This window comes from Podarcis cretensis (assembly GCF_951804945.1).
Source record: "Podarcis cretensis genome assembly, chromosome: 16".
NCBI classification, from domain to species: domain Eukaryota; kingdom Metazoa; phylum Chordata; class Lepidosauria; order Squamata; family Lacertidae; genus Podarcis; species Podarcis cretensis.
Genome location: NC_137186.1, coordinates 19,861,817 through 20,002,751, shown reverse-complemented (window position 1 = coordinate 20,002,751; position 140,935 = coordinate 19,861,817). Strand labels below are relative to the sequence as shown.

General features: G+C 48.6%; 4 protein-coding genes across 4 annotated transcripts; 3 read left to right on the top strand and 1 right to left on the bottom strand.

The window, feature by feature from the left end:
* The first annotated feature begins 2,599 nt into the window (after positions 1-2,599).
* LTBP3 (latent transforming growth factor beta binding protein 3) lies at positions 2,600-48,402 on the top strand. Its single transcript, XM_079956375.1, has 28 exons — positions 2,600-2,798; positions 11,722-12,024; positions 13,546-13,760; positions 15,373-15,478; positions 18,280-18,354; positions 20,621-20,743; positions 22,288-22,446; positions 22,897-23,088; positions 23,923-23,939; positions 26,089-26,167; positions 26,333-26,428; positions 27,535-27,660; positions 27,801-27,935; positions 28,027-28,155; positions 29,877-29,996; positions 31,265-31,387; positions 32,260-32,382; positions 33,493-33,612; positions 35,111-35,239; positions 35,411-35,572; positions 36,510-36,593; positions 38,361-38,489; positions 39,796-39,933; positions 41,129-41,269; positions 41,901-42,062; positions 42,628-42,705; positions 47,199-47,330; positions 47,872-48,402. Exons 1-28 carry the CDS (start codon positions 2,735-2,737, stop codon positions 48,021-48,023), a joined length of 3,612 nt encoding a protein of 1,203 aa, XP_079812501.1. The 5' UTR covers positions 2,600-2,734; the 3' UTR covers positions 48,024-48,402.
* Positions 48,403-53,642: 5,240 nt separating this feature from the next.
* Positions 53,643-66,860, top strand: MEN1 (menin 1). Its single transcript, XM_079956751.1, has 10 exons — positions 53,643-53,786; positions 55,456-55,906; positions 57,379-57,587; positions 58,844-58,972; positions 59,087-59,127; positions 60,922-61,009; positions 63,294-63,430; positions 63,960-64,098; positions 64,857-65,030; positions 65,884-66,860. Exons 1-10 carry the CDS (start codon positions 53,670-53,672, stop codon positions 66,313-66,315), a joined length of 1,917 nt encoding a protein of 638 aa, XP_079812877.1. The 5' UTR covers positions 53,643-53,669; the 3' UTR covers positions 66,316-66,860.
* A 532-nt stretch (positions 66,861-67,392) lies between these two features.
* Positions 67,393-102,750, bottom strand: COPA (COPI coat complex subunit alpha). The gene is made up of 33 exons (XM_079956448.1): positions 102,595-102,750; positions 101,570-101,683; positions 98,973-99,046; positions 98,491-98,571; positions 98,206-98,282; positions 97,126-97,235; positions 93,963-94,072; positions 92,826-92,925; positions 91,907-92,042; positions 91,311-91,393; positions 89,677-89,827; positions 88,908-88,974; positions 88,258-88,333; positions 85,505-85,587; positions 84,280-84,419; positions 83,245-83,330; positions 82,299-82,437; positions 80,595-80,757; positions 79,743-79,889; positions 79,132-79,321; positions 77,982-78,077; positions 76,966-77,054; positions 76,491-76,614; positions 75,918-76,007; positions 75,096-75,205; positions 74,273-74,350; positions 73,655-73,723; positions 72,366-72,502; positions 71,694-71,880; positions 70,830-70,940; positions 69,836-69,997; positions 68,867-69,061; positions 67,393-68,009 (listed from the first exon to the last, which is right to left on the bottom strand). The coding sequence occupies exons 1-33, from the start codon at positions 102,632-102,634 to the stop codon at positions 67,950-67,952; spliced, it is 3,675 nt and encodes a 1,224-aa protein (XP_079812574.1). The 5' UTR covers positions 102,635-102,750; the 3' UTR covers positions 67,393-67,949.
* Positions 102,751-102,966: 216 nt separating this feature from the next.
* On the top strand, positions 102,967-131,987 carry NCSTN (nicastrin). Its single transcript, XM_079956671.1, has 17 exons — positions 102,967-103,121; positions 107,352-107,456; positions 107,870-107,993; positions 109,463-109,581; positions 111,312-111,457; positions 112,175-112,325; positions 113,097-113,203; positions 114,409-114,561; positions 119,322-119,426; positions 120,758-120,829; positions 121,762-121,937; positions 126,297-126,399; positions 126,642-126,737; positions 128,996-129,083; positions 129,657-129,802; positions 130,264-130,479; positions 131,365-131,987. The coding sequence occupies exons 1-17, from the start codon at positions 103,016-103,018 to the stop codon at positions 131,485-131,487; spliced, it is 2,136 nt and encodes a 711-aa protein (XP_079812797.1). The 5' UTR covers positions 102,967-103,015; the 3' UTR covers positions 131,488-131,987.
* The last annotated feature ends 8,948 nt before the right edge of the window (positions 131,988-140,935 follow it).

Genomic DNA, 140,935 nt, shown 5'->3' with positions numbered 1-140,935 from the left:
CCCATCCACACCCCAGCTTAATGTGGACCCCTCCGTCCTTTTTTAATTCCCAATTGTCCATATAACTGGCACTGGAGACAGCTGTTGTCCCCAACTTTCTCCTGCTAAATCTGGAGTTTCCCCATCCTTGGAAAATCTAAAAATGAAATCTGCTCCACTTTAAAAGTGCTCCTACTAGTTTTCTGTGGGTGCCCTTGTCTCCACCCCCTTTTTTAAAGTGGGTGTTTTTGAGGTGGTGCAGATTATGCAGAGTTGCTTGAAACAGCAAACAGTGGAAAAGGGAGAATGGACATGGAAACTTTGGTTAAAATCTCATCCAAATATAAACTGCTCAGGGATGGGCTGCCAGTGGACAAACTGAGATTATGCAAAGTGTGGATTTTGTGGGCAAGTTTGGATGGGCCTTTGGTCATGTTACTAGGAAGCAGCCCAAAAGAGCCAAGAGTCTTGAGGCATGATGCTGGTCAACAAACGCTTAACAATTAAATGACTTAGTCTTTCAAGATGCTGGAAGGTTATTATTATTATTTTGTTCTTGAAGAAGCAGGAGACCTTTGGAGGGTAGCAGGTGGTAGAGCCGAATAAATGACATTCACAGCCAGAGATGCAATAGGCTATCAGAGTGGAGACAGAAGTAAGTGATGGGCTTACTTGTGAGTCACCTTCACCACTTGACTCTCCAACCTTGGTTGACCCTATTTAAATTGGAACAACGAGGACATTGAAAGGAACCTACACACATACTTTCATATACTTAAGATTGGTTCCCTAACCATGCTCCCCAAAATGGCGGCATGCAGGGAACAGCAATGGTTGCTTTCTCCAAGTTATCAGCCTCTCTTTTGTGACTGGGCCCAAGACTTCAGTCAGGCCAAAGACCTATCTAGAGTTAACCAAATATGGGAAGCCCACAAGCAGCACAGGCGCGCCATGGTATTCTCATGTTCCCTAGCTTATGGTATTCAGAGGCAGGTTGCTTCTGTTCCCATTGTTAACCTTCTCTCTTCCATTATTTTGTCCAGTCCCCTTTGAAAGCCATCCAGGATGGTGGCCATCACAACTTCTTGTGGCAGGAAGTTCTGTAACTCATCTATGTGCTGGCTGTTTCCAGGGCACCTGTCCACACACAAAAAAAAGAGAGAAAAGACTCATTCTGTCCAAGAGTCATGAAAAATTGAATTAACCCCCACCAAAAAACATTCCTAAACTGAATGAGCCTTGAGGAAGAAGACGTTCTGTGAAGCTTCTTCCACAACATTTGCTGTCAAAACTTTCTGGAAACAACTGAAGGCATTTTTGTTTCCAGAAAACTTTTCCAGGTGGATAAGGTCTCATTCTTAGGTGTTCGTTTTCTCTTGTTTCTAAAAACCTCTATACAGCAGTTTAAAATATTGTTTTAAATATTATTTATTCATTGTTTGCTTGTTTGTTTTCATTTACATTGTACCTTTTCTCCAAGGAACTCAAGGTAGTGGAGATGGTTCTCTCTCCCTTCCCCATTTAATCCCCACAGGAACCCTGTGAGGTAGGTCAGGCTGAGAGATGGTGGCTGGCCCGAGGTCACTCAGTCAGCTGGCTGATGGGCTGATGGGAGCTGTGGTCCAAAACACCCAGAGGGCACCAAGTTGGAGAATGCTGCTCTAACCACTAAACCACGCTGGTATAATGCCTTCACTGTTTTACGACATTTTAGTTGCTTTTTATGGTATGTTTGCAAATCAGCTTGAGAAAAATCGACCTGCAAAAGGCGACTCTCAAACAAATGGATGAAATGAAAGACGGTGCTGGATGACTGCCTTCTCACTTCCAGATGAAATCAGCCCACCCTGCTGCGTCTGGGGACCCTCCTGCGTAGTTTGTGGAACAGGGCTCTGGACTTCTGCCACAATCGCGAGTTCGATCCCCAACACGGGCCACCTGCATATTCCTGGACTAGACTAGACTTCCAACTCCACGATTCTACGAGTTCATGGATCCTACGATTCTGTAGAAGTCCTACTGCTGGCGCCGCTGCCTGGCTCCTTCGCTAACCTGCCCGCCTCCTCCTCCTCCTCCTCCTCTGATGTTCCTTTCTTCCTTCCTTCCCTCTCTTTCCCGCGCCCCCTGTCGGCCCGTCCCGTCGCGGTTCCCTTCTCCGGCCGGGACCCGCCTCTCCTCTCTTCTCCTGCCGCCGGCTCCGCGTCTCTTGGCGGCGGTCCCAGATTCCTGCCCCCGGCCGGAGATTGGCTGCGAGGCGAGCGGAGCGGGCCCGTCGGGGCGCGCGTTGCTCTCCAGCCTTGGCAGCGGTGGCCGGGAAGGCGAGTCGCCTCCGCTCCGCTCCGCTTCGCCCCTCCTCCTCTCCTCCTCCTCCTCCTCCTCCTCCTCCTGCTGCTGCTGCTGCTCCTCCTGGGCTCGCCTCCCCTCCGCTCCAGCGGCTCCCTGGGCCGCCTCGCGCGCAGCTTTCCGCGGGGCGCCCCGTAGGGGCCAGGCGAGAGGCGCGCCGCGCTCCTCCGCGCCGGGCTTGGCCTGCGGGCCGCGGGATGCCAAGATGCCCTGGCGGGGGCTCGCCGTGCTGTGGGTGCTGGCGCTGGGCTGGCCGGGCGCCGCCGCTTCTGCCGCCGCCTCGTCGTCGGCGGGCCCCTCGGAGCGGACGGCGCTGGCGCGGGAGCGCTTCAAGGTGGTCTTCGCCCCGCTCATCTGCAAGCGGACGTGCCTGAAGGGCCAGTGCCGCGACAGCTGCAAGCCGGGCAGCAACATGACCCTCATCGGAGAGAACGGGCACTCCATGGACACGCTCACGGGCTCCGGCTTCCGCGTGGGTGAGATGGGCCAACTCTTCCTCCCCCCACTCCAAGCAGGGCGGGAGAGGTGCCAGGGAAAGGCTGGGGAGGGGGGGGCCCTTGGGGAGTTGTTGTTCCGGAGTAAGTCACCCACTTTCAAATGAAGGGTTAACGCTCCCTCCGCCGAACCCCTTCATTTGCCCCAGATGTTGCTCAGGAGAAGCAGACATCCCCTCCTTTGCAGAAGTGCGTTCCTGGAGGTGCTTACTGGGCTCTGATGCTCTCTGGTCAATCCCAGTGCAGGAGGCAACTCACCCCTAGTGTCAGGATCGAAGCCCAAGTTAAGCCGGGAAAGTGGGTTGGTGGCATAATCAGGCAAGTTGGATGCTTTTCCCAAGAAGAGATGCACTTCCTACGGTTTGTTTTTCAACATCGAGGCCAAAAGGCCTTGCCCACTTGAGGACACTTAACTTTTCCGCACTTTTCCAGATAGCATCTAGCAACACACATACACACACCACTGCCATTGCCCCTCCCTCTCTCTGTTCTCTCTCTCTCTCTCTTTTTCTCTCTCCCCCACCACCCCATTCTTTCCTCAACTGTTTTTGGCTGGTGGAAAACCTTACCTCATGTCCCAGCCCATCTCTGGGGCCCTGGCTGCCTCAGAGTTGTTGCAGCAGCAGCAGCAGCAGCAGATCAGAACCGTTAGCCAAGCAAAAACACATGCAGATCCAGAGGCTGCCTTGCCAAGACAAACGTGCTTGAAGAGGCTATGAAAACACTTGCTAGGTAGGGATAAACAGGAGCCCAAATGGCCTAGATAGGATTTAGGTTTTGGCCCAAGGTCTCTAATGGCTATTGCCCAGAATTTGTTTTCTGTGTGCCAGTTGGAGGTGGCACACAGGGCTGCTTTAAAACGGTGGACCACAACAAACTCTCTTTAGAAATTTAAGCTGACTGTGGAGAAGGCAGGACAAGTCAGCAACTGAGCTACACAGAACTCTGCCGCTTTCAGGCCAAGATTTGGGGCAGCGGGACTTGCTGCAACCTAGGAAGAGTCCTGCTTGATACTGCTTGATAGCTGCTCCATAACTCAAACTCGTGGGTGGCCCATGAGGAGGAGGAGGAGAAAGGAACCACAATTAAGGCACAACATAAAACAATTGATATACCAGCTTTTTTTAAGTATGAGGGCCAGGTTGTAAATGGTCAGGGCTAAGTCCCATTTATTCACAGTGGCCACCCGAGATGCTCCAAGGTGAGTCTGCAAGCAGGACATGGGTGCAACAGCAATACTCTCCCCATTTGCAATTCCCAGAACTGGTGTTCAGAGGAGAGGCCTTTGCCTCAAGCGGTGGAGGTGGAACATAGCCACCAATAGACTGATCCTCCATTAATTTGTCTAATTCTCATCTAAAGCCCTCCAAGTTGGTGACCCTAACTACCTCTTGTTGGAGTGGATAACATAGATTTAACTGTGTGCTGTGTGACGATATACTTTCCTTTTATCTCTCCTTAATCTTCCAACATTCACCTTCCTCAGATGGCTCCTGAGTTCTAGTATTACAGTACAGTATATGAGAGAGAGAGAGAGAGAGAGAGAGAGATTTGTAAATGGCTGTTAGGCATGATGTGATAAGAATTTTAAACAACAATGACAAGTGAGGCCTGCAGCAAAGTGTTGCAGCATGCTCCTTTCCAGGATTCCCACCATGCTTCCTCTTCTAGAATATTCCGTTTCATCTGCCTGCTTTCCTGGTTTTCTGTTTCCTTCACGTCCCCTCCTCAAAACCGTCCATCATTCCACGACCACTACGATTTTTCCTTTTTGTCCTTTTGCAAACTTACATACTTAGTGGTAGTCTTTGATGACAAAGACATCCTGAAATTGGCAAGCCGATAACACTGGAACACCACCACTAGCCTCATAATTTGTCTAGCCCTATTTTGAAGTGGATAAGCTGGTGGTACTTGAGCAAAGAAGGGGAAACCATAAGGCAGGGGAATTGGCACCCAGGTGAATGGTTCAGTGACGGAGCACCTACTTTGCATGCAGAAGGTTCGATCTCTTGCAAAGGGTCAAGTAGGAAGCGTTGGGGAAGACCCTTCTCTGCCCAAGAACCTGGAGAGCTGCTGCTAGTCAGAGCAGACAATACTGGCTTCCTAGGCATTTTCAGTCTGAGGGTTTAAGCACCAGATCTGTTTCTAGCCCTGGCATTCAAGTTGGCGTGTGTCGTTTCAAGCTGCCACGAGTCCCTGAACTTCTCTTTATGCAAACCATAGGAGCCAACTCCTAGGGACTGAGGTCTCTTTGCCCCCCCCCAAAAAAAATATTTGAGGGGGCCACCCCACCCCCTTCCCAAAGTTGATGGGCACTGCCATTCCTAGGCAGACAGGCTTTGCTCACAGCAGCCTTCTCCTTTGCTGCAAAGATTTCTTTACCAGCTAGACTGGTATCTGACTGCCAAAAATCTCTCCCCCTTTTAAATCGCCTAGGACGAAAATCAGGGTCTCTTGGAGAGGACTCTCCTTGGCAAGCGTAATCTTTGTTCAGGAGTGGAAGAGGGGAGCGGTGGAAGGGAACGTCCTTCAGCTAATGGAATCCAGAGGTGGAAACTTTGGCCTGTGAGCCCATCTCGCTAGCCAAGAGCTGGAGAGGTGGAGCCTCTGGGAGTATGCAGAGAGCAAGGGCTCCGAATCAGTCCAAGTTCTGTTCTGGTCTGGTCTAGCCCAGAAGCGGCACCCCCTCTTCCCCCTTCTACATTCCGAACCTCCCCTCCTCCCCTCCATCCTGAGCATTTTGGATTTGGAGTCCTGTTTCCTTCCTAGATCGCCTTCCCACCACCCCCATGTTTTGTTTTTCTTTGCACAAAGGCTCAAGATACCCAATATGAGCCAAAAACTACAGCGTTTGTTGACTTTCTGCAGCTTGGGAAGGAGGCCCGCCAGCGTGGGAAGGGCCTCCTGGCCTGGTTGATTACTCTCTGCAGAGGGGTCCCTCCCTATAACCTCTCCAATCTGGGATACCCAAACTTTTGGGACAGCCAAATCCCCAGGAGGCATTGCCTTAGCTAGGACCGCACATTCTTAAAAAGGCTAGATTTCAGAACTTTTCCTGACCCTTTCAAATTTCATTATCTTCAAGGGAAAGGACTGTAGGCCAATGTTAGGGCACCTGCTTTGTGTGCAGAAGGTGCAGTATTTGGTCCTGGCATCACTGGGTAGGGCTGGGAGAAGGCTTCCTGTCCAAAACTCTAGAGAGATGCTGCCAGTCAGAGTGGACAAGACTGAAGCAGATGGTCTGATGGTCTGACTCTGTATATGGCAACTTCCAGTATGGCTAATATAGGCCATGGACTCAGACCTCACTAGGTAGTTTTAAGAGCATTCAGTCAACCCACATTTTCCAGGACTGAGTCCCGCATTTGCAGAACTCAGAAGCTCACAGCTAAATGTGTTAACCAATTACAGTGAAAAATATTGTGTCTAAGCTGAAACTGGGAAATGTGGAGTCTCTTCATTGGGTGGGGTGTGTGTCCTGGATTTGGAATAGCTATTACTACAGTGGTACCTCGAGTTACAAACACTTCAGGTTACAGACTCCGCTAACCCGGAAGTAATACCTTGAGTTAAGAATTTTACCTCAGGATGAGAACAGAAATAGCGCGCTTGTGGTGCAGCGGCAGTAGCAGCAGGAGGCCCCATTAGCTAAAGCAGTACCTCAGGTTAAGAACGGTTTCAGGTTAAGAACGGACCTCCAGAACGAATTAAGTTCATAACCAGAGGTACCCCTGTATTATTATTATTATTATTATTATTATTATTATTATTATTATTATTTACCTGCCCTTCACCAGTAGGTCCCACAGCAGGAAACTTAAAATTATAAACAGTTGAAATAGATCCCAATCACCGGAATGGATTGGGTTCTGAAAACACATCTCAGGTGCCAAAGGCCGAGGTTAAGAAGTGTGCCTTTCCACCTAGGGGACTCCCTCCCTCCCCTTGCAAGGCGGGTGCTATCCTGCTGAGCTTCAGCCCTTCCCAAAAACAGGCCTGTGTCATTTTTGCTCTCCTGGCTCAGTAAAAGGCAGCTTCCTCCTCTGTCTCTTGTGTCTCACTTTCTTGCTCTCGTCTCTTTGTTACTGCTGTATAGCCAGCTCCCTCTCCTGACTGCTCTCCCCTTTTCCTTCTCCCCAGTCATAACCTGCCATATCCTGAAGGTGGGGGGTGCCTTGGCACATTCCCAGAGCGTGGGCAGGGGCAAGCTAAGGGCACTTTGCATCCGTGGCCGGGTCAGCCTCTTGGAGGACTGGAGCCTCCCAGTTTCCCACTTCCGTTCTGTAGCTGCCTCCACACCATAAAGCTTTGTCATTTCACCATTGCCTTTGGCTGGGGCCTCCTTCTCCTGGGCCCAACCCCTTGTTTTCTCTCTGCTCAGAGGCTATTCAGTCACCTTTTTCTCCCAGGGACCGTGGGCAACTAGAACCCTGGTTATAAGGGCCTATGGGATGTGCTTTGTGGTGCGTATACCCTCCAACATGTCCAGGCCCAAAACCAGGACATGCTCCTGGGCGAGTCACATGACCCACATGGGATTAGAGCCACAAAACAGAGTTTTTTGGGGTGAAATTGCTGCATTCAACATTGCCACCGTGCTCTCACACGGGAAAACAGGATGTCCCGGTTTTCCCAGGATAGTTGAGTTGTATGCTATTGGAGACAGTGTGCTGCTGGGCATGTGCAGAGTGCCTCCATGTTCAAAGCTGTGGGGCTTGAGGGCAGATTTTCTAGACCTGTGGGTGTGGGTTGAAAGCGTATTTATTGAGTGCTTTTATATCCCACTTTTTTTATCCAGGGAGCTTAAAGGGATGTACATAGTTCTTCCTTGCAGCGACCCTGTGAGATAGGTTAGGTTGCGAGCTGATGACTGGCCCAAGGTCATCCAGGGAGTGTCATGCCTTGAGCCCTGGTCTCTCAGGGCTCTGACCACTACACCACCATTAAGCTCCAACACCCCTCATTTCTTAGAAGCTGCTGCAACCGAGTGGTAGGTAGATGGACTGGCAGCCTGATTCTTTGTAAGGGAGCTTCCAGTGTTCCTAACTTCTGAGTATAGAAAGGAAAAAGTTCTTCTCTCTCTTTAGGACTAATGGGAGGTGTCAAAAATTTAGATTCAGTTAGCTGTGGGAAGCATTTTAATTTTGTTTGTCCAGTTTGATGTTTTATATGGCATTCCCTGTTAAGGTTGCTGCTTAACTAAATAATGTTTGGAAGGTCAGGTTGTGAAAAAAAGAAAAAGCCATTTTAGTTCATTTTCAGCAGTTGCTGTGTGTTTGTGGCTATGTTTGATGGGGCCAACACAGGTAACCAGGCTGGGAAAAGCTGCATCATAGAGGTGTATGTGTGTGTGTGTGTACACACACACTCAATTTCACCTGAAATGAGTGTAAAGTTTTTATTTGTGTAGGAAATATGCAGAAATGTAAGATGGGTAACACCCGACTTGACCACAGTACAGTGGTACCTCTGGTTATGTACTTAATTCGTTTTGGAGGTCCGTTCTTAACCTGAAACTGTTCTTAACCTGAAGCACCACTTTAGCTAATGGGGCCTCCCGCTGCTGCCACGTGGCGGCCGCACGATTTCTGTTCTCATCCTGAAGCAAAGTTCTTAACCCAAGGTACTATTTCTGGGTTAGCAGAGTCTGTAACCTGAAGTGTATGTAACCTGAAGCGTATGTAACCCAAGGTACCACTGTACCTGTGAAAGGGTCGCAGGTTTGATCTCTGGCATCACCAGGTAAGACTGGGAATGTGCCCCGTCTATAACCCTGGGGAATTTCTGCCAGTCAGTGCTTGAAATACCAAACTCAATAGACCAGTGACTCACAAGGCAGCTCCTTTCATTTTCCAGTGAAAAGAGTTTTGATATTTGATATGAAACTTCCTGAAAGTCTGGGTTTGCCTAATCTGGGGTGTGTTCAGACTCCCTCCTCTCCCCATTTTATACAATACTGGCTTTGTGGCTGTTTCCAAAACTTCAGAAGAAATGTCAGAATTCCCAGGTTTGACTCTAGGCCCACGCTTTGTAAATTGCACACATATGCGGCTTCTCCTGATTTTATGGGATGCTATTGTATTGTTGTAGACATTCAGCAGACAATCCAGCTTCTGAGTCAAGGAGTTACTCATGTTTATATACCCCAACCTGTCCTGTTTCCCCCTTAGGGGCTCCTCCAGCCCAAGTTTCCCCACCCCCTATTTTGAGAACTTCCTTGTGGCTTGTGCCCCCACAGTCCCTGAATTGTTGGCTATGCTGCCTGGGGATGATGGGGGTTGGAGTCCAACAACAACTGGAGGGCTACAGGGTTATTATATTTTTAGATATGCTGTAAGCCGCCCAGAATGGTTGGGGAAACCCAGCCAGATGGGTGGGGTAATCATCATCGCCATCATCATCATCTTGCTAGATCAGTCCAGTGGCCAATAATGTAGCATCCTGTTCTTACAGTGGCTAACCAGGGCATAGACTCACAGAATTGGACCACAAGATGCTTGTGGGAAGCCTGAAAGCAGGACCTGAGCTTAACAACAGCACACTCCTCCTGTGGCTTCCAGCAACTGGTCTTCAGAACCATCACTGCCTCTTTCTGTGGAGACAACACTAATAGCCAGAAGTGGTGATAGCAGAGATATTAGAGTGGTATGCTTCTGAATACCAGTTACTGACTTGCACACCTTTTGTTTGTTTGTTCGTATATTTTTAATTAAATTTGACCACTTACGCTGCATGTTAATAATACAAACACAAATGTGTTAAAGCTGTAGCATGGCAGAAAGTATGCTATGTTTGTTTGCTTTAAACAAACTAATAATAATAAATAAAAATGTGCACCCCACCCCTGAGACCACTCCATTGTAACTATCCAACCTCCCAAAATTTCAACACCTCTTGCGATGATGGTTTGGCCCCTTTCCATTTTAAGATTTTAACTTAGTTTTGATTATTCAACCAGTGTACAACATGTTAAGAGAATTTAATGACACGAGGTAAAAAAATAATAATGGATCACTTGATATGGAATGACCCAAAATAGGAATTAAGAGTGGTTGTTTTCTTAGGACGGTGGGGTTTGTGTGTGCTGTGTCCTGTTAGCGTTGTGGTGGATAGGAAATGCTCTGTGGGGTGGGGTAGGGGGACCCAAAACGGGGAGGTTGAGGAGAGTCAGTGGGTGGGGGAGTGAGAATTGTCCCCATTTTCATCTGAGGAATGTCGGAGGGTACAGACTCATCGATAGGGAGGTTACGGTCCTGCTTAGCTCCTGCTTGAGGGCTGTCTGTGTGGCCGTTGTGAGATACGGATGCTGTACAGTGGTACCTCGGGTTACATACGCTTTAGGTTACAGACTCTGCTAGCCCAGAAATAGTGCTTCAGGTTAAGAACTTTGCTTCAGGATGAGAACAGAAATCGTGCTCCGGCGGCGCGGCAGCAGCAGGAGGCCCCATTAGCTAAAGTGGTGCTTCAGGTTAAGAACAGTTTCAGGTTAAGTACGGACCTCCAGAACGAATTAAGTACTTAACCCGAGGTACCACTGTAATAGATGGGCCTTACCCACCCATATTCTTATCTGCCTGACTTACATGTTATAGGAAGAATCTCCAAAGGGCATGTGCCACCACATTAAAGCCCCAGTTCCTACATTGTACAGAACAGACTTCCTGGCAAAGTGATATCTGCAGGAGGCCAACTTTAGGCCACAGTGTGTGACAGGTTGGACTTAAGGCAGCCAAGGAATTTCCACACACCCTCCCCAAGGGGGATAAAAAACTGTCCCTCTCCGATCTTTCGCTGCTGGGTTGGCCCTTCTGTAGCTGGGCACCATGCCCTGCTCTTTTATTTGTTTTTGTGAATGGAGGGTGGCGTTTGGGTAGGACCAGCCTGCAGCTGCTGACTGTTGTCTGGGGATGAGTGTGTGTGCGTTGGAGAGGGCATGTTTGCCAGCTTCCTGGCTGCTGACTCAGCACTTGGAATTCAAAGAGGCTGAAATGTTGTTCTCTCAATCCTGGTAGCTAGAAATGTCTTTCTCCCGGCTCTTTGTCCAAAGGTTTGTTTTCTGGGAAAGGGGGCACCCTGGGAGCTGGGGACTCATTCGATGAAGAAGTGGCAGACATGTTTTTAAAAATTAAGTTCCTGACAGGCACTTGTGCAACATAAAGCTGTACACATGCATAAACACACACCCTCCAAAGTAGAGTGTACCTTCCAACATTTATCCGATGATTTTTTTTTTTATTTGTACCTCACCTATTGGACTGGGTTGCCCCAGCTATTCTGGGCAGCTTCCAACATATTGTATTTTTCCGTGTATAAGACTATATTTCCCCCCAAATTTTTTAAGTTTAAAATTGGGGGTCTTCTTATACACAGAATGTTGCAGGTATTTATTTCTTAATTTTGGGCTCATAAAATAGGGGTCGTCTTATACATGGGGGCGTCTTATTCATGGAAAAATATATAATATAAAAACATAATTAAACATTTTAAAAACTTCCCTATACAGGGCTGCCTTCAGATGTCTTCTAAAGGTTGTATAGTTATCTCCTTGGCTGGGGGGGGGGTGTCACATAACTCCATACCTTCCAACATTTATCCGATGAAAATAGGGACGTCCTAAGGAAAAGCGGAATATTCTAGGATCAAATTAAGCCTCTGCGGTCTCCTAACCTAACTACCCGGAAAACAGGATGGCTTCTGTAAATCCAGGACTGTCCCGGAAAATAGAAGGATCTGAAGTTGGAGATTTTACAGTTTGCCTGAACCATAGTCAGAGAGATTTAAACATGCAAAGTGAGGAAGTGCCTCACCCATATTAAGCACTGCTGAATTATCACAGGGTTTGATGCATCTCAAGTTAATGCTTCCCCTCTCTGTTTCTCCCCCCCCCCCCACTCCCTGGCAGTGGTTTGCCCTCTGCCCTGCATGAACGGTGGGCAGTGTACATCTGGGAACCATTGCTTGTGCCCTCCGGAGTTCACAGGGCGATTCTGCCAAGTGCCGGCCGGCCGCCAGAGCCAAAGCCAGCAGGCCCGACTGCCCGGTGAGGGCCTTGCCATGGAGACGGGCTCCAGCAAGCACGCCATCTACGCAGTCCAGCTCATCTCGGACGGCCACGGGGACACGGCCTCTGGGCCCGGCTCGAAAGGCACTATCAGCCACTCCACCTTCATGGTGCCTCTGGGCCCTGGACAACATTCATCCGAAGGTACCCGAGAAGGGGCATTTATGCGTGGGTAGGGATGGATTCTGCTTTGAGAAGGGCACTGGCCACCTTGGGAGAATTGCAGTTAGTTAGGTTAGGAGACCACAGAGACTTATTTTGAACCCAACTGTGGGAACTTGTGTGTGAAATAAGATTCCTGAGCATGTGCAGAGTGCTTTTTTTTAGTCCCCTGGCATCGGTGCTTAACTTCTCAGTGGCAAGTTGCTGAGACTCAGCCCTGTCATGCGATCCACCCCAGCACCGCACAGCCCTTCCTCTAAATTCTACTGTTCATAGCTAAGAGAAGCACTCTGCACGTGCTCAGAAGCACTTCTGTCTAGGTGGCGGCAGGCTCTGTGGCTCAGTCCCGCTTACCTCTTGCCCAGCAACTGGAACTGGTAAGGTGGTAGATAAGCAAATGACAGAAATGTTAAGAATGACCACATCCAGCTCCTACAACACTTGTGGCTAAAGGAGACGTCTGTGAGATCAGCTGACGGAATTTCCAAAGAGGCTTAAACTCCATTACTGTTCTTTTCAGAAAAAGACCATAATTATGAGGAATTTGCTGTGGTCACCATGTTAATATATATGTGACCTAAAAAGGTAAAGGAACCCTGACAGTTAAGTCCAGTCGCAGACGACTCTGGGGTTGCGGCGCTCATCTCACTTTACAGGCTGAGGGAGCTGGTGTTTGTCCGCAGAGTTTTTCCAGGTCATGTGGCCAGCATGACTAAGCCGCTTCTGGCGAAACCAGAGCAGCACATAGAAACGCTGTTTACCTTCCCGCCAGAGCGGTACCTATTTATCTACTTGCCCTTTGACGTGCTTTCGAACCGCTAGGTTGGCAGGAGCTGGGACCGAGCAACAGGAGCTCATCCCGTTGCGGGGATTTGAACCGTCTACCTTCCGATTGGCAAGCCCTAGGCTCAGTGGTTTAGAGAGACCACAGCACCACCCGCCTCCCATATGTGACCTAGGAGCTACCAAAATGGCAATTGCTTCCAGCAGCTGCCTTTCTTGCAGCCTAGTAAATAAACCCAGAAAAGTCACTAATAAAATAAACACAGAAAAGCCATGCAATATTTTTACTAGCCTGCTAGATGTCTGTGTTTCCATACTAATTGAAAGAGGAGGCCATGCCCCCTCTGCTAGTGGTGACTGGTGCATTTTGGGATTGGTAGGGTGGGAGGCAGGGAGGCAAACAGTAGGTGGCGCCAGAGCCAACGACAGGTGTAGGCAAATCATTTCACTTTTTGTCTCCTTCCTTCTGCTGAGTTCTAAGGAGACTAAAGAGGAGGAAGCTGACAGACAAGGCCAGGGATGATGGGAGTCGTAGTTCAGCAATGACTTGAGGGCCAAAAGTTCCCCATACCTGCATTACGCAAACACAAGAGCCTTTGGCCACGTGCAGGGGTGCACTTGCCTCCGTACATGCCAGACTGCCCAACATTTTTGAGATTTCCCAGGGAGTGCTTGCAGGTCAGAGGGAATGGCCAGGTAGCTCACCTTTTTGCCCTCTAGTTCAGGTGCACCAGCCGCTGGTCAATGTCCGGGTACATCACCCCCCAGACGCCTCAGTGCAAGTCCACCGGATCGACAGCCTCAGCTCAGAGGGAAGTGGGCCAGGCAGCCAGCAACACCTGATCCAGCACCCTGCTCCCAAGCCCGCTTATACCAGGCCCCCCACCCAGAAGCCCCTCGGACGGTGCTTTCAGGAAACGATGCCTAAACAGTCGGTGAGTGGAGTGGTCTTCTGACAATTCTGATGCATAGGAATGGCACCCAAGCAGAGAGACACAGTTAATTTTGCAAGGATATGAAGGGAGAGGAGATTTTTTTACCTCACGAGCACTTAAATCTGGATACCATTCCTTAAAAATAATCAGCAGGATGTTTCAGCGGACAAAAGGTGATTTTAAATCCGCACATAATTCTCTAATGGGATTTGCTTTGCCACAGAATGTGGTGGTTGTCCATCAGCCTAGACCAGAAGTTCTCAAACTTGATTCCTTGGATGGGCCAACTTGGGGGGGGTGGGGGGAGGATGGACCCAGAGGGTCTTGGCCAGAATTTTTGTTTGTTTGTTCTACAAATCAAAGCACATACATATTTTAATAACTGCTGTCTTCCTGTTCTAATGTGCGGAATGCGGAAAAATAGAAGTATTTTTCTCCAGCTCAAGCATCATCATTTGAACCATTGGGTCTTAAGCCAGGACCACCTTAGCTGGTTTGTTAATCCAGCCCTGATCAAAAAAACATCCTTAATTTCTACTGTCTGAAAAAATAATAATTCGAGTCTAGAGCCAAGTAGAGATAGTATCAATGGTTCTAAAGCTTTCCAGCGGATCACAGGCTGTTGCTTGCAAACCAGCCAGCTGTTCACAGTCCATAGAACCTTTGGCTTCAGATGACTTTAAGAAAGAATTAGATGCAGAAGGGATGTTTGCAATAGCTGGATGGAGCTTCCACATACAAAAGCTCCATACCTGAGCATCAGACGTTAAGGAAAAATAAGAGAGGATGGGTACCCCCAACTGGCTGGCTGGCTGGAGACTAGAGTTCAAGGCAGGCTGTAGTTTAGTTAACCACAGCATGGCATTTTATTTTATTTTTCCATGTTGCAGAAGCAATAGTTGCACAAACTGGGTTTGGGGGCACATTTGGATGAACATTAACAAAATTTATATATGTCAATTTTAAATGCATTTCTTATTTGTGTTTTATTTCCTGCAAATAGCTTTGGGACGCCCCTGGATGTGTGAAGCAACATACAAAACAATGAATTAAACTAATATCTCAAACACACGGCTGCAGCTGCTTAGCTTGAGAAAACCAGCCGCAGGTGTTCCAATGGTCCATGAGATCTAGGCACTTAAAAATGCAGGAATAAAACCAGCCCGTCCTTTAGTTGTAGCAGGTGTTCCACGCATAGTGTGGAGGCTGGGGGGGAGAAAGGTTTAAGGGCTTCTCCGCACTGTGGTTTCATGCCAATAGCAAGCTTCCTGTATCTCCACTAAACTCTGCATTGCCCATGTGACATTCTCCTCCTCCAATTCACTTCTTCCAAACACTTTCCTTTCCCTCAGTCCGGATTTTCTCATACCAGGGATACTCCCAAAAAAGGAGAGGGTATAATAAAATCTGGACTGAGAGAAGGGAAAGTGTGGAGAGGTAGTGATTTGGAAGACAGCACCGTGCAAACAATGGAGAACTAAGGGAGGTACAAGAAGCTTACTGTCCACATCAAACCACAGTATGGATGGCGCCCGAGTGATGTGGGTGTGCATGAGATTTCTAGGTGGAGTTCATGAAATCTTATATTTCAACCTTTCCCTGTCCTGCTCAGTGTGGAAGCAACCCTCTTCCGGGCCTCACCAAGCAAGAAGATTGCTGCGGCAGCATCGGCACCTCCTGGGGGCAGAATAAATGCCACAAGTGCCCCCACTTGCAATGTAAGTCTCTCTTGCCCCCCACTTTCAAGTTCTGCACCTCTTCCCTCTAACCTAGAAACTTTGCAGGGAACGGGTGGATGATTAAGAGTGTTGGATAGCGACCTGGGAGCATGGGCGGTGGAAGGGGGGCGGGGGGGCAGGCTGCCCTAGGTGTCACCACTGGGGGTGTGTGTGACAAAATGGCAGGCGGCACTCACCGCGGGGCCTGCAGTGCGCCCGAGCCATACGTCTCTCCTGGGAATGACGTAGTGGTTTGGGCGCCCACAGGCTCTGCGCTGCCCCAAACAGTCCGCCCACCGCCTCCCCCTCAGCTGTAGGGTGGCTGAGTGGAAGGAGGCAGGCAGACTCCTAGGAGGCCCCATGGAGCATCCTGCCCCGGCTGGCCCTGCCCCATGGGCAGCTGGCCGCGCCCCTGTGCACAGGGCATGCGTGCCGCCCCAGGCGCCCAATCGGCTTGCTCCACCGCTGCCTTGGAGACAAGGGTTTCCATATCCACAAAGCTGTGAAGCTTGCTGGGTGATCTGGGCCTAGTTACTGTTTCTCAGCCTTACCTACTTCATAGGACCCTTGTGAGGATAAAATGGGGTTGGGGACAGCTGTGTGCACTGCCTTGAGCACCTGTCATTTTAGGTTGCATCCTGTTCGCAGCTTCTCCTTCCTCTCACCACTCTCAAAATGCGCCTCAAAATGCGAATCACACAGAATCACAGACTTGTTGGAAGGGACCACGAGGGTCATTTAGTCCAACCCCCTGCAATGCAGGAATCTTTCACCTAATGTGGGGCTCAAATCCAGGACCCTGAGATTAATCCCCTTGAATCTATCCTCTGTAAAGCAAAGGAGCAACCATGGCTGCCTTTGCCTTCTCTAGATTAGTTAGAACTAGAAAACTTTCTATCCAAATGATGTATTCCCTATCGTAAACAACGCTATTATTTTCTTACCCTACAAGCATCTCTCTGCATTTAATTGCAACAGGTAAGTCTAGCCAAATTCACAAGCCATGCTCTGCATGCTTTGCATACCAGCACTCTCGATATTAGGAGCGGAATATGTGCTTTGAATGCAGAAGGTCCCACATTCGAATCCCAGTTAAAAAATAGATCAGGTAGCAGGAAAACTCTTCTGTGACTGAGACCCTGGAGAACTGCTGCCTGTCCAAGGAGACAGTGCTGGATGGAAGTTGGCTGTCTGAGACGGTGTTCCAGAGAAGGGGCTGTAGCTCAGTGGTCAAAAATCTCCTTTGCATGCCTAAGCTTTCCGCCACAATCTCCGACGCTGGTTTTTTTCTGAGGTGTTGCCAGACAGAGCTTCCTGCGTCCCCTATAAAACAGGAGAAGAGTTTCCCATTCCTGCATCTGCCAGCCAGGAAGAAGCTGCACCTGCTGCATTTCTGCCTGTCTTGCTGTTTAAATACATAAACACACTGTGAGGGAAGCTGAGGTTTTTGTTTAAAGACAGCTTTCAGTTGCATTTTCACAACTGACAAGGGATGGCTGGGGAGGGACGATGAGAGAGGTTTTGCCCTGCATGTCTAGTGTCTTGCTTGCAAGGGCAGGGGGTTGGCTGGCACTGGTTTGGGGGAGCCAAGCTCTCCCCCTCCTAGACCCTGCCTGAATGGATTTTCTAGCTTCATGAAATCAGCCGCGCAAGGGGCTGGATCTGTTTGTGTTGGACGAGGCCTGGAATGTGCTCAGGCTGTGGGCCCTCCCTCTTCCCTTCCAGCCCCAAGGCAGTATGCAGGCCCCTCCGCTTCACTTTCCTGCAGCTGGCTGGCTGGCTTGGCAACTGCCCCCTTGGCAACCACAACTCGGCACCCCTCCCTGCAAGGCTAATGTTTAAAAGATGATGTCCAAAATGGCAAGGAAGGGGACGTTGTCGTTGGCACAGAAGCAAATGGGGAAGGGTTGTAGCTTGGTGGCAGAACATCTGCTTTGCTTGCAGAAGGTCTCGGGTTCAGTCCCTGAGGGGATCTCCCAGTATGCCTAGCAGAGACTTCTGTCTGAAACCCTGGGCAGCCACTGTCAATCAGTGTGGGCGGTTCAGAGTGAGAGGGACCAGAGTTCTCTGAGTCAATAGAAGGCAGCTTTCTATGAGTTCTTATTGCCATTTCAAGCATTCAGGCCAGGCAGACCAGGGCTTTTTGTATTGCTCATGTTTTGACCCCTGCAGGATTTTGATGCTTTGTTTTGGAAGCCTGCACTGAAGTGGGGTTACTTTAAAGATGCATTGTAGTTGCGATAGCCTTATGGAATTCTGCACAGACTGGCTGCCGTCGTATACATTTTCACCTGGAAGCTAGCCCCATTGAGTTCTGAGTAATGTATAGGACTTCACTGTTTGCTGCTCTCCCCATGAGATTAAATGTGCTTAGAATTGGCCTTCTGAAGGGCCTTTATTTATTTATTTATTTATTGGTTCCTATTAAATAGAAAAGAGCTGTTCAACAGTGGAACAGACTCCCTCGGGAGATCATGGACTCTCCTTCATTGGAGGTTTCTAAGCAGAGGTCGGGTGGCCATCTGTCAGGGATTCCTGGATTGCAGAGGGTTGGACTAGATGACCCCTGGGGTACCCGCCAATTCTGTTATTCCATTATTCTTTGACTCCAACTGTCTGGTTGTTTGCCTGCTCCCTGGTGTTCGGCATAAAATATCTATAAATAAATATTTCAGAATATCAGAGTCAGTCCTGTTGCTTTGAGATCATAGGCTGCCTTTGGCAATCCCCATCACTTGAGGATGGGAGCTGCTGTACATATGTGTGATGTTCATTAAATGCATGCATTTTTCCTCTTTCAGACTTGGGAGTGCAGAAAACGCTGGGGAGTGACTGCCCACAGGGATACAAGCGACTGAACAGCAGCCATTGCCAAGGTATAAAATTGGGGTAGAGACTGAGAGATGGAATGTACCACTGGGGGGGGGGGCGGGTCCTCTTTGCTTTTGAGAATTGTGATCTAGTATTAGGCCACATTCACACCACACATTGAAAACACCATGGTACCACTTAAAGGCTCCCCCCCCCCAAGAATCATGGGAACTGTAGTTTGTTAAGGGTGTTAAGAGTTGTTAGGAGGTCCCTATTCCCCTCCCACAGAACTACAGTTCTCAACATGGTTTAACAATCAATCCCTCTTCCCAGGGAACTCTAGGAATAGGGACCTCCTAACCACTCTCCTGGGGACGCGGGTGGTGCTGTGGGTTAAACCACAGAGCCTAGGACTTGTCGATCAGAAGGTTGGCGGTTCGAATCCCAGTGACGGGGTGAGCTCCCGTTGCTCAGTCCCTGCTCCTTCCAACCCAGCAGTTCGAAAGCACGTCAAAGTGCAAGTAGATAAATAGGTACCGCTCTGGCGGGAAGGTAAACGGCGTTTCCGTGCGCTGCCCTGGTTTGCCAGAAGCGGCTTAGTCATGCTGGCCACTTGACCAGGAAGCTGTACGCTGGCTCCCTCGGCCAATAAAGCGAGATGAGCGCCGCAACCCCAGAGTCGGTCACAACTGGACCTAATGGTCAGGGGTCCCTTTACCTTTACCTTTAACCACTCTCCACACCCTTAACAAACTACAGCTCCCAGAATTCTTTGGGGGAAGCCATGGCTGTTTAAAGTGGTATCGTAGTGCTTTAAATACCGTATTTTTCGCTCTATAGGACGCACTTTTTCTCCTTCAAAAATGAAGGGGAAATGTGTGTGCGTCCTATGGAGCGAAGAAGCCATAGCCCCGCGACCCTCTCCCGGCTGGAGAGGTGACGTGCGGCTATGGCAGGATCCTCTTTAGCCGCGCGCCACCTCTCCAGCTGGGAGAGCACGTGAGGGGCTAAAGAAGCCATAGCCCTGCGACCCTCTCCCAGCTGGAGAGGTGACGCGCGACTATGGCAGCAGCCTCTCCGCTGCGCTTTTCCGCTGCTCCCTGACCTGCTCTTTGGGGCTGGTAGTGGGCTTCCCCTGCCAGCCCCAAAGAGCAGGTCGAAAGGAACCTGAAGCCTGGAGAGTGAGAGGTGTCGGTGCACACCAACCCCTCTCGCTCTCCAGGCTTCCAAGGTAGCCGCCTGAACGGCACCTTGTTTTAGAGCAGGAAAACAAGAGGGGGAAAATTCTCCCCCTCTCTGCGCAGTGCCTCCTGCCGCTTCGCTGAAGGAGCGCTGGGCAGAGAGGGGGAGATTTTTTTTCTTGTTCTCCCCTCTCTAAAACAAGGTGCGTCCTATTGTCCGGTGTGTCCTATGGTGCGAAAAATACAGTATATGGTGTGAATGTGGACCAAGGTTGACCGATCCAGCCGAAAGCTTGGGCCATGGTTCTGTCGTCCAGGGGGAGGAAAAAACTTAAAACACAATGCAAAGTTTCCAAAAAATAGATCAGAGGCAATTGTACTTCTTCCAGCAGAGCTTTGCTACTACTGAAGGCAAATGAGCATAATGGTCACAAATCCAATACATTCAGGATTGGCACAGTCCAGAAGAAATCCAGATGCAGCAGACTTAACTTAAAACTTACAATAGTTATAACAAGTCTAAAACTTAACACTTAGCATACTATGTACAGAACACCATAGCAGGAAGAAGAGAGATAGGAAGAGAAAGTGAAACTCGGGCTCCTTCTGTCCTTACTTATATAGTCAGCATGACAGAAGAGATAAGAGAACCAGTTTAAGCCAGCTGTACTTAGCTTCTCTGAAGGAATAACCCAAACATCATGAAGCTTCTTTCACACAGAGAAGCTTCCAGAAACTTCCAGAACCCCCTTGAATAAATTAAGAGTAGGAAAGATCTCTACACATCAGACCAATACTTTCTGCGCTAAGAAATGCAGACTGACAGGTTCAACTCAAAACAGTGAAGGTTTTATGCCAGCCTTGACTCAATCATCTGTAAATGGAGCATAACAGCCCCAATACTCTGGGATAAACCTACAAGGTGCCTTTTCTTTCACCAATGGAACGCAGAGCCCGGTCCATTGGGATGTTCTCCTGCACAAGCCCATTGAAATGAATGCACCAAGAGGCAAGGGCACCAAGATTCACCCGAAGAGTGTATGTTCGCTTGTTCCCAAGAACGGAGACAAAAGGCAGCTTTGGAGATTGCTCTGCGTTTCCCCCACCTGCCCCCACCACTGCAACTGCCCTGTGTCTCTTCCTCCCACAGACATCAATGAGTGTGCCATGCAAGGAGTCTGCCAGGGGGGCGAATGCTTGAACACTCAAGGGAGCTTCCGCTGCGCATGCAAGCCAGGACATGTCCTGGGGCCTTCGCGGACCCATTGTGTGCGTACGTATCTTGGCTGGGGAGGTGGGAAGATCTCTCATATCTAACCAACCCAGCCTCTCTCTGCTCCTTCCCTCCCCAAAGAATATAATCCCTATCACATGGGTCTTAAGTCCTTTCTGCGCATTGTCTGGCCCACAGCTGACGATAAGCAAATGTCAATACTGACAGCCACCATATTAAAGTACTGGTAGCTGGGACCATGGAAGTGCAAGATTCAGGGGCTGGTGCAGATAAAGGAGTTAGTCTGAGTCAGGGCAGGTACTTGTGGGTCTTTCAGCACCATGGCTCAACTCTGCACTCTGCGCATGATCAGAGTTTTTTCTGCCAATGCTCTTGCTATTTTCTTTATCGTCATCAATTGCTTGTCCTAGTAAGAGTCTTCCTGATCAGGGTTCCAGCCAGACATATTCTACAGCTCAAGGGGAACACATAACTGGCTACCCTCCAGTTTCGCTTTCCTCACACAAGATTTTCTGGCTCCTGGAGGCCAGTGAGCATGCTCAGTCCTCTTTGGGCTTCTGCTTGGGCTTTCTGCCCCCTCTTAAGTCTTTCCACCCACTTTTATATTTTGTACTTATGCAAACCTCCAGCTTCCTTTGAACACGCTGATACCTCCCTGTAGTTTCTCAGTGAACTGGCCTCGTTTTTTTATTGGCACTCGTCACCTGAGTTTGCTGTGAGAAGGAAGTGATGGAATGCTTCACCCATTCCTTGGTACAGGGGCTTGTGACAATGGCAGTGCTGCGGACACCAAACTGTCTTTTTGTCTATTATAGAGGAGACTCCTCAGCTGCTGTGGTTGACACCATACTGATAAAGCACATTGCTTCCCCCTAAGAATCCTGGGAACTGTAGTTTAGCTCTGTGAGGGGGGGAAATGACAGTTCCTAGGATACTTTGGGGCAGCCATGTTCTTTAAATGTATAATGTGGGTGCTTATATCTTTCTGCTGACTCTATACCTTGTAGTGGGATTTAGTGGCCAGGCTTTCTGTGGAGAATTTGAGGTTTATTTTGTGTTTTTATTTTATGCATCATATTTTTAATCCTGTACTTTGGCCCAGGGAGTTTGGGGCAGCATAATAGGCTTTCCCCCTCCCAGTCCTGTTTTATCCACAAAACAACCCTGTGAGGTAGGCTAGGCCGAAAGAAAGAGACAGGCCAAGAATCCCACCTTCCATTGCAGCAATACAACAGCCCTGTGATGTAGGTTAGGCTGAGAGGAAGAGGTGGTCAAGCTTTCCCCCGTTACCTTTTAACCCCATAACGCTCCTGTGAGGTAAGTTAGATGGAGAGAAAGAGACTGACCAAGAATATCCCCCTTTTCCATTTTTAGCCACACAACAACCCTGTGAGGTAGGCTAGGCTGAAAGAGAGGAACTAGCATACAGTCGTTGAGTGAGTTTACCAGGCCAGTGGGTTTTTGAAACTGGGTCTCTTAATCGTTGTCCTTGTTTTCTCTTGTGACCCCCTAACACCTCTCTCTCTCTCTCTCTCTCTCTCTCTCTCTCTCTCTCTCCTTCTCTTTGTGGGGGACGACGATAGCGGAGAAGGCTGGGGAGAAGAGTTTGTGCTTCCGACTGGTGAGCCCTGAGCACCATTGCCAGCACCCGCTGCCCACCAAGCTCACCCGCCAGACCTGCTGCTGTAGCGTGGGCAAGGCCTGGGGGGCACGTTGTGAGCGCTGCCCAGCCGACGGAACCGGTAAATAGAAGAGGTCTTTTCCCTCTCCCCCATTTCCTCCTGCGTTCTGCCACACCTGGACCAGATGTTCCCCACCCCTGTTTGTACAAAATCATTTTTGTTTTCCCTGGGCATTTGGAAAACACCAAAGACATGCTGTTGTACTGTTCAGTCTGTTTTTTAATGCTTTATTTACTTATCTTTTAATATGTTTTTATTGATTCTCCATAAGTGCAAACAGAAATGTCTTCAAATTTATTCTGATAGTTAATAATGATGGGGACAGGTGTACATCACTAGGAAGGGTATTCCACAACTAGGGAGCCACCACTGAAAAGGCCCTGTCACAGGCCAGCACCAACTGGGCAGCCCTCGGCAGTGGTGCCACCGACAAGGCCTCACCTGCCAATTGTAGGGTCATGCCACTGTTTGTGTGACCAATTTTCTGTCTCTCTTTTTCCACCCGGACAGCTTCTTTCAGAGAGATCTGCCCTGCGGGAAAAGGCTACCATATCCTTACCTCACACCAGACTCTGACGATCCAAGGCGAGAGCGATTTCACACTCCAGATCCACCCAGATGGCAACACAGACCTGCAGCAACAACCACCCGTGGAGCCACCCACCCACCCACCTGTGGGCAGCGACTCGCAGGAGCCAGAAGGTCAGTTCCCAAATGGGTGGGCAGGCAAGCCGAAAGCTTCCTGAAGTTGTGGGGCAAGTGGATTTCTTCCACTTGCATCTTTGAGTTCTTTCCCCCTCATAGTATGGAATGAAACACCTGCTTCTTAAATTTTGGAAGGTTGGTGGGCTATAAAGTTGAATGAAGTACTGGGTGTGTGTTTAGTACAGAGGCTGTGATCCCCATTTTTACTCCCCCATTGCCTAGAGCAGGCTTCCCCAAGCTGGTGCCCTCCAGATGTTGGTGGGCTATAATTCCCATCAGCCCAAACCATTGGCCTTGCTGGCTTGGGCTTATGGAGTCCAGTAACATCTGGAGGGACTACCCACCCTGTTTTAACAAAAGCCAGTTAAAACAAAGCAGGATCGAACCCCGACTTCAGGTCCTGACTTGTTAAATGATTTTGGTTAGGGTAAACCACAGTTCCCTGGGTTTCTATATAATGTAATGCTGTGACTTCTTCCATAGTAAAAGTGGGAGCTGTCACTCTTCTCATCTCACAATGAAGATGAAGGAAATAGGAGAAGGGGTATCACCACCCCACCCTCAATGATTGGCCATGCTAGCTGGGGCCGATGGGAGGTTGGAGTCTAATAACATCTGGAGGGCACCAGGTTGGGGATACCTGGTCTAGAATGTGTGTGTTTGCGTGTGTGATATTTCCTGGGAGTAGGGGTGGTGATGGAGGAGGGCTGCATTAAACTCTACCCATTTCTGCCTCCATGTCAGTGCAGCTGCAGTGGGGTCTGTCTGTCTGTCTGTCTGAACTTTCTTTAAAACATCTAACTGATTTCTTCCTTTATTTGTATCTTGCAGTCATAACTCCAGCTATGGTAAGTGTCAGCTGCATTGCTGCACCGTGAAGGAGTCGGTGGCGATCTCTAGTAAGATGAGGTGGAAAAGAAGTTAACTGGCTGTGATTTTTTAAAATTATGTGATTTATTATTACAACGATAAGGCCACTCTCTCTCTGAGGAGCTCAAGGTGGTCGACCCTGGTCTCCCACAAGCCCTAGTCTGTCACTCTTAACTGCTGCACCATGCTGGCTCTCTAAAGGCAGTCTAATGCCAAACTTGTCACTTATTCAGATGTGACCCTCAGTCAGTAGAGCATCACAGGGTTGTGGGTTCGAGCCCCACGCTGGGCAAAAAGATCCCTGCACTGCTGGGGAGGATTGCCTAGGTGACTCTTGTGATGACTCTACAATTCTATGATTCTATGACCCTTCTGGTAGTGGAATCCTAGTACTTTCAGCAACCTAGAAAGTATTGGGGTGTTGAATCTGGGACAAAACCATCCTGGTGACAATGGCCTTTTCTGGTGTCAATTTTCAAATGACATTAAAAATAAGTGGCAAGCAGGCTGACCCTGCCATCTGGGCATAGTAATTAGTACACAACAGACGTTTTTTCTGTGCAAGCAATGGGAAGCCGGGCAAGAATGGAATTGCTGATTTCAGTGGGGCTTACTCAGGGGAACTGCCCACTGGATTGGGCCCCAATTTTATATTTAATAGGAAGTGGAGGCACCTTAGGCTTTCAAGCCACATTATTTGTGCCAGTCATGGTGGGTCCCAGATGAACTGTTTATCGAGCGTTCCTCCCAATTTGCTAGCACAGAGTGTACGTGGAAGATACCCGGCGCCTGCTCTTTACTGAACATTTGTGCCGATTTGTTCGCGGAGTGTACAACAACTGAGCATTCAGCCTTATTTGTTTATATGGAGGTGAAGCACCAGAGGTGTGGGGATCCTCCAGCCTGCAGGCCGAATTTGGCCCATACCGCCACTTTTTCTAAACCACTCCCACCTGCCTATCAGTGAGCATTGCTCTTGACAACAGCTGATGGGCAGGAGGGCGAGGTTCGATTCTGCTTTGGCTGTGCAGGTGTTCCCAGTAGGGATCAGACGCTTGCAGCCAAAGCAGCAGCAGGATTTAACTCCCCGACACATCAGCTGATGGAGGGAGAGAGAGAGAGAGAGAGAGAATTAAATCTTACTCAGTTTGGCTGCACACTCCTCTTCCCACCTGTGATGGGACATCCCACCCATCAATTGTGTGACATCATAATGATGCCATGTGATTGGCAGGTGGCTTGTCCTGTCCACCTGCCAATGTTTGCCTTGTGGGGCGGGGAGATAGAAAGATCTGGCCCCCCAGCCAAAATTGTTTCCTACCCCTGTTATACACCTTGTAAGTTTACCATTTATCCCACATTTCCCTGTGCGTTTCTTCTTTCATTCCCCTAACTTCAGAAACTCCTTTTTTAAAAAAACAAAGTGGGTTTGTTGCACCAGAGCACTTCAGTTGCACAAACCTAAAGTTCTAGTCCTGTGACGGAATCCCTCCTGCAAAGTAGGGAAAGAGCGGGGTGAGGAGGGAGTGTAGCTCAGTGGCTAGAGTACCTGCTGGGTATGCAGAAGGTCCCAGGTTCAATCCCCAAAGATACCTGCAACAAAAAAGGATCAGGTTGAGGGGGTGGGAACAGAGGCAGGTTTAGGGCAGCACAAGCAGGGTGGCTGCACTGGGCGAGCAGCCAAGGAGAGCACCTTCCCAAAACCCAGTAAGCACTTGCCTGGCTTCAGGAAGGAGGCGTGAGGGCTTTGACAGGGTTCCTAGACTTCTCCTGTTTCCTTTCCAAAGCTGGGCAAGCATTTACCAGGCTTTGAGAAAGAGGCAGGAGGGTTCTAGGACCCTGCCAGAGCCTTGTGCCTCCTTCCCAAAGCCCACCTTAAGCGAGGGCTGGGGGGAGGGTATAAAATGTTGGCCTCGCACAGAGCAATATATTGCTAAGGTCTGCCCTTGGCAAGCTGCTGCCAGTCAGTGCAGACAATACTGGGTTAGATGGGTAAGCAGGCCAGCCTCATCCACAGCCGCTTCCTATGTGACCACGGGGCTAGCCACATACAAATCTGCCTTGGCCTGTAATGTTGTCCCTTTCTTTCATCACTTGACCCTTCACCCCCCAAAAAACCATTTCCAGTTGCCCAGCTATGTGACAACCTCGGAGCAGCAGCCTGTCTTCTTCGCCAACACCCCCACCTTCGGTCCCCGTTACCCTGGTGAGTGTGAGCAGGAATTTCATTGGCCTGGGGCCCTGGTGTGTGAGAAGTCTCTCTGCAAAACTCTCCCCCCACCCTCCATCCTGTGCTCAGAGGCACTGCTGCCCAGGAGCCCGGCAGTGCCATGTTCGTAGGCTACAACCGTTTCTCTCTTTCGGCTCACAGCCGTGATCGCCAAGCCTACAACCGCTGTCGTGGTGAAATATCCCGAAGAGGACAAGAACGTCAGCGAATTTGACATGCCCCCCACACAGGTGACAGGTGAGCTTGGCAGAAGAAGATAAGAAGAACGGGCTGGATGTGAGCCCAGCATCCTGCTCTTTCAGGGACCAACTAGGTTCTCAGGAGAAACGTGTAAGCAGGGCTGGAGTGCAACACCCACTGTCCCCACCTGTCTTTTACAGCAACCGGTGGGTGGACGCAGGTGGTGCTGTGGTCTGAACCACTGAGCCTCTTGAGCTTGCCGATCGGAAGGTCGGCAGTTCGATTCCACAAACTGAGCTCCCATTGTTCTGTTCCAGCTCCTGCCAACCTAGCAGTTTGAAAGCATAGCAGCACAAGTAGATAAATAGGTATCACTGTGACGGGAAGGTAAACAGCTTTTCCGTGAACTCTGGCTTCTGTCACGGTGTCCCATTGCACCAGAAGCAATTTAGTCCTGCTGGCCACATGACCCAGAAAGCTGTCTGTGGACAAACGCCGGCTCCCTCGGCCTGAAAGCAAAATGAGCACCACATCCCCATAGTCGCCTTTGACAGGACTTAACCATCCAGGGGTCCTTTACCTTTTTAAAATAATAATAATAATGATGATGATGATGATGATGATGATAATGATGATGATGATGATGATAATAATAATAATAATAATAATAATAATAATAATAATAATAATTTATACCCCACGCATCTGACTGGGTTTCCCCAGCCACTCTGGGTGGCTTCCAACAAAGTATTAAAATACAATGGTCTGTTAAACATTAAAAGCTTCCCTAAACAGGGCTGCCTTCAGATGTCTTCTAAAAGTCTGGTAGTTGTTCTTCTCTTTGACATCTGGTGGGAGGGTGTTCCACATGGTGGGTGCCACTACCGAGAAGGCCCTCCCACCAGATTCAGTGAGGTGACAGTTCAGTAGGGGGGTGTTTCCCACTGAAGCATCTGGTTGGCCTCTGCGGAAAACAAGATGCTGACCTTTGGTCTGGTCCAGCCACTACCCCCCTCTTAGGTCTCTTTTAATGTAAGCCACTTGTAGGGAGTTAATGTGGAGGGTATAAGTAACAGGAACATGGTGATGGTGATATGATAAGGGCCTCCCATGTTTTAAAGCATATTTGTTTTCCCATATCTCTCTCTCCCCGCACCCTGTAGAGACGGACATTTGTAAACTGAGACGCAATATTTGCGGCCACGGCGAGTGCATCCCTGCAAGCCCTGGCTACACCTGCCATTGTTACCAAGGATACCGCAGGCATCCCCAGCACAGGTATTGTGTAGGTAAGGGGCATTTTTCCTCAAATGCACGCACATCCCTTTTCCCACTCCCTGACAAATTTGCTGCTTGGGAAAACCTTGCACCACTCAATTGCCCTTCCTCCGCCTTCCTCTCTCTCCCCCCACCACTTTCTTCTCCCCAGATGTGAATGAGTGTGAGCTGGATCCTTGCGGCGGCAGTGGGAAGGGCGTTTGCATGAACACCGGCGGCTCCTACAACTGCCACTGCAACCGTGGCTACCAGCTGAAGGTCCACAAGGGAGTGCGGTCCTGCGTGGGTGAGACACTTGTGGGTCCTGGGGATGGTGAGAGGTTCCAGGGCCCGCCCCCCGCCCCACTCACAGCACCCCCCCACTTCCCCCTTTCCAGATATTGATGAATGTGCCAAGCCCAAAGTCTGTGGGGACGGAGGATCCTGCATCAATTTCCCGGGACACTACAAGTGCGAGTGCCATGCAGGCTACCGGCTCAAGCCCTCCCGCCAGCTCCTCTGTGAAGGTACAATGGGTGGGGTTATGAGTGGGGGGTAGGGGTGGCAAGCACTGCAGAAATAAGGTTGCGTTTTGATTCAGTGTTTAGTCCTGGGAAATAAAATGGGGGGGTTATGATAGCGTAACTGTCATCTACTGGTTGCATGCAGAGGAATTGTGGGAGGCACCAACAGTCTGTCTGTCCCCCACCCAGCAAACACCCTGGGGAAAATGGCTCAGAGACAGGGGACTGGTGGTGGGACACTGAGGAGAGGTCAGAGGTAGCAGACTGGGAGGAGTCAGAAGCTGAAGAGGCAACAGGGTTTAGTGAACAGGAAAATGCTGTGGCAGAGAGCAGATGAGGTAGGCTGTGCAAGAGTCCAGGGAGTCTCCCCCTCCTGCTGGGACCAGCTCCCTTTCCTCTGGTCTCTGAGCACACACAGAGAAATGAGAAGAGCAGGACAAAGATTAGCAGCTTGAGACTGTGGGAGGGGGGGGGGACCCTGGAGAAGAGGAGCCTTAGAGAGGGGTGGGAAGGCTGAGGAGGCTGACTTCCGCAGAATTATCTAAGTCTTTCTGTAGGTTTCCATTTGGTGGGACTGGTGTAGACAGTATCTTGGTTGCAAGGCAATTTAGAGCCAAAGCATAGGCCTGGGTTCACTTTGTTGAACCAGGCAGAGGGCCTTCTCGGTAGTGGCGCCCGCCCTGTGGAACGCCCTCCCTTCACATGTCAAGGAAATAAACAGCTATCTGACTTTTAGAAGACATCTGTTTAGGGAAGTTTTTAATGTTTGATGTTGTCGCTTTTTTATTATTGTTATTGGTGTTCTGTTGGGAGCTGCCCAGAGTGGCTGGGGAAACCCAGCCAGATGTGTGGCGTATAAATAATAAATTATTATTATAATTATTATTATATTATTCTGCCCTCTTAATTGCTTCTCACCTCTGGTGTCCCTTCTTTCCTTGCAATCTTGTTTTTGATTACAACCATCGTTCCCACCTCATTATGGTGGACTAACATGGAAAATTGCATTACCCAAAAAACTTACCTGGTACCCTTGTTTTCTGAAAGGAAGAACAAAGGCTACCTCTTTTGTCTCTCATTTTGGAGGAATTTTACAGAACAAAACAAAAACAAAAACTTTACACTTGCCTCTTCCACAAGCCTCTCAATAAATTTGGGATAAGTAACATCTAACTGGTTGAAATTTTTCCTTGACTTAATATACAGCTTTTTATTATTGGAACTCAGCTTCATTAGTAAAAAAGAAAGTTATAAATGTGTTGTAACACTGTGGCACCAGATGGCGCTGTAGAGCTGGAATCAGAACTGAATTAAATTTTCCATGTTGAGCTATAAAATGGTTTGTAAAAAATCATTTTCAGAGCTGCATTTTTTCATAGCTGTGTAGATGCAGCCTTGGTACTCCTTATTTCTCAAATGGTTTCAGCTAGGGGTTTATTCTGCATCTCTTGTAAGTCATCTGCGTCACACTTCTCGCTCCTTCCTTTTTTATGGTGATGGTACTCTCGACTTACCTGTCTGTACAGCATCTTGTGGCAAGCATCTAAGATAATCAGCTTTATTGTTTCTGCTTGTTAACGTAACTTCTCATGCCAACCTGGGTTTGGTTGGGTTGAGTTTTTATGGGTTTGTCTCATGAACCTCTGTTTTGTTATTTGGGCTACACTGATAAGTTAAAAAATAAAAATCCACAAACAAACAAATAAACCCCGTTTCCTTTCCAGATATTGATGAGTGCCTTGACCCTGGAACTTGCCCCGACGGGAAGTGTGAAAACCGTCCCGGCAGCTACAAATGCAGCCCCTGCCCACCAGGCTTCCGGGGTCGAAATGGTGTGTGTGGAGGTAAGAAGCAAGGCCTGAGCCCTGCCTTAAGGCTTTGCTGGGCTCAGCCTCTTTTTATCATGGGCAGGCCAACCCTGGCTTGGAAACCTTGCTGCTGATTTCCCCCTGCTTTAATTTCGATGCTGTTGCCATGACGAGAATCCGTATATTTTGTCATGTAGTTCATAGTATTATAATTGCATTCGTATAATCATTTAGATTTTTACGTTGGATAGATATTAGGGTGGGGCAATATCTGGGCAATATATCACCAGCTAAACATCCCAATATACCAATATATCACAACGTCTGAAATAAGGATGGAGCTATGTAGAGGCATGGGCTGGCTTCCTTTTTATTTCCTGCATTGTGATTTTTGCATAACACACACACACACACACACACACACACACCAGGTCAGAAGTTACGAAACCGATATCATGATATGGCATAGCTGTCAACTTTTCCCTTTTCTTGCGAGGAATCCTATTTGGAATAAGGGAATTTCCCTTAAAAACCGGGAAAAGTTGACAGCCATGTGATATGGGCTTGAAACCAGTTTTGGACGATCTGTCGTTCAGCCCTAGATACTGTGAAGTGACATTTGTGCTGTAAACTGCCTTTTTATCAGGCTTCAGGGACTCGGCTTTCTCTCCTCTTCGGCAGTAGATAAGCAGAACAAAGCGAAAGGAGTCTCTTACCAGTTAAAGATTTTAATGATCACAGCGAGAGAACCAAGAATCCATTCCTAGGAATGAAGGTGCTCCCAGTTAACGGTTCCACCCACTTCCCCACTAGTCACTCACATCACTACCGCATCTTGCAACCTGATCTCACAACCACTGTGCTTTCTGTGCTGCCACCTTATCTGCTCTCCTTGACCTTGCGCTGAGCGGATGGACACCTTTCAGTTAAAGGGAGTCTGTTAACTCTCTCTTTCCCAGTTCTTCTTCTCCTAGCTCTTCACCACCCAGTACTTCACAACTTCTGTCTTCTGAACTATGTCCCTCTGCAAACCACTGTTCCAAATCTATACTGTCCCACTGCTCCTGGGAAGATTCAGGATCCTGATCAGGAGCAGGGGTAGGTTCCCACCATTCCTCCTCAGTGCAGCCCTCCTCAGCACAGTCCCTGACACTTTTGGTCTTCTGAAGAAAGGTGGTGTATAAAAGACATAAAAAATCAGACTAAAGAAGCACCATTCCGTCCTCACAAAGCCCTCCAGCAGAGCTCTCCTTCCGTTGCTCAGGGCACAAGGAGTGAAGCTCCCTGGGTTACTCTCCCTGCAGATGTGAATGAATGCGCCGAGAGCACGCTCTGCAAACATGGCCGGTGTAAGAATGTTGACGGCTCCTTCCTCTGCATCTGTGACGACGGATTTGTCCCTGCACCCGATTCCCACAGCTGTCTTGGTAATTCCCCACACCTCCCTGGTGCACGGAGCTTCCTGGTGGGAGGGAACCTGTACAGGCTGGTTTCTGTGATGTCACAGCAGCACAGCCAATGACAAGGGGGAGGCCAAGGTGGTCACCCAAGCAGATTTAGTGCCACAAATCTTGAGTCCCACCCTAATGATCTGTTCACAGAGCACCATTTTTAAATAGCCCAGGAATTCTCATAGATGTCTAATGAAGCAGAATATTGGGAGATTCAGGACACTTAAAAAAAGTCCGTCTTCACGCAGACTGTGGAACTCACTTCCACTGGAGACAGTGATGGCCAACAGCTTGGATGGCTTTAAAAGAGGATTGGACAAATTCAAGGATTTCACCAGCTGATAACCACAACAGCTATTCTTGCCACAGTCAGAGGCAGTAGTGCTTTTGAATACCAGCTGCTAGAAACCACAGGAGGGGAGAGGGATCACAGGGTGGTTCATAACATAGACCTCTAGTTCGAACCTCTTGTCAGCCATGAAACTCAGTTTGTAACCTTGGGCCAGTCACTATTTCTCAGCCTAGCCAACTTCACAGTGCTGTTGTGAGAATAAGGTGGAGGGAGAAGCAGGGGAACCATGTATGCTTCTCTTGGCTACAGGGTGGGTGGGATAAAAAATGTCATAAAAGCAATGTTCCTGTCCAGGAAAGGACTTCCTTCCAATCTCGACTAGGCCAGAGATGGGGAATCATTGGCACTCCCGGGTATTGTTGGACTACAACTTCCTTCATCCCTAAGAACACTGGGCTGATGGGAGTTGTAGTCCCACAACATCTGGAAGGCTGGGAGAAGGCTGAGTGAGGCGGAAACACTGAAGAAGTGGGCTGATTTGTTTCTCTCCATGCAGATATCAATGAATGCGAGAATGGGTCTCTCTGTACCTATGGTTCCTGTGTGAACACCCTGGGATCCTTCAAGTGCCAGTGCCCCGTGGGTTTCCAGGCTGTGAAGGATGAGCCCCGCTGTGAAGGTGAGAGCGGCCTGGGATTTTGTTTTTGGCTTGGATTATTGGACTAGTTTTGGATTCCACCTGCGACACTGAGGAGGAGCATAAGGAAGTAGCTCCTTTGAGCTTGTGCAGAGTGCCTGAGGAGCTGAAGCCGTCCTCCCTGCATCACAGGCTTGAGACCCTCCTCTCCCTCTGTTTTCAAACACAATGAACCATGCTTCTGAAGGTTAGAGATGGGATTCTTTGGCTGTGTATTCCCTCCTGAGAACGAGGGGAGAGGTTTGCTTATGAAGAGGTTTGCTTGTGTGTGCGTTTTTGTACTCCCCACTAATGGCCAGCAGGACTGAGGCTCGGAATGCATGTTCAGTCCCGCAGCTCAGCTGTCAAGCACAAAAAGTAGTACTAGAGTATTGCAGATATTAATATTGTGCAGCTTGAAGTGACTGGATGCATAAAAGCTGACTCCTTTTGGAATGAAACATTGTTGAGACCCATCAGATATTATTTTAAAACTTTACTCGCACAACTTTCTTCAGAACAGGACAAAAACTTCAAAGATGCATGCAAACAATTCCAGGCAAGATCTTGTGCTGTCCAGCACAGGTTCAGCATCTTAGAAAGAAAAGATAATTCCAAACAGGCCTATAATCAAAGGTCTCTCTCTCTCCTTAGAGCCTCCATTTTGTCTGGAGCTGTTTTCTCTTCCTTCAGGAGACTCTTTGACATATATTTACTCCCACAGAGCCTTGGAACAAAGACTCCACCACCCTTCCAAGATGGCAAATTTGCAATTCAACAGCTCACATGTGATATAAAGTTAAACACTCCCAGTGTTAGCTAGCAGAGAATAACAACAGTTAATTATCAACCCATCAAGGTGCTTTGAGAGCTTAGTACACTCCAGTGGAATTTCCCCATGGCAAACCTTTTCAGCAATGCACAAAGGCATTCTCCATTTCAGTGTCAATTAAACAATTATACTTAACACAGAGGCGAGAACAATGCCATTGAGCAGGTACCAATCTCCTTTTCATTTTGACGAACCATAGCCAACCTCTTAGGCTTGGGACAAAGGGTGGGTTTTCCAGGTTTTCCAGGCAAGTACCTTCTCCTTTCCTCCTGTCCCTGCAGACCTGAATGAGTGTGACTTCCCAGCAGCCTGTGTTGGTGGCGAGTGCCTGAACACCTTGGGCTCTTACCAGTGCCTGTGCCGGGCCGGCTACCAGTTGGAGGGTGGTCGGAAGTGCCAAGGTGAGTGAGGCAGTTCACCTTATTGCAGATATTAATACTGCAGAGCTTGAAGCAACTGGATGCATAAAAAAACTGACCCCTTTTGGAATGAAACAATGTTTAGACCCATAAGTTTGATTCAGGCTTTACTTGCGGAGCTTTCTTAGAAAAAACATCAAAGATACATCCCGACCATTCCATGCAATAACTTGTGCATGTCCTGCACAGGCCCAGCATCTTATAAGGAATAAACAGACCTAGAAACAAAGCGCTCTCTCTCTCTCTCTCTCTCTCTCTCACACACACACACACACACACACACACTCACTCTCTTTACAGCCTCCATTTCCCCAGGATCTCTGTTCACTTTTGTAGAGGCCCATTTACACCTCCTTTGTTCTCTCTGTGGCCTTCAGAGAAAGACTCACACACAAAAATGGAGACCCACAGCCTGACACAGGCATAGAGTTTAATATTATTTATTTCATGTGATCTAAGCCAGACATGTGACAGAGAACAACAACAGTTACCAACTCATCCAGGTGCTTAAGGTAAAAGGTAAAGGTACCCCTGCCCGTTCGGGCCAGTCTTGCCAGACTCTAGGGTTGTGTGCTCATTTCACTCTATAGGCCGGGAGCCAGCGCTGTCCGCAGACACTTCCAGATCACGTGGCCAGCGTGACAAGCTGCATCTGGCGAGCCAGTGCAGCACACGGAACGCCGTTTACCTTCCCGCTGGTAAGCGGTCCCTATTTATCTACTTGCACCCGGAGGTGCTTTCGAACTGCTAGGTTGGCAGGTGCTGGGACCGAACGACGGGAGCGCACCCCGCCGCGGGGATTTGAACCGCTGACCATGCGATCGGCAAGTCCTAGGCGCTGAGGTTTTACCCACAGTGCCACCCGTGTCCCAGGTGCTTAGAGAGCTCTTATTTCGCTTCAGTGGAATCTTCCAGTTGAACCCTTTCAGCAATACACATAGGCATTCTCCAATTCAGTGTGAATTAAATAATTATACTTATTTAACACACCTTGCTATTAGGGACGCGGGTAGCGCTGTGGGTTAAATCACAGAGTCTAGGACCTGCCGATCAGAAGGTCGGCAGTTCGAATCCCCGCGACAGGGTGAGCTCCTGTTGCTTGGTCCCTGCTCCTGCCAACCTAGCAGTTCAAAAGCACACCAGTGCAAGTAGATAAATAGGTACCGCTCTGGTGGGAAGGTAAGTGGCGTTTCCGTGTGCTGCTCTGGTTCGCCAGAAGCGGCTTAGTCATGCTGGCCACATGACCCGGAAGCTGTACGCTGGCTCCCTCGGCCAATAAAGCGAGATGAGTGCCGCAACCCCAGAGTCGGTCACGACTGGACCTAATGGTCAGGGGTCCCTTTACCTTTTAAATACACCTTGCCAACAGTGGGCTTGGAATGGGGTGAGGGGGGGGGAGCTGACTTCTGAGGCTCCAGGTTCTTGTGTCCCTGAGCAACATGCGCCTGCAGCACCAACATGCGTGGCGTTGCCTCCCCAGATGTTGACGAGTGTGCGAAAGACCTTGACCTCTGCCAGCCGCACGGGGCCTGCGAAAACACTGAGGGGTCCTTCGTGTGCGTCTGTGATGATGGATTTGCTCCTTCTGAAGACCAACAGAGCTGCGAGGGTGAGCGTGGCACATGAGGGGGGTGGCAAGAGCACTGGGGGTGGGGGGAGAGCTTTTTCTTTTGCCAAGTGCCTCAGTCACGGTGGGTGAGAATCCAGCAGGCCTGAAAGAGGCGATGATTCTTTCTTGTGGGGAAGTGAACGACTTTTCTCTCCCTCTCTTTCCCCTCAGAGCTGCCACACAACAAAAAGGAGTGCTACCTGAACTTTGACGACACCGTCTTCTGCGACAGTGTCCTCGCCACCAACATTACCCGCCAGGAGTGCTGCTGCTCGCTTGGGGCAGGCTGGGGAGACCATTGCGAAATCTACCCTTGCCCTGTGCTCAATTCTAGTAAGTCTGAGGGGACAGCTGCATGGAGGGTGTTTCGTTAAGAGATCTTGATAAGTGATGCTGACAGCTCCTCCTGTCACCTTTGAATACAGGGCAAGAACCATAGCTCGGTGGTAGAGCAGGACTTTGCAGGTCTGCGAAAGACTCCCACTATGAAAGTCTGGAGAGCTGCTGCCAGTCAGTGTAGACCAGGCATGGCCAAACTTGGCCCTCCAGCTGTTTTGGGACTACAACTCCCATCATCCCTAGCTAACAGGACCAGTGATCAGGGATGATGGGAATTGTAGTCCCAAAACAGCTGGAGGGCCAAGTTTGGCCATGCCTGGTGTAGACAATACTGAGCTAAATGGACCAGAATTTGTATGAGGCAGCCTTTATACTTCTCCATTTCCTTGTACTGTTCCTCAGCAGACCAGCTTTTAGGGGAGAAGGGTTCCCTTAGCTCAGTGTTGGGGTATCCACTTCAGCTGCAGAAGACCCCCAACATCTCCAGGGAAAAGCATTAGGTAGCAGCAGCTCTTGGGAACGACTCTGTTTTCCCCCTTTTCTTTCTTTTGTAAAGTACAGCAGTTATAACAGCAGGTGAAAATGAAAACAAAACCATGCAATAGGCACATAGAATAAGTGCATATGGATTAAGTACCCAAGTCCAAGTCATGAAAGAAAAAAGTTGTCTTCACATAAATAATATTTGTGCTATTTGATACTCTCTTCTCTGCCCGACACCTCCCTCTCGGAGCAGACAGTGCTGTGCTTGAAGGAGAAATGGTGCAAAACAGGCCTTCTTAGGATAGCAGAAAATCCCCAACTGCCAGCCAGGGATAAATCTTCCCAAGCAGGAAATGTTGCAGAGCGGGTGGCCCTTGGAGCCTGTACCTTTAGGCTGATGGTTATTTATTACCAGCTTTATATATATCTTTCTCCTCACTCCACATAGTTGAGTTCCATACTCTCTGCCCGGATGGCAAAGGCTTCATTCTGGATGACACCATCCTCAACTATGGCATCCCAGCACATCGTGGTGAGTCTTTTGAGCCATGACATACAAAGAGATGTTGGGTGTGTATCTTTATTTTCACTGGGTGGCCCACCTTGCCCATACCTGTGACTCTCAGATGCTGTGTGACTCTGGCTCCCAGCAGACCCAGCCAGCAGAGCCCGTGATGAGGGATGATTTGAGTCTCTACTCCAAAGATTTGTTCAACCCAGGGGCACAGCAACTCAGGTCCAGGACCAAAAATGACCCTCCTGGCCCCTCTGTCTGGCCTTCCGGATTCTCCCCAGACCACACCCTCCCCCTGACACCCTCCTCAGGTGCGTTTGCCTGGCTGGAATGTTTTATTGGACTCTGAGGAAGCCTCTTGCTTGTCTGGGTGGAGAGATGTGGGGTCAAGATGCAAGGAAGGCTCTTGAGTGTCAGGAGTGGAGCCCAATGAACAAAGGGGTGAGTGCTCCTCCTGTTGCTCCACTCATGGCTCCATTCCATGGCTCCTAGCTGAAGAAAAAAACACATGAATGAAAAATCTCTCTACGAGATTTTTACAGCCTGCATCTTCTGCATTATTTTTTTTTGTGTGTAAGGGAACCAAGTTATTTAAGTCTTTTGGAACCTTTTTCTTCTTTATTTTACCGCTAACGGATGGAGATTTGTAACTTCCTAAACTCTGTGAGTAAAATCTTCACTCATTTGCAAAGCTTACATGTCTAAAATATATTCCTAGCCTAAGTATTTTTGTGGGAAATGTTTGTTCAAAGGTGGATGAGGGCAGATGTAAAATCTAAGTTTTAATGGGCTTGGTTGCTATCACCACTGTGCTAACTGTTACGAGAGAGTAAGGCTCTCTTCCAAACCTTTCTCTCCAACATAAAGAGATCACAGAACTCTGTCCCTGATATTGGGCATGGTTTGCCCAATATGGTTTCGTGGGCCAAATTCAGACACCTGGTGGTCTAATGAGGTCCACAGGTTAGACATTCACCCCCATCCCCCTTCAATGCATCTGCTCTGTTCACCCAATATTCAGTAAATGGTTTCCACTGTACAGTATTAGGAACATAGTTTCATGTTTGTCTTCCCTCTTTATAACATAGGCAAGCTGCAGTCCCATAGTCACCTCTGAGTAAGTGCCACTAAAACAGTAGGACTTACTTCTGAGCAGACCTATAATTGCACTGTCTGCTTTGACATTACTGTGCCCTCATAGATACTTTGCTCTCCTGACCTCAGAAGCTGCATAATTTATATGTGCTGATTGCTCCATAACAGGGTTTCCTGGCTGGTGTCCAAGTCTGAATCACATTATAAAAACAAACATACAAACAACACATTTTTTAATAATCAATCCAAAATATTGAAACTTTCTCTCCACAACCATCCAGCTCAAACTTTGGAATATTCAGAATTACACCTAACTGTCAGATGCTGCTTAAATGGTTATATATCCTTCACATTTACTGAAATGGTGATGATCTGGAAGTCTACGACTTTCCTTTGCATTTTACAACGTGCGTGCCACCTGAGGCAGCTGCTTTGCCTCGCCTCACGGGTGGGCCGGCTCTGACGAAATGCAAATTGTCCCAATGATATGGAGAATTTTAGGGTTTCATTTGGAGCATGCCCTTCCCCATCCTGGCGCCCTCTGGAGGTTTTGAGCTATAATTCCCAGCAGCCACTGTTCGGACATGCGCTGAGGAAGGTTGCATTTGAGCCCCACAGGAATGATGCCTTGATTTGCTGGGTGGGTGAGGTTTCCCCGGATTAACAGCCTCTCCTCCCTTTTCGTTGCAGACATTGATGAATGCGCCTTATTTGGGGAGGAGATCTGCAAAGAAGGGAAGTGTGTCAACACTCAGCCTGGCTATGAATGTTACTGCAAGCAAGGCTTCTACTACGATGCAAACCTCTTGGAATGTGTCGGTAGGCAAGAGGGCCAAAAATGATGGGGAAAGCTGCAGGACTCCATGGGGGGGTCCGTCCCCCCAAAACCCCTCAACAACTGTATCCGGATTTTCACTTTTGCAAATATGGCAATTCTAGTCTATTTTTGTGTGTGTGTCTTGTGGGTGACAACCTATCACCCAAAGCATAAAAACACCTTATACCATGAGCGTAGCCAGGATTTTTGTTGGGAGGACTTTTGTTAGGCAGAACCAATGTGATCGGTCAGTTAAGTATTTCTATTGTTTTACTTGATCTATGCTCATGCCTTATACTGAATTAGACCCTTGTTCTATCTATCTTATCTCAGCCTGTGCTTGGGTTTCTGGTTTTGTTGATGGTTATATTTCATTGTAGTATTTCACCTTGCGTATTTTGACATTAATTAATTAATAATGATAGGCAGGTAAGTGTGCAACTTTAGCAGGCTGCTTTCTTTTTTTTAAAAAAAACAGCAATATTTAGATTTCTGTCGCTACACCTTTTTAAGAAACACTGCATTTTGTTTTTAAAAGGCAAGTAACTGTTTCTAGCAAGGCACCCCTTTCGCTCGCATTTATTTTTGATTCGGATTTGGTGTGGCCAACGGCTAGTACGATAACGTTATTTGGATTGTTTCTAGCTCAGCTTTTAAAAATCTCTTGGAAAACAAGCAACATGTTGTGAAAGCAGTGTGTCATTTGGCAAAGGTTTGTAGCGAAGGGTGTGTGGAAGCTAAAAAGGTGTAACGGTAGGCCTTGAACACTCAAGATATCCTGTGTGTGTCAACTTTTTAGAGAGGAGAGGGAAAAAGTCGCACTAAGTAGTATGATCTGCGCCCACAAGAACTGCACTGCCATTCTTTTTGATACACACACACACAGAGTGGTACCTCTGGTTACGAACTTAATTCATTCTGGAGGTCCGTTCTTAACCTGAAACTGTTCTTAACCTGAGGTACCACTTTAGTAATGGGGCCTCCTGCTGTTGCCGCCATGCGATTTCTGTCCTCATCCTGAGGTAAATTTCTTAACCCGAGGTACTACTTCTGGGTTAGCGGAATCTGTAACCCGAAGTGTTTGTAACCTGAGGTGTTTGTAACCCAAGGTACCACTGTATACAGTGGTTCCTCAGTCTATGAACTTAATTCGTTACGGAAGCGTTCTTATACCAAGGTGCGCTTTCCCTACTGAGGCCTTGTGCCGCCAGTGCCCTTCCACTGTTCGTCTTCCGAGGCAAAGTTCGCTAAGTGTGTGTGGAATACAGAAACTGCAAGACCTGAATTCCAATCCTGTCTCTCTCCTAGATGTGGACGAGTGTTTGGACGAGTCGAACTGTGTCAACGGGCGTTGTGAGAACACGCGTGGGAGCTTCCGCTGCTCCTGCCCTGCCTCCACCACCTATGATTCCAACCGTAAGAAATGCATACCGGCCAGTGAAGTTGGTGAGTCCTGCCCCTTCCATTCTTGAAAAGCACATGCTTGGTTTGCCCAGTGGACCTCTGAGCTGGAGGTTTGAGGCTGGTTTCTAACTGCCGTATGCTCTTAAGAAAGCCCCACGACGCAGTGTTTGGGGGTTCCTAGTTTGGAGAAAAGGTGAATTAAGAGGTGACATGATAGACCATGGGTAGGCAAACTAAGGCCCAGGGCCGGATCTGGCCCAGTCACCTTCTAAATCCGGTCTGCGGACAGTCTGGGAATCAGCGTGTTTTTACATGAGTAGAATGTGCCCTTTTATTTAAAATGCATCTCTGGGTTATTTGTAAGGCCTGCCTGGTGTTTTTACATGAGCAGAATGTGCCCTTTTATTTAAAATACATCTCTGGGTTATTTGTGGGGCATAGGAATTCGTTCATCCCTCCCCCCAAAAAAATATAGTTCGGCCCCCCACAAGGTCTGAGGGCAGTGGACCGGCCCCCTGCTGAAAAAGTTTGCTGACCCCTGTGATAGACTTTTATAAAACTATGCATGGCAAAGATATAAAGTGGATAGAGGAAAGTCCCCCCCCCACCTGGCTTACAACACTAGAACTCGCGGACAGCCTGCAAAAGCTGAATGTTGGAAGATTCAGGACAGACCAAAGAAAGCCCTTCTTTATACAGCACATAGTTAAACTATGGAACTCACTCCCACAGGAGGCAGGTGATAGCCACCAACTTAGGTGGATTTAAAAGGGGATTCGGACAAACAGACAGGCTATCAATGGCTTTCACAGTCTCTCTGCCTCCACAGTGGAGGCAGCAATGCTTCTGAATACCAGTTGCTGGAAACCGCAGGGGAGGAGCAGGCTCTTGTGCTTAGGACCTGCTTGTAGGTTTCCTACAAGCACCGGATTGGCCACTGTGAGTCCAGGATGCTGGACCAGATGAGCCATTCTCCTGATTCAGCAGGCTCTTCTTATGCTGAAGGAATTCATTTCAAAGGCCACCTTGTTAAGAAGTCGGCTTTGCCAGTTTGAGTCTGGAAAAAAGACCTCTCACAGGGCAAAACCTCAGTAGCAACAGAAGGGTGGAAGATAACAAGAATACCGAGCAATTGGGGCTTGTGGGCTGTAGGGTTCAGAATAGGCTTGGGAGCAGAGACATGCATAAAGAGACCCATGTAGGAGTGAGCAGCTGGCTCCCTGGTTGTTGCCTGCAGATCTGGATGAGTGCCAGGACCCCAGGGTCTGCAAACTTGGGCACTGCACCAACACTATCGGCTCATTCTCCTGCGAATGCCCGCCTCCCTTGACCTTGGACCCCAGTGGCAAGGAGTGCCAGCTCCCAGAGACACAAGCAGGTCAGCTCTATTTATTTGCAGCATTTTTATACCCATCTAGTAACAAAACGTTATTTGGTCAATGTGATTAAAGAACAAAAACAGAAAAAACCCATGAAACACAACACTGACATAATTTTTTTTTTTAAAAAAACAATGTTAAAGAGCATTAGGATCAAATCAAAGTAAAACTAGCATCTGCTAAAACAGCAGAGTCAGTAATCTACAGAACATTGAAAGCTTGCAGATTTAACACATAGAATAAGAGAACAAGAAGAACATACATTTAGAGAAGATTGGAAAACATTTATTGAATATATGGGGGAAAACTGTACATCTGAAAACACTGACAGCATTAAGATAAATTCAACAGTGTAAATAAGTTTTAACGGATGCAGTAATGGAATACTGCATGATTTAGGTTTTGTAAAATATGCAGGGATTAATGATGTGCAAAAGGAACCATGGAAAGAGAAGAAGGGAAGTCACTGATATTTTAAGGATGTTTAAATGAGTATTTTAAATTGTCAAGGAGAAAATTTAATAAAAAATTATATATATAGAAATACTTTTTAAAAAAACAAGAAAATCTCTGTGCGCAAATGGAACCGAACCTCAAGCTGCCCCACCCTTTCCTCTCCCCACTTCGTAGACAGGGTGACCGACCTTCGCGACGTCTGCTGGCAGCAGAGAGGGGAGGACGGGATGTGCTCCTCTCCGTTCAATGGCCAGCAGCTGAGCTATGAGGAATGCTGTTGCCGCTACGGCAAAGGCTGGGGCTACCACTGCCACGCCTGCCCACTGCGTGGCTCAGGTAACCATGAGCGCTGAGTTCATGGGGAGGGAGGAGTGGGAGATGGGGGTAGTTGGCTGAGGGGAAAAGTGGCCTTGAGCATTGAGGGTCTGACCTCTCCACACACCAGGAAGTTTATTGAAGCAGCCCAGAGTGTCAGCGTGAAACTATTTCCTTTAGCAATGTCTGCGCCCAGGAATCCTGAAAAGCAGAGTGACTCTGAGCATGCAGAGAGTGAAGAGATTTAATTCATATGCCAAATCCAACTCTTCTCAGTATGGGGGACGTGGAACAGTATGGAAGATATGGGTGCCACTGAGCACACACAGAGTGCTTTCCATCCCTCCTCTTTGGTGGGAAGATGGAAAACACACTGTGTGTGCTCAGTGGCACCCATATCTTCCATACTGTTCCACATCCCCCTCTTACACATTTGGGGCTAGGCTATGAGCCCTGGCATATCCCACTCTTTCCCTGTAAATTATAACGCTTGTGCCCACTTTTTTGCCTATCATTATGAGGGTGACTTAGGAGCAGGTGTGGCCCAAGGTGACGAGGACTGCTGTGGTGTTTGTTTCTCCCCCAGGCCTTAACTGCCAGTCCACTCCAAGCGAGAGCAACTCATTTTGGGACTTCAGCGCTTTGTTTGGCAAGGTGCACAAAGGTGAGAGTTTTAAAATTGCCACTCAGCCACTCCGATCTGCGGAACTTGCACTGTTATGGGTTACACATAATTCTCGTTCCACTATAATAATAATAATAATAATAATAATAATAATAATAATAATAATTTATTATTTATACCCTGCCCATCTGGCTGGGCCTCCCCAGCCACTCTGGGCGGCTTCCAAAAGAATATTAAAATACTATGATACATCAAACATTAAAAGCATCCCTGAACAGGGCTGCCTTCAGATGTCTTCTAAAAGTCTGGTAGTTGTTGTTCTCTTTGACATCTGGTGGGAGGGCATTCCACAAGGAGGGCGCCACTACCGAAAAGGCCCTCTGCCTGGTTCCCTGTAACTTGGCTTCTCGCAGTGAGGGAACCGCCAGAAGGCCCTTGGTGCTGGACCTCAGTGTCCGGGTAGAACGATGGGGGTGGAGACGCTCCTTCAGGTATACTGGACCGAGGCCGTTTAGGGCTTTAAAGGTCAGCACCAACACTTTGAATTGTGCTCGGAAACGTACTGGGAGCCAATGTAGGTCTTTCAAGACCGGTGTTATATGGTCTCGGTGGCCGCTCCCTGTCACCAGTCTGGCTGCTGCGTTCTGGATTAGTTGTAGTTTCCGGGTCACCTTCAAAGGTAGCCCCACGTAGAGTGCATTGCAGTAATCCAAGCGGGAGATAACCAGAGCATGCACCACTCTGGCGAGGCAGTCCACAGGCAGATAGGGTCTCAGCCTGCGTACCAGATGGAGCTGGTACACAGCTGCCCTGGACACGGATTTAACCTGTGCCTCCATGGACAGCTGTGAGTCCAAAATGACTCCCAGGCTGCGCACCTGGTCCTTCAGGGGCACAGTTACCCCATTCAGGACCAGGGAGTCCTCCACACCTGCCCGCCTCCTGTCCCCCAGAAACAGTACTTCTGTCTTGTCAGGATTCAATCTCAATCTGTTAGCCGCCATCCATCCTCCAACCGCCTCCAGACACTCACACAGGACCTTCACCGCCTTCACTGGTTCTGATTTGAAAGAGAGGTAGAGCTGGGTATCATCCGCATACTGATGAACACCCAGCCCAAACCCCCTGATGATCTCTCCCAGCAGCTGCATGTAAATGTTGAAAAGCATGGGGGAGAGGACAGAACCCTGAGGCACCCCACAAGTGAGAGCCCAGGGGTCTGAACACTCATCCCCCACCACCACTTTCTGAACACGGCCCAGGAGGAAGGAGCGGAACCACTGTAGGACAGTGCCCCCAGCTCCCAGCCCCTCAAGACGGTCCAGAAGGATGTTATGGTCGATGGTATCAAACGCCGCTGAGAGATCCAGCAGAACTAGGAAACAGCTCTCACCTTTGTCCCTAGCCCGCCGGAGATCATCAACCAGTGCGACCAAGGCAGTTTCAGTCCCATGATGAGGCCTGAATCCCGACTGGAAGGGATCCAAATGGTCCGCTTCTTCCAGGCGTGCCTGGAGTTGTTCAGCAACCACTCGCTCAATCACCTTGCCCAAGAATGGAAGATTTGAGACTGGGCGATAGCTGGCCATCGTGGCCGCATCTAAAGATGGTTTTTTAAGAAGTGGTTTGATAACCGCCTCTTTCAGAGGGTCTGGGAAGGCTCCCTCACGGAGGGAAGCATTCACCACCCCACGAAGCCCATCACCCAGTCCTTCCCAGCTAGCTTTTATAAGCCAGGATGGGCAAGGATCAAGGAGACAGGTGGTTGGTTTCACTCGTCCAAGCAGCCTGTCCACATCCTCGGAGGTAACAGATTGGAATTGATCCCATGCAATTTGACTAGACAGGACTCTAGCACTCTCCCGCCCCGGCCCTGCTCCCACGGTGGCGTCTACCTCTTCCCGAATCTGAGCGACTTTATCTGCAAAAAACTTTGCAAAATCATTGCAGGAGATCATGTGGCCCGTACTGGGCCCTGATGTAGCAGGTGGTTCCGCTAAATTGCGGACCACCTGAAAAAGTCTCCTGCTGCTGTTTTCTGCAGATGCAATAGAGGCGGTGAAGAAAGTCTTCTTCGCCGTCACTACCGCCACTTGGTAGGCTCGACATTGAGCTCTAACTTGTGTCCGGTCAGCTTCAGAATGAGTTATCCGCCACCAGCGCTCTAGCCGTCTCAACGATTGTTTCATTGCCCTCAGATCCGTGGAAAACCACGGGGCTCTCCGGGCTCCATGCAATCGGAGAGGGCGCTTCGGAGCCAAACAGTCAATAGCCCTGGTTAACTCCACATTCCAGCGGGCCACCAGGGAATCAGCTGAAAGGCCATCAACATGGGATAAAGCATCCCCTACCACTCTCTGGAAACCATTTGGATCCATTAAGTGGCGGGGGCGGACCATCCGAATCGGTCCCACCTCCCTGCAGAGGGGAAGGGTCGCGGAGAAGTCCAGTTGCACCAGGAAGTGATCTGACCATGGCACTTCTTTTGTTTCACTTTTAGTTAGTGTCAGGTCACCAACATCCGTAGAGGTAAACACCAGGTCCAAGGCATGTCCGCGGCTATGGGTTGGGCCAAACTTATTCAGGGACAGCCCCATGGAGGCCATGCTTTCCATGAAGTCCCGAGCGGCCCCTTGTAAGGTCGTGTTGGCATGGATATTAAAATCCCCTAGGACAACCAAACTAGGTGTCTCCAGGAGAACATCCGCCACGACCTGAAGCAGCTCGGGCAGGGAATCCTTGGTGCAGCGGGGAGGTCGGTACACCAAAAGGAATCCTGTACTGCCCCTATTGCCCAACTTCCAGAACATGCACTCAGAGAACTGGGTCTTCCCAATAGGACGCCTGGTGCAAACTAATGACTTCCTTAAAATCACTGCAACCCCCCCTCCCCGCCCACAAGGCCTGGGTTGCTGTGCGTAAGAGAAACCTGGTGGACAAGCAGCAGCAAGAACAGGCCCATCCGCTTCATTCAACCAAGTCTCTGTTACACATGCCAGGTCAAATCCCCCATCCATGATCAGGTCATGGATGGCAGTGGTCTTATGAATCATTGACCTGGCATTGCACAGCAGCACCTTCAGGTCATGTGGGTATCCCTTGCTGATTCTAGTATCCATCTGGTCAGGACCAGACCTGGAGGCAGGGATAGTCCTCAGACAACGACTAAACCTGCCTCCTCTGTAATGACATGGTCTGGTCTTAGCGTAACTCCTCCTCCTACCCGAGATCACTGAGATCGGTTGTCCCAACGCATCCACATTGGTAAGAAATTGATCTTTTAGTACAGAAGCACCCACACTTTGGAACTCCCTGCCAATTGACTTCAGGTGGGCGCTGTCACCATACTTTTTTGGGGGCACAACATTTTTATTTAGGCAATCCTGTCCAGACATGTAGCACGTTAGCATGTGTTTTAATCTGGTTTTTATCTTATCACTGGTCTTAATTATTGTTTGAATGTTTCAAATAGTTGCTTCTAACTGGATCTTGTTTTTGTTTTACTGATCATTTCATTGTTTCATTCTTTTTGTAAACTGCTTTGAGTTTGTGTTTTTTTTTAAATCAAGTGGTATATAAATTTTATGAAATAAATGGAGACAGGGGTGGTGTTCAAGGGCAGTCAGTCAGTCTGTCTGTCTGTCTGCAACAGCTATCACTTAGGGGAGTAGGAGGGACTGGAAACAGATAAACAGACCAGGGAGAAGAGTCAGTGGAAGAAGATTGGAAGAAATTTAAAGTTTATTTACAGAAACATTGTAAAATTAAGGAATGTTAGAAGGAGGCTGGAATGAAGTTATGTGGCTTTAGCAGAAATATTATAAAGGACTAAGTAAAAATAGACTGTTAATGGATGAAAGGAAGAAAGGTAAAGTTACATTTTATTAAGATAAATTATAGGATAAAAATTGGGAAGGATGGAAAGGATTTGTTGAAATAGCTAACCGAACTAGAATACAAAAAAGGGAGGTGTGAGGAGGTCAAGGAAACAAGCAAATGAAAGATAAGTTATGGGAAGGTTTGTTGTGGTTTTTTTGTTTTTGTTCTTTTTTTAATTGTTTCTATTTTTCTATTTTTCTGTTTTTTGCAAGTTTGTGTTTAACTTGGTGTGTTTTCTTTTTCTAACCTTTAAAACTTTAATAAATATTATTTTTTTAAAAAAAAACAGATAAACAACTACATGACTCTTAGAAGACATCTGAAGGCAGCCCTGAATAGGGAAATTTTTAATGCTTGATGATTTATTGTGTTTTTATATTTTGCCGGAAGCTGCCCAGAGTGGCTGGGGTAACCCATCAGATGCGCTACTTCTTCTTCTTCTTCTTCTTCTTCTTCTTCTTCTTCTTCTTCTTCTTCTTCTAATACAAAATGAGCCAAAATAAAGTGAAGGATGTGCCATTTTTTACTTCTCCCCCTCCCCAAAAAACCCCCTTCTATTTTGAGGCCTTTTTCTCACTGAGCCCCTCCTGAAGGTGAAAGCATCCAACATTATTTTGACACTAGCCTATTTCCTGCTTCTTTCCCCACCCCAGATGCGGACAGCTCCGAAGAGGATTCCGATGAATGCCGCTGTGTGAACGGCCACTGCGTCCGCACGCAGCAGGGCTTGGTCTGCGAGTGCTCCCCGGGCTTCCAGCTCGATGCCAGCCATACCCGCTGTCTGGGTAAGAGGGTCTTGATTTTCCACAGCATGCACAGACGTAGCGCTCTCAGCCAGGCTGAATGCTGGAGGGTACATTACAATGCCTCCAGACTTCAGCGATTTGTGTGCAAACGCCCCACCCCTACCCCCACCCTCTGAACCCATATCATCCAGGGTTCTCCTTTTTAGGGAATTGACTCCACCCTCCTGTCTGCAGAGGGTTTTGGGGTGTGGGATGCTGGGCAAAGTGTGGACTGCCATCACCTCTCTTGGTGAGCTCTGAGGGGCTTACCTGACCACTTGTGGCATTTGGGCAGCAGTGCCGGGCGGCCATTTGCAATTTCCCATAATGCCCCAGTGATGCTAGATTGGAGATATGGTGGGGAAGTGGACATGACTCAGATGCCGTTGCTCTGGTTGGGAAAGCAAATTTAAAGGGAGCCCAAGACAGATGCCAGCAGTGGGCTCCTGCCATGGCACTGGGCTCCTCAGCAGCTGCCCAAATGTGCCAAGTTCTGGCGCTGCCCACCCCCTCTTCTTTTCCTTATTTCTTTTCCTTTCAGATATTGACGAGTGCCTGGAGCTCAACCACCGAGGGCTTCTGTGTAAAACTGAACGTTGCGTGAACACCAGCGGCTCCTACCGCTGTGCCTGCAAGCTGGGCTACGTCCGCTCTCGGCCCCATGGGATCTGCATCCCCCAGCGCCAGCGGTAGCGGGATGAAGTGGGGAGAGCGAAGGAGAGAGTGCGGCTGTAAGGAGGCCAGCGCCCTCCCTCCTGCCCTGGAGACCTCTTGGCTGCCTGCTGCCGGAAACTGTATACTGGGCTAGGAGGACATTTTTGTCTGGAACCAAAAAGGCATTTCTGACATTCTTGAGGACTCTTTTTTGTTTGTTTGTTTGTTTGTTTGTTTTTGTACTGGCTACGATGAAGGGGCATTGATTTGATATTTTGTTATATAGGCTGGCTCCCCTGTCCCCCGTTTTATGCTCCCCAACCCACCGGATATTTATCATTAGGGTTAAAAAAAACTGCAGTCGGTTTGCACTTGTTTCTGTAGGCTTCAGAAATAAAACTCCTTTTTTTGTACATAATAGATGTCGGTGGGGGTGGGGTGGGGGAAACAAACAAGTTTCAAAGTTAATCAGCCAATTAAAAAAAAGAAAAAAGAAAAGGGAGGAAGATCCTGTTACAGTTTCTGTCGTCCAATTTTGTTAACAACAAGGAAAGGCTGCAATTTGCAAATAAATAAATAAAAAGTCAGTGGGAGGTTTGGAGAATAAAAAGGGCATTAAACATGCTCATGACAAGCATTAATTGAATAAGATGCTGTAGTGCTTGGAATGGGGTAATGTGTATACTCTCTAGTGAAGACATTATGCTTTGTTGCAACACTATCAAACTCAGCATGCACCAGGTCTTTATTTTATGTCACACTTACAAACACACACACACACCCCAGAGAGGCAAGTCTGACAAATGAGCAGGGCTACCCACCTGTCGGTCATTTGGTGTCAGGATGGCATCTGGTGACTGATAGGAAGGCAGTCCTGCTCCTCCGTGGAAGTTGACCTGCAGGGGTCTTCTTCTGCAGTGTGTGCCACGCAGGGAATGCACAGGTGAAACAAGCTCCCTGCAGAATTGAACCCCGCCCACCAGGCGATATCAGATGATAGGTCAGCATGGTTTGGAGGAAATGGCCTTTAGAGCCAACTTACAACCCCCCCCCATTGGCCAAGATAGGTTCTTGGGCTGGAGGTTCTCCCCACTTCCACCTATGCTGATGCACAACAGGGAGGTGTGTGTGAGCAGTTTGGGGAAGCCCCAATATGTGTGTGTGTGGGGGGGAAACTTCAGCTAAAGCCGGTAAGTGGGAGGGAGGGTACTCCAAAATCTCTGAGCATGCTCTGTGGGCACAGAATGGGGGCTGCCAGAGGAAGAAAACAAAGCAAAGGGGGTGAAGGAGGACATGTTAGAGTGTCCTGGATGAAGCACTGTAGCTCAGTGGGGGAGCATCTACTTTGCACACAGAAGGGCCCAGGGTCAAACCCTGCAATCTCCCAGGTAGAGCTGGGAGACACCTGCTGCCCCGAAAACCCTAGAGAGTTGCTTCCAGTCAGTGTAGCCAACACAGAGCTAAATGGACCATTGGTCTGACTTGGTATCTTTCTAATGAAGGCAGGAAGGCATTATATAAATCCAATAGACAAACAAACCAGATAGCAAAAGGCAACATAATTTGTACAAGATAAATATAAGTGCCCCCCCTAGCCAACTTAGGTTCCCCCAGTGAAGATGGTCTCCCAGCACCTATTTTGTATTTTCTGACTGGTGGGCCCCAATTTTTGCATCATTATTTTTCTTAATTAACAGTTCTGGAGTCTCGCCCCCCCAAAAGCTGGCCATCAGCTGTTGTGGTACCAATCTATTAAAAAGGGCCTATAAATGACCCTGCAAATTATAGGTCAATTAGCCTGTTAGATGTCCCAGGGAAGATATATCTCTCCTTGACAAACTGGTGGATTGGGTAAAAGATCACGTTCTGCTAAAGTTGGGACAAGCTGGCTTTTGCCCAGGCAGATCAACTTTAGAAAATTGCCTTATGCTTTAAGTACATCATCGATAAATACTTGGCTGGAATTGTGAGATATGTTTACGTGACCTTCATTGACTTGAAAGCTGCTTTGGGTTCTATCTCTCAGGAATGCCTTTGGACCAAACAAACTACAATCTATGGGGATCGATACGCAGGTATATAATGGCATATAAAAGCATATATAAGCATATAATGGAGCTATATTCTGGTACACCTCTGCAAGTTAGAATTGTCAGGGGTCATTTATCCAACTCTCTTCCAGTCACAAAAGGAGTAAAACAAGGATGTTTCCTCTCCCCCTTCTTTAATATATATTTATAATTGAAGTAGAGTTTCTGAGAGGTGAGCACTACTTGCCAGTGAAAATTTGAAATCAGAAATTCTCCAATCTCCTTCATGCAGATGATGCTATCCTGGTCTCTTATGCCCAATGGGGCTTGCGCAGACTTGAATTGGTTCAGTTTGTACTGCAAGAATGAACACCTCTCTTATCAATTACCAACTCCCCCCCCCACAAAAGTTATGATATTTGGTAAATTCAAGAAAAATCACAATTGGTCACTCGATGGAAATAAACTGGAGCAAGTACTCTCTTTCAAGTACTTTCGTGTGGTTTCCCAGTGGACAGGTAAATGGTCTGCACAGGTTCAGTCAAGCACCTTGTTAGCTGGTAGAACTTTAAATGGACTCTTACAATTCCATCACAGAAAAGGGGGCAACCTGGTCCAGCCCAGGTTACAAGACATGGTGTTGCCAGAACTGCTATAGGGAGCACTACTGTGGACTATGGCCAATTTAGATTCACTGGAAAGAGCACAAAATAAATTGTTGCTCACACTCCTATCAGTATGTTTCTACAAAAATAGCATTGCTCTGTGCGTAATAGGGCGTAATGCCCATTAAAGCTCAAGCTCTTAAAATGGCCCTGCTTTCCTGACTTAAAAACTATTTTCAAGCAGGTATCACATCTTTTCTTGACAATTTTGGTAGAGATGATGCCCAAACTCATGGAAGTGTGAAATGCGGTTGGCTGCCATAAGACCTCTGGTAGACTACAAATGTTAAAATGAGGGTAGCCTTTATGCAGGCAAGATTAAATGTTTTCCCATTAGCAGATTGGAGGGCTCGACATAGAGGAATTCCTGGCTGAGTCTGTGGCTGCAACTCGGGCTGGATCTTCTAGACACACCAGAAAAACGTTTCAGGAAAATGTGTTGCAAACCTCATAATGGGACTAAAAATCACTTTGCTGAAAGATGGAACTCTACAGTGCCATCTGGTGTCACGGTGTTATAATGCATTTAAAGCTTTACTAATGTAGCTGAGTCCTCGGTGTCAATAGAAGAATGCCCTTTCTATAATGATTTTAGAAACAATTATGTCTACCCACTGTTAAGAGTGCGGAAGGGAAGGTCATCCCTTGCCAAGACCTGTTTTTTTTGCTGTCTGATGCAGAGAAGTGCATATCTTTCAGAACATTCAAATTTCTTGTAGCACTCTACAGATCAGCACTACAAAACTGAAAAGATGTATGGGAAATTATGTGTTTTTTAAAAAGGATAAGGAGTACAAATGCATATCATCATCATCATTATTATTGCTATCATTTTTAATGTTTATATTGGCTGTTTGCTAAAAACACAATAAACTGACTATGTAGTCCCCATTTGGCCCACTTACCGGTAAGTCCCAACTTATCCAACAAGTACCATCTTAGCCCGCTCAGTTTGGGGAGGGGCAGCGGCACTAAATGCGGGGTTTGCGGGACCAAGCCAGCAGATCACTTTGGCTCTGGTCTGGAGTCAATCTGACAAGGTTGGTCTTTGAGCCATTTAATTAAGACCTCAGTTTGGGTGTCAAGTATTCAGTTTGGGAGCCAGCACAAAATGTGGAATTTGTGACACTAAACTTTGGCACCTGTTTGGAGTCAACTGGACAAGGTTGGATTTTTCGGCATTCTGGTGCCGCCACTGCATAGCTGTCAACATTTACCCTTTTCTTGCGAGGAATCCTATTCGGAATAAGAGAATTTCCCTTAAAAAAAGGGAAAAGTTGACAGCTATGCGCCACTACCCCCAGGCCAGAAAAGGCTGCTTTATCCTTTTAAAATAAAATAAAACAAAACAAAATTTCCAGAAGCGAAATTGAGATTTGCCTATCGAAAACAATGGAGAAACTCCAGAATGTTAGTGTTGCAGCCCAACAATTTCAGATTGTTAGCATTGACGCCTTCCTTCCTTTCTTTTTAATTTGCTTGTAGCCGATTAAGAAACTTTGCTAAGAAGTCTCAGATCTTACTTTGTGTGAATATTGAATGTTTGACTGCTAAGTTCTCTTCTGTTCACTTTCTCTGCAGTTTAGAAGTGTGCTACAGATGCCAGCGAAATCCACAATTCTCTCCCCACCGCTGCAGAAGGGAGGGGGAGGCTTACAACAACCCTGCAGTGTAGTCCACTCGCAGTTGATATCCCTGCGAGGAGATGGAGCCAGAAAGTGACTGACTATTTGCAGCCAAAAGCAATGGAGGGACGGGACGCATGCAAAACACACTTCAGGTTGCAGAAAGGGCGGCCAAAACCGCCACTGCCAATTTAAGTTTAAATGAAAAAAGGAAGATGCAAGTTAGAGAGAAGTGGGGGGACGACACACAACCAGTGTTGGATTTACTTACAAGTTAAACAAGCTATAGATTAGGGCCCCACCTTCTTGGGGGCCCCCCAAAAAATTAAAGGGGAAAAAACTGGATGTACATTTACAAAATATAAGATAAAAAAACAAATAAAATAAAACCTACATACAGCAACAGTGTTTTGTGTTGTATAGGCTCCTATGATGTAAATAATGGGCCCCGCCTGCTAGCCTGCTCCCTAAAATACATAGCTGTCAACTTTCAGATTTGAAAATAAGGGATCAGCAGCCTCACCTGTCCCGGGGACAGTCTATGGGATATCTAACAATCTGGGATAGCAGTGGGAAGCAGCGGAAAACGGCGCTGGAATAAGGGAATTTCCCCGCAAAAAAGGGAAGTTTAACAGCTATGCTAGAATATCACTGGTTTGCTCATTTCTATATATAGGGTGCCTACATTCTGCATGTGCAAATGGCTTTAGATACCTATTAGGGCCATAAATTACCATATAGCATATTGTTGTTGTTGTTTAGTCGTTTAGTTGTGTCCGACTCTTCGTGACCCCATGGAGCAGAGCACGCCAGGCACTCTTGTCTTCCACTGCCTCCTGCAGTTTGGTCAAACTCATGCTGGTAGCTTCGAGATCACTATCCAACCATCTCGCCCTCTGTCGTCCCCTTCTCCTTATCTCCCCCTTCTCCTGGAGGAGGAACCGGCAAGCCACTCCAGTATCCCTGCCTAGGAAACTCCATGGACAAAGACAACAGGCATACAGCATATATTCAACACAAAAAACAGCGACAATTTGTTGTTGACAAAGGACAGTTGGACATATAAAGGGCACCATTACCTTCAGTAGCTGAGGGCCTCATCGAACCTAAATCCGGCCCTGCATGCATCCCTGGTTTGCTGCAAGCTTCTCTCCTTCCCTCGCGACTAGGGAGGCGACGGAGAGGGGGTGTGGGTCAAATGAACCCGGAATATAGCAGCGTGTGCATGACTTTAACTACTATAAGTCTGTGGATCAGAGCCGGCCGCCGGAGCTCCCCCAGCATGCCCTGCCAACGCGGGACTTCAACTCCCATGCTGCCCTGCGCGTGCGGCGGGGGTACGGACGGCTGAAAGAGCGCCTTCGAATGAGAGAGCCGGAGAAGTGGGAAGGCGCCGTTCTGCATGCAGCCCCGCCATCGGCTCCCCACCCGCCAGGATCCTGGTGCAGCAGAGGCGCAAGTGCAAATTGCAACAGCCTTGGGGTGGGTGCGGCTCGTTTCTTCTCTCTCCCCGCCCCCTCCCTTCATGTGCGGCATGAGGTTGTGGCTGATCCTTTTGGGTGGGTGGGATGCGGGAGGGGTGCGATCAAAACACCTCCGCGCGGAGGATTCTTGTTCTGCGATATTGCTTTCCCCGCAGATGCGGATCGAAGCATGTTTATAAAGTGTAGGGAGCTGCCTTAGCTCCCGGATGCTCCGTTTGCCCGCCAAACCCAGAGCAGGCAGTAGTTCTCCAGGGCATCTCCTTACTACCGCATCCTCCCGCCTGAACATGGCAGAGCTGCAACATGCGCGACAGATGCTCTGCTGTTGAGCTCTACTCCCTCCCGATATGGTATTCCCAAACTTTTTAGGGGTGTGGGCTTGTGCACCTCGTCAAGAATTGACGTGGTGCAGCCTTTGGCAGTCTGATGCCCTGCAGGTGTTTTGGGCTGCAAAAACAGAGGACTGGGAGTGATGGGAGTTGCAGCCCAGATCAACTGGAGGGCAGCAGGTTGGTGATGAATGAACAGTGTGTTTCCTCCGTGTTCAAAGCCCTTCAGAAGCAGAACCCTAAAAAACGGTTCTCCCAAGTAGGCCAGTGTTATGTCTGCATCTGACAGAGAAGGAGGGAAGAGCCAGCTCTTAAGAGTTAGTAAATGGCTCACGGAATGCAACCCCGTGAGTTCATAGCTTTATTAGAGAAGGGCTGTATATCAATTGAGCAGGTGTTTCGCATGGAGAAAGTTGCTGATTAAATCCTCAGCATCTCCAGGGGAAAGACCCCTGCCTGAGACCCCCCCAAAGGTAGTCTTCCCCCGTCTTGGATCCCCCGATGATGTGGCACTGCAAGCCACACCATCCCCTCCCAGCGTGGCCAATGGTCAGTAGTAACAAGGGTTGGTGTTCAACTGCATCTGGAGACCAAGCCTGGTCATTTGCCTTAATAATAATTTAGCAGCAGGTTCCCCACAAGCATGGGGTGCACTACAAGCAAAAGGTGGCCCTTTCTGGCAGCACTGCACTCCCAAGACGCATGGCTCTGCCGGAGAACTGTGAGGCAGGTTCTTTTGTTCCTCAGTGGGGCTGCCACATTCCCATTGACACAAGCTCACAACTATTTTGCTACCCCAAACTTCCCCAGGCCCCAGATCTGAGCTTTCAAGCAGCTCATGTGGTGCAAAATTCCTCAACCAGGATTGTGCTTTGGCTGAAACTTCCTGCTCTGCACTGTCTGGTCTCCAGTTTGAGGTGTGTTCCCCCCCCCCCCAACCTCCAAGCAAGGCAATGTGTCACGCACACTAATAGTCTACTGGGCATTTAAGTCAGTGACAAGATTAAAATCTACTCTGGCTTTACTTTATTTACAAATCTTCACCCACTGAAGATTTGGATGGGCCTCTCTGTGCTTACTGAGAAAGAGCGGATATTTCCTGCTGTTAGGTTTTAAAATCTGGCAGACATCTGTTACACCAGGGTGGCCTGCCATATGTTTTTGGACTCCAGTTTCCATCATCCCTGACCATTGGTGGCTATGGTGGCTGGCGCTGAGCCCAGCTCTGAGCCAGAAGTTCCCCATCTCTGTCTTAGGCTAAAACATATTTGAATTAGACGGACTGCCCTCTTGCCCCCTGCTAATTCTGACCCTCCTCCTTCTCTGCTTGCTCTCTAGCACGCCCCCTTGGCCATGGGGCTGAAGGGTGCTCAGAAGGCTCTCTTCCCCCTGCGCTCCGTCTCGGATGTGGTCCGCCTCTTTGAGCTGGAGCTTCGCCGGGAGCAGCCCGACCTGGTGCTGCTTTCGCTCGTCTTGGGCTTTGTGGAGCATTTCCTGGCCGTCAACCGCGTCTTGCCCACCAACGTGCCGGGCATCAGTTTCGAGCCTGCCCAAGGTCCCGACAGCCTGACCTACTTCCCGGTGGCTGACCTGAGCATCATCGGGGCCCTGCATGCCCGTTTCACTGCCCAAATCCGCGGGGCCGTGGATCTCTCGCTCTACCCGCGTCCAGAGGGCTACTCTTCCCGGGAGCTTGTCAAGAAAGTCTCCGATGTCATCTGGAACAGCTTGAGCCGCTCCTACTTCAAGGATCGGGCCCACATCCAGTCACTGTTCAGCTTCATCACAGGTGGGGCCACAAAGGGAGCATGCTTCTCTCTGTCCCTAGTACTCAGCTGCCGATCTCATGTTGCCATGCATATATTTATATTTGTATATTATATTTATGTTCCCCCCTTTCTTGCAGGGAAGTTTTGGGTCTCTTCCTCCCCATTTTGGGGGGGGGCATATTGCTTTGCTTTGCATTGTTTCAATTATTTACTTGTGTTTTTATCTTGTACTTTAGTCTGTGAACACCCCTGGATCTTATGATGAAGGGTGGTTTATACATTTAGTAAATTAATAAGCGAATAAATGCTATCCCCACAGCAGCCCTTCAACACAGGCTAGGGCAAGAGACACTGACTGGCTCAAGGTCACCCAGCGAGTTTCATGGCTTAGCAAGGATTCAAATCCTGGCCTCGCAGGTCGTTGTCCGGCATGCTTAACTGCTGCACCGTACTGGCTCTCTATATGATGGGAATGTTGGATATTTTGAAAACAAAGAGTGAGCAAGGCCTGGTCCTCTTAGATGTGTTGCTATATTGTTTGGGTGGCCTTATCTTTGGCCTGTACTACAAGACAAGGTACGGGATGCAGGTGGTGCTGTGGTCTAAACCACAGAGCCTAGGGCTTGCTGATCAGAAGGTTGGCGGTTCGAATCCCTGTGACGGGGTGAGCTCCCGTTGTTCGGTCCCAGCTCCTGCCCACCTAGCAGTTCGAAAGCACGTCAAGTGCAGGTAGATAAATAGGTAAACGGTGTTTCTGTGTGCTGCTCTTGTTCGCCAAGTGGCTTAGTCATGCTGGCTACATGACCCGGAAAAACTGTCTGCGGACAAACGCCGGCTCCCTCGACATATAGAGCGAGATGAGCGCACAACCCTAGAGTTGTTCGCGACTGGACCTAACCATCAGGGGTACCTTTACCTTTACAAGACAAGCTACAGTCTCCCGTTTTCTGGAGTTTCAAGAAACAAGACTCTCAGCAAAATTAACTGGTGTCAGGAGTAAACTGCTCATTTGAAGTTTGTGCAAAAAAAATATAAATTAAAGGCTTCTGCAAGGTCAAGGGAAGAGGTTGTCCACTGCATCAACTTTTGAGTTACTGTCCTGGCTTTGTCTCCTACCAGCCAGCTGCCATAAGCCAGCAGAGGAAGGTTAATTGTGCCCAACATCTGCAGTGGGTGTGGCATGAACCGTCAATCACTCCTCATGTACAAGCACAGCAGAATTACTTGCTTTCAGATGTTGTAGCTCAGGGTGTCTCTGTAGGAGTTACTGTTCTGGGCATGGCTCTTTCCAAGCAGTGGAATGGCTCATAACAGCAGTTTGCGCAGAGAGGCCACAGGTGTGCTTCTTTAAAGGTGGGCAGCTTTCACCCTCCAAAAACAATTCTTTTAAGTGTTCCTGCATGCCTCCTGTTTTTAATCCAGATGCAATAGTGTTTTTCTGCTGCTCTTCAATCTGTCCTGAACGTCCTGCTCCTTTTCTTTCTTTTACCAGGCACCAAACTAGACAGCTCTGGGGTGGCTTTTGCAGTCGTGGGGGCCTGCCAGGTCCTAGGACTTTTAGATGTTCACCTGGCGCTCTCTGAGGACCATGCTTGGGTGGTCTTCGGCAAAGATGGGGAGCAGACAGCAGAGGTGACATGGCACGGCAAAGGCAATGAGGACCGACGTGGGCAAACAGTCAACTCTGGTGTGGCAGAACGGGTAAGATGTCAGCTCAGGAAAGGAGGATGTTCCCCTCTCGTCTTCACGTAGGAGGCAGGTGCAACTGGATAGATGGTTTGTAGCTTGCAGGTTCTGTACTCCATCCACTTCTTCCATAGGAGCGAATTAGCTTTAGACGGTGTACACATTTCATTTCATTATTATAGGAGCATGTGTGTTTGTTTCGTATGGCCAATCTGAGCATCTCAATTTAGAGGCAAAAATAAATCTTGGGAATAGGTCCATTGTGCATGGATCTGACCAGCCAATAAATGTGAAATACAACCTGCCCCCCTTCATGAAAATTCTTATTTTAGTGCCGCTGCCTGGCGAGACCCAGCCACAGCTGCAATTTGCCTGCCAGCCTTCCAGCAAATGTCTCTGGAAAGCTTGCAAGGAAGGTGTGGCCTAGTTGGGGGTGGCGGGAACAGGGGCGGTTGCCCCGGGTGCAAATTTGTTAGGGGGCACAAAATTTCAACACCTGGTGCTGCCTCAGTGCAGCTGCCTGCTTCCGTTGCTGCACTCAGTTGAGAACTGCTTCTCCATGCAAACCAGGAAGTGACTTCTCCAGACGACTCTTCTTATTTCTATGACTGCAATCTCCTGGGTGACACAGACACCATTAGGCAGTTGAATGTGCATGCTGGCAACCCATGCTACACCACTGGGCGTGAGAGGGACACCTTTATGCCTCTCTTGTTCAATGCCATTCCAACTGGGAATTGCCAACATCCTTCCTTGAGTGAGGTGGCTTGGTTGTTATCGCTAACATGATAAATCACCCTCCAGGAATCGGTTTTCTGTTGTTGTTGTTGTTGTTGTTATATTTTTAAAATAAAGCTCTCCGGTATACCTTCAGCCACACAACCCTATGCAAATATCTGAAATGAGGGAGATCATAGCTGGGTGGTAGAGCACATTGGTTAGGATACAGGAGGCCCCTGGTTCAATCCTGGTGATATGAAAGACCCTCTGAGAACTTGGAGAGCCGCTGCCAGCCAGAGTGGGCAGTAGTGGAGTAGATGAGCCACCAGTCTGACCTGGCAGGGGCAACATCTTTCTGTTTCTTGAGGGACAGAATCATCTGCTTGGAGTGTAGAAAGCAAGAAAGAAAGAAAGAAAGAAAGAAAGAAAGAAAGAAAGAGGAAGGAAGGAAGGAAGGAAGGAAGGAAGGAAGGAAGGAAGGAAGATCCTGCAATGGGAAAGTTGATGCTCACCCAGACTTCTCACCTGCAGAATTCCCTCCCCCTTTGCAGAGCTGGCTGTACCTGAAGGGCTCCTACCTGTGCTGCACCCGCCAGATGGAGGTGGCCTTCATGGTATGTGCCATCAATCCTTCTATCGACTTGCACTCAGATAGCCTGGAGTTGCTGCAGTTGCAACAGGTGAGCTGACATGGATCGACCTCCCTCCTTCCCTTTGGTGGGGGTTTGCAGAAACTATCACCACCACCATCATGATGCCTCTCATGCTTGCCTCTCTGTCTCCGTCCCTTGCAGAAGCTGCTGTGGGTTCTCTATGACCTGGGCCACCTGGAGAAGTAAGTACTTTAGAGAGGGCCTGGTCTCACAGGGCCTGGCCCTATCATTAGGCAGAGGAACCTTTGGCCCCTCCAGATCTTGCTTGACTTGCAACTCTCAATGTTGGTCATGCTAACTGGGGCTGATGAGAGTTGTAGTCTTCTCAGTTTGGGGAAGGCAGCTCTAGGGAGAGGAATCCAGCCCCCATCCTGACGCTGTTAGCTAACAGAGCCCCAACACCTTCATTTCTCTGTGTCTTTCTTAGTCTCATGCAGCGCATAGTTAAACTATGGAACTCACTCCCACATGAGGCAGTGACAGCCACCAACCTGGATGGCTTTAAAAGAGGACTTGGCCTGATCCAGCAGACATAAGCTTATGCTCTTATGTTCTTAAGTTGCAGAGGTCTGCAGAGGGAGTCTTGCTCCTTTCTAGAGGAGCTTCCAGCTATTTCTGAGTAATTTCCAGGGGGTCTCGGCCACGTGAGTTGGAAGCAGCCAAAGCAGCAAGGAGTTTAGTGGTGGTGGACTCTGGTTGTGACTAGCTTGAGTCCATTGATTTCAGTAGGTCTACTCTTAAGTCGGTCTTAGCTAGATACAGCAAAAAAAGAAAAGAAAAAAAGACTTGGTCTCTGAAACTCTTTTGATGGAAATATTTAGTGTCTAATACAGTCATACCTTGGGTTAAAGTTGCTTCAGGTTGAGTGTTTTCGGGTTGTGCTCCGTGGCGACCTGGAAGTAACGGAACGTGTTACTTTTGGGTTTCACCGCTCGTGCATGCGCAGACACTCAAAATGATGTCACGCGCATGCGCAGAAGAGGTGAATCGCGACACACAGACGTGGGTTGCGTTCTGCTCAGGATGCAAACGGGGCTCCAGAACGGATCCTGTTCGCATCCAGAGGTACCACTGTATTAGAAAAAGAACAATATGGGAAGGGGATGCAGGCATTCTTAAGGCATGGGACAAAACAGCCTCTGAAGTCAATTTCAACAGCAATAAGGGAAAACTCTGAAATTTGTTCAGAGGTGGTATATTTGCTCCTAAAAGCAGCTCAGATCACCTGTGCAGATACTGCCTCCTGCTGGAGGGTCTATGATCAAAGAGTGGAGTGTATGTCATCTATGTGAGAGAATATGAAGAGTGCCTTGGCATAGAATGTGAATGTGTGGAAAATATTTATTGAGATAACCAATCATACCTCTTAAAAATCACCAAGCGGCTGAGCAGTCCATTTAATACTTCTCCCCGCCTCGCCCCTTGCCTGCTGTAGCAATTGTAAAGCCCTGCACTGGATGCAGTGTGATTTTTAATTGCATTTTTATGGCTGCTCTTATTGGCCTGAATATAAGCCACACCCGAATTTAAGCTGCACCTTTAAAATTCATTGGGGGGGGTGGGAGGAGAGAAAAAAGACAATACCCGAATGTACGCCGCTCCCTTAAAATTCCGCAGGCACCCACACCTGTTCCGTTTTACCGTATGTCTGTTTCAGCAGCGATATTGTTAAAAAAGCTAATTTTTGCAAGGTCGTGAATTTAAGCCACACTTTAACTTTTCACGGTTGGAATTTGGGAAAAAAAGAGGCTTATATTCAGGCCAATACGGTAATTTATTGCAAGGAATAAAAGAACCAATGATAATACAGTGGAAGAGATCGTGTTGAATGCAATGGCTGAGCTGTCTTCCCGTCCTCAACCACAAATCCACAGGCCCTCGGGCTCTTATTTGTGTGTTCTTAAATTGTCCCCTTGGGAGCCTCGGCCTCCTCTCGCCTCTGCTTGTCCTCAGCGATCCCTTGGCTTCCTCTGCAGGTACCCCATGGCACTGGGGAATTTGGCAGATCTTGAGGAGCTGGAGCCCACCCCTGGCCGCCCAGACCCCCTCTTCATTTACCATCAGGTATTTCCCCCCCTTGCTCCTAAAGGTGCTGGTAGGCTGCGCTTGGCAGTACTGTGGCCAAGAAGGGGATGCAAACCCTGGTCTGACCACTACACCACATTGCCTGAAGCAAAGCTGTTGATGGAGGGGCATGACCTAGATCTGTGGGGTGTGTGTGAAAGGGGGGGGGGGGCAGTCCCGTCCCCCTGTCCCCAAGATGAACCATGATCTCCAGATTGTCAACTTTCTGTCTTTTCTTTTTATTAAAAAGTAAGTTTCGAGCTTTCGTGGAACCTGAGATATGAAGCAAAATGTATGGGCAGTATTATTGTCATTTAAAAAATAATAATGAAAAACCGCCCTGGTTCTCTTTGCAGTGTTTTAACTCCCCCAGCCACCAAGGGGGAAAAAAATTCCCGGGATTTTGCCCCTTCAGAGTGGGGTCCAGGGAGTAAGGCAGGGTTGGGGAGATCTGTGACCTTGCAGTTGCTGCTGGACTCCAACTGCCACCTTCTCTGCCCATGGGCCAGGCTGGCTGGAGCTGAGGAGAGTTGGAGTCCAGCAGGATCTTAAGTGAAGGGAGCCTGCTTCTTTTGAGTTGGTGATGCAGAAGGCATTGGAACAGCCTCAAGAGGAGGCTCTCCAGACCACCTATGATCAGTGAGGGGGGTGTGCCCTTGCACCTGCTGCCGTGTTGCGGGATGCAGCTGTTCCTGGGTTTGCTGTCCTCATATTGTACACGGTTGCTTCCTGGAGCCTCTAGGAATGGCCATTGGGGCTGCCTGTTGACAAGCCCCAAATAAGCTTCCTGGCTATACATATACCTATCTGCTACCTGAGGTGACTTGATCCCTTTCTTCTAAATATTGGGAAGACCACCTCCTTCCCTAAATGGCCTCAGTCCTGTATACCTGAAGGAGCGTCTCCACCCCCGTCGTTCAGCCCGGACACTGAGATCCAGCGCCAAGGGCCTTCTGGCAGTTCCCTCACTGTGAGAAGTGAGGTTACAGGGAACCAGACAGAGGGCCTTCTCAGTAGTGGCACCCGCCCTGTGGAACGCCCTCCCATCAGATGTCAAGGAAATAAGCGGCTATATTATTTTTAAAAGACATCTGAAGGCAGCCCTGTTTAGGGAAGTTTTTAATATTTAATGCTGTATTGTTTTTAACACTCGATTGGGAGCCACCCAGAGTGGCTGGGGAAACTCAGCCAGATGGGCGGGGTATAAATAATGAATTATTATTATTATTACAGGCCCTCTTAGGTGTTAGGATCAGCAGAGGGCTGATCTTTGAGCAGGAGATTCTTCTGCATTGCAGGGAGTTGGACTAGACGACCCTGACAGCCCCTTCCGACTCTATAATTCTGTGATTCTATGGATCTACCTTTCTTGTTCCACCACCCTCAGACATTTGGGGTGTTGCAGCCTGGGAGGGAACCTTCTCTGGGGCAGCTCCTTAGTTGTGGAACTCCCTCCTCAAAGAATCCAGCACCTTCACTGCACAGCTTTTGACAGATGGTAAAGACCCTAGCCAATGACACCTAAGATGTATATTTTTAGAACCCCTACACCAGGGGTCAGCAAACTTTTTCAGCAGGGGACCCGTCCACTGTCCCTCAGACCTTGTGGGGTGCCAGACTATATTTTTTTGGGGGGGAATGAATGAATTCCTATGCCCCACAAATAACCCAGAAATGCATTTAAAATAAAAGGACACATTCTATTCATGTAAAAACACACTGATTCCCAGACCATCCACAGGCTGGATTTAGGTGATTGGGCCGAATCCGGCCGCTGGGCCTTAGTTTGCCTACCCATGCCCTACACCTTATTTCTGTGATTGTACTGCCATGGGACCTTAGGGGGAAGGGTATGTGCCAATGACGATGATGATAATGATAATTTTTACAATGTTTGTAAGCTGTTCTGGATACAGCAGGATGTGTCTAGGGCTGGGCAATATATCAGTATATCATCCAAAACCGGTTTGAAGTCCATGTCATGATACTTGTTTCATAATTTATGACCTGGCAATATATCACAAATCGTGTTTGTGTGTGTGCTATGCGAATATCACAATGTGGGAAAAACTGAAGCCAGCCAACACCTCTGCATAGCTCCATCTTTATTTCCAGACATTGTGATATATTGGTATATTGTGATATTTTATATATCACAATGTTGAAAAGCAGGTATTGCCCAGCCCTAGATGTTTCCCCAAAACACCTGAGCCTGGATGTCTTCATGGATCAGCTCCTGCTATCCCTGAACCCCACCTTATCTCCCACCCCCCTTTTCCTCTAGGGAATCAACTCAGCCAAGCAATACTACCACAACGAGCACATCTACCCCTACATGTACCTGGCTGGCTATCACTGCCGCAACAAAAACGTCAAGGAAGCACTGGAAGCCTGGGCTGATTCAGCCACCGTGATCCAAGAGTGAGTGTCTTCCTATCCTATTCATTTTGCCTTTACCACGGAAGGAAGTGGAGCGTGGTGGCAGGACCCCTTCTTTGTCCCAGAAGGGCTGGCACATATTTGTACCTGAAGCCCCGGAGAGCAGCTGCTGGTCACTGTAGAGTTTACCACAGCCTGGTGGTTGCATCCATGCATTTGAAGTGCTGGTTTCATTTGGCCTCCAGTCAAGGGTAAAATAAAATTGCATTCTTTTCTCAGTTCCTTTTATTTGGGGAGGGGGCAACTACTGATGAGGAAGACAGGTTTGTCCAGTTCTCCTGAAAAAAACCTTTTCCAGAGTTTGTTAAAGAGAACAAGATTGCTCTGTGGGCAGCGGCTACCAGCTCCTCAAGAGGCTTATTCCAAGGTGGAGATGCAGTGATGGGGAAAATTTTGCCTGTGGTTAAATGCCTTTTGTTTGGCTGTCAGAGGCTCCAGATATCTCTACATAAGACCCATGTCTGCTGTTATCTGATGGTGGCATTGCACCCTTCTCTTCTCCCCCTCTCAGTTATAACTACTGTCGAGAAGATGAAGAGATCTACAAGGAATTTTTTGATGTGGCCAATGACGTGATCCCCAACTTGCTAAAAGAGGTGGCCAGCCTTGCTGACTCAGCTGAGGAGAAGGGGGCTGGTGAGAGGGGAGAGGTAAGGTGGGTGAGCAGACAGGCGACGTAAAGGATGGGTGTTGTGCCTTGCTGGCATTCGTCAACCGGGGAGGAAATTCTGCTGGGTTTGCCATTTATTTTTCACCGCCACGTTCCAGGTGTTATGAAAAGTATCATTAGATGGAATAAAAGTAGTCGGATGGAGTGGGGTGGGAATTCTAGAAGTTGTGGCAAAATTTGAGCTGGGACTTTGCCAGAAGCAAAGGAGGCAGAACAAAGGCACAGGAGACAGTGTGAAATTGTTCAAGGGAAGGTGGAAAACACACGACTTTGTGCAAAGCAGAGGGGATGTTAATGTTAAGTGTCATTTTGCACTGAGTACTAGAAGCTTGGAGAGAATCCATGAAGGCCTGAAAAGGGGTTATTGGCATCCAGTCAAGGTGAAAATAGAGGGGTTATTGTCTTAAAAGGTGACAGAGAGCGGTGAGTGGAGCAGAAAAGCATTGTTAATCCTTTAGTGAAATGGCAAGAGGGCGTATGAAGTAGATTTTCTAGTGGGTGGGGTGGGGAGTTTCTAAAGGGAGGCTGACTGGAGTATGGCTAAGAGATTCGGCAAGGGGATCACAAAAGGGGTAGGTTTTTTTTGAGAAGCTTAAGAGAAGGAGAGGAGAGTTGGGAGAGAGGCACTTGTGAATTGGATCAGGGCAGGGAATGCCCTTGGCAGACTTTGTTGGGAGAGGCCCAGTTGGTGCCAAGGTGGCATCTCTTCACCGAACAACCTGACCTTGTCTTGCCTAGGCTTCGCCATTGCAAGGAGGAGGCGGCTCAGCCCTCCAGGACCCGGAGTGTTTTGCCCACCTCCTTCGTTTCTACGACGGCATCTGCAAGTGGGAAGAGGGGAGCCCCACGCCCGTCCTCCACGTGGGATGGGCCACATTCCTGGTCCAGTCCCTCAGCCGTTTTGATGGGATGGTGAGTGCTTGTGGCAGAGCAGGTTGCAGGGGGTAAAGTTCAGAGCATTTTAAGCAGTGCCAGGGGGTGGGGAATGGCCAGCGTCAAACTATGTGAATGGGTGCAACGACTTGGCAGGACTTTGTGGGGCCTGGGTGGGCCTAGATGGTGTCTATGGGGTGTGTGTTTATTAGCTGGAAAAGAGGGAGCGCCATTGTTACCAGGATTCAGACAGATTTGGGAGAGAAGGGTGGGTTACGTGGGACATAGCAAAAAATCAGCAGTATAACAATAAACAATAGAAATGAATTAAAAGAATGGTATAAAGGTTTGGGATATAGCTGTTAATGATAAATTAACATGTGCCATTAAGGTAAGGCAGAGAATATCCAGGAGAAATGATTCTGAGGAGATATGGAGGGTGTTTGTAGAATTTCTACTGTTAAAACGGAAAGGGGTGAAAACATCGCAAGAGGTGTTGAAATTTTGGGAGGTTGGATAGTTACAATGGAATGGTGTCAGCGGTGGGGTGCACATTTTTATTGTTATTTATGCATGATTATACTTTGTAAAAATAAAAATAATGAAATGAATTAAGATGCATGTTTAACGCGCACAAGGAGAGTGTTTAAGTGCCCAGCTGAGATGCTAAAAACTCGCAGAGTAATCGCATGTGAAATCAACAGGCAGGCAGACATCGCTCATTCTCTAGATGTCAAAATGTGCCAGCTGGATATCGGTGGCAAAATTTAGATGTGACTAAATGTGTCCCAGAAGTGTACAGCCCAATCAGATAGGCAGGGCATCATAAGCGGCCTTCAGCTTCGTGCCACGGGCGCCCTTGGCTTTCTGACTTCTCCCCTCTTCCTCTCAGGTGCGGCAGAAGGTGACCCTGGCGAGTCGGGAGGTAGAAGCCAACGAGGACGACGACCAAGGCAGCGAAGACCCCCGGGAGGGGCGCCGCAGGGGTCCGCGCCGGGAGTCCAAGCCCGAGGAGCCCCCTTTGCCCAAGAAAGTGACTGAGCGCCGGCGCCCCAGTTCCAGCCAGCGAGTGGACCGGCCTCCCCTGGAGAAGGAGGAAAGGCCCAGCAGTGGCCCCAGCCCCCCTCCCGAAGGGCCCGTCCTCACCTTCCAGAGCGAGAAGATGAAGGGCATGAAGGAGCTGCTGGTGGCAGCCAAGATCAACTCGAGCGCCATCAAGCTGCAGCTGACAGCTCAGTCCCAGGTGCAGCTGAAGAAGCAGAAAGCCTCGGCCCCCCGGGACTACACACTCTCCTTCCTCAAGCGGCCCCGCAAGTCCCTCTGAGCCTGCTGGGGGCAGCAGAGCTCTGCCCTTTCCTTGAGCAATATCTTGGAGCTGTCTAGAGTCCACCCAGTGTCATGGCTCTTGTGCTTCCTTCAAGCAGCCGGGGGGGGGGGGGAGCAGGTCTGTCAAGAATCTTCCCAGCTATGCTGCAGAGCCACGTTTTGCTCTCTAGACCCCCAGCTCCCCAAAGCCAGGAGAACTTGGCGTGCCCCCGCTTGAGTCGCAACGCAAGCAGGATTCCTCTGGGTTGCAATTGGAAGCGTTTTTGATTTTGCTTGTAGCCCTTCTCTGGGAACTGAGGTTTCAGACATGAGTGCAAATCCTGCCAGAGACAAGGGGCAGCCAGCAGTTTTCATGGTGCCCAGGAAGTTGTGGGTTGAGCATAAATCAATGCGTGTGAAATAGTGGTAGGCAGAGGGGACTCGCTGCCTCCGCTGCTGTCATTTGTACTAATTTACAGGATGATGTTTTTTTTCTAAAAGGACATTTTAATAAATCTCAAGTTGTTGAGTTTTTTAAAATAAATAAAAAATCTCTTGTAGCAATTCTTGTTTCCAGTGTAAATGCTGGTATGTTACGTCTTTGGGGACAGGTGAGAAGATGGAAATACAATCTAGAGACAACCTGTTCACTGGACTACATCTCTCATCAGACAGACCTGAGCGACAGGTTAGGGCTGAAGGGAGCTGTAGCCCGCTGGATCCGGCCAATAAGCCCATCTAGTCCAGCATCATGTTCTTATATGGAAAACCAGCACAAGAGCACTCTCCCCTCCTGTGGTTTCTGAGCAACTGGCATTCAGCAGCGTAAGACAACCATCATGGCTTGTAGCCATTCTACTATTTCTCTGCTGCTGACTAATGCAAAGAAAACCGGTGTGACCTGAAGGGCAGGCAGATGTTTCTGTGAGTTTCTGTATGACCAATCCATCCTGAGGACATCATCACCATCTGAGATGTCTCTATAACATCTGGTCTATGCACCCCTTGGTAAGGTTTCCTCCACCTCCCGAAAATTTTCACCATTTATGCCTTCTCGTGTCAACAGAGTATTTCTGAAACCACAATGAGCACAACGTTCTCATTTCCCCCTTGGGTGATTTCACTTTATTAAGTGTTAATAAAGAAAACAAGGAGATGGGGCAGAGAGAAAGGGACAGGGAGTTTTTGTGGGGAGGGGGAAGAATACAAAAAGGAGTGGAGTAGAGTTTCAGCCCCTCACTCTTTGGCCCCCCGCATATGAGACGTAAAACCTCAAATGCCTCTTCTAGTGAATAGACGACCCAATTATTGCAGTCTCTGGTAGCATCTTCGAGTCCTGATCCCCAACAAACATCCAGGAAAGTTGGTGGGATCCTGGGAGGGACCCATTCGACCCCCCAGATTTTCATGGAAGCTATATGTGGAAAGGGGTAGAGGGAGACACACAGCATTCACCCTGATGGTTTGGCTGTGACTGCACACTTGAGACTGAAGATTTGCATCTGAACAGCCCCAAAGAGGGCCTGGTGAGCACAGGTGGAAAGGGGGCATATTAATGGTAGCAGAAAAGGGGAGGTACAAGGGGCAGCAGCCAAAAGTAGAACTTGAAAAAAACTGGATGCCTGTAGAAAGCTGCTTGGTCACAGGACAGCCTCAGCGGAACTGCAGGGGGCTGATTCTTAAGCCAATGACATCCTTACCGATCTCCGTTACCTGCATAGCCAAACAAAGACATGGTTAGCGCCTCCTAGACTTAGAACTGAGGGGTCCTTTAAATATGGCAAGAGCCCCTTGTCCTGCTCCAGGGTGAGCCTCATTCTGAACCTTAGAAAGCAGGGAAATTTCTCGCTCCTCTAAGCACTTCAAGACCACGGATGTGACACACTGTGTCTCTGAAACTCAAGTGTTGGGTTCAAAACAAGGTCTTGCCAGGCTCAGGGTATCCTGCCTGATGATACAGCCGTCCAAAGATGCTAAACCTTTTGATAACCACATCATCCGGGTGGCTACCAAGGAGAGGCATGATCTACACAGAGCCCTGCAAAATAGAGGAGGGTGGGCAGTTCTTCCCCTCCCGCAGCAAAACCTGGCAAGTGCTGGGATGCAGGAGCTCATGACAATGGAGGGTGCCATTATTAACCATCCTTGCAAGCAGAAGGGAGCTACTTGGGTTACTAATCTACAAAATAATAAAAATAATAATAGTAGTAGTAGGATGGGGTTTTTTAATCATAGAGGAATAAGAGAAGGTACACTCCCAGATTCAAAAGTGGTGCACCCTACTAGTTACAGCAACTAGTTACTACTAGTAGTAGTAACTAGTACTAGTAGGGTGGTAGTAACTAGTAGTAATTACTACCACCCTACTAGTTACAGCATGTATAGAGTGATGCTTCAGCCCGTTTCTGTCAAAACACAGTATCTGCCAGCAGCAGCATGTGGACACCCTTGATGCCCTATACCTGCCACAGAGACCATGAGAAAGGCTGCCAAGAGGTAACCAAAAGAGGCTGAAAAGTCTCCAAGGAAAGAGTTACTACCAATAATGGAGGGAAGGAGGTGGCACTTACAGTTGTGACTCTGCAAATCTGGCCGTGAAACTCAGGACAGTAGCAAGCTCCGCTGAGCGGACACTTTTCCACCGGCTTGCCCCGATAGATGGGCCGGTAGGAGGCGGCGCAGATGTCAAAAGGGTTGTGCATGTCATAGTTGAGCTGGTAGGCGTCGCTGGGGTTCTTCTCGCACGCAGTTAGGATCTTGCGTGTCTGCAATGGTGGCGGAGAAAGAGGAAAACTAAGCAGGAGAAACAGGATAGACAGCCTGGGAGTCCGAATGTTCTGTCTCAACACTTTAGAATGAGCAGGGGAAAGACTGCACTGCAAAGATTCCCCTGGAGTGTAAAGAATCGAAAAAGGGACTTTACATAATTGTACGGAGGCAGAGGCGGGAAACCTCCAGCTCACGGGCCAGTCTTGGTCAGCGGGGCGATTTGGCCTGTGGGGGTTCAATCCTGGCTGCTTCAGTAGACCCCTGCAGATAGCAGAAGTGCATGCCCCGCTCACCTGCTGGGCAAGTGGAGAGTACAATCCTGCTGGGTGCTGCACATGCCAGGACATGCCCTTCACAATGGTGAAGCTGACCTCTGCAGCTAACAGGATTGACCTGGTCAGCTTACCAGCTACTGGAAGGCAAGTTAAATTCTGCTGACTGCTGCCTTGGAAGTGCATTGCATGGAAGGCCATGGCAAAGCAGACCTCTCTCCCCACAAGTCAACTTTGAGAGGTGGGTAGTCTCCTAAAACTATCATGCCATCAGGTGATTAAACCCCCCCCCCCCCCCCCGCAATCCATCAAAGTTGGCCTGTGTCATAGTAGCACTACTCCTGTGCCAAGGGATCATTCTTCAGATATTTTATATCTTGTTCCGGAACCTCAACGTGGGTTTATTACACTTCAAAACACCCTCTGTCTGCCCTTTGTGCTTAGAGCCCTTGAAGGTGATGAAGATGACGGCTTTGAGCAGCTCCTCTGGGAATTTACCTGCTGAGCCACTTCCGGTTTGGGCCCCAGTTCCAGGAGGCGGCGAGCAAAGGTGGCAGCCGTCTTGAAGTTCTTGAGCTTGAAGAAGAGGTTGAGCGCTGTGCGAAGGACCAGGATCATGTGGACGGGCTGCAGGTTGGAGTGGGTGAAGTAGGCGGCCATCTGTTGGGAAGAAGGATGCAGTTCCAAAAAGGAGTTTGCTTTGGCTGGGACACTGCTCAATTGTGCAGGAGACAGGCCTGCAGCTCAGCGATAGGGAAGCTGTTTTGCATGCGGCATGGATGTTGCACCACCGGCTAAAAGGTTTCAGGTACCAGGGTAAGTGAATGACCTCTGTCTGAGATCTTGGAGGGCTGCTGCTACTCAGGGTAATACGCAAGATGGACTCAAGAGACAATGGCACCATTAAGGTCAGGCTGTGGGGCAGATGATGGGGGTCCTCGCATCCACTGTGATAAGGGTTTTCCCACAAATGCAACTGCTTTCTAAACTTGCTGTCAGAAATGGCTAACCCTTTTTGGCCCGAGGCCTGCTTTCAGGTTTGACCAACTCTCCGGGGACTGTAGGGCAGTGGTGGGTGTGGCCAACCCTACGGCCCCCACCCTCCTCAACTGATCCATGTAGGTCAGCTGGGAAGGATATCACTCAGATGATTGGGAAGAGGGTGATTTGCATCCCCACCAGAGCTCTTAGCCCCTCCCATTCCAGCACTGCCCTCTACTCTGGGGTTTTTTTTGCTGCCATCACTGCCAAAATTAGTAGGGTCTTGAGCCAGTTGCTTAAGGGTCAGATCAGGCTCCTGAACTGGGGGTTGGCCACCCCTGATAGAATTAATGGTGTTCATTTGATCTCTTAGCCAATTATTGGTGCTCTTGTCCACAGAGAGTTGCATAAGTGTTGCCTTCTGGCAGACTGCAACAGCTAGGATGGTTTGGGTAACCCAATGTTTGCACCCTTGGTGTGAGGTCATGGAGAGAGAGGAGGGTTGCCCTACCTCGCAAATGCGCTTCTGCTCTTCCAGGGTCTCCTTGGGCAGCTTCTTCCTCTCGATCTCCATGGACAGCCCCACAATGTACTCCCGGCAAATGGCGATCAGCTGCTGGGCCTGTCAGAACAAAAGAACAAACGAGCCAGGGCACGTTAGCTACAAACAGCGGCTTGAAAATTTGAGGAGCGGTGCTTTGTAAAGCTTGAAATAAAAACAGGAGATTTGGAGGGGGGAGTGTACGGAGAGAGCAGATTTCATGCTGTTGGGGTGGGCCTTTCAGCCTACCCTATACCCCTGAGCAGAGGAGAATGAGTGGATGGCTGGTGCAGCAACATTGCCAACACACTTGATCTGCACAACAGATTAAAGTGTTTGAACTGAGTTTGTCCCAGTGCAGAATCAGGGTGGTGTTCTTTTAGTACAGTAAGGTAAAAAGGTAAAGGAACCCAGGACGGTTAAGTCCAGTCAAAGGTGACCATAGGGTTGCGGTGCTCATCTTGCTTTCAGGCCAAGGGAGCTGGTGTTTGTTCACAGACAGCTTTCCAGGTCATGTGGCCAGCATGACTAAACTGCTTCTGGCGCAACAGGACACCGTGACAAGCGCCAGAGTGCATGGAAATGCCGTTTACCTTGCTGCCACAGAGGTACCTATTTATCTACTTGCACTGGCATGCTTTCAACCTTCTAGGTTGGCAGAAGCTGGGACAGAGCGACGGGAGCTCACTCCGTTGTGGGGATTTGAACCGCAGGTAGTTTAGACCACAGCACCACCACACTTCTGGGAAACATGCAAGAAGGCGTCTCTTTTTCTGAACAGAGAGCAAGTGGGCTGAGTCTGCTTCAGATGATGCAAATGAATCAACATCTCACCTCCGCGATCTCCTGCTTGTTGTCCACCACCAGCAGCGGCACGCTCAAGAGGATGGAGCGGAACTTCTCCACGGCCTCCTCAAACTTGCCAGCTGTGGTGAGCTGGTAGCACAGCTGCAGCCGCTGAATCAAGTCATTCAGCTTCAGTCCCACAGCTGGGAGGGCGTTTTTCAAGCCGGCGTCCTTCCTAGAAAATGAGGTGGCAGTGTGAGGACTGGCCTACGACAGATGCTTGAACTGCAACGTTTCGTTAAGACGATTCCAAAGCAAAAGGGGTTAAAATGAGGTGTGGGGTAAAACTGGTCAAGGAAGGAGGATGCAGGGATGTTGAAGGACTTGCTTATTATTGGATGGACACCAAGAAAGCTTGACTGAGTAAACCTGTCGAAATTAATGGGCCTATGTTAATGGCCACTAATGTTGATCAGTCTGTTTTGAGTCTGACAAACAGTGGATATGACGCTATGCAGCATCTCACAAGATCCCTGTTTGAGGTTAAACATCAGCCATCAGCCCTGCTCCTGCATTCATGCATGCAGAAGGAAGCCAGGGGTAGGCCATGGCAAAGCCCGTTTCCTGCTCGCAACCTAGAGAGTTCATGGTGAGCACCTGGGTCCCACAACCAAGTGCAGCCGCCAGTCACGGCAGGAAGAACAAGGGGCTCATACCTACCAGTTGCGATGGGGGTATCCATACATGGCGGGGAGGCTGGGAAGAGCCTGGTACGTGGTGCGCCCCCGGGCGTAGGTCTGCAGGAACAGCTGTTTGTAGGGGGCAAATGTGACCACTCCCACCTGGTCATGGAGAAGCTGCAGTGGAAAGGGGAGGGAGAGAGGTGGTGTTACCCGGGGGGGGGGGCTCCCAGATGCTTCCCAACCAAGTTCTGCCGCACACACCCTCCCCTTCTCTCATTCTTCTCCTCTGCCCTAAAAATATCACTTGGCTTGCTGTATCTAGGCTAAGTTGCTGCAATGCATTATACTTGGGACTGCCTTTGAAGACTGCTTGGAAATTGCAGGTGCTGCCGATTTTGCCCACTGGGGCAAGATCAGGCATTCCCAAACTCGGCCCTCCAGATGTTTTGGGACTACAACTCCCATCATCCCTAGCTAACAGGACCAGTGGTCAGGGATGCTGGGAATTGTAGTCCCAAACATCTGGAGGGCCAGAGTTTGCCTATGCATGGGCAAGATGGTCTGAGAACCTAACATCAATCCTGGCCCAGCTGCGTTGGCTACCAGTTAGTTTCCAGGCCCGATTCAAAGCGCTGTTTGTGACCTATAAAGCCTTATGTCGAGCAGGACCTCAATACCCCAAGGTCTGCCTTTCTTCAAATGAACCAACTTGGAGCCTGCAATCATCATCTGAGGCCGTTCTCTGTGTACCCTCTCCATTGGAGGTCCAGAGGGTGGCAGCATGAGAACTGGCTTTTTCGGTGGTGGCTCCTCACTTGTGGAATGTTCTCCCTGGGCAGGCTCACCTGGCACCATCACGACTTTTCTATAGGCACAGGGCAAAAGCATTTCTTTTCTGCAAGGCCTTTAGCTTTTAATTACATGTGGCCTCTTTCACTGGGTTTAATCCTGCCTTTAAAAAATATGAATGTGTTTCAGATTTTTCTTGGCTTTATACTGCTTTTAATGTAAATGTAATTCTTGTAAATCACTTTGAGTTACTTTTGTAAAATAAAAAAGCAACTAGTAAGTTAAATAAATAAAAATAACAACATCCTTTAAAGGGCACATTGTGCAGGCGTCCAAATCAACCACTTCCGCACAGAACTGTGCTCACGTTCAGGCAGGCAAGAAGTCACAACCCCCTGAAAGGAAGCAAGGCTCACTGGGGACAAAGCTTTTGTTACAAAGATGAAACCCCACTTGTGACGTGCGCCCCGAAGTTCAACACGCTGTATGAGAAAGAAAAAAAGGCCAGTGCAGAGACATCGTCCCCAGGCAACTCACCCTCATAGCTGTCTCAAAAGAGCCAGCAAGGATATGATCAACTGGAAGCTGGGAATTGTTGCACCAGACCTAAGCAGGGAGAAAAGAAAGGGATCCGATTAGAACCACAGAAATCAGAGGACTTGCAGAAGTGAACTTATCCCATCGGCCCTCCACCGAAGTGAGACAGGAACCAGCCCAAGGGTGCTGAAAGATCTGCCTGATTTTATTTTGTTTTTTGAAAGCTCTGCAAGTCTGGCCAGATTTTTCAATTCGGCCTTCAGAAATTAGCTCCTGTTGCTTTTTTTTCATCTTTTACACTTTCAAAATGCGCATGTCTTGCGGCATCTTGAGGACCAATGCACTGATTCACAAGACTCCTCGGATGCTTTCACTGCAGCAGATTCCACACCTGGCAGACCTTTCTGGATTTATTTTTTTAATGGGAGTTTCGGCTGCGTGCTTGTCATCACAGCCGGCTGCCTGGGAGCAGCACTTGCATTTGGGGGGAAATGCAGGGAAGCGTCAAGCCCCTGCCCACCCCCAACCACCTCCCTTTTCTCTGCTACTTGTAGGGCTCGGCACTGTCTGCTGCCTGGTCTCAAAGAGTCTTGTGCCTCAGCACAGACGCCCTCCTACCTGTGCAGGGCTGGTGCCTTTGGTGGGCGGCACGAAGAAGCCGTCTTCTGCCTCTCCAGCAGGACCACCAGGAACATCCTAGAAGAAATGCGAGTGGGGGGAGAGAGAAGGAGGGGCAGTTACAGTGTGTTCAGACATGGAAGTTTTCCTGGTTACAATGCTAGTGTTTCCATCCCATTTTCCTTTCCTACTATGGCACCTGCGGCAACGTGAACAGTGGCTTTTCCTCATTCACACCAGTGGTGAAACACAACAACCAATGTCTGATCACAGAAGAGCTGGGAGGGACCACGAGGGCCATCTCTTCCAACCCTTGGCAATGTAGGAATCTTTTGGCCCAATGTGGGGCTCGAACCCACGACCCCAGGATTAAAATCTGAATGCTTTTACTGACTGAGCTATCCTGCTACTCCCCATCTTCCCCGCACATGCATGATTCTGTTCCCCATGTTCCGGTGCATGAAGAGGTAGACTGCGCCCGCACATGGAAGTTTCACAGAACTCACAATGACAAACATGCTCTCCACAATGGAACCAGAGCTCAGAAATGGGGCGGCTCATGCTTTGAATGCATGAGGTCCCCGATTCCATCTCTGGAGCCTCCAGGTAAAGGGGAACTGGGACAGCAGCAGGCAAAGGGAAAAGGCCCCTCACAGTCTAGGATCCTAGAGAGTGGCTGCCGGGAAGAAAATGGTCCAGGCTCAATGGGCCAAGAGCGAGTGACTTAAGGGGAGATGCGTAAGCATTTGCTTTTAGTCTCCCCTCCCCTCCAGTCCTGCTGCAATACATCCCCCCAGTTAAAATGAATCAACCCCATACTTACCAGTTCAGGGGGAAGATCCAGGTCCTCTTCGATTTCCCACCCACCTCCTTCCTCTTGGCTTTTAGCCAGGGCTTCGTCTCCAAAACCTTCCCCAGCGTCCACAAAGCCATCTGTAAGGGGACAGAGAACGGATTGGGGGAGTTTAAGAAGGGCCGACATGCACCCCATACAAAAACAGGAAGTGGTTGGGTTGCTTCATTGGTAAGTGGTGGCAAGGAAACCCCTTTATTAAGTAATGCAAAGCAGGAAAGCTTCAGAGAGTGAGAGACTGGGGTGGAATCTACACACGTTAAAAACGTTGTGAAAATGTGTTTTTTAAACCTTTTGAAAAACGCATTGAATTTGCTATAGCTCATGGTCGCCATCTAGTGTGCCAATTGTATATTGTACTTTACAACGCATTCAAAACGTTTTATTTGCAGCTGTATAGCTGACTCCCGGGAGAGGAAAGGAAAGCTCCCTGGAGAGAGCTGGGTCTGTCATTTTCTGTGGGTGGCCAGGATTAAGAGCTACCTTTGGATAGAGAGAAGACTCAGGATTTGTGCACTGCTTTCATACTTTAAACACCCAGCTGCTGATTTTCTCCTCTCTTATTTTTGATGCTGCTGCTGTTATGAGAATCTTATAATGCAGCCCTTAGTATTACAATCAAATTCATACGATTGTTTCAATTTTTATGTTGTAGAGATATTATGCAGTGACATCTGTGTTGCAAGCTGCAAACTGCCCTGTGGCCTTCTGATGAAGGATGGTATACGACCTTAAACCAGCAAGTGGCCGAGAAAACCTGGCTTTCATGGGATTTCACCGCTGAGCTCTCACCTTCATCCAGCTGCAGCTCAGCATCTTCTCCCCAGCCTTCGGTGCCTACTGTGTCTATATCAATGTCAGCAGCCAACGCGCCTCCTTTGCCTGTAGAGAAGAACAAGATCACCGATTTGTCTTGTGGTGGGATTCTGCAGCCTCAAGAGAGCCAGTGTGGTGTAGTGGTTAAGAGCGGTAGACTCGTAATCTGGTGAACTGGGTTCGCATCCCCGCTCCTCCACATGCAGCTGCTGGGTGACCTTGGGCCAGTCACACTTCTCTGAAGTCTCTCAGCCCCACTCACCTCACAGAGTGTTTTGTTGTGGGGGAGGAAGGGAAAGGAGAATATTAGCCGCTTTGAGACTCCTTCAGGTAGTGATAAAGCGGGATATCAAATCCAAATCCAAGAAACAGGCACGGCTTGAGGTACAGTGGCCCTGTTCGATAGCAGCCATTTCTGGCCTCCACAGAGGACAGAAGCAGCCACCCACAGGAGCGGCCTCAATACCTGGGAGCCCCTGCCATTCCCCACCTCCCCTGCAAAATCTGAGAAGGGCAAGCCTGCCAGTAACAATGTCCAGGCCTCCTTACCTTTGCTGGCAATTGTGCCTTCAAAAAAGCCCTTGGAGACAGTGAGCAGAGGCCAGTTGGTGTCCAGGGGCATGATGGGAGCAAGCGGCTGGAGCAATTGTGCATGGGGGTCTATCTCTGGGATCTGGAAGAAGAGGAGGAAACAAAGAACTTTCAACCCTCCATGTAAATTTGCAGACTCTCCACAGGGACAAGGAAGGGGCTGACTGGGAATTAGGAAGGGAGCCACACAGCCATTTCAGCCCAAGGTCAGTTTGGGAGAAAGCTTCAGACTGCAAGCAGGTGGGTGATAATGCTTATGCATTCTGAGATGCAGAGCCAGGGGTTCGTGATGCAACCTGAGAGACTTGGGTCAATAGGTCTGGTAAACTACAGACTTGTAAGCTCCCGCTCCTGCCCCCAGACTGAAATTCTTCCACCAGTGTTAGGCAAAGGGAGAACGGTATGCCCAGCCTGCCCATAGTCCTGCACTAACCGTTTCCTTTTCCAGGTCAAAGGTCTCTTTCAGGCTCTCTGCTTCCTCATCTAAGCCGTGGGTTGCAGCCGTCAGATAGGCCAGGGACTCTGACAGAGACAAGCAAGCAAGAGAAAGGTCAGGATGGTGGGAAACGCTCCAGGGTAGTCTGGTCATGCAAATGGAAACAGCTCCATAGCTGCTACCCTGTTCGGCCTGGAAAGGGTGGGATTTGACAGGAGGCAGAGGGAGGGAAGGGGACAGATAAAAGAAAGCCCTTCTTTGCACAGCTCTTAGTTGAATGATGGAACTCTCTCCTGTGGCTGGTCACCAACTTAAAAAGGTAAAGGTAAAGGGACCCCTGACCATTAGGTCCAGTCGTAGCTGACTCTGGGGTTGCGGCGCTCATCTCGCTTTATTGGCCGAGGGAGCCAGCGTACAGCTTCCGGGTCATGTGGCCAGCATGCCTAAGCCGCTTCTGGCGAACCAGAGCAGTGCATGGAAATGCCGTTTACCTTCCCGCCAGAGCGGTACCTATTTATCTACTTGCACTTGATGTACTTTCGAACTGCTAGGTTGGCAGGAGCAGGGACCGAGCAACGGGAGCTCACCCTGTCGCGGGGATTTGAACCACCAACCTTCTGATCAGCAAGTCCTAGGCTCTGTAGTTTAACCCACAGCGCCACCCGCATCCCCGGTCACCAACTTGGGTGGCTTTAAAAGAGGACTGGACAAATTCATCGAGAGAAGGCTACCAGTGGCTACTACCCATGATGGCTATGCCCCGTCTCCAAAGGGGAGGCAGCAATGCTTCAGAATACCAACTGCTGGAAGCCACAGAAGGGGAGAGGGCTCTTGGGCTCAGGTTCCACTTGCAAGTTTCCCATAAGGGGGCACCTGGTCATCCACTCTGAGAACAGGATGCTGGACCAGGTGGGCCACTGGCCTGATCCAGCAGGCTCCTCTTGTGCTCTTGTTAATAGAAACTGTGCTCGTTTTTCTAGGAATCCAAAAGCTCACATTGCCAGCTTACTCACTCTGTCCACAGTTCTTCAGGATCCTCACCCTCTCAGCCACGTCCCCAAGGTACAAGGCATTCTGGTAGTGGCCGCTCATGTCCTTCCGGATTTCAGCTGCAACAAAGAACAAGGGAAGGGGGAAATGGGTCACCTCCACACCCAACTCTCACTCAGGAGTTTCAAGCATTAGCTCACTGCAGCATTCCTGGCTGCTGCTGCTACAAATCTCCCCTCTCCCAACCTGAAGCTGATTCATGAGTTGCAAAAGGGCAGCCACCTCCCATTACTATGCATTTTGTCCTGCTTTCCCCCTCCTGAATCAAGGCTAGTGGTCAGTAGTAAGATTACAAAGAACCTTCCACATCTAGGATTCCGCATGGTTTGCCTTACACTGTGATGGGATGAATATGTCTTCTTATGAGACATAGCTGTCAACTTTCAGATTTGAAAATAAGGGATCAGCAGCCTCACCTGTCCCGGGGACTGTCTACGGGATATCTAACAATCCAGGACAGCAGCGGGAAGAAGTGGGAAAAAGCGCTGGAATAAGGGAATTTCCCTCTAAAAAGTGAAGGTTGACAGTTATGTTATGAGGTTAACACCATTTCCCAGTCCTTGACTGTTATGAGTTAAGTTTGCCAATAGTCACAAACATTTTGAGAGGGCCAAATATCAGCAACTGTGATCATGCTGAGAGAGAGGCAGGCGGCTGCATTCCCACACAATATGTCAGAACTCTGCTTATTCTCGGTTCGTTGTGAATGACTAGCTTGCTAGTACACGGAGCCCCTTCACTCTTCCCTTTGGAGAAAAGAAGAAAAACAAAGAAGGAAGGTATGGCTTATGTCCGCATCCAAAATCCTGGTGTGTTGCTCCCATATAAACCAGGAGAATATATCAGCAACAAAACAGGATCCTGGGTTCAGATGTCCCATCAAGCTATTCCTTCCTAGTCAATTCTGTGCCCTTGGGTGGAAGAAGGAGTGGAACAGGACATGTGCTGCTGGCTCACAGTAAACTGAGACAAGGCAGGAATCCAGTTTTACCATCATCTGCAAAGGTGGCCAGTCTGTTGCATGCAATTTTATTTTTTTATAATACATTCCTGAATCAGCTAAAGTTTCTGGCTCCGTATGGGCTGGAAGAAGCATTCATTGTAGAGACCAACCTATCTTCATCATCTTGCGCAGTTTCTCCAGATTGCCCGTAATCAGGTACAGGAAGGAGAGCTTGTCAAAGTTCTTGGTGCGCTGGTAACACATCTCCACGATCTGGTGGTTCCCTTGGAGCAAGGCCACTTCCCCCAGTTTTTCCCAACAGTTCTTATCATCCAAGGCTTTGGCTGCCTCCAGAGCAATCTGAAAGAGCACCAAAAACACGGCCCTCGGGTTAATATCTAGACAACCCCAAGGGGGCAGAGCAGAGAGGCCGTTCCCAGCCCTGCTTCTTGAGATCATGCAAGTAAAAGTTCACCAAAGACAGAACCTGGAGCCTTCATGATCCACCACTGAGCTATAGAGAGGAAGATTTAGCATTTTATGGCTTAGCAGTCAAATGTTGGGACAGAATTTGCCAATAAAAGGCAAGTTTGCTTTAAAAAAAGGAAAGGAGTCAATGCTGGAATGAAGGAGTGGATTTGCTGAACTAAAGACCTTGCTAGTTACAGATTGTTGAGGGGGGGAGGAAGCGTGGAACCCTTGTGAGAGACACATCTAGGTCTTAGATCTGCGTGCAAGCCCTCCTGGAGATGGCTGGAGGAGAGCTGGCGCCACGTCTCACCTCAATGTTGCCGCATTCGAGAGCCAAGCTGAACCGAGTCTTCTCGTCTTTCACAAAATGGAGTGCAACTTCAGGGTAGCCCTTCTTCTGGAGGTAGGCGATGATGGACTGGCCCACCAGCTTGGCGTTCCGCACCATGTGGAGCACCTGGAACAGGAGGCGGGGAACAAATGAGGGCGCAGTCACGCATTTAGGGAATAAGTCCTAGGTTAGCACAAAGACTATCACACGTGGCAGGCGGTAAGGAGATCTGGAGGGAAAGAGGCGCAGCTCAATGTGTGGTGGCACTGAAAAAGGAAACTCAGCGCTATGATGTGCATGTCCCCTAGTAAAATTCCTGTCAGGAATTATTTTCATAGGAGAACTGTAAATTAATTCCGGTTGTATGTTCCAGAGAGAGAGACTTGCTTGTAAATCATTGGGAAATTAAGATTTTCTTATGGTGTTTGCAAACAGTTTATCGAGTAGTCTAAGGTTTAAGGCTTAAGGGGAATGTTTCAATTTTGTAAACTGAATCTTTATATGCCTTTGTTTGTTCTTTACCGTATATGTTGTATTTGAAAAATAATTTAAAAAATGAATTCAAGTGCCTCCCTTCAGACTGCACCTCTTGGCCTCCTGAGGACATCTCACACGCTTCTGCTGTTCCAGCAGTGTCCTTACGTTTCTATGGAAAGCGGACGCAAGTCCTGCCTGCTCATATCAAAGATGGCAAGGAGGTAGAGAGAGATACAGTCACCCTCCACGGCTGCTGTACAGAGATGGGAGGCAACGCAAGAGACATGCCGTTTGAGAAGACCCCTCCTCCCCACCGCTGGGCACAGATGGCAAGAGGAAGCAGGCAGCACACACCTCGTCATACTTCCGGTTGATGAGAGCCAGCTTGAACTTGAACTCTGTCGGGTCAATGGTCAGGACTCGGGGGCGGCATTCGCGATCCAGGCAGTAGACGTTGTTCCCCTTCACCCGCGTCACGTAGATAGGCAGGTCCAAGGTGCGGATGATCCCGTGGTCTCTAGATGGGGAATGCGGAAGCATGAGTTATGGGGGGTGTCAGGACTGAGGAGGAATGATGGGAGCCCTCCCCCTTTTTCTTAACCTTCCCAAGGGCAGGAGGATTGTATTGATTTAGAACAGTGGTTTGCAGAAGAGCACAGTCCAGAGGGCAAAAGCTAGGAAATACTGGGTGAAGAACAGCTAGAAGAGGAAACGCCAAGAGAGAGACAGCTGGCAGTGTCCTTGGACAGCATTCCTGACCCCCCCCCCCTTTGCCTATGAAAGTGATAGAACAGAAAGCGCAAAGGCAACAAGTTCAGATTACCCAACATAGCAGTGACATAGATTAATGGGGATGGAGGGGATGAACCTTTACTGGGAGCAACACCATTTTTTTAGAGAGATACGCATTCTTTCGCTGTGATTATTAAAGAACTTATCTAGTACGAACGCTCCTTTCGTTTGATCTGCTTATTTACTGCCACTGGGGGAGGGATCCGAATCCCTGAAGCCTGACAGAGGGAATGGGCAGAAAATGGGGTCATACGACCTTCCCTTTAAATTTACAAGATTGAAAGTGGGGGAGGACACTTTCTGCTACTGGATAAACTTTGGAACTTTATAGTAAAACTGACTTAATATAATGATTGAGCTCTAACTAGGCTTTGCTTCCACTAGGGACTGGAAAGGGAGAGGAAGGGCACTTGAGCTCCATCAATGAGCCATCCTCCTTGGCAAACTCCTTTCAGATCTTGGTCTCTGCCATTTCTGTTCACTCAGGTCAGCTTTGTTTATAAGAGCGCAAGAAGAGCCTGCTGGATGCCCGTGGGGAGACTTTCAAGCCGGATTTGAGCACAAGAGCACACTCCTCTCCTGTAACTATTCCCAGCAACTGGTCTTCAGAAGCATTACTGCCCCTGACTATAGAGGCAGAGCACAGCCATTATGGCTACTAGCTGTTGAGTCACACTTAACACCACGCCATGGTTAAAACAAATCGAGGTTTACAAGCCAACAACAAACCATGGCTCCAGATCATGGTCTGTTGGGCAGTAAACATACCACTGGAGAAGGCTCAGATGATCTAACAAGCCATGGTTTAACAAACTGCATGCATGTCTCTCTTTAAAAAGCAAGTGCAGGCTTCCTCTCAAGACCAGGTGCTAACAAGGATTTTAATGCTGTTACTAAATCCTACTGGGGACTGGCTGCACACCAGCTTTTTAGAGCTGTGAGAGAACTCCTGTTTTGCGGCTATAATGCAGAGTACTTTGTCCCTGGGAAGCTTGTGTTCTTGTTGTTAATGAGCATATCAGGGTTTCCTTGTCTTCACTGTGTTAATTCATGTATCTTCAAAACACAGGTATGGCTGCTGAAAAAGCAGGCCCAAAAGCAACTTCAGGAGAGGAGCTTTGGCTTATGCTTCAGAGGGCAGTGATCAAAGTAAAAATAAGTGCCACTTTTATTTACAACCATCCTGGATAGCATTTTTGGAAGCACCATCATCTTGATCATTGATATTCTGCTGGACACCGCAGTCCATTCACGCTGCCCGCTTACCCGGTGGTGACGGCATATTTGATGTGGTTGCTTGTGGTGTAGATGAAGACCCCGCTCTCATCCCAGGCGCCGCTCTTGACCCGGATGTTCTCATGGATGTTACAAAGTGACTCCAGCTTCCTGTTGCAAATCATGATGGCTGGAGAGGCAAGAGCAGAGGAGAGATGTCATGCTCAAGAGGGCTTACTCCTAAGTAACCCCAACTGAAACAAATCCAAAGTACAGGGCACTGGGACAGTGTAGTGCCTAGGCTGGGAGGTCCTGATTCAAATACCCATTCAACCGTGAAGCTCAGGGGGCAGGTGTGGGCCAGCCAGTCTCTCTCAGTCTAACCTATCTCCAAAGGTTGCTTTGGAGCAGGTAGACGGAGAGATTCCCGTATGTGCAGCAGTGAGCTCCTTGGAGGAAGGAAAAGGAGACAAATGGGGATCATTCCTGTTAATGGCTCTTCTCTTCACTCGGTCAAGGTTTGCCTTTGCAAGCTCCTCAGGGCAGGGACCCCATTCATTCTTTCCTCCCACCCCTTAAAGCAACATGGGTAACTAACAAAGAACAGAAAGATGCCAACGTGATTTTCTGCGATAAAAAAAAGGGTGCAGATCTGCTGGCCTATCAGCAAACCCATTTGAAACTACAGTGATTAAGAGAAAACCCAACATGTAAACTTGTGGGGAAAGAGCCTTAAATGAATGCACCACCCAGCCCTAAAGTTATGTATGGCACTTTAACTCCCCTCTGTCCCTCTGCCCCACACCACACACACACACACACACACACACACACACAAAGAGAAGAGAAGAATAATTTTTAAAAGTAGCTTACAGTCAAAAGCAAAGCATTTGGGGAAGATGAGGAAGCTGCAAAATAGAGCAACCCAGAATACAAAAATCACTGATACGAAAGCCTTGGGCCTTGCTGTCAAGACACCTATGAGGCCTCTTCTTACCGTGCTTTGCCAGGAGAGCCACGTGGGACATGTCAGCCGACCAGATGACATACTTTACTTTGGAGATCTTGACAGAGGCCAGAGTCCTGCAGGAAGGGAGCAGCCCCCCAGTCCATGAAGTCACACCAGGACACGCCACCTTCCCTTCTTCCCCATTTGCCCACTATTCGAACGTAGGAGAAGCAGCAATCAATTGGCGGGGGTGGGGTGGTGAGGTAGTACCACAGGCAGAAAAAGGCTTTAGCCTACGGACCATGTGAAACTTATGCCGAATCTGCCTCAACTGGCCCACAGAAACCAGCTCTTCTCCTTTCTCTAGGGCAGTTCTCTGGGAATCCCTGGTGGCCAAGAACACCCCCAGATACCCTACAACACGGGTGTCAAACACAAGGCCCGTGGGCCGAATCCGGCCCGCCAGACCTCATCATGTGGCCCGTGTAGCCGCCGCCGGCCGCCAGCCTTCACCTTTTATTCTCGCTTCTTCTTTTTTGACACAAGAAAGCCACCTCTTCAGCGCATGCACAGCAGCCTACAAGCCAGAGAACGTCTGCCCTCTGGCGGCGCTGGCCGTTCTATACAGGAAACCTCCACTTTACATGCAGTGTAATTGAATGCAGTGACAATAATTTATGATAATAAAGAGTGGACACATAGTCCTACAGATACAACTGGCCCTTTGAGGGTGACCAAACTGCTGATGCGGCCCCCGATGAATTTGAGTTTGACACCCCTGCCCTACAATATGCACATTATCTGTGGTATCTTAAGGAAACCTGGCAGCTGAAAGGCGCTCACAGAAAAAAGCTGCACATGTTGGGTAAGGATCAGCAACTGGAAGCCGCTGGGCCAAATCTGGCCAGGTGTTTCTACTCCCCCATCCAGAGTGAAGGAAATCAGAGGGTTCTACAATTACAGCCTTGGGCTTCCATATCAAAGTGACAAAGTGGTAAAGGTCGTTGCCCACCTGGAGTTTGTCTGATGGACTCCACCACCACCACCCGAGGTCAGAGGTCATCTGCTGCTGAAGGTTCTTACCGTTTCTGCTGCACATCAAAGAGGGTGATGGAATCAGCATCTCTCAGCAGCAGGTTCCCAGTCCCAGCGTAGAAAATCTCATCGCAGTTGGGAACCTGGACCTTCTTGGTGATCTCATTTTTCAGGTTCTTGATCAGAATCTGCCATTTCAGCAGGCAGGCAAGAGACCGCAAAAATCAGGGAGAGGAGGGAAGAGAGAAATCAGGCACACAATGGCGAAATCCGGAAGAACAAGACTCGTTGCTGGCTAAGGACCTCACACACAGCTGCTCAGCACCTTTGCTTGCTACTCAGTGTTGCCTTGTCCCTTCTCATTTTAATCTGCCACATAACCTGACAACGGCTTGCAGGGGTAGCTCACAATCAAGAGAGTGGCAGGGGAGAGAGAGAGAGAAGGAAACAGAGAGCAGCAGCGCAGTGTAGTGGCTGAGACTAAGCTGCGAAGCAGAAAGCTCCGTTTGAATCTCGGCTGACATGAATTGCCTCAGGGGACTTGGCCAAGCCATAAATTCTCTCAGGCTCACCATATGCAACATGGAGAATAGCGTTCCTGTCAGGGAATAACTGCACCTTCCAGAAAGAGCATTTCTGTTCCGATAGGATTTCCCAGCTTGATGGATGGGTCTCTACCACGAGTGCCCACTTGTTAGGACTTCCGCCTTGTGTTAAACGTATTTGCTCTCTTTGTGTTTTTAACTGCTTTTAATCATCTTACGTGTAAAATTATCTCGAAACAATGATTTAGAAAGTGACTAATGAATTCATTGTAATAATAATAATAATAATAATAATAATAATAATAATAATAATAATAATTTTTAAAAAATCCTTTGCTTTAGTCTTCTTCTCAGAAGACTTCTCTGATTTTCCTCCTCTCTTCCTAAATCAACGTTTCTCTATCAGGATTCCATGAAACTTGTGGAAGTTCCAAGCTCAGGCAGGAGAAGCCGAGGCTCATGGGAAGGAAAGCAAGGCTGCTCCTCCTCAAAGACAGCTCACGGCTTGATGGGACGGGCAGAGCATTTCATATGAAGCTTATGCCAAATCAGACCCTCAGTCCACCTAGGTCAGTATTTTTTCAACACTGACTGGCAGCAGCTCTCCAGGGTTTCAGAAAGGGAGTCCCTCCCACCCTCCCTGGAGATTCCACTGGGGAATGAACCTCAGACCTTCTGCATGCCAGGCAGATGTCCTGCCGCTGAGCTATGTGGTTCTCCCCACTCACCGAGTGCATCCGATCCAAGACGGCAAAGCGGTTCCGAGCAACCCACACAGCTGTCAGCCCAGAGGAGCGTTTCCCTTCAGGAGCTGGGGGTGGGGTGGAATAATAAATGACAGGCATTAAGTCATATACTGCTGGCTCTGCTCCAGCTCTGCTCCTGCGGATCAGCTGCTCTCTCCCTATCCCCCCACCCCCGACTCCCATTTAACCTCAGGCTACATGTAAGATCCAGGCCCTCTTCCTCTCTGCCTCTGACACATACTTTTGGATTCTCAAAGTGGCCCACTGGAGGAGCCAAGCAGTTGCTGGGGGAACCGGCGCCACGACTGGCTGGCAAAGGAGGAAGCAGCCATCCTGGCTGACACGCCACTATGTCACGCTAATGAGCTATGCCTCTGCAGCCAAACAAAGCAAGCGCCGAGGGTCCTGTAGCCAACATAGGCCCCTCCTTTGCCTCTGCTTCCAGCAGCTGTTGCCTCGCACTGAAGCACAAAGCAACGAGTGTCAAGAGAAGAAGCCTCTCCGGGAGAGAACTGCACAGAGTGAGGTATCTGGGCTGATTCAGACATGCAGGGCAATACCGTATTTTTTGCTCCATAAAACACACTTTTTTCCTCCTAAAAAGTAAGGGGGGATGTGTGTGCGTCTTATGGAGAGAATGCAGGCTGTGCAGCTATTGCTTAACCCAGCAGAGCAAGAGCGAGAGTTGCGCAGCGCCTCTTGTTCTGCTGGCTTCCCAGCGAAGCGGGAGGAGGGACAGAAGGGAGCCCTTATGGAGCCTCTTCCGTCCCTCATTCTGCTTCACTGGGAAGGCAGCACAACAAGAGGCGCTGCGCAGCTCTCCCTCTTTCTGTGCTGGCTTCAGAGATAGCTGCGGCGCTTGCTCTGGCTTTTCAGAGAGGCGGGAGAAGAAACAAAGGGCAGCCCGTCAGTCCCTTCTCCCACCTCCCGGAAAAGCCAGCAAGAGCCGCTCTATCTTTAAAGAGCCGTGCTGAGTGAGCTGCCTTTTCTTGTTTTCCTCCTCTAAAAACTCTTATGGCCAGGTGCGTCTTATAGAGTGAAAAATACGGTATATAAATAAAAGTAAACTTTTTTGCATCAACAGCCATGAAGATCACGGGTGTGGAGCTTCTGGCCCTCCAGATGTTGCTGAACTATGACTTCCATCACCTCTGAACATTGAGCATGCTGGGTGGGCTTGATGGAAACTGGAGTCCAATAATACCTGGAAGGCCTTCCCTAGTGCAGATGACAAAAAAAAAAACCCAACACACTGGGAACTGCACCTTCTCAACATGTATCAAGTGTAGTCGTTAAAACAGACCAGGATGTCCCAAGCTCAGATCTCTCCTCACTCAGCAGTCTTTTAGGCTAGCTGCCTCAGTCTTCCTACCCCCATTGTTGTTGTTTTGTTGTTGTTTTATTTATACCTCATCCATCTGGCTGGGTGCCCCAGCCACTCTGGGCAGCTTCCAACAAATATAAAAGCATAATAAAACACCAAATGTTAAAGACTTGCTGACACAGGGCTGCCTTCAGGTGTCTTCTAGAAGTTGTGCAGCTCTTTGTCTCCTTGACATCTGGTGGAAGGGCGTTCCACAGGGCGGGAGCCACTACCAATAAGGCCCTCTGCCTGGTTCCCTGTAACTTCATTTCTCTCAGTGAGGGAACCCCCAGAAGGCCCTTGGAGCTGGAACTCAGTGTCTGGGCTGAACGATGGGGGTGGAGATGCTCCTTCATGTATACCATTCCGTCAGTTATACAGGGGATAAGTATACTGGGCCCTCTTTGCATGGTTACTCTGCAAATATCTGCAAATTATCCAACAGTTCCCCACTTGATGATTTTGGTGGTAATGCACATAATCAAAAAGGGAAAGGCCACAAGAATATACCAGTACCGCCTTCATGTTTGGAAAGCACAGTAGGAAACAAATTTTCCTCTTTTTGCTATCACACAAAGTGAAAAGAAGAGCCTTAACACTCTTACCGCTATGAAAATGGAGAGGAAACGGGGCGGCCCAAATATTTGCTTGCAAGAGCTACCAACATCGCGGGATATAAGAGCGAGAATCGAAAGCACCCCAGAGCTCTGGGTGCCAGGAGGAGCTCAGCTCACAGCAAGGCTGGAACGCAACTAGCAGAATTTCTGTGTCTCGGAACGAGGGGAGGTAACATCGCCTTTATAGCAAATGGCGCCTGGCAGCCACGCAGAGCCCATAAATCTGCTAATGTGGGAGGCTGCCTGGCTCATGCATCACTGGAACTCGCTCCGGGAGCTTTTACTGCCGTGACGTCAGAGGCAGGGGAGACCCAGCTGGAACTTCAACTCCCAAGTGGAACGAGAGGCACTTGGAAGGAAGAAGTTCCAGCGGCACATTTTGATGGGCAGATTACACGCCTGGTCTGGAATTGGCCAAGAGGGAGAGAATGAGCACTGGGCACTTGTACAGCTACTTTGGAAGCAGAGAGGCCTGCCTGGGACGGAGCTGCTTTGCTAGGAGATCCATCACGACAGGCAAGCCAGTGAGGCAGCCTGCTGGGCAGAGAGGCAGGATGGATAGTTTCTAATAACTGATTTATAAAAAATATATTTGCAACCGTAAAAGCGAGGGGGACAAACATGAATTTTTCAAGTCAAAAGAACCTGCCAAGCGCATGTGGGCTCCGCAGGAATGGTGGAGAAGGAACCCAGTTGTGATTTTCGGAGGGCGGGGGAAGGCGGTGGAGGCAGGGAGGAACAGATGCAAAGCTCACCATCAGGATTCTGGGAATCAGCATCCTTAGGAATGGTGTACAGGTCGTAGGTGCTGTTCTCCAGATTACTGGCTCTCTGTGGAGAGAGGAAGAATTCTACACGTCAGACCAGCTCTCTTGGGACTAGGATTTCTTTCAACTGTTTGTGCTTGTTTCTTTTGCTTGGCAATCGCGCTCCAGCATTCGGCACTAGCCTGCAGGTCAAGCCCAGGGGAAGCCCCACATAGAGCGCACTGCAGTAATCCAGATTTAGTAATCTAGAATTAGGCAAATTCAAGGAAGAGAAGATCTATCCGTGGGCATTAAGCCACAAAGGCAATAGACTACCTCTGAATCTGGAGGATCCAAATCTGCAAATACAAGCTGGGAGGGGCCGGGGGGGGGGGTTGCCTCCCTGGAGGTATCTGGTTGGTTACTGTGGGAAGTAAGGATACTGGACTAGAAGGGCCCTTTTTGTCGAAGGCAAGTAGCAGGTTCCTTGGGCAGCCGCCCTGTTCTTCCACTTTCTGAAAAGGTGGACATGCACATCACCCCTGCAGGACTGAGCCCCACAAGTGGCAAGGCCTCAAAACGAGCCCCCAAACCCCTTAGCAAAGGGCAATGAAGTCACCCAACAAGGCTTGCGGAACTCCAGGTTAGCTTCAGCTTACTGTGCAGAGGAGGACGGCGTTCTCCGCAGGGTTGTAGGACATGTTGAACACAGGGAACTTGGAGCCGCTGAGAAGGAGGAAAGTAACAAATGAGGAAAGCAGGGAGAACACAAATAGTAGCTGGCCTGTGTCACAGCTCTGGCTTAAAGCAGCAGCCACTGATGCAGAAGGAAAGGAACCCCATGCCCCCCCCAAAGATCCTGGGCTGCAAGGTGCTCTGCTGGTTGTCTGCCTCCATGGTTAGGAGGTGGTAATGCTTCTGAACTACAGTAGCTGGTAACCACAGTGTGAGAGAGAGAGAGCCAGTGTGGTGTAGTGGTTAAGAGCGGTAGACTCGTAATCTGGTGAACCAGGTTTGATTCCCTGCTCCTCCACATGCAGCTGCTAGGTGACCTTGGGCCAGTCACACTTCTTTGAAGTCTCTCAGCCCCACTCACCTCACAGAGTGTTTGTTGTGGGGGAGGAAGGGAAAGGAGAATATTAGCCGCTTTGAGACTCCTTCGGGTAGTGATAAAGCAGGATATCAAATCCAAACTACTGCTCCTCCTCCTCTCGTGTTCGGGGCCTGCTTGCCGGTTTCCCAACAAAGGCAGCTGGCTGACCTCTGTGAGAACAGGATGCTGGACTCGATGGGCCACTGGCGTGATCCAGTAGGCTCTTATGGTATTCTTGTGTACAAGCAGCGCATGCAGCCTTCTCCGCCCACAAGCACAAAACAACCACCTAGCAACAGTGGTGGAAGACATCGAGCGGAAGAGGACCTCCTCACCTTCTCAGCTGCATTACGGCAACATCTTTGGAGCTGTTGAAGTCCAGCTGTCGCAGGAAGCGGTCCTTCACGTAGTAGAGCATGTTGCCATGCACAGCGTATGCTGGTCGCTCGCGCTCCAGCTTGAAGACAATCATGCCGCCATCGTGTCCTGGAGACCGGAGGGAGAGGCAGCCGTGTTAAGACTTCTGCAGCCAACGCTACAAGCAGACTCATGGCACCTTGCGGGGGGGGGGGGGGAGGCAAAATAGCATGCCCTCCAGGCTGAAGGGTCACAGCTCAAGGATGGAGCACCTGCCATGTACGCAGAAGGTCAGAGGTTTAATCCCTGGTGTGGAAACAGATTATACCTTATACAGTGGTACCTCAGGTTAAGAACTTAATTCGTTCCAGAGATCTGTTGTTTACCTGAAACTGTTCTTAATCTGAGGTACCACTTTAGCTAATGGGGCCTCCTGCTGCCGCCACACAATTTCTGTTCTCATCCTGAAGTAAAGTTCTTAACCCGAGGTACTATTTCTGGGTTAGCAGAGTCTGTAACCTGAAGCATCTGTAACCTGAAGTACCACTGTACCAGGACAGACTCTAGCTCAGTATTGTCTGCAGTGCCTGGCAGTGGCTCTACAGAATTCTAGGCAGGAGACTGACCAAAGCCTAGCTGGAGATGCCAGGGATTGAATCCGGGGACCTTCCGCTTGCAAGGCAGACACTCTTCCCTATGGCATCTCAAGGTGGGGCTAGGAGAAGCCCCAGCAGCTATTGTCTCAGTGGTGGCCCTGCACCTTTGAGCTCTTCCCTATCTGAGGCAGGAATGTTAAGCTTTTGGCACCAGCTGAAAACCTGGCTATCTTGGGAGCTTAGTGCCAGGATGAATGTTTATTTTATTGGTGCTTTTTGGTAATTTTTGTTTTGTTTTGCAACAACAGCACAACAAAAACAAAGCAGCTGCAGGGCCCCAATCCAGATCAGGTGCCCATGCAGGTTTCCGCCTGAAAATTTGCCTTGCTATTTGACCTCCCCCTCCGAATGCTGTTTGCAGAGAGTGGAAGCTATGTGAGCAATGTGCAGTCAGAAGGGAGAGCTTTTCAACAGGAAATCCAGTACCAGGGCCCAATCGGGAATGAGAGCATGTTCCAGATCCAAGGTTCCACAGCAGCTTATTCTCTCCAAAGACCAACACAGCCAGGTTAAGTGTATTCATTAGAACACTTGACTGTTTTGCAAGCAAAGGCATATTAAAGCAATCATGAGATGTTATAATAATGGCATGTGACTGACAGATCATAAGCCCCACCCACCTGTCAAATTTGGCCTGTGAGGCCAAGCTTGATAAAAGATCTGGCCCCTGGAGCAAAAGATTCCCCCACCCCTGGACCGGACACTGCCAAGTTGTTAGATACATGAACTGATCCTCTGCACTTCATAACATTTTGACCCCATTTTCTTTAAAATTATACAGTTATATCTACCAACTGCAGAGACCATTTTGTGCATGCCATGACATGGGCTTGAAATCACAAAAGCAGATGCCACCATAAATCTGTTTGCCTTTTGGGTGAAGGTGATCCTTTTTTTGGCATCTAGTGAAAACTCATCATCAAATCCAAAGTGACTTCAAGAACAGATCCCATTACCTGCAGCAAAGAGGTTGAGGTTGGGGTGAGCTGCCAACACCCAAAAGCGGTCGTGATCCCTGCGGAAAGTCTGGACTCCCGTGCTGGGAAGGGGAGAATGAAAAACAGAGGCAGACGAATTAACACAAAACAACTGGACTGGTTTATTCAATTGATAGCCTCAAAGCAGCTATTTTCCTAACAGAGGGGGTGGGGAACCTCTGGCCTGCGGACTAAATGTGGCCAACACCATCCAAAAGTTTACTAACACTCCTTCCTCACCTGACCCCAAGATCTGGTGGCTCTGAGTTTTGGATCCCTCCATCACACAGCGGAAGGGCCGGAGGTCAGTGGCAGAGCTTCTGCCTTGTGAGCAGGAGGCCCCAGGGTTCAATCCCCAATGGCACCTCCAGACAGGGCTGGGGAAAAGCTCCCTGCTTAAACTGTGGGGAGCCACTGCAGACAAAATTGATTAGATGGACTGATAGCCTGACTTTCTATAAGGCAGCTTCCTGTGTATTCCAGCCAGGCACTTGGCATTCCAGAGCGTATTCTTTTAAATAGTGCAGGGCCCAATATCCCGAGATCAGGAAGGGCAGGCAGGATGGTGCACTTACCGCTTAGACATATCCCAGACACGGATGCTCTTGTCCTCAGAGTTGCTGAGGATGAGTTCCTGGCGGGGGTGAAACACGGCGCAAGAGACGTTGTTGTAATGTCCGCGGCAGGTGTCTACCTCCCAGGCTTTCGACTCTAAAGATAAGAAGGCTGGTGATCACAAACCACTTCCTTGGCAGAGAGGTCAGGGAAATGAGACCCTCCCCTCGAGCTTGTAGAGCAACTCTACAAGGTCCTACATAGGGAATTGGCCCTGATAGTTGCCTAGAGCAGTTCTGGTGCCCAGCCTTTTCAGGTGCTAATTGTTTTTACCCTTTTAACACTTTTAACGCATTTATACCCCACTTTCCTCCCAAGATGGGATTCAAGGCGGCTTACAACAATTAAAAACAACATTACAAAATAAGTCATGAGCACAAATGAGTTAAAAGCTAAAATGCAGTTAATGATTAAAATGCAGAACACATTTGGAGCCAAGAATTAAAACACAGTTTGCCCCAACGTCAGCCCAGTGGTCAACAGTGCCTGCAACTTAGTTTCCAAAGGCCTTGGCCTTCTGGCAGAAGGATAACAACCAAAGGCCATCACTTCCAGGCTCTGCTTGCCTGCCTCCCAAGGAAGCTCAAGCCAGACGGACTTTTAAACTGGGCCGGCAAGGCATTCCTAAGGCTTCTGCAATCTTCTACTGCAGCTTGGCATAAGTTTGCCCGCTTTCTTCCCCTAACCTACCAGAGAAGCAATTCCTTCTGGTGCTGGGCTCATTTCTAAACAGCTATCAATGCTGGATCAGATTCCCACCCTGCAGCCAAGGTTCCTTCTCTTAAGTGCCCAGCCAGCCTAGCAGTGTATGCGGCTGGGTCCTTGCTCTTGCAACTTGACTCCATGGAGGGAGGGAGGGAGGAAGTGAACGGCGCTTACCATTCATCCGCCAGATCTTGACTTGTCGATCATCAGCCCCTGAAACTATGAGGGGCATGGTGGGGTGGAAAGCGGCCCAGTTCACACCACGGTCGTGCCCCTATGAGAAGAAGGTAACTAATCTCAGGCCGAGGCTGCCATTTTGGGAAGTGGCAACATACAGTGGCAACACGTGCCAGTCAATGGGATGCGAGGAGCAGAGTTGCTGTAGCTGCCACCCCCTGCCTGCTAATCCAAAGGGACCCACTCCATCCCTACAGTCAGAAGGGGCTAATATGGCCCTGCCTCTCTGCTCCTCCCTCAGCAAAAACTCTGTTTTACAATCTGGGCCAAGCGGAGAGGAAACAACTGCAACCGCCTCCTCCCTGGTCTTCTGCAGTCACCCCTGAGCCCTCTCACCTCTTTACCAAGAATTCAGCCATCAAAACCACCCATCTTTCTCACTGACCACATAATGCCCTCGACTCCAATCCACAGTGAGCTCCTTATCTTCAAAGCTCTCCACTCCTCCATCCTAGGAACCTTGTTATTTCCCCACCTTGAGTTTCGTTTATCCAACTCCACCCACACTTGACCAACCCAAGATCTCTTTCTTACACCCTCAAACTTCCCTGCCCTTTCACCCTTTCCTCCTCTTTTATGTCCGGAACCACCTTCCAGAACACCCCTTTGAGGCCACCTCTCTAACTTGCTTCAAATCCTTCCTTCAAACACCCACCCTGCTTTCCCCCCAAAGCCTTTGCCATAACCTTTCAGTATCCAAATTATTAAGTCCAAGAACTGCAACGGACGTGAACTCTTCCCCCTGCCTGCTCTCTACTTCATTTCCCATCCCGCTTCTGGTACTGTTCCCCAGAGCTGAATTTTAGACCACACGCTTCTCAGGGCAGGGTGCTATGCTCTTAATACTTGGGTGGCACCATATAAACAATGGTTTGCAATAGGCTTGATCCCTGAAGCAAGGATCTTTCTTGCAATCCAGCTCTGGAGGTTGCAGGTCTTGCCTATCCTTGTTGCAGAATTACTCAGGGCAGGGTCCAAAGTCCCTGCCAACAGCTGCTTGTGTTCTGAGCAGTTTAAAATAGCAAATATGCAAAGGTGCCTCCCCCATGCACCCCCTGCCCAAGCCAGGAGTACCTCAAGGACGTGCTTCACCACTGCATCAGTGGTGCCAAAGAGATCTACTCCAGTGATTCCCCTAACGTCCGACTCCACGGCTCCCGGGGAGAGGTTCTTCTTCCTCAGGCCTTCACAAAAGGTGAGAGTGAAGAAAGCAGGGGCAGAACATGAGGTTAGTGAGAGGATGCTCCAAAATTCAGAGACAGGCTGTTTATATAAATGGAAGACATAAACGGGTGAAATGGAACAGAGAGAAAAAGGACCACAGGTTACTTTCATTCCCTACGAACATCTACTAGAACAATGCACAGTTGGAAGCGATTTCTACATTTCTTTGCAGTTCACTAGGGAAACTGAGACGCCTTTGCAATCAGGAAGCAAAAAATCACCAGGCTAGGAATGCTGCCGCTGCTGTGTTACTTGGTTGAAGGCCAAAGAGAAATGGGAAAAAAAGTTAATCGGTACCTTGTATATTGGATCTGAAGCATTCTGGCCTCTTATTTTAAATACAGATTTGGCTGTTAAAAGCTATCAAGTTCACATAACCAGGCGGGCACTTTCAACAAGGAACCTGACGCAATGGGCTGAGATCCAGGAAGGTCTAGGCTCAGACAGCAGCCTCCTTGAGTCGAGAGTGGAAGGAACCACCTGCACGCCTGATCCAGGAGATACTGAAACATCTGGGGCTTCAAGGAGGTGGCAAAGGAACTGAACAACAGATGGAAAATTTTTGGAGAAGCTACACAAATCCAGAGGGAAAGGAGGACACTCACAGAATGAACCAGCTATTTAATACTGTGGGAGAGAGAGTGAGGTGTTTGTGTGAGAGACAGGCAGACAGATGTACAAGAGTTGTGGGGATTAATGTGGTCTGCAGAGCAGTTAGACAGCTTGGTCATGCGAAGGCACTGGTAGTTGGGTACAGTTAAAGGGGACTCTGAAAGCTCAGGCAAGAACTGAAGAACAAGCATCACCCTCGGAGCGTTAGACCACCCTGGACGCAGCTCACAGCACTCCCAACTCATTAGGAAGTCTAGCACCATCATGCTTCTAGAGCTTTTCCAGAACTCCCCACCATTTGCTGCCTGGAACCTCAACAAGGCTCAACCTTTTAAGAGTGCCCCCAGCAAGGAACAGTTAGGAAATTGCTGTGCAACATTAACTCTTGTTAAGCCCTCCCTTTCTGCCATCCATGTCAAGGCTCAGCTTCCACCTGGATTAAAAGGGTGCAGGGAGGAAAAAAAGGAGTTATTTCAGAAACACCCCCAACAGGTTATTGTTAGCATCAAGAGCAGGGAAACTTCAGTTACAATGCAGCTTTTCATGCATTTTAATGCGGCAACCAGACTCCAGACCCAAACTGGCTCCTTTCACACACTCTCTCAGCAGGAACAAGGGGGACCCTGCACTCAGTTGCCCTGGAAACCCACCCATATGGCTGATATGATTGTCTGTTTTCTCCAAGAAGTACAACAAATCCACAACATGCAATAATTATCAGGAGAGTTCGGGATGAGGCTACAAATCACTATAAACCCAGGATGAAATTGCCATTGTCGAAATGTAAGGAACAAGAATTAACACAGGGGGGTGGTGAAAGATATTCCAGGTTCCAATTGCGCTCGGCCAGCTCACTAGGATTTAAGACAAGCTATGGACCTATCTGCATCATGGGGACAATTCTGGCCTAAGGTTGTTGCGCAGGTGACACTCCCTTCATCCCAGCACTTTGCTCTCTAACTGGCATTTTGAGAGAGGATGACAACCAGCAGTGGGAATTAACGCAGCATTTCCAGATCTGTAAAGATGTTGGAAAAGTTTATGGATCTTCCAAACAACCAGTTTGGAATCCTGCTGAGAGAGTCTGTGAACGTAGCAGCAAGGGTGCTGGCAGAAGAGATTACAAAGCTCTCTCCGTCAGTAGCCAGGAAGCAGCAATCCTCTCCCCTCCCCTCCCCACAGCTGGGTCATGTCTGAATGTGTGCTACGAAACTCCAGCAGCCCACCCAGCTGAAAACTGCAGTTGAGAAAGCGGCAAGTCTATTGTGCACTCACGAGGGGAGGGGTCCTTGCCCCCAGTTTTCATGTTCCACACTCCCACCTCCTCAGGCTCCCTCTTTTGCAACCAGGGCATGACTCTCCCTAGCTCAAAGAATTCTGCAAAGAATCCCTTGTCAATGGCCGGAGTGATGGAAGTTGCAGTTCAGCAACAGCTGGAGCACCAAAAGTTCATCATACTTGCTCTACAGGTTCACTTTCCAGAGGGCTTCCAGGAGCTAGACCCCAAGGCCTGCAGCTTCACTGGAGCACGATCCTTCCTCCATGAGCACCCAGGTGCCTTGGCTCCTTTGCTCTGGCCCAGGGGCCCATCATATGGGCCTGCTCACTCCCAAATTGTGTGATGCTGTTTCCACCAGATCAAGAACGGATTCTTAGAACTTGGGGCCCAATGAGATCCAATGCACTATAGAAATTGGGGGAAGAGCATTATTCCATCGTGCATCCAATTAAACTGATACCATGACACACAATTCTTTGATGGAATTTGCTGCTGGAAGATGACATGAGGGCTGCAGCCATAGATGTATTTAAGCAGGGAATCGGCAGCCATAGTGAAGGAAGAGACATCTATCAGCAGCTACTGGCCATGTTAACTAAACTGAATCCCAGTTGCTGGCATCAAAAGTGGAAGAGGGCAGTTGGGAGAGGGCTTCTCAGAGGCATCTGGCTAGCTGCAGAGTAATTTCCTAGAGGTATTTGATTGGTTGGACAACTCTGATCAAACACAGGGCCCCAAGGTTCATGGCTCCTTCCACGTAGTGCTGATTTGCTAGTTGCACATTTACACCCAGCACAGGGGTTTCCTGCACTTCTTAACTGCTGTTAACAGCTGAGGAGCTACAAACTGATGACAAGTGAGCAGAGTGGGCAGTTTCTACCCAAAATTAAAAGGAATCAAGCAAAACAGAGGGAAACACAGTGCCAGGATCTCCTGTGGTTTCACAGCACCTTCTGCAAAGCAGAGCTGGTGCCATAGGAATGGGGCTGGACTCTAATTACTCCTCTGCCCTGCCAGGATGGTCTACAGTCAACTTCTCCTTCTCTTGTGCTCCGCTTTCAACAACTGCAGTTTTAACCGCGATGCTGCTGCTGGACAGCCCCCTCGACCTGGGCAGCTCACCAGAAATATCCCAAACGCGCACAGTCTGATCCAAGCTGGCTGATACCACCAGGTCCTCCGAAGGGTGAAACTGAGCGCACATCACGTAATGGTTGTGTCCAGTCAGCACACTAGGAAGAAGGCAAGGAAGAGAGGGAAACACTTATGAGTAGTTCCTCTGAGTATTCAGGATCAAAGTCATTCATTCAACAAGATGGCAGGGAGCAATTTATTTAGAAAATTCATGAGCCATCCCTTCAGCACAAATCTCTTGCAAAGGGCTGAGAATGGATGTCAGGGGCCAGATGCCCTTTTGCGCCGTTTCTGACAAGGCCAGAAAAACAACAGCATTTCTTGGCTCTCCAGATCTCCACACTCTCGGCTATCTGCAATGTACTAAGTGAGGAAATTCACTTCAAGCAGCAGCTGTCAAACATGAGATCTGCTATCCACCTTCCACCTACAAACTCCCAGGAGAATCACGTTCAAAGGAAGAGGCTTGGTGAGAACTCCAGTCACGCTTCTCACTCTCAGCTTACTGATTATTTATTTTTAATTATTAAGTGTTATTATTAATTTTATTACTTGCCCTTTACCAACAAGTCCCATGGCGAGTTACAGGAATTTAAAACTCAGAATTAAAAACAGTTAAAACATATTGCATTCACAATAGGCTGGTTTCTGAAACACATAATTCAGGTAGCATATTTTGTTGCATTTTGATCCCACCCTTCCTTCAAGGAGTCTAGGGTAGCTGATGCAGTTCTCCTCCCTCCTCCTCTTAACAATCCTGCAATGTAAGTTAGGCCGAGAGATAGCACACTCAGAAAGCACCCAGTGGGTTTCAAAGATGAGCAGTTCCAGCCTGACACTAACCACTATGCCTGCCTTATGAGGCTGCTGCATTTCTGAGAAAGTGTACCTGAAATCCTCTGAACGCTTAGAAAATACTATATAAATAATATGACGACAACATGTTTTTATAAATTGTCCAATTTCACCTATGAATTGAAGAATACAAGGCCGAGGGGTTGCTTTCAATAAAAGTGCTTGGGAACCACAAACAAAAGGCATCTGAATGAAGAAATATGTTTTGGTTACCAAACACAGGTTCTAGACTGCCAGTTCCAAACCCGAATGGTTTGATCATCAGAAGCACTCAGGATCCAAGGGTATTCCTACGAACAAAAAACAAAGACACATATCCCTTTCTTTTCTTTCTGCTACATACTGCTTTCATTAAAAAGGCAGCAAAGATACTTTGCAGAGCTGCTACCCCAGTGCTGTTTTAGGGCCTTCAGACCTAAAGGCCTGTAGAGCGGCAAAACAGGATCTTGGCAGGAAAAAGCAAAACAGGCAGGACTGGGAGCGTCTTGCTGGACTCACATGATGGAAGAATGTGGTGCGGATGTAATCCAAGTGGCCCAACAAGGTGAAGAGACAGCGACGCAGCTTGTAATTCCAGACCTGAAAGTCAGACATGACAGGGTGTATACATCAGACAGCTGAGCACTCCAGATTCCCCCACAATCATCACATTTGGCAACTTTAAACATATTCACCCATCTGTGCCAAGACTACTGCTAAATGAGCCTTCTGCCCAGCTATGGCTCTGTCCTGGGTCTCTCCAAAGAAAACAAAGTAAGAGTAAGGGCTATAGGGCTCATCAAGTCCAGCATACTACTTCTGCCTGCTGTCAATCATATCCCACTGAAGAGCCCCAAAGTGGGGTTGTCTTCAGCACTTGACAGTCAGAGATATACTGCCACTGCCCATGCAGGCACTATTGCACAGCCATGGCTAATAGCTTTTGAAAGATTTCTCCTCGTGCTGACTTCTTTGCAAGAGGGTGAAGAGATCCTCGTTACCTTAATTTTGTAGTCGTCCCCTCCAGACACGAAGAGTGGCTGCTGTTTGTGGAAATCAATCCCTCTGACAGGGCCTAGAAACACACACATACAAAAGACCGTGTAAATATTTCCCCATTTCTGGTACTTATTAAACAGGAGTACTCAATAGATTTTTGTCCATTCCAGTTGGCTACTCTGATTTCTTTCTTTCTTTTTTTTTTTTTTTAGGTCTGCCAAATTTATTTATTTTTATTATTAATATTTATTAAAGATTTTCAAATATAACAGAAAAAGAAAAACATCCAAATTTAAAACCTTATTTTCATTGGCATCTTTCCAGGACTTCCCCTCCCCTCCCCCTCTTGTATTCCAATTCTTTCAAATAGATTCAACAAATTCTTACCCCAAATTTTAAAATTATTATCATTGGCCCAATTTAAAAAAAAATATTTTCCCATCCCCTAAAATCGACCTGTTCCCTTCCACGAGTTCCCCTCTTTAATATGCAATACAGATTAAGATAAACAGAAAGATAAAAAAAAAAGAATAAAATGTAATTTAACACCCTTTGGATTCCAAGTTTGCCTCCCCCCTTTCCCGGTTGCGTTCCCAATGTCCATCAATGTCTACTGTCATCCTGGAGCTCCCACATCTAAAACCAGAGTCCTTCACCAGTCCGCTTTGCCGTCTTTTTATTAGTCTTTGCCATCTTTTGGTCATCTTTGGTTTCACATGTCCAATCTTGGAAGGAGTCTATCTTCCAACTTTGTCCCATTCTTGTTATTCTTATTGTTCTTGTTGTTCTCTCTCCTCCTCTTTTTTTTTTCCCCTGCTCTCCTGCACAAATGTTTTAATTCCAAAAAGCTTCTAATTCCTCTGCAGAGGCTTTGTTATTCAGGAACAAAACATTACGTCAAGTCCCTTCCATTCGTCAATAGATAAATCTATTGTCTCCTTTAGTGTGTAGACCTCTGTAGACAAAATAGTGTTCCATTTCTGCAGTTTCCCAGGCGATAAAAAGTCCTATTCAAATTCGATGCCAGCAATACTTGTAGTGTCCCACAGCTCCTCTAGAGGGATTATAGTAACTCAGTTTCCTTCCCGATCACACCCAACAGTCAAAGTAACTTATTATTCCTTGTTTTAAACAATTTATATCCAATTTGTAACAAATGTGACCAGCAAAGTCCTCGGAACAAAGTTCTCTTTTTGTTCTTCCACTTTGACAGCTCCTTTGACAGCTGTCAAAACCTCTATTTCTCCTTTCCTGGCGCTCTTACAGATCGCTCCCGGGGTTTCCGGGGGGGGGGGGGTTGCATTTTAATTCACATTCCACTTTTCTCCTCCAGCCCAGTCTTATAATTTTCCATCGCGAAGTTAATAACTTTATCAAAAAAAAGGTTGCACTCGATCTTAGTTGTCAAATCCTTTGCTTTAGCTCCTCTACAACGGGGGGAGGCTGACTTCCTTTTTCCACCTCCCCCGCTCGCTCCGAATTTAAATAGAATTTTTCCCCTTTTTTAATCCAAGTTCCAATTACTCATGGGTTATTCTTTTAAAGACCAAATTTTCAATGGAAGAAGTCAGCGCTCTCCGTCGAATGGCATGCGGCTTCGCTCGGCAGGGGAAGCGGAGGACTCACAGCACCCCCCCGTCACCCGCTCCGCAGCCTTTAAAAAGGCTCCTTCGCGGGTCGGGGGGCGCAAACGGTGCCCGCCGAGTCACCATGCCCATGGGTTTCAGCGCCCATGGTTTTTGAGGGTCCCCGCGTCGCCGGCGCGGTAGAACCCAGCCCCTGCTGAGCAGGCTCCCTCTGGAGCTCGGAGGGAGTCCGCCATTCGGCAATGGCGCCAACCCGGAAGTCCTACTCTGATTTCTTCTCCCAGTCCCTTCCCTGTCCCAGGACCTTCTCCTGTCAATGAGAAAGAGTTCTTCCTTGACTCATCACTGGGATTCCATAGCCCCAAACCATACTGCGCCTCCAGCTGACTCTTAGTTGCTTTGGCAGCAACAGCAGCTGCAAGACCCCACAGTGACTCTCTTGTCCTCTACACACACACACACCTTCCCTGGGACTGAGATCCAACAGCCTGATGGGGGGTTTGTGTGAGGTTGATGGGCTGCAATTGGGACTAGTTTTAGCCCATGCTTCTTGCAAACCCCACTCAAGAAAGATCTAATTTTCATGAACTCCCACCTTGGAACTTTATACTGCAGCTTCTGTTACAAAAATTCCACCACAGCACTTAAAAACAAATATGCACTCCCCCCCCCCAATATAGCTCCAAGTTCATAGGATAACATGAACAGGAACAAAATAAAGGAAAGCAGTTAATTCAGAGGATGAGTCTCTCTGCATATGAAAAGGTGACAAAGGCCTATATAGGTTTAAGTTAAATTTGCTTTGAAGTGTTGCAGCAAAACATGTCAAAAAACCGTCATACAGGCAATTGAACATCCACTTGCCTATTGGAGATTATCGGATCCACTTGTATTTATGCTTCTACTCACATCATGATTTGCAGTAAGCTGTGCAATAAAGCACCATAGGTGCCCACATTTTTCAGGCAAGAGATCCTGCATATATGTGAACGTTGTAAGGGGGCTCCACTTACCATCATGTTCATCAAATTTGTCAATGAGTGTACACATCCGGTAGTCCCAGAGCTGGATTACTCCATTGTGCAGACTTGTTAAGATCCAAGGCCGCTTAGGGTGAAAGCTCAGCCCTGGGAAGGAAAAGGGGGAAGGATGGTTTTAATGTATTTTTAATCTTTGTTGGAAGCCGCCCAGAGTGGCTGGGGAAGCCCAGCCAGATGGGCGGGGTACAAATAGTAAATTATTATTATTGACAACATATTTGTTCTTATTATTTTTGCTGCCTACATTCCATGCAGTCAGCCAGCAAAATATTTAACATCCAGTGGAAATTTGAAACCGTCTCCTGGGTCACATTCAAATCCACTAACCATTACACCACACTGACTCCAAGGCTCCCCCATCTCTGGTGGATAACTGTCAAAGTCTAGCAGATACGCCACAATGCCTCGACCCCAAATTTCTTTTTTTTTTATGCCTCGACCCCAAATTTCAGATGCATATGGATCTACATTACCCAATGATATATGAAGAAAACTTAAGTCCCTGTTTTATGGCATATATTAAAGTGTATGGACGTGAAAAGAACTATATATCGGCAGGTAACTCTGTTCACGTACACACCCTTTAATATTACTCGCTATGCAAACTCACATAAACATATATACATACATACATGACTGTGTGTGTGTGTGTGTGTGTATATATATATATATATATATAACGTTTGTAGATGTGATTTCTCCCTCTCTCACGCACACACAAACGTGCCAACATCCCCGTTATCTACCAACAACGCAAGAAGTTGCACTTCACAACTTTCGCACTGATTCCCCGAGGCGGAAAAACCCTCTGCCCCAATGGCAATCCCATGCAGGTCTACTCGGAAGCAAGCCCCGCTATTCTTAACGGGGGCAGTTCACACGTAAGCGTAAGGCTACGACCGTGCGCGCACTAACCTGGGAGCAAAGCAGCAGGGCTTACTCCCGAGTGGACCTGAGCAACGCTAAGGAGTCGGGCCCTCCTCCCCCTCCCCGGGTACCTTTGACGCGGGCCGACTTAGTCTCGAACTTGGTGAGCATCTTCGGGCCTGGCAGCCTCCGCGCCCCGAAGCAGAAGCGACAACCGGACCAGCCTCCACGTCACCGCCGGCTGCCGGAGCGACCCGCAAGCAAACTCAGCACTTCCGCTTCCGGCTAGGAAACCATAGATTACAGACGGAAATGGGGAGGGAACATCCTTTCTGAGAAAGAGCGCCTCCTGGGGGAAGCGGATGAAAGAGGCTCCAGCAAAGAACCAGTCGCCGAGGAGGACAAAAACAGGAAGGGCGCGGCTGCCACTTTAGACCATAGAGGCGGCATACGACTAGACCGTCTCCCCCTCAGGTCGCTCGCGGCGGGGGAGCGGGGCAGAGCGTCTAACATGAACCTCGAGAAGGAAAGGAAGCGGAAGCCGCCGGCAAGATGGCGGCCGTCGAGGAGGCGGAAGCGGCGACCAGCTGCGGGCGGATGATGAGGGAAGCTGAAGGGTGGCTCCTCCGGGGGCTCCTTCTGTGCGCCTTGGCGGCAGGTGAGGCAACAACCTGGGTGGCGGAGGCCGTGGGACCCCCGGGTCCCTCGAGGGGGCGTTTCGTGCCTCTGCGGAGGCTCGCCAGAGCCCTAACCTGACCTTGTCTGAGAGGAGCTGGGGAGGCAGCCGCCTGAAAGCCCAGGGAAAGCAAAGGAAAGGCCTCTTTTTCTCGGACAGGCGGTGTTCCACAGGTGCGAAGTGTCGTCCATTGGTCACTAGAATCGCGGTGAAAGAGCAAATGCAGTTATTTGGTCTCTGGTGAAGCTGTAGGAAAACTCGCCCCCCCCCGTCCCAAACCATTTTTGGTAAAAGCTTCGTTGGGACCAACCCAAATGTCACGAAAGCTTGGGGAGCTTTTGAGTTCTCCAGCGTCCTTCACTAGGCAACACGTTGCAAAAACGAAAGAAAGAAAGAAGTGCGTCTGTGTGTTAAAATTTAGGAAAAACGTTAAGGGGGATGTTTTGGCCATGAGGTCAGCTTGTAGGCTTTGTTCCAAGACGGGGGTTGCAAGCAGAATAAGCCCCTCCCAGTTGGTACATGATTCTGTGGTGGAGGTGCAATAGTCGCTCCCTGTCTTTGGGGAAACGAAAAAAGAAGAAAAAAAGAACTGAAGTCTAGCTGGTAACCCAGATCAGTATTCCCATAAATTTGTGGGGAGGGTGGATGTCAGCTACTGCATCCTCATCCCCAGACTCCCAGATGTACAGAACTTTACATCTGTAATACCAGGGAGGGACTTTAGCCTGCAATCTGATATCATGGAACTCATTTCACAAGTTGATGACTTCATGGCTACAAGTTTTTTTATTTTCTTCACTCCCTGCTTTGCAGTAACCTCTAGCCGAGGGACTCCGCTGCTTGCCAAGCTTTGTGCGGTTTTATGCCAGCAACTCATAAAATAGCAAACAAAAAAACAATGAACAATGATTATTAAAATGGCTGGCTCATCAATAAAGTTTAAACAGCTCCATAGGTCTGTTGATATAAAAAGAGCTCTAAGAGATACCTGAGAGTCAATAGAAAACTTGTGGAATCTCTGCTGGAAAAATGTTATAGAACATGGGACCTCCAACATTTACCTGACTTCTAGTTGGAGTCAGTTGGGACTCTTAACATGAGGGCAACTAAAAATGATTGTGTTCATAGTTTATTATTTACAAATGCAATACAATGAACATTAAAATCAGTTAGAATGATAAAAATAAGAAAATTCACTTAAAATGCCTGCTGGAAAAAAGTCTTCAGTGGGTGCTGGTACTTTGGTGGTGATGGCTTCCTGCTTTCAGCTGGAAATGATTTCCATAAAATTGGGGCCACAATACTAAGTAAGTGGTTGCTGGTGGATATGAGTTGTGCACTGAGCATATGGACTGAATACTAAGTCCATTAAAAAAGCAAAAAATAATAATTGTGTGTGTTTGTGAAAGCCTGTTGGGCATCTGTAATACAGAGGCAACTAATATTGATCATGTCAATAGTTCATTAAAAAAAATATTGACCACATATAGAAACACAAGGCATTGAAAATTAAAATGGGTTAAAATCAGGAAATTCAGTCAAATTGCCTACTGGAATAAAATATTCAGTAGGCACTGGAAGTTCAATAAGGCGGGGGCCAAACTGAGTTAACTAGAAGGGAATTCCATAAAATTAGGTCACAGTATTGAACGCATGGCTTCTGATGGATCTGAGCCATGAGAGACTAACAGCAATTCCCCTGAAGATTGGACAAGGATACAAGAGATTATGTATCAGACTAAGCTCAACAACATAAAAGTACATTTCGATTGCTTCCATGGCTCAAAATGGGTTTCAGATGGAGACAAACAGGGAAAGTGCAGTCCCATTGATTCTCCTAGATATCTTAGTAGTTTTCAGTTCCATTTACCATAATTTCCTGCTGTGGTGGCCACATGTCTTTCTTCTCTTTAGTGGTTCCATTCCTTTTTTAAAGCAGTTGGTGCTTGGAGACTGCTGTTTTGCACAGTCGCCTTTGACTTCTCAGATACCACAAAGTTCCATGTGGTCTTGCATTGTTCCTAATATCTAAATAAAATCTTGAGTCAAATCACCAGTATGCTGTCCTCCCATTATTTACTTTCAAGGAGCCCATGGAAGTAATAAACAGGTATCTGTAGTTAATTTTAGAGTAGATGAAAGTTAAACCTATACTTAATCTAGACTGGACACTGGTACTATGAGGGACTAGGAGATCGTTGAACCTGTTCTGGATGGGGATGCTGCCCTCTTGAAAAAGCAGGTTATACAGTGTAGGAGACTCCTTCATCCTTACTTTTCCTGGATGCCCAGATGGTGACAGTAGCTAGGAGTGCCTTTTTATCAGCTTTGCCTATGTCCTTTCTCTAAGAAGACCAACTCACATTCAGTCAACCATGCTTCAGTTACCTCTATATTGGATTTTTACCTTGACTTTGAAGACAATGATAGAAAACCATTCAGTTGCTTTAATTTTCTACCTGCATCATGCAGCTGATAAAAATAGAAGAGCAAGATCTGTAAGCAGAGGTGGTAAAGCTTCACAGCTTTTCTCTGTGCTTAGCATCATATTTTGGGAGATTATGACATAGGATGGCTGGAAGGAAAGAGTGATACTGGATGTCTGTAAAGGAAACCTTGAAGTGCAGTGTTGGGGGAGAAGGGATCCAGCTGAGGTTTTTCTAGCCTCAACCAGTTTGAGAAGCAACAGAAAACCTTTCTGCCTTGGAAGTGAAAGCAAAGATAAGTCGGTGAAAGTTGGCTTCATAATGGGCTGAAGTTAAACAAGTGTAATTTATTAAATTAGCAGGTGTCCCTAATAGGCTAGGAGGTTGTCGTAGTAAATGAGTGAGCAAAAGATGGATGGGGATTGAGGGATGGAGATACTGTTAGTCACATGCTTTTGGTGAATGTAGCAATTGTATCGTGGTTTAGTTGTTTTGCACATGACGTAGAATGTTCTAGGCTAGGGTTGTGTTTGCTGCTTCACTTTTTCATTGCCATGGGATGGGAAATTTTTTTAATCAGTTCATTAGCAGCAATGAATGGGTGCCAGTTGCAAATAGGGGAGCTCGGCAGATTCAGATTTTACTTTTGTTTACTGAATGCAAATAAAATAAACATGCTAAGTTAGTTTACTCTTCAGGTTACAGCATCAGAAAATTTTCTAATGCAACCTGATTTTTTTAAAAAATGCAAGTTATCCAAATTTGCATAAGAGAATTTTCCATTTTGGAGTTTTCCAGAAAAAAATCCCTGATTACATGTTGGATTGGGGATGGGGCATGTTTGCAATACTTTGAGGATCTGTTGGTTGCTGATTGGGGTGTTGTGAAACAGGGCTTCCAGACTCCACAATGCCATCTCATTGACTGCTGGCTCCGAGTCCCTGAGATAAAACAGGCAAAGGGGAGAAGGGTTATTCCATCCCTCAGTCCGTCTGCTTGATCGGCATCGATTTTTCCCTAGCCTGCTATGAGGCCTGCAGTCTGCATTTCCATACTGGCTTTGGGAGGAGGCTGCTTCCATCTCTCTGCAGCCCACATGGAAATTAGTCTTAGCAGGCAAGTCTCTTACATGGATTTATTTACAAGGCAAGATTACACTAGCCCAAGGTCATTCATAGTTTGTGACAGAGTGGAGATTTGAATCCAGGTCTCTCAGGTGCTGTAAAGACCGTGCCACACACTCAACTGTGAGGCACAGCCAGTACATAAAATGGCCTAGGGGTAGCCAACATACCGTTCCCCAGACGTTTCGGGCCAATACTACCATCAACCTCACCCAGTGCTTGGTGGTGATGGGAGTTTTGATCCAGAACATTTGGAGGTTGCTATGTTGGCTACTCCTGAGCCACACCATTTCAGTGAGCTGTCAAGGAAATGAGAGCAGTCCTTGAGTGGGGACTGCAGAGAGGCTGCAAGTTGGATGGCCTCCTAGCAGGGATACTGTACTAGTGGATTTCCTGCATCAGTATGAGGTGGGACTAGATGGCCTATAACAGGTATAGGCAAACTTGGCCCTCCATATGTTTTGGGACTACAACTCCCATGATCCCTAGCTAACAGGACCAGTGGTCAGGGATGATAGGAATTGTAGTCCCAAAACATCTGGAGGGCCAAGTTTGCCCATGCCTGGCTTATAACGTCCCTCCCAACTCTGTGGTTAGGCCTGGATAGTCGAGGCCAGATTGCGATCTTTACATCTGTTTTTTTTTTCTCTCTCTCTCCACAGGTGCAGGCTGGTGCAACTCTGTTGAGAGGAAAATCTACATCCCACTGAACAGGACGGCATCGTGTGTCCGCCTCCTGAACGCTACTCATCAAGTTGGCTGCCAGTGTGAGTGCATCCTATTCTAATGATTTTTTGCCTGGGAGAGAAAGTGGATCTACATCACCTGGACCGCATCTACTCAGCCACAAATTTGTCAGTCAGCAAGTGGCATTTTAGATATAAGTCATTGGTGTATATGTGTGGTGTTTTAGAGTTGAAGAGGACAGCCCCTGCTGGGTGGAGTTGCAATCTGAAATTCATCATGGGAGGAACAAGCAGAGGAAGGGGAAGCAGGAGTAAATGGGGGAAGAAGTGGTAGTTATTTCAGTTTCATGTACTTAGTCTTACTTACAGCACAGCTTAGAAGCTAGCTTGGCGGGGGGGGGGGGAGTCCAGTGCAATTGCCAAGCAACAGAAAATGAAACACCCAAGGGTTGGTGAGAATGTTGCATCAGGGACCTCTTCCTTTCTCATGGCAGCCTCCTTGAATGGAGACACCGGAGTCATCCATGTAGTGGAGAAGACATCTGACCTGAACTGGGTGCTGAAGGATGGGCCACATGCCCCTTACATGGTGCTGCTAGATGGATATCTTTTCACCGGGTAATGAACCATTCCCCCTTGCCGCTGCCCCCACAAAAAGTGCCTAACTTATTTATTGTACTTGTATCTCTTGTTTCTGTTAGAAAATCTCAGAGAGGCCCCTGGGCTGGAAGGAACCATGAGGGTCATCTAGTTCAGCCTCCTTCAATGCAGAAATCTTTTGCCCAACATGGGGCTTTAGCAGTGTTTCCGCCATGTGTGCCTTCCGTCTTTTCTTGGGTCTGTGGCAGCGTTGATACTCAGCCGATCAGTGTCAGCAGAGAATGAAATATTCGTCTTGCATGCAAGATGTTTCACATCTTCTCTCCCCCTCGCCTGCTTCCAACCCCTTCTTTTCGCAGCTTAGCTTCTCCTGTTCTCAATTCTCATTGCGTTGATTTTGTTTTTAGGTTTGTCTGTGTGTGATCTTGTACAGTATCAGATCTCATTTAATAATGTGAGTTTTGGGCTGTCTGGGCTGGAGCTCAGGGGTAGAACAGCTGCTTTGCATGCAGAAGGGTCCTAGGTTCAGTCCCAAGCATGTGCAGATCGGGTGTATCTCCCTTGACTCCTGCTTGAAACTCTAGGGAGGCAAAGCATGTTATGGCAGGCAGTGCTGAGCTACGTCTTTGTCTTCATCTGCTTAGTCAGGACCAAATACCTGATTGCGGCCTGATCTAACGTGAGTTGCAACAGCAGCACTACCACCATATAGATAGATGGCAAAAAAAGAAAGAAAGAAAGAACAGGGTCCCCAAATGCATGTTTAGGTTTAAAGGTGTGTCTGAAATGGTTGGAAGACTGCTGAGGCAGAGGGACAGATGAAACTGGCTCAGTAAAATTCAGCTTCCTGTGTTGTTCCTGTGCACTACATAGACAGTTGTGGTCATGTGAATATCCTGTGATAGGCAACATGGTATTTCTTGTGGGAGTAGCTGAAAAAAGGGACTTGGCGTAGAAATTTTTCACAGCACACGCTCTTTAGATTCTTAAGGGACTGTGTGTGTGTAAGCAAGAGTATGTATATGTATGTGAAGTCGCCCTTGGGCCAAAGAAAATGGGGAATGCAGAAAAGGGTGGTGTGGTTGAAGAGTTCATGCCAGTATGGGTGATGGGAAGAAGAGAGTTAATGATTAAACTCTTTTTCATTAGGAAAAATAAATGAATGAAGATAGTTTATCGGGACCAGATGGCATTTAACACCCAAGTGTAGCCTTGACTTCCTGTCATTCTGCAAAGCATTAAATAGATAAAGAGGAAGTTATGCATTCCAGTTACTTAAAATTGCTTCTCCCTTTGAGGGGGGAAACAGAATGTGGCTACTCTCTCTCCTTTTATGATTTGTTTACACGCTATACCATGGTTTTTGTTTGAAGTCTCCCCTTTTGTGCTTGGCTACTTAAGTGCTGAAGGCAGGCGATAACTAGCTAAAAATCTAAAACAGCCCCCCCCCGGTCTGTTCATCATTTCTGTGTTTCTTTTCTCAACAGTGATGTAATGCAGCAGCTGAAGGGCAGCTCCCGCATCTCTGGCCTCGCTGTAGCCATCTCCAAATCCAGTCTCTACACAGGATTCTCTCCTGGTTTACGGTGCCCCAACGATGGCTTTGGTAAGGAAGGAGCTGGGTGGCGGTGGGGAGAGAGACTTGCCTGTGGGCTACACTAATTTGTGGAGAAGGGACTTCTTCCTGCTGCATGTCCTCTGAAGGGCTGACATAGGTTCATACTGGACAGGATGGGGAAAACAGCAGCATTTGGCTGGCTAGATTTCCAGCCAGATACCTTGACTAGCTTTACCTAATGTCATTATAGTGCTTTCTTTCTATAGTGCTTTCCAGCCTTTGTCAACCTGGTGTCTAGATGTTTTGGACTAAAAGTCCCATTGTCCTCAGTTAGAACAGCCACATGATGCTGGGGTTGATGGGAAGTGTGTGGACTTATTGCAATCCCGAATCAGCATCATCACTGTAGGTGTGATGAGCATGAGAAGGGAGGGGCTTACCTTAAGGCAGAACTAAGCTCTGAACTAAGAATTTCTTGCTTAAAAGGCTCAGCCTCTTAGGCAATTCTTTTTCTCTTCTTATTCCATTCGCCTTCATCTCCATGGCATCTGAGCATACTTTCCCCCCGTCTTTTCTCCCAGTTTTTCCTCTTTTCCTCTTGCCCTTTTGTCCCAATATTCAATTCCTCTTTCCTGTACAGTGGTACCTCGGGTTACATATGCTTCAGGTTACATACACTTCAGGTTACAGACTCTGCTAACCCAGAAATATTACCTTGCGTCAAGAACTTTGCTTCAGGATGAGAACAGAAATCGTGCTCCTGCAGCGCGGCAGCAGTGGGAGGCCCCATTAGCTAAAGTGGTGCTTCAGGTTAAGAACAGTTTCAGGTTAAGAACGGACCTCCGGAACGAATTAAGTTCTTAACCCAAGGTACCACTGTACTTCGCTGCCTCCTCCAGTTAACAGGAGATTTAAGCCTTTTGCCAAAGTAATCACCAATGAGGGCAGGGTTGCAGATGCAGCGCAGCCCAGGCAAACCACAGAGAATCAGTCTAGGTCCTGATATTATCCAGAGGCAAAGTCTGGCAACAGCCCAAGGTCAGTGTCACAGGGCGTTCAGACAAAGTAAGGAGATAGCAAGGCAGGGATATTAGAATTGGAAAGCAGGAGCCAGAAGCCTGTGTTGTTCCCAGCAGCTGAAAGGCTCAGGAAGAAAACCTTGTATACTCCGACCTCCTAAACACACCCTAAAAACAGCTGCTCAGAGTGAAGGATTATCAGGGTTGCTTACTCATGAGTGGGCAACTGACAATGGGTCACCATCACAGTCTTGGTTGTGTGCTTTTGGCACTGGCATTCTCAAGGACTTGGGGGGGGCAGCTGTACCTCCTCCTCTGACCGTTTTAGTGGTTCTTCAACCCAGAAAGTCTCTCAAAGGGATCCTCAGCATTGGCTCTGGGAGACTTTGCCTGTTCCTCAAGGTCCTTGACCTGCAGGTCACCCTCTAAAGGCTTCATGCCTGGTACCAGGTCAGGGATAGGCATGACACCCGGCCCCTGTCCCCTCCTAATTCTCTGTCACTAGATAGTTTCACTCACCCTGTCCTATTCTAGGAGCAGCTTACCCAACAGCAGCCAGGGACCCTTTTTTTCCTTGAGACACTAGGGCAGCTGGGACTGTCGCTGCAAGAGGCTTAACAATCACTACCAGAAAATGTCTTGGTGCATCACAATACAGATGGCTGTTTACTAGACAGCCCTTTTCGAGGCGACATGGGTATTTCCTTCTGAACGAGACTGATTCAGCGGTGCCTTGACTCTTCCCACTTTGTCCTTCAGGTGTCTACAACAGCAGCTATGGCCCTGAATACGCCCACTGCAACATGACTGTGTGGAACCCCCTCGGTAGCGGCCTTTCCTACATGGATTTTGGTTTCCCCATCTTCCTCCTTCAAGATGAGAATGAAACAGAGGTCATTAAGAAGGTACTGCGGGGGGGGGGGGGTAACCTAGTCAAGATGGGCATGGTACAACTAATAAAATTGGTGGTGTTATTAATTTTCACAGCAGTCTTCTCTCCTATGGGGAGAAATAAAGTGAAGGAAAGGCAATCTTTTGTCTTTGATTTCCCTCTTCCTTCAGTAGCTCACTGTGCTTCCCCCATCCCAAATCAGCTCCAGAAGATTGCAGCCCTCTGCTGGAGATGCAGTGAGGTCGAGGTTACATTCTTACATATGTGGTGGACCTGTAAAAGGGTAAAAGAGTATTGGGAAATAATTTATAATGAATAGAAAAAAGTGTTTAAAAGTACTTTCTCCAAAAAACCAGAGTCCTTTTTGCTGGGGATAATTCAGAAGAAAAAGTTTATTTATGTACGCTACTACTGCGGCCCATGTTTTGTTAGCCCCAAAATGGAAAACGAGTGAGGTCCCAACTAATGAAGAATGGCAACTTAAACTAATGGAATATGCGCAGCTTGCGGACCTAACTTGCAGCCCTCTGGAACAGCATGGGATGTGGCATGGGATGTTTTGCAGGACATTAAATGGGGGGGGGGAATGTCTCCCTGCCTCTGTCCACAGAAGACTGTGTTGGAGCAAAGAGCCTCCTGGGAGCAAAGGGAGACCATGAAATACAACCATAAGGAACACATGCAAATGAGTCTGTTGAAGTGTCCCACCTTCTCTGTTTCCCTCCTCTAGTGCTACCAAACCTACAACCTCCCTGCCAACGGCTCTGACCCACAGTACCCGCTGTGTGCCATGCAGCTGTCCTCCCACATGCATGCCGTGACCAGCACCGTCACCTGCATGCGGCGCAGTGCCATCCAGAGCACCTTCAGCCTCAACCCAGGTGAGACAACAGGGCCGGTGTGTGGGGAAGTGTCCCAAGACGAGGCTGACAACCGCCAAGCTGTGCGTCAGGAAATTCTGGGCAGCGCGGTTGAAGGAAGATACTAGCATACTGAAAGGTGCTCTGAGGAGGGTGGCAAAAATGGCAAAGGGCCTGCGAGCCCCGTGAGGAAAGGGTTAAGGAGTTGCGCACGTTCAGCCTAGGGAAGAAATGTTGAGAGGCAATGTGATACAGCCACCTTCAAATATATGACAAGCTGTCTCTTAGAAGATGGAGCAGATTTGTTTTCTGTTGCTCTAGGGAGGCAGGTTCACAAGCTCACTGACACCATGCATATTTTGCATGTAGACTGTATTGGCCAAGCTGATGTTTTGGACTACGACTCCCATCAGCCCCAGCCCCAGTCAGTTTGACTGTTCTGGCTGGGGTTGATGGGAGTTGGAGTTCAAAGCATCTGCAGGGCACCAGGTAGGGGAGGGCTGATGCAGAAAATTCTGGATTCAGATTGTAGTGGTGTTTAAAAAAAGGGGGGGGGGATCCTGGCTGCATAAGTTGGATAAGACTTCAATCTCATTTCTCCCAGCTAGACGTCAAATATAATTTCAAAGTTTCAATTGGTTGTTTCAAAGCTGCTTTGAGGGGTGACACCACCACAAAGGCAGGCCGCAGCACATGGTGGGGGTCAGTCAGTTTTCCCAGGCCAAGGAATGACCAGCCAGCCAGTTTGTGCTCCTTGCGCTTTGTTGAGGCCACTTTCTCCCTCCGCTCCAGAGGTCGTCTGTGACCCTCTCAAAGATTACAACGTGTGGAGTACAGTGAAGCCCATCAATGAGTCCGAGAAGATGGACCCGGACAGTGTCATCATTGCTTCCAGTCGGGTAGGTGTTGCACACGTGGAGGCAGGGGGCTCTCCTTGCTTAGAGCAGAATCCATATTTACGCAGCCCTGCTTGGCTGCCCCTTGTGTCAGCTATGAATTGGCTCATTACCCCACCCTGTTCTCAAAACTCAGCTGTTGCACAGTACTGACTGGTAGGGAGCAGAAGGATTTTATCATGTGACGTTGGGTTGTAACTACATGGAATTCTAGAAGTTATGCAAAACGGATTATTGCGTAGATTGGGCAAAATCTGAATCAAGTTTCAAATTGGAAATTGTTGTTAAACATGGTCCGTATACAGATAACGCCCATTAAAGTAATTTAAACGGGTCACTTTGGGTTTAAAATGAGAAAACTATCATTATTTTCTAAATACTACATCACTTTGGGAATCCACAGTATGACCCTTTTAAAGATGTTTCCTTAAAAACGTAAAAACTGTCACCTTCTATGAAATTGTTCTTCTGTTTATTATAGACAGAATTTATAGGCTGCCTTTCAGGGAATAACCTTTATTTTTATTTAGTGGAATTTCCAGCTTAACACAAAAATAGATTGTGTGTGATTGTAAGACATCAAATTAATGAAAGGTTGAATTGAATATAGTAAAATAGCTCAGAATCTCTGAATCCAGCTGCAAGAAAACACTGCAGGAAAAATCTCTTAAGAGGTCAACTGTTGTCAGTCACAAATGTCTTTTGTTCAAAGAGCATAAAAAATGAACAATGGCTCAACTTTCCCATTCTCACAAATGCATTTGCAGTTCCATAGTTGTTGATGCCTCATCACTCTGTGTGGTGTTTGTTCTTAGAGGAAATGTGCCTTAGTGTTGTTAAATAAGATTCACAACTATGTGGATGCTTTAGTTTGACTTTCAAATATATTGATTAGCTGGTCCTATCGGAAGCCATCTCCACTCCCCTGTTTCAAGTGCCAAATATATGTTGGGAGCTGATAAACATACCAGGGGAGAGGGAGGTAAGACACAAAAGTTAAGGAGTCTGTCTGCCCTAAACACAATGGCCGGTGAGGGGTTGTTGTGGCGGGTTTCAAGGCTCCTGCCTAAGATTTCCTACCCCTGCTTTAAAGATTAAAGCCAGCACTTTGAATTGTCCTTGGAGACCAAAGGATGCATGCAGACAGGGCAATGGAAACGGTGAATTTTTGGACCTTCCTGATTCTCTCTCTCTCTTGCTTCTGGCAGATGGACAGCCACTCTTTCTTCTGGAATGTGGCCCCTGGGGCAGAGAGTGCCGTGGCGTCTTTTGTGACTCTCTTGGCGGCAGCCGAAGCCATCCACAAGATCCCTGGAGTTCAGACCTTGCCGAAAAACATCATGTTTGTTTTCTTCCAGGGGGTAAGGTCAGGTCTTGTTTTTTCATGGCAAGGGAAGGAAGGAGCTTCCCTTCAGAAGGGCCCGGGTCCAGGCCCCAGCAGCTTAGGTTTGGCAGGAAAGGGCAGTGATAGAAGGTCTGCTTTGCATGCAGAAGGTCCCAGGTTCAATCCCCGAGGGCATCTCCAGGTGTGGTTGAGAGACACTCCTGTCTGAAATCCTGGAGAGCCCCTGCCAGTCAGTGTAGGCAGCACTGAGCTAGATGGACCAAGGACCTGGCTCTGTATAAGGCTGTTTCATTTATTCCTAAAGGCCCTTCTGGCCTTGGAGACAGTGTTAGAAATTCCCCAGGTGCGTTTTGCGACCGGCATGGGTCCAGTTGTGACCCCGTGGAGATCTCTGGATGCCAGGTTGGCAACTGACTTCCATCTAGCTGGCCCTGCCAGCTTTCTTAAGCAGGTAAGCAGAAGAGCTTATTCACTGTGTTTATGTCCTACCTTTTCCTCCAAGGAGTCCATGGTTCACCCCCCACTCCTCAGTTAAACCCTACAACAGCCCTGTGAGGCTGTGACTGGCCCAAGGTCACCCAGTGAGCTTCATGACTGTGTGGGGATCTGAACCCTCATCTCCCAGGTCCTAGTCTGATACACTGGCTTCCTAGAGTACTTCTGCTATGGGGCAGCTGTATAAATTAAGTAGGTAAATAAAAATGGGGAGAGCAAAATGTCACTTAGAGTAGGATCTAAAATATTTTCCATGAAGCTTGAATTCTGGATTGTTTTTAATGTGTTGTAAACCATCCTGAGTTTTATTCTTTAAAATAGAAAAGCAGTATAGGAATGAAAAAAAATATCGTCATCATCCTCATCAAATTTCATTGTAAAAAAAGACACCTAGACATTCCATTGTGGTGACCGTAATCTGGGTTTAAGATGCCATTTGGCAGTTAGTTTATTTATCCAAGTTTCTAACACTGCTTGGGAGAACTGCTGCCAGTCAGTGTAGCCAATACTGAGCTAGATGGACCAAGGATAATCAGACTCAGGGTATGGCAGCTTCCGATGTACTTCAGGCTGAAAGAGCGCTCCCAGTTTCTGCGTTGGGAATAGGAATCGCATTGGTGGCCTTTGTTATTCTCAGCTGGAAAACGTAGCCATTGAGCCCTGGAATAAATGTATTTATCCCCAGAGAAACGAATGATCAGTGAGGCAGATGTACTCAAGCCCAGCCCCTCCAGGGAATTAGCCAGCGATGTGGATTTTGCAGAAAATGTTCTGATGCTCTTAATCTGTTGGGATCTGATCTAGCATGTTTGCTTTGACTGATATTTAGTAATCAAGAACGAAAATGTATGTCAACTTAATTTTAACGCATTGCATACATTTCTCTGTAAAAGTTTTTGTAGTGAAAATCATTGCAGCTGAAACACTCAGGAAAAGAAAATTCAATAGAGCACATTTAATGCATCTGAAACGTAATTCGAAGGATGGCATTCAGTGATAGTCATACTTGGAGCAAACCCACTGATATTGGCGAGCCCATGAATTTCAGTTGCTCTACTCTGAGTATGACTTGCTTGGTGTGCTTTTGGTTGGACATAATTTTTGTTGGCATCTTTATTAGTGTTTTAGGACCTGATAACTCAGTATCATACATACATCCTTACTTTGTTAAATTTCTTTTTTTTTTTTTTAAAAAAAAAAAGGCATTTAAAACTGCATACTAACAGAAGACAAAGAAGAAGCAAAGCTGGGGGAAACTGTTGCCTGAGGCCCCAGGCAGCTCCACCAGTTAGAGCTGAGATTCTGAGAGCTAGATGGACCAATGATCTTGGCAAAAGAACAATCCCTGGCCTCTCCCTCTAAAAACCTTCTGGAAAGCCACTCCCAATTGGAGGGCAGCCCTCTGTGTGGTGCTGGGGAGCATAACTCAGCGGTAGAACATTTGCTATGCACAGAGAGAGCTTCAGGTTCAGTCCCCAACCGTAATATCTTGGAATGGCAACCAAAAGACCCCAGGAAGCTGCTAATAAGTTGAAATGAAAGTACATGGTTCTCTCTATTGAGGCTTCTTTCCTGGGTAGACTTTTGTAGCTTCCTTTTCCCCTTTCAGTCTGGGGACGGGGAGATTTTTCCCTTGGCTGGGATTTAGCTGGCCAAGAATGGTGGAAACCAGGTTGGGTGTTAACATCAATGCGTGTTCGAATCTTAACATTAGCCCTGATGGATCAGGCATGGAGTGTGTGTGTGGAAAGGTCCACCTATCCCGGCATCTTCTCACCGGCAGCAACAGCCAACCAGATAGTCCTCAGGAAGTGCCAGAGCACGGCAGGAAGGCCGGCTCTAACTCTTTGTCCCCCAGCAACGGGTATGCGGAGGCCCCGCTGCCTCCGAACATAAAACATCACATGGAAAGGATTAAAAATATATGCACACTCTGGAGCAAACCAGTTTTAATTTCTGGGAGCTGGCAGCTGTGTGAAGCCAAGAGGATATTTGGAAGGGGAGGGGGCAGATGGGAGGGGGGGGAACCGATGGTTAGCAGCTGATGTTCCCCTCCAGGCATCAACATCGAAGGGCCTCATTTGCTCAGTGCTGTCAACTTTGCAGTGGCTTCCAAAGTCCTGTGATGTCTCCATATGATCTCCCCACCCAGTGGGGGAGCAGTGGGAGGGTGGTGGTGGTGAGAATTGGCAATGAGGACCTCCCTCCAAAGCCTGCAGAATTAGCTGTTGGGAAACCAGTAGTTTTGATGCAGTATCTGGCACTGTTAGGCTGTTCAAAATACTTCGCACAATAAACTTTACAATGATTCCACAAGGTAGGTTGGTGTCGTTACCTGCTGCGCTGCATATTCAGAGGGGAGAAGGACAGTACCTTAATTGTGGTTAAGAGACTGAGCTGTGAACCTAGAAGCTCCAGTTCAGATCTGCCATATACCGTAAATTTCGCTCCATAACACGCAGATTTTTCCTCCTAGAAAGTAAGGGGAAATGTCTGTGCGTGTTATGGAGCGAATGCCTACAGATGGCGGGGGAATCTGCTGCAGTTGTGAGCAGTCCGTGGCTCGCTTTGAAACAGCAAAGCGGGTGTAAGCGGCTCCTGTCAGCGAGCCGAGCTGGGGAGGAGGAAGAGAAGCAGAGCGGGCTTGGCTGCTTTAAAACAACCCCGTCCTCTATGTTCCTCTCTCCTCCCCACTGAGCTGCTAAGTAGCAGCAAAGCTTTTCAGCCAGCCTAGCCGGGAGGAGGGAGAGAAGCAGAGGGGGTTGGCTGCTTTAAAACAACCCCGTGCTCTCTGTCCCTGCCTGCAGTTTTTTGCTGTCCAATTTTGGATTAGCCACTGTAGGGGCTGTGTGTGTGTGTGCTTGAGCTATCCTTCTCCTCCTCCTGCTTCCCGTTCACTCTCCCTGCGCCCCTGCGCTCTCCCTCCGACTTTAGAATTGACACTCTGTGTGTCTGTGTGTGTGAGAGAGGGCTCCTTCTCCTCCTCCTGCTTCCCTTTCACTCTCCCTGCCCTCTCCCTCCGACTTTAGAATTGACACTCTGTGTGTCTGTGTGTGTGAGAGAGAGGGCTCCTTCTCCTCCTCCTGCTTCCCGTTCACTCTCCCTGCCCTCTCCCTCCGACTTTAGAATTGACACTCTGTGTGTCTGTGTGTGTGTGAGAGAGGGCTCCTTCTCCTCCTCCTGCTTCCCGTTCACTCTCCCTGCCCTCTCCCTCCGACTTTAGAATTGACACTCTGTGTGTCTGTGTGTGTGAGAGAGAGGGCTCCTTCTCCTCCTCCTGCTTCCCGTTCACTCTCCCTGCGCTCTCCCTCTTTAGAATTGACACTCTGTGTGTCTCTGTGTGTGTGAGAGAGAGAGAGGGCTCCTTCTCCTTCTCTTGCTTCCCGTTCACTCCCCCAGCGCCCCTGCGACTTCCAGCGCCCTGCAACTTTAGGGCCAGTTCTCTCTCTGCGTGTGTGTGTGTTTTGACCTCACTGCGCTTGTTGGGGGAGAGTGTTGGTCGCAATTTTTCTTGATTTGTCTCAGAGTGGTTACTATCATGGTTTCCTTGCTGGGGAGGAGGGAGAGACGCAGAGCCTGCTTGTTCTAAAGGAGCAAAGCCGGAGAGGAGCCTCTCCTGCATTATCAGCAGCATCCTTCTCCACACACCCCACGCGTGCTCCTTGTCCCTTGAGTTCTTTTCCTTCCCTCCCCACTTAAAACGTGGTTACAAAGCACGGATCCACATGGATCCTCAGGATTTTTGCACTAGGTCACCGCAAATTCACCATCAGATCACATAGCATATCCATGGCTACAGCCTGCACCAAAAAACACACGCACCCACTGTTTCATGGGGCCGCAATGGCGCAAAAACGTGGTTACAAAGCATGGATCCACATGGATCCTCGGGATTTTTGCATTGGGCTACCCCAAACTCACCGTCAGATCACATGTCTGTGGCCACAGCATGAACCACAAAAATCATACATCCACTGTTTCGTTTAGAATATTTTTTTCTTGTTTTCCTCCTCTAAAAACTACGTGCGTGTTATGGTCAGGTGCGTGTTATAGAGCGAAAAATACAGTAGTTGGCCTCTGGTAAACCCCCTCCTTCCCTCTCTCTACCACCTGCAAGATGGGTGTGTAAATACGAGCCTGATTTCAAGGTGGTTGCTGCAGCAGTGCCCATGTGCTCTATAATAAATGCTGCATCTTCTTCCAATCATTATGGTTGCAGCTGAGGCTGGGTGGCCAAAGCTTGCTTTGTGACCGTTTTTGAATTTGCTTTCCCCTCTCAAGGAGACCTTTGATTACATCGGCAGCTCACGGATGGTTTATGACATGCAGAATGGCCACTTCCCAGTCAAGCTGGAAAACATCCATTCCTTTCTGGAGCTGAGTCAGGTAGGGAATTTCAGTTCAGTTCTTCCTCTGCTATAAACTCAGTGGCTTTTCCTTCTCCATCTTGCTGCAATGTTTACCCACTTCCATGTCCCAGAGTGTGGATTCTGCGTTTCTAGGCATACGGGTGCCAACTAACTAATAATATTTGCAGAGCAGGGAAGGATTTCTTGATTTTATTGTTTTACCTTTTTGAGGGTTGTTGTCGTTTCCACAGTCAAGCAGTGTATAAATGCATTTAAGTAAATAAGAAAACAAAAGGACCACAGAATATGAGGTCTGCAACATGAGAAGGCTCTGACACAAATTGTGGCAGCGGGTGGCTCGCATCTGACCTGCATCTCACACAGCAAAGACAAAAAAAAAATGATTTCTTCCTTACACTTCCCCCACCCCCAAAGGCCTTCCAGTGTGTCACATCTGTCAGAAACATCCTGATTTATAGTTTCCTAACATCAAGGGCAGTCTGTCTTCATGCAGGCTGGAGTTCAGGTCCACCTGCCTGCAGGGGGCTTACTGTCAATCCCTGAAGCCCCCTGGCCCCATTCCCCCTTCTCCTCCAGCCCTCCCTCTCTTTCATTTGGCCCCGTGTTTCTCTCCATCTCTCAAATAACTGTTCATTGGTTATTTAAAGGCATGCAGGGGTCCCAGGGCATGTGTGAAGGGACATAATGCCGTAGTCTTGCAATGATGTACCTGTGTCCTGGGAGTGGCAGGATGGGAAGTCACTTGGGGACATGCACATCCCAGCTCGGCCGCCTTGCGTTCCAGCACAGAGGAAAGGCAGGATGCAAACAGTCCAGGTGGAAGGACAAGGCAACTGGGCTGAAGGCCATGTTGTTCTCGAGGCCAAAGTGACCACCTAAAGCAGGGCTGGCTTAACTAGGCTACTCCCTTTTTTAAAAAAATAGAAGCCTCCAAGCTCCACCAATGGGTATTTAAATTTGCGAAGCAAGAGTTTAAAGCCAGGAGCTCGGAACAGTTAAGGCATAATTAAGAAGTGTTCATTGATTCTGAGAGCTTTCTCTTGCTCAGTCCAGAGTGGCACTTAAGGGCCTCTAGTCCAAAATTCTTTGCAAACAGTGGTGCTAGATAAGCCGTTGAGAGTGGCCATTTGCTTCTCCCACTCTGGAGGGTAAAAAAACCAACTCTCTTTTCCTGCCCAGACAGCAAACCCTTGCCATTTGTATTTCCATCTGTTAGGCCCTGTTTCAGCTCCTGTTGGTCAGGCTTTCTTGGGGGGGGGGGGTTCTTTCTGCTTGCTTCCCAGACAGCCTAAGTTACCACTATACTGCTGCCACCAAGTGGGATGACGGGTGCTCCTTCTGTTGCAGGTTGCGCTGATGGATAACTTTGATCTGTGGATGCACACAGATCCTGTATCGCAGAAGAACCACTCTACAGAGGTAAGGGTGCAATATGCTCTTTTTTTGGTTCTCAGGTGGCGCTGAGGGGCAATTAAGCTGTGCAGGGTGGGGTGGGGACCTGCTTTGTTCTCCTGCCAGGCCACTGCCTTCCACAATCATCCCCAAAGCATTGCCTGCTTTGCTCTTGACGTCTGTGTGGCCATGTTGGTCAAAGGGCAAAAGCTCTGCCTCATGCTCTGGTTGTCTTTCCCCTCAGCTGCGGCTGTCTCCTTTTGTCTGGCCTCCCTCTGTCTTGCCTTCATCCCCCGCATGCCTGTCCATTGGTTCACCCCTCTCCGAACACCAGACATGCAACGCCCCTCCTTCTGGCTTCCTGCCTGTGCCTGAACCCAGCACAAGCACCTTGGTCCTTGCCTTCGGAGCCCGCTGTGGCCTTGCCCTGTTTGGCCTTTTACCCTTGGCACCCTGGAGGTCCCCTGTGTCTTCAAAAGACTCCACCCTTGTTCCCATGCCTCTGAGAACAGCTGCATGATGCCAAATCTCCCGTTTCCTTGTAATCCCTTTCCCCCCATGAAGCCTTAGACTTGGCCCACGTTCTGAAACAGAGTCTGTGCAATGGAACTGAATTGTGTCCTGTGTCCAAAGTTTGCATTGTAAGCCCATGCGGCAGGGACTTGTCCTTTTAGACCTGCGAGACCTCCAGTCATGCTATATAAATGACAGTTCCATCACGTCAACGTGTCTGGTTTTGCAGTTGCTAAATTGGGTGAGCGGAGGCCGTTCTCCAGTTCTAAGCTGCAGCAGACAGCTTGCGTTTGCTTTGCTGCTGCTGTTGTCAAGTCGGGTTTATTTATGTAGCCTTTTCCCTGCAAATGCTGCACCTCAAGTCGGGTTTGCAACAAATGCATCTTCATAACAATAAGGTGGTCTCAAAAAGGAATGTCGTCACCGGCCTCCTCCTTACTTCTTAGGAAAGCGTTCAGAACATGGTGCAGACCTTGAAAAACAGCAGCGGAAATACCAGCATCGCCATGCAAGTGATTGGCGCCTCCCAGCCCCTCCCTCCGTCCTCCTTCCAGCGATTCCTGCGGGCCAGGCAGATCCCTGGTGTGGTGCTGGCCGATCACCGCTCCACCTTCAGGAACCGGTAAGCGGCCCAATGAGCCCTGCCCTTCACATTGGCTGCAAACTGTTCATGTTGGGAGTGTTGGCTAGGGAATGTCTTAAAGAGAGTTGCGGCAGTTGCTGTGCGCAAGAGCTGCTTTCCTAAAGCTCTTCCTTCTCCCACCCTGGTGCATTCCCAACGAGTTTTGTAGCACTTCAGTTAGAATTCTGTTTGTCCAATTTGGTTTCCAGCCCTCCAGAAACCCCTGCTGCCTACTTCTCTTCACAGGCTGCCTTGCTGAAAACCCTCGGCAGCCTGGGAAACCTTCATTTCTTAATCTGGAGGCAGGGCCGTACCTTGGCAGCACCAAGGATGTAGGCTCAGGGTGTGTGCACAAAAATCACACCTCTCCACTCTGGTTCAGAGTAGCTAGAAGCCTGGCCTGCCCATCCATGTGTTCAGGTAGGTGGACCATGTGTAAGAGAAGGAAGGGAGGCAAAGCAGAACACACCGAACCCCATGGCTGCGAAGTCATCACTGACAGAGCGCAAAAGGCAACAAAAAGCAAACTTTCTGAGTTTCCAGTCCATGGCCTCTCCAAGCTTCAAAGGCACCAATACATCTTCTTTCCAGGGGCACAAGGGACGGGGGGCACCAATACAGCTGCTTGCCAAGGGTGCAAGGGAGCCTGGATACACCTTTGTCCGGAGGCCCTGGTCATGATGCTTCACACAGACTCCTAATTCTTCCTGCAAGCCATTCGCTTTTTCCAAAGAGTGGCCCATGGGCAGCCCAAAGGGCATTTTGCAATGCAGGCAGAATAGGAGTGTCTGTTTCTAGCTCGGGCTTGTTAGCCAGCTGCCACCTTTCATGGCTTTAGCCTTGCCGCAGTAGTATATCCTCTGGTAACCTCATGCCTGCAGTGTGCTATACTTGGGGCTGCCTCTGACAGTCCATAGGCTGCCTCTGGTGCGGAATGTGGCTGCCAGACTGTTGGCTGGTGCTGCAGAATGGAATCTTGTTCCATGGGAAGGGATGGTGCATCTCTGTGGATACCTGTGCTCTGCATGCAGAAGGCCACAGGTTGAACCTGCAGCATCTCCACGCTGCGAATATCCTCTGAAGAGTCTGTGTCAGCTGCCAATCAGGGTGAATAACACTGAGCTAGTGGACCAGTGGTCTGTTTCAATATAAAGCAGCTTCCTATATTCCAACGTTAATCACTAATACAAGCTGTACTGCCTGCCTCTTCACTACCAAACCCATTGTAAGGTGTTCACCATGGTGTATAAAGCCCTACAGGGCTTGTGATCCAAGTGTTTGAAAGAACGCCTCTCCCATTCCCTGTCAACCTTGGGCCTTAAGATCAGTGTAGGAAGCCCAGCTTGTAGTTCCATGGACTGCTCTGGTTAGCGATGCAGCAACACAAGAGCAGGGCCTTTTCTGTCACCACTCCCTCAGTTCATTTCCCCCACCTCCCAATTACAAGACTTCTAACATCACATGAAGGCATGTGCTTCCCCCGTTTCAGGCCTTGGGAGACAACTATCGAACGGATCTTTTAAAGCCAGATTAGTTATCGGTTTTATGTTACGTTGATATGTAGCCTATATGGCCATATATTATCTGTTTTTCAGCATCACAATATATCGCCCGTTAAACATCACAATAAACAAATATATCACGATGTCTGATATAAGGCATTGTAGAGGCATTGGCTGGCTTCACGGTTTCCCCTACATTGCGATTTTTGCATAGCACACAAACACACACACACACACACACACACACGCATAATGATTCGCAATATATTGCCAGATCAGTAATTATAAAGCCGATATTGCAATATGAAAATCAAACCGGTTTGGGATGATATATTGTTATATCGCTGAGCCCTCATAGCCTACTAATATCCTGTTGTGCACTGCTGTGAGAACCTTTCGGTTATAAATACAATAAATAATAACCCACCCAGTATAAAGCGGTGGACAGACTCCAGAATAAAGTTGAAGTTATTTATCAGGTTCTCAGGCAGAGCTGGGCCATAGTGTTCAAGATCCAAAAGAGAGATGTAATGTTAAACAAGAGAGTCTCTCCTTCCCTTTCTCTATCTTGAAACACCTCTTTTTCCCTACTAGTGAAAGTTGCAGACTTCTTTTTTAAAAAAATCCTGTGCCATAGGGCTGCATGGAAATGGGGCGAGATCCTGCCCATTGGTCAGCTCTGTTCTGCATAGCGGACTCACCTGCTGGGAAGCTGCACAGCTTCCAAACAGGTTGAAGAAGAGTCTTTGCAAAACCCTTTTCTGACAGTAGCCAGTAGAGGGGGTTATGGCCACCCCTTTGCACGAGGAGTGAGAGGGCTGGGGGTGGGCGAGGATGCTGGGAAGAGCATAGCAGTTGTGTTTTGGGGGAGGCAGAGGGAGCAGACGTGTGCTATGTAATTAAAGAGGCGCAGCGTAATTGTTCTGACAGCCACGAGAAATCCAGTTTTGTACCGCAATGTTTTCCTGCAGCTGGCTGGCAGCCAGAGGTTAGCAAACAGCAATTGAGCGTTCAGGGAGGGCCTCATCTGTTCTTCAACGACTGCTTTAAAACAAAAACAAACATGGGAAGGAGTGTGTTTGTGGTGGCCTGAGGAAATCCAGCTGTTGCAGGCACCGGGCTCTACCCTGGGCCCTTCAGCCTGTGCCGTGCGCACCCAAACGTATGGTTGCCATGTTCTTTCCCAACCCTTAACCAGAGACCCCGGGAAAGGAGGCAAAACCCTCCCCGTTTGGCTCCCAGTTCGTCACAAGAATGTAAGAAGAGCCTGCTGGATCTGGCCAAAGGGGGCCCATCTAGTCCAGCATCCTGTTCTCACAGTGGCCAACTAGATGCCTGTAGGAAACCTGCAAGCAGGACCTGAGCACCAGAGCTCTCTCCCCTCCTGTAGCTTCCAGTCGCTGGTATTCAGAAGCATTGCTGCTTCCAGTGGTGGAGGCAGAGCACAGCCATTGTGGCTAGTTGTCCTCCATGAATTTGCCCAATTCTCTTTTGATGCCATCCAAGTGGGTGTCCATCGCTGCCTACTGTGGCAGGGAGTTCCATAGCTTAACTATGTGCTGCATGAAGTAGGACTTCCCTTTATCGGTTGTGGATCTGGCAGGCTGGTCAGCAGCTTCTGCCCAGGTGTGTGTTGAACCCGCATGCAGTTTCTGCTACCACCTTGCCTTTGCTCTGCCTTGATGCCCTCCCTGAATCATCCATCCACTTTGCTCTTAAAGCCATGGAAGGTTGGCTGCATCCCCATGCCCAGAACCTGCCTCTCAGCGGGCCTGGTGCCATGGCAAAGGGACAAGGCAGGCAGCCTCCTAGCTGGGAATTTGTTCACTGAGCAGAAACTGTGCTCTCACAGCCTCCTTCAAAATGGGCAGAATGGTTGCAGAGAGGTGGTTCAACGGCTTAGGCAGTATGATGTGGCCCGGAGTGCTTTTGCAAGGCTTCAGTTGCTGAGCCCGTTTCTGAAGAGGCAGCAAATCTGGTCATTGTATTTCAGATTAGAATTGCAGAGATACAACTGGTTGGTTGGGTGGGTTGTATTTTGCAGGGTGTGTGTGTATGAGCACCCATAGCATGCCCCTTTTGCCAGCTTCAGGGATCTAAGTCAAGCCAAGATCATGGACTCCTCCTTTTCTTTTCTCTCCTCCCTCTTTTCTTTACCTCTGCTAAAGCTTATTATTTATATATTATTTGTGGCCCTCCAGCACAACCAACTACCCAGCTTCCTTTGCCCCACTCGGAAAGCGTCAGCCTTTCTGCTAGAACAGTTTCCCAAACTTGGGTCTCCATTTGTTTTTGGACTACAATTCCCATAATCCCTGACCACTGGTCCTGCTAGCTAAGGATGATGGGAGTTGTAATCCCAAAACAGGCCCAAGTTTGGGAAGCCCTGTGCTAGAGCGTTCTGCCAGCGGCCCTGTGCCTCTTCTTGTCGGCAGCTGACTCTGCCCACGTCCAGGTCTGGCCTCTTGAATTCATGCTATTTTGGGTAGTGGGGGTGGGTAGGAGCTGTTCCTTTTGCCCCACCCCCTGTGTTCTGGCCTTCGCCCTCTCAAGGTTTGCCGGCATCCTTAAGTAGGTTGGTGGAACTTCTTCAGAAGCATGTTCCCGGTGCGAGTTGCATGGACTTCTCTTCTCCCTCCCGCCCCTGCCAATAAACGGCCTTGAGCTCATCAAACAGGCAAAGCTGCAGAAGGGCCAAGTTAATTACAAAGCCTCATTAAACGCTTTGAGAAGGAAGGGGGCAGGAGGCTGGATTCCCCCCCCCTCCCCCAGGAGAAGCCTCCTGGCACCTGCTCCAGACACCGCCTGCTCTCGAGGGCCCCATTGTGCCCTCGCCAACCTGCCTTCTCTCTTCCAGCTACTACCAAAGCATCTACGACACATCGGAGAACATTCAGATGAACTACCCGGAGGGACTGAGCCCAGAGGAAATGCTGAATTATGTGACGGACACGGCTAAGGTTCAGTGTGCTGTGACGGGGCGGGAGGCGGGGAGCGGCTCCCATCTGTCCTTCCAAAGACTTGAGAAGGGGGAGGGAAGAGAGAGTCATCGTAACTTCGTATTGTCTTGAGCTCTCGGTGGTTGTCATAGAGACATGCCAACAGCGCACAGGCAGGAGGGTGGCTGGCCTGCGCGCCATGCATTCACCAAACTTGCCTGTCTCGTATTAACCTGGAGCCCCTCTTCCTCCCTTTCCTACAGTCCCTGGCAGATGTGGCCACTGTGGTTGCCCGCACACTCTACCAACTTGCAGGAGGAAGTGGCAACACCTCAACTGTTCGGGCAGATCCGGCAACGGTACGAGCAGACAGGGGTCCAGGGCCCTGGCACCAGGCCTGAGATCTGGCCTTTCCCCCCTTCTGTCTGTGTGTTTGTGTGCGCGTGTGCATGCATGCGTGTATGTGTGTCCCTCTCCATGTTGCATCAACAGAACATGCATTGCTTCATCTCCCTGAACCAGCCATCTTCACCACCACAATCACTTTTTTTTGGGGGGGGGGGGGTCCTTTCCCCTCATCCGGACTGAAGCCGTATGGATGGTGCTCTGACCACCAATGACTAGCACAGAGCAACCCCACGTTGTTCAGTTGCACCAATCAGTCTCATTTGGATGGAATGTGTGCTTTGTGGAATTTCTTCTGAAATTATTATTATTATTATTATTGTACCCTGCCCATCTGACTGAGTTGCTCCAGCCACTCTGGGCAGCTTCCAACGTACCGTATTTTTCGCCCCATAGGACACACCGCCCTATAGGACGCACCTAGTTTTTTGGGGGAGGAAATAAAGAAAAAATTTTATTTCCCCCCCAGGCACGGGGCTGGCGCAGGGGAAGCCCGAGCTTCCCCCGACCCCAGCCCCCAGAAGAGCCTGCTATCCGCAAGCCTAGGGAGCCACGCCGGTCTCCCCAGGATTGCGGACAGCTGTGCGAAGCCCGGGCACGCTGAGGCTTCCCAATGCAGGCAGCTCTGCGCAACCCTCCGGAGCCCGGCGCAGCTTGGCGCCGGGCTCCGGAGGGTCACGCAAAGCTGCGCGGACCCCGGGAGCACAGGCAGCTCTGTGCGACCCTACGGAGGCCAGCGCGGCTTGGCGCCGGGCTCCGGAGGGTCGCGCAAAGCTGCGCGGACCCCGGGAGGGCAGGCAGCTCTGCGCAACCCTCCGGAGGTCAGCGCGACTTGGCGCCGGGCTCCGGAGGGTCGCGCAGAGCTGCACGGAGCCCGGGAGCGCAGGCAGCTCTGCGCGACCCTTCGGAGGCCAGCACGGCTTGGCGCCGGGCTCCGGAGCGATGCGCACAGCTGCGCGGACCCCGGGAGGGCAGGCAGCTCTGTGCGACCCTCCGGAGGCCAGCGCGGCTTGGCACCGGCCTCCGGAGGGTTGCGCAGAGCTTCCTGAAGCCTGGAGAGCGAGAGCCTCTCGCTCCCCGGGCTTCAGCGAAAGCCTGTATTCGCCCCATAGGACGCACCCACATTTCCCCTTCATTTTTGGAGGGGAAAAAGTGCGTCCTATAGGGCGAAAAATACGGTATATAAAAAATATAATAAAACATTAGACATTAAAAGGCAGTCTTCACATGTCTTCTAAAGGTTATATAGTTACTCATCTCCTTGCCATCTGACGGGAGGGCGTTCCACAGGGCAGGTGCCACTACCGAGAAGGCCCTCTGCCTGGTTCCCTGTAGCTTCACTTCTCACAGTGAAGGAACCGCCTGGAGCCCTTCTGTGCTGGACCTCAGCGTCCGGGCTGAACAATGGGGATGGAGACGCTCCTTCAGTTAGTTAGGCAGGAAGGGGTCAGGTGCCTACATCTCCCCCTACCAAAAAAGATTCCCATCTCCATAATTTCTGAGCAGCCCCACCCTGCTGTTAGTCCATCAGGCAAGCATTGCCTTTCAAGCCTGCCTCTGCAGCCGTTGGGACAGGTTGGAAACATCCCTTTTGCTTTTTTCATGGGTGTTGTTGTTGTTTAGTCGTTTAGTCGTGTCCGACTCTTCGTGACCCCATGTACCAGAGAACGCCAGGCACTCCTGTCCTCCACTGCACCCCGCAGCTTGGTCAGACTCATGCTTGTAACCTCGAAAACACTATCCAACCATCTCATCCTCTGTCGCCCCCTTCTCCTTGTGCCCTCCATCTTTCCCAACATCAGGGTCTTCTCCAGGGAGTCTTCTCTTCTCATGAGGTGGCCAAAGTACTGGAGCCTCAGCTTCACAATCTGTCCTTCCAGTGAGCACTCAGGGCTGATTTCCTTCAGAATGGAGAGGTTTGATCTTCTTGCAGTCCATGGGACTCTCAAGAGTCTCCTCCAGCACCATAATTCATGGGTAGGCTTACTAAATTCCTCACCATTCTCCTCTACAGATATGAAGTACTGTAAGACAGCCTCCTTCCAGTTCTGTTTAGGCAAAAGGGCAGGTCCCCAATAACCACATGGTGAGCTTCCTGGCTGAACCCAGGTCTCCCAGTGAGCCAGCCCAGCCTTTTCTGTCTGCTTCTGAGTGGCCCCAACTCAGCGTTCTGCACTTGAGGCCCTTACTCAATGCTTCGTCCTCTTTCCAGGTCACACGCATGCTGTATGGCTTCCTGATCCAAGCAAACAACCCCTGGTTCCAGGCGATCATGAAAGCAGAGCTCAAAGCCATTCTGGGTAAAGTTGGTCTGGGTTGCACATGAAGTGAAGAGAAAAGTTTTTCCACCCTCGTAATACTAAAACTCGGCAGCACCCAATGAAGCTGCATGTTGGGAAGTTTAGGGTAAAATAAAGTAGTACTTCCACACAGTGCGGAGTTAAAAGTGTCGCTGGATTTAGCAATGGGCTCAGAAGGGATGTAGATGTATTCTTGGAGGGTGAGGCTATATGGGGCTGCTAGCCATGAAAACTGCATCCTGCCCTCAGGATCTGAATACCAGCGGCTGGGAATCACAGGTTATAAGAGTACTGTCATACTCAGGTCCTGCATGCAGGCTTTCCATAGGCATGTTGGATAGTTCTGTTGGTAGAGCATGCATCTCGGTTGTGGGTTTGAGCCCCACGTTGAGCAAAAGATTCCTGAGTTGCAAGGGGTTGGGCTAGATGACCCTTGTGGTCCCTTCCAACAGCCACAAGAATGGGATGCTGCGCTAGGTGGGCCTTTTGGGGTGGGCAATGCTGACTTCAGGGCCCGGTGCCTCTACCTGCCCAGCCCCTCTTGAAACCTTTCCCGCCCCAATTTCCTCCCAGGAAACGGACCACTCCAGTACTACATTGCTGTGAATAACCCTGTGAACTCCACCTACATTGTCCAGTACGTCTTGGCCAACCTCACAGGCACCCGGCAGGAGAACGCGACCAAAGAGCAGTGCCTGGAGCTCAACAAGAACTCCAAGGTGAGTTTGCTCATCCCACTCTTTTTCGAGATGCAACATATTATTCTGCTGCCTGCAGCACTTTTGATTATATGACTTTTGCATTTGTGTCTCACCCTTGTGGTTCAAGTTAACTGTATTGTTGATTTGCCTTGGGCTCTACTGAGGAGAAGTGGAATAAGAGCAATAAACACATGCATAGCAATAAACACATGTGGCCATCCCAAATCAGTAGGTTTGTAAGAACTCCTGTAAGCGACAAGCCCAGACATCAGGCTTCACTGAGAGCACATTTTGACCATTCCAACAACATCAAAAACCCACCTTGGGTCATAGCGAAAATGAAGTGTAGGAGGAGCTTCTTCAGAAAGTCCCAGACCCCCAGCTTCGCAGCAACACTCTTTGACAGTTTTAGGAGTCCACCTTTGGCTGGAACTTGCACCTGATTCTCTGCTTCCATTGCCCCTTTGTTCTCTCCACAGCTGTACGACTACTCTTGGGTGCAGGGTGCCCCGTACCCAAATGCCACATCCCCCCGACAGCCGTACTGTGTCATGTCAACGGTCCGCTTCAGCCAGGCTTCCTCCCCGGCATTTGAGCTCCAGCAGTGGGGCTCCACCGAGTACTCCACATGGACAGAGAGCCGCTGGAAGGAGCTCCATGCCCGGATCTTCCTCGTGGCCAGCAAGCAGCTTGAGGTGAGTCCTTGGGCCCAGCTGGAGGGCCTGGTAGCAAAGTGGTTCTTTGCTGAAGGTGCAGAAAGCAGAGCTTGGACCCAGACCTCTCTGGACATCTCAACAGTTTGGGGGCTCATGAGGCCTGAGCCCAGGTCCCATATCTGTGCAGAGGAGGTGGTGGCAGAGCAGAAAGTCAGGCTATGACTTCTCATATTAAAGGGATCTCTCGGGCAGGGAAGAGCAACTGCCAGTTAGAGTAGGATGGATGGACCAAAGTGTCATGAGTCCCAAAGAGGCATCGTGGAGCAGCTGGTCAAATCAGGATGGGGTGGGCAGTGGGAGCAGCCTGTTGAAGAGGCAACTAAGGCGGTTAAGGAGTAAACCCTACACAAATCCTAAGATGGTTAGATAGCGCCTTGTACGCCTCCTTCCAGCAACTCCTGCAGCCATGCTGATGCCAAATGTATTGCTCTGCTTTCCTTTGGACTACAAGAGTGAGACCTCCATACACACTGCCCATGCTTGCACCCCAGAGAGGTCATTTCAGAATTGCAAATGCAGCAACAGTGCAAATGCACTGTTGTCCTGCTGCCCCTCTGGCTACTGAGATTTCAGCAGGCATGCCCTCCTTTCAAGCCATGAAGACTAGCTTCTTCACTTAAAAAAAAATCACATCTGAGTCTTTTGGGGAATAAAATTCTGCTCTCCTGTGGAATTCCCTCTGTGAGTCGCCTCCCAATAGATTTACTCTCCTCGTGTCCCAAGAGGTGCACTCCCGATTTCAAAGATGCTCCACCCCTTCCAAAAATAAATAAATTCCAAGAGTTGCTTTTGGACTCCAGGGCTTTGGCCACAGCATTCTTTCTTCTAACAGCCGTTTGTTCTGCCTTCTCATTCTCTCCGCAGATCATCACGCTTATTGTGGGAATCGCTATTCTGATTGTCTCGTTCGTCGTCACCTACTTCATCAACGCCAAAGCAGATGTGCTTTTCACCAACCCAGGAGACTCTGGAGCCGTGGCGTATTGAACTCCTAGCACTCAAAGCCGGGCGAGACAGAGAACAAACTTTGGGATTGCTGGTAGAACAACACTGGAGCCTCTTCTTCCCTGATTGATGTGGATTGTGGCACTGAAAGGAATCTCACTTCTCTCCCCTCCCCACCGCCACCTCTCCCAAAACAATCTTGTACTGAAAGAAGATGCTGGCGATACAGAGATGATTTTTCTTCTTCTTCCTGCAGGGGAGATATTTGGCCAGATGTCTTTAAACTTCAGAGAAGATACCTTTCCTGCGAGGGCACCCGCTACACACTTCTGTGTGTAGAATAGGTGGTCAGATACAGGGGGAAATCTTCTCCAGGGTCTGTGCAGCCGAGAGGGCGTTCCTCAGTCTCTTTTGTTCTCCCTTTCCCCTTTTTATTATTTTAAAGATCCAGGTTACCTAAAAAGATATTCTCAAATCATTTGGTCTGTATGTGTATCAAGATGCAAATAAAAGAGGGAGATCAGGAGGCTGGAAAGGGGGAATTGGGTGTAAAATATTTCTTTTTTTAAAAAAAAAGAATTGGATTTTTTTTTTGTACATATTCTATAAATAGCTTGGTTTAATTAAAAAACAAATTGAGAATTAAATCAGTTGATCCCATTGGCTTTAATATCTTGCTTCCATGGATGACCAAGGGAATCAAAGGGTTTGTGCAGAGCAGGGAAAACGGTAGTCATCTATTTTGTGTGGTGTCTATAGAGATCTGTTGAACTGGAGGGTGCGTAGCCACCAAGGGATATTCTGAGATGACGACACTGCCTTGTGTAGGGGAAGGAAGGCTTGACCCAGGGCTGTGTGAAAGTGAAAACGAAAGGAAGCTTTGGCTTCCAGAATAACTCTGGTTGGATACTCACTTCTGGCTTAAACGAGAGCCATGTCACCTGAGGTCCAGTTACATAATCTGGTTGTAGTGACATGACCATCAATGAAAATGCAAAAGTGGTTCATCGTCTGCCAGAACGAATCTGTGTAAACTTGGCATTGCGCATAGATCAGCTCTGATGTCCCAAAGTTTCCCATGGTGCATGGTTGAACTTCAGGATCCTACGGATGGGAAGGGTTGCGGGGTGGGGGTTGTTTGCTGCAAAGTTGTATCCTCCACTCTGGCACGGTGATGCATCCCTGGAGTCAGTCCTGGGGTCAGGCCTTCAGCACCTGCAGCACATAGACGGCACCTTGACATGAGAAGCAGCCACAGGGGACAAAAAGAGGTGGCTTCACTCACCTACCTGCTAGGCAGAAGCAATTATGCAGCCTTTCCTGGTAGCAGGGCACGCTGGATTGTCTGGAAGCAAGACAGTTAAATGCCGCGACACTGCCATTCCAATAGGGGAACTGGAGCAAAAGGTGGCATGCGTGGTTCTCCCTACAGCAAACCTGTGATGTAGGCTAGGCTGAGAGTGAGTGACAGGACCACTCTAACCACTACACCACACTGGCTCTCACACCATCTCAGCGAGTAGCCCTCTCCACGTGCTTTGGCAGCAGATTCAGTAAGCGACTCCTGTGCTTCGACCTTTTGGTCTTTCCTGAGTCTGATGTCAGATCACTTTCCTTGGACTGATGAAGCTCTGTTTCAAGTTTTATTGCAGTGCCATGGAGATCTCACACTCTCTTCCTCTCAGTCACTTTCTCCCCACATCCCCAACTAAGAAGCCCATTGGAAAATGCTCCAGGCCCCTGATGAATTTTGGCCATTTTCCCTCTCCGTTCTGTTGGATGAGGGGTGGAGGGAATTTTCCTCTTCTCCCCTTCTGTAATTTTCCCCTTTTGGAATGAGAGCAGCAGATCTTTCTATCGGCTCTCCTCCTCTCCCTCCTCTCTCCCACAGCCCTTGGATCCGATGGCTGGCAAAGCGAAGGTGCAGCTGCCACTGTTGTCTCTGCCTCCCAACGCTCCACGGGTAGCCAATGGGCCTTCCTGCGGAGGACGCAAGAAGTCCTCACCCTGATGCTCTGGCTGCCGAAACCACGGCAACAGAGGGGCAAGCGGGAACCCAGCGTCAGCTAGACCTTGAAAAGGCCGAGACCTGTTCCTGCAATTCCCTTGGCAAAACGTCTTCTGACCGTCTTTGAAACTGAGGAAGGGCTGCAGCTCAGTAATAAAGCATCTGCTTTACATTTAGAAGGTCCTGGAACATCTCTCAGCACCCTTAACAAACTGCAGCTTCCCAAACCATTGCTATTTAGAATGGCATCATAGCTCTTTAAGTGTATGGTGTGAATGTGGCCTACTTCCAAAGAACCACCATTGCCAGGGGGTACCACTTGTATTTCCAGCACTAGAGATGATGCTCCTGGGGTGTCAGATGCTAGCCTTGCCTTCTCTCTGAAGGAGAGGACTCTTGTGCTCAGCTTCTGCTTTTGGGTTTTCCTTTGGGGCATCTGGTTGGCCAATGTGAAAACAGGATGATGGAGTAGATGGGCCATTGGCTGGATCCAGCAGGCATTAGGACTCCACCTGAAGCACCAGGCGCAGCCAGGCTCTACCCCCCACCTATCACGCACCAGACACAGCATCTCTGGCTTTGTTACCCTTAGTTCGGGACCTCTGACCCATCATCAAGGTCCACCAGGCCAGCCATTTTGTTCCATGCAGCCGCCATTGTTTGGCCATGACTTCCCATGGCTCTGGTGGTTGTTAAGGGTTACGGCTACAGAATTGTTAAAACTATTAATTAGCTTATAATTAAATTAATATATTTATCTGCTGCCCTGGGCTCCTTTGGGAGGAAGGATGGAATACAGACATTATTATTATTATTATTATTATTATTATTATTATCATGTAATAAGAATAAGAAGAATATACGGCTTGTGTTTTGATGTTCATCAGGTATATAAGCTTGCTGCAATTATTATAACAACCATGCAAAATCCAATGCCATTCCTTCTTTTGGATTTAGCTTTCAGTTTATGTCCTCAAAGACCAACATACTTTTGTGCATGTCAGGCAACCGTCAAACACACAAGTGTGCGCGCACACACACACACACAAAAATGCGCTCCGTCCAATTTAGCTTGCTTTCTGCACAAAGCTTCTCTACCCGTCTCGCCATCTCTTACAATTCTGTGACCCGGCATTTGGACTCATGGGAGAATTCCCTTCACTGAAGCTTGCTTTGCTTTGGTAATTAGTGGTGGCAGCAGGGGAAATCACACAAAACCCGGCAGAAAGTCAACAATTTTCTTTGCGGTGGGGCTGCAGCCTCGGAAGCTGCCCTTGCAGCTTTAAAAAAATGTGCCTGCTATGGTTTGGGGAGAAGAAAGAGCCAGCATCCTGCCTCCCCACCCTTCCCTTTTCATACTGGTGGATTTTTTGGCAGGTGTAGTCTGCAACATGTTCTTGATGCAATCACAGTGCCTTAGCGATGGGCTGTTTGCATACACCTGTTTTATTAGTCGTTCTGTGATGCTTCTCCGACGCTTCTGCAATCTGGGGGGGCTATTGCGCAAGAAAGGCAAGACACCCCTACCCCTAAAAAATGTTGGTTGTATGGAAAGTTGCAGGCTTTCATCAGGAAGTTATAGGACACACACTGATTGGAAACGAAGCAGTATGACCACCCCGGCAGAAGAGCAGTACTGAAAGTGTGATTGCGTATGACTGCCCCCACAGCGTCAATCATGAGCACGAATCATGAGCAATCCACAATAAAATGGACCTCTACGAGGGGATCCTGAAGTTATGCACACGTCAGTGAAAACACCACATGATTTCCACAAATTTTAAACTGGGGAGAGGGCCCAGTTTTTGAAAAACAGTCCTCCCCTACTTAGATTTGCATTTCAAGGAGTTGGACCCACACACGCTTGCAAACTTTGGGAGGGAGGAGTGTTGTTTGGAATGTGTCCACAATTTTGTATCCTGTGTCTGTGTTCACTGTGTTCCATTGTGACACCACAGAAGCAACCCATGTGAGGAAAATGGTCCCAATTTTTTGGGAGGGCGTTAGCTTCCCTCAATAAATTTTTTTTTAAATTTACAAACATACCATGCTTATTTGGAAGAGAATTTAGTGAACGAAATCTTTCTCTTCCATAAGAAAGCAGTGGTTTTATGAATCATGATGGAGATGTAAAGAAAATAAATCAGCTCTTGTATGTTAAAAAAAACCTCAAATTGTTTTCAGTTTAACTTTTTTTTTATTTTAGACTGGGTCACGAAGAGTCGGACACGACTAAACGACTAAACAACAACATAACTCTGCAGAAGATGTTCCTCCTCAGCCTTATAGAATTGCAATAAATATTCCATGTAAAATACTTAACCCAGTCCATTTTCCTTCCTAGTTCAACTAAAATTCAAAGTTGCTCAATTTCTACCATTTGAAACATCTTGATCAGCTCTGTAACTGGCAGAGTTGATGTTGATCGCCAAGGCTTGAAACAATATAATCTCAATGATTTAAACCAAGTAATCTACAAATACCTTGCCTATCCTTTATCCAAATAAATCAGCAATGTCACAAGTGTCTCTAATTTCAGCCTAATACATTAGCTGAAAGTTTAATATCTACTTTTGGAGACCAAGTCAAGAAACAATGATGTGAAACTCGAGGAGAAATTAGTGGAAAGAGGGATGGGAGAGGTGGGGACAACCCCCCCCCCAGATGCTGTTTCCACAAACCTCCACCAAAGGGCATTTGGCTATGATGCAACCTTTGGCAAATGTTACCTGAAAATAAACAAGGTATGTGCTCACCTGTGGGGTCTAGGGAGAGGAGGAGGGGCTGCCTGGCCCCGAGGGGGCTCTGACTATCAGGTAGCATCCCCTCCAACATGTTCTGGAAAAAATAGGGTCATGTGTTGTGCTTATTCTCAGATCACAACCTGAGGGTACATGGCTCCCCGCCCCGTACATTGCCCACTTTATTTATTTGCTATTTTATTTGCTATTTTAAAAGCACAGAGTAGAGACAGACATAGGAGGAACAGCAGAAATGGCATGAACATACTTTGGCTGCCCTGAAAATACAGTACAGTGTTCAAGCCACTTCCTGTCCGCCTGCCCCCCAAATATTAACTTGGTCTTCATGCTTTAAGAATGTTGACTGGGATGTTTAGTCTTGCTACGGATCTGATTGCAGTAGATGGTACAATATCTGCCAGACAAACACATCAAGCAACATTAAGACTCATCTCCTGAGTCTGAACACAGGGGCAGTTTGGTAAGGGAGAAAGCATTCTTGCAGATATTTGGGTCCCAAGCCAATCGAGACCACCCTAGACCTGCAGGGCCAAAGTCAGGACCCTCACAGGCACTTCCCCCCGGGCAGCCAAATGCCTTGCCAGGAGCTGAGTAGACCAGTGACAGCTGCAAGTGCACCAGGTAGGAGGAATCTAGGGATCAAAGTGCCTGTCTTCAGGACAGGGGTTTGGCCCTTTTAAGAATCCACAGTTAGGTCACATGCCCATCATGCATTTAAAGCACTATGGCACCACTTTAAAAGTTACGGCTTCTCCCCAAAGGATCTTGGGAACAGTGGTTTGTTGAAGGTGCTGAGAATTGGTAGGTGAGCCGTCACAGAGCTACAGTCCCCAGCACCGTAAACAAACTACAGTTCTCAGGATGAGGCTGTTAAAGCGGTATAAAGGTAAAGGGACCCCTGACCATTAGGTCCAGTCGTGACCGACTCTGGGGTTGCAGCGCTCATCTTGCTTTATTGGCCGAGGAAGCCGGCGTACAGCTTCCGGGTCATGCGTCCAGCATGACTAAGCCGCTTCTGGGGAACCAGAGCAGCGCACGGAAACACCGTTTACCTTCCCGCCTATTTATCTACTTGCACTTTGATGTGCTTTCGAACTGCTAGGTTGGCAGGAGCAGGGACCGAGCAACGGGAGCTCACCCCGTCACGGGGATTCGAACCGCCGACCTTCTGAGCAGCAAGTCCTAGGCTCTGTGGTTTAACCCACAGTGCCACCCGCGTCCATTAAAGTGGTATAAGAATGCTTTAAATGTATGTTGCACCAGCCATGACCTTACTCACAAGGGTGTGAAACCTAAGAGCAGTAGCTGTGATAAGGCTCAGTTGCTTTAGAACTTGGTTGGAGGGGGGCTGCTTGCTTGGAGCTTTCCATGGTGCTGGAACCTCTGACCAGCCTCACATCCTTCTCTGTGGGGTCCAACATCATTGGACCAGAGCAGGCAGGGGTCTGTGGTGGGGAGGAAAAATAAAGGAGCTGGGAAAACAACATTGCAGCTGTGCAATTTGGCAGCAGGCTGACTCAGTATCTAGCAGCTTTCCATGCTCCTGTTCAAGATGCAGACAGGAATCCTGAACTCGACTGCAGGGATGGGCAGATTCTGGTTGGTGGATCTCAGCGATCTAGTAAAGAAACAGAACAGGGCCCTGCAAGCCTGCCCAGAAGGGCCTTTCACACCTGGCTCTCAGCTTTTCAATTCTTCCTTTCTTTCCCCCACACCCTGACTGGGCACAGCATGGGGCCAGGAGCACAATGGGGCGGCATTTCCCAACCTTTGAACTCAGCAGTTTCCCCTGGGTCAGAGGAAAGGTGGGGCGGGACAGAGGGGTGCGGTGGGGAGAACTGCAGCTGCTCCACCACCACCGCCCTGAGGGGAAACATATGGGAGTGAGCCAGGAAGGCAGAAATGGGAGCAGTTAATAAATGGAGCATCTTCCTATCCTGGCTTCGCAGACTGGGAACTTTCTGGCTTTGGAAGAGCTGGGAGGGAGTCAACTGAGGCTCAGCACAACGCCAGGGCTGCAGCCTCCCTTTGCGGCTGGAAGTGGCAGCATTTTACACACACACACACACACACACACACACACACACACACACTGCCCTCCCAAATCCAGCACGCCATCAAATTCATTATTTGCTTATTAAATTTTAAAAGCTGCTAAGCGGGAGAAGCGGGGAGACGAAGCGCCAAGCTGGGGAGCGAGTCTGGCGACAGAGCTCGGCATCAGAGCTGTCATCACCCAGTTTGGAGCTGGCTGCCTCCCATGGCATCCTTGGCTTCCGGGGAGGTGCAAAGGGCCTTCCTGGGGAGTGGGCCAGGCAAGCTAAGCTTCTGGTGGGGCCGTTCCAAAAGCTGGGGAGAAGCAAGGGAAGATCTGCTCCTTGGGGCCAAGCAAAGATCTGCTTCTTACATGCAAACCTTTGCACACGAAAGGTTCCAGGTTCAAACCACAATGGCATCTCTTCTGTCTGAAACCTCAGAGAGCTGCTGCCAGTCAGTGCAGTAGACCAGGGGTCAGCAAACTTTTTCGGCAGGGGGCCGGTCCCCTGTCCCTCAGACCTTGTGGGGAGCCGGACTATATTTTGGAAAAAAATAATGAACTAATTCCTATGCTCCACAAATAACCCAGAGGTGCATTTTAAATAAAAGGACATATTCTGATTCCCAGAATGTCCATGGGCCAGATTGAGAAGGCGATTGGGCCTCATCCAGCCCCCGGGCCTTAGTTTGCCTGCCCATGCAGTAGACAGTACTGAGCTTGATAGACCAGTGGTCTGACTTGTTATTCCTTTCCTTGTAGGTCTTTTTGGTGGGATGTCAATCTGGAAGATTGGGACTCTTCCAAACATTTTTTTTAAAAAAAGTTTTACAGAGACTTCTCATAATACAATAAAAAATTCATCTAAACAAAAATAAACACATGAAAAAGAAAAATGCAAAGTCCTCTCTCGTAGGTAGATCTTAACTCTTACCCCACCCAGAGAGAGGTGAACACCCCCAGCTCTCACCTGGGAGTTTCCCTTCCCTTTCCCAGCCTCCCACCCTGGGAGATCTTCACTTTCCTGCCTCTCACACAGGTTCCTTGGCCAACCATCCATCAACTTCACCTGCGGTTAGTTTGTTTGCTAACCCAGAGTAGGAGATTAAAAGCATAAGCAAAGCAGAAAGAGAAAAAGAAATCAAAAAGATAGACATAAGAGAGGGATGGAAGAGTGAAAAAAGAAAGGAAAGAGAAAGAGGAAAAAAAACAGATTAAAGAAAAACATTAGCAGAAAATGCAAAGAGGAATTTCTGTTTTTCCGCCTGTTTACATAAAAAAAAAAATTACTCTTTTAAAAATTAAAGATTTTCTTGGGTTACATAAGTACGTGCATTGTCTCTATTTTCAGGTCATGGAGTCTTTTCTACAAATCAGTTATGTTCAATGTGAGACACTGATGTTGTAGGCAGTTTAAGATTTACAGCTTTCAATCCATGTGAGCAGCCATCTTCTCCACTTTCTGCTAAACAATCTCTCTTTCAGGCCAAACCTGTGATCCTGCATATGTGAGGCTAGAATCTGTCAGAGGGAATGTGATGAACCCGTCAGACTGGCCAGGTTAAGTGTTTCTCAAGGAGTGAGCTGTGAGGATAAAGTGGGGTGGAGAAATATGTAGGACAACACCTTGGGCTCCTTGGAGGAAAGGTGGGAGGGGGGAAAAAATGAATGACTACTGAGTTAGATGGGGCTCAATGGCTTGGGCTCCATGGGAGGCAGCTTCCGATACTGAGCACAGATCCCTGGAACCGTGCTGAGCAATTTACCTGCGCTTAGTTGGAGGGCTTGCTCCTGGGCTTTTGGCTGCTGTGGGGCTGGGGCTGGGGCAGGTCTATCATGCCCCAGCAGCATTGCAGGGGTGAGAATCCAGTGGATGCAGGCAAAAAGAGGTGAAAAGGTGCTATGCCACCGGCCTCCCCAATGACTTCTTGCTCCTCTGCGTCCAACCTCTCGTCTCTTCCCCCCTTCTCCGCTGGCTAGCATGGAGGCAGCTTTAAGCAGAGCTGCTGGCTCTAATCAAGATGGATAGAGAGCGAGAGAAGAGAAAGAAGAGGGGCCTCCCCAAGAGGAGAGGGCCAGGGAAAAGAGGAGCAGATGGACAGGGGAGGTGGAGAGCCACGCAGCAGCAGCTAAGTGGATTGATGGAGAGGCCTTGGAGAGAGAGAAAGATGGAGCCACTGCAGGCCAATGAGAGGGAAAGAGCAGAGCTGCTGCCGGGAAGGGACCCAGGCAAAGGTGGTGGCGAAGGCCTGCAGCTGACAGATGGACGGACACAAAGGCGCGAATGGCAGAGGGTGCAGTTTAGAGGAGGGGGGGACAGATGGACAGGCAATAGAGCCCGCCGAAGAGAAGGGATCGGAGCATAATTAGCTTGGATCCGATTATGACAGACTCGATTAGGGCCATATTATGATCGGCAGCTTCTGCTACACTTTGGCTTTCGAGGGAACAAAGCCACAGAGGAGCCGGGAGCAAACGGGGACAGGAACAAGACCGTGTGTTTGTGTGTGTCCTTTTTACACAGATCTGACAGCAGGAGCAGCAACAGATTGTGGTGATATTGAGTAGCGAGGCCTTCTGTCAGGGGCTGCACGCAAACCCCAGGGAAATAAGGTGAACCAGGCAGAAGGCCTAGTGGAGGGAGCAGAGCGGGCCAGGCCAGGCAGTGGGCGGAGGGGTCTTGCT

Coding starts and splice junctions, on each gene's coding strand:
- LTBP3 (XM_079956375.1), top strand. CDS start 2,735: ATGACCCTCATCGGAGAGAACGGGCACTCCATGGACACGCTCACGGGC. Junction 29,997..31,264: donor TCGAAATGGTGTGTGTGGAG/GTAAGAAGCAAG, acceptor CTCTCCCTGCAG/ATGTGAATGAATGCGCCGAG. Junction 32,383..33,492: donor GGATGAGCCCCGCTGTGAAG/GTGAGAGCGGCC, acceptor CTGTCCCTGCAG/ACCTGAATGAGTGTGACTTC.
- MEN1 (XM_079956751.1), top strand. CDS start 53,670: ATGAGAGAGCCGGAGAAGTGGGAAGGCGCCGTTCTGCATGCAGCCCCG. Junction 57,588..58,843: donor ACTCTGGTGTGGCAGAACGG/GTAAGATGTCAG, acceptor CCCCCTTTGCAG/AGCTGGCTGTACCTGAAGGG. Junction 63,431..63,959: donor TCAGCCACCGTGATCCAAGA/GTGAGTGTCTTC, acceptor TCCCCCTCTCAG/TTATAACTACTGTCGAGAAG.
- COPA (XM_079956448.1), bottom strand. CDS start 102,634: ATGCTCACCAAGTTCGAGACTAAGTCGGCCCGCGTCAAAG. Junction 88,334..88,907: donor ACGCCGTCCTCCTCTGCACA/GTAAGCTGAAGC, acceptor CTCTCTCCACAG/AGAGCCAGTAATCTGGAGAA. Junction 76,008..76,490: donor AGGCACAATTGCCAGCAAAG/GTAAGGAGGCCT, acceptor TCTTCTCTACAG/GCAAAGGAGGCGCGTTGGCT.
- NCSTN (XM_079956671.1), top strand. CDS start 103,016: ATGGCGGCCGTCGAGGAGGCGGAAGCGGCGACCAGCTGCGGGCGGATG. Junction 120,830..121,761: donor AGAAGAACCACTCTACAGAG/GTAAGGGTGCAA, acceptor CTTACTTCTTAG/GAAAGCGTTCAGAACATGGT. Junction 129,803..130,263: donor AGCTCAACAAGAACTCCAAG/GTGAGTTTGCTC, acceptor TTCTCTCCACAG/CTGTACGACTACTCTTGGGT.